Source organism: Heterodontus francisci, chromosome 45, assembly GCF_036365525.1.
Source record: "Heterodontus francisci isolate sHetFra1 chromosome 45, sHetFra1.hap1, whole genome shotgun sequence".
NCBI lineage: Eukaryota > Metazoa > Chordata > Chondrichthyes > Heterodontiformes > Heterodontidae > Heterodontus > Heterodontus francisci.
This window is the reverse complement of record NC_090415.1, coordinates 1,151,912-1,283,125: the sequence shown is the minus strand read 5'-3', so window position 1 is coordinate 1,283,125 and position 131,214 is coordinate 1,151,912. Positions and strand designations below refer to the sequence as shown.

Below are 131,214 nucleotides of genomic sequence, written 5' to 3'. Positions count from 1 at the left end.
TTGGAGGGAGGAGGAGGGGAGGGGGAGGGAGGAGGAGGGGAGGGGAGAGGGAGGTGGAGGGAGGAGGAGGGAGGAGGAGGGTGAGGAGGGAGGAGGAGGGGAGGGAGGGGTGGAGGGAGGAGGAGGGAGGAGGAGGGGAGGGAGGTGGAGGGGAGGAGGAGGGGGGAGGAGGAGGGTGGAGGAGGGGAGGGAGGTGGAGAGGAGGGAGGTGGAGGGAGGAGGAGGGGGGGAGGAGGAGGGAGGTGGGAGGTGGAGGGAGGGAGGGAGGTGGAGGGAGGTGGAGAGGAGGGAGGTGGAGGGAGGAGGAGGGAGGTGGAGGTGGAGGGAGGAGGAGGGTGGTGGAGGGGAGGAGGAGGGAGGAGGGTGGTGGAGGGTGGTGGAGGGGAGGTGGAGGGAGGAGGAGGGGAGGGAGGTGGAGGGAGGAGGAGGGAGGTGGAGGGGAGGAGGAGGGAGGAGGGGGAGGTGGAGGGAGGTGGAGGGTGGTGGAGGGAGGAGGAGGGAGGTGGGAGGTGGAGGGAGGAGGAGGGAGGTGGAGGGGGAGGAGGAGGGAGGAGGGAGGTGGAGGGTGGTGGAGGGAGGAGGAGGGAGGAGGAGGGAGGTGGGAGGTGGAGGGAGGAGGAGGGAGGTGGAGGGAGGAGGAGGGGAGGAGGGAGGTGGAGGGTGGAGGAGGGAGAGGAGGGAGGAGGGAGGTGGAGGGAGGTGGAGGGGAGGAGGAGGGAGGTGGAGGGAGGTGGAGGGGAGGAGGAGGGAGGGAGGGGAGGTGGAGGTGGTGGAGGGAGGTGGAGGGAGGAGGAGGGAGGAGGAGGGAGGAGGGAGGTGGAGGGTGGTGGAGGGGAGGAGGAGGGAGGAGGGAGGTTGAGGGTGGAGGAGGGAGGAGGGAGGAGGGAGGTGCGAGGGTGGTGGAGGGAGGAGGGGAAATAGAGGAATTTTAATAAACATATTTTTACAAAAAAAAATTTTTTTTTGCAAAGAATTAAATAAATAACAAACAAAGAATAATGAATGAAATGAGCTGCTGGATTCCTCCCTCCCAGGCTGAGGGCCCAGGGTCCTGGACTCTGCCCCCCTCTCCCCTTCCTCCCCCTTCCTCTCCCCCCGGGCAGCTCCTCTACCTGATGCTGGGGGATCCTCAGGCCTCCGCCTCCCGGAGCCACAAACTGCGCAGGCGCCAGAACCGGCCACGCCCCCTACCCAGACGCCAAGCCCCTGCCCCGCCCCACACGCCCAGCCACTCTGCGCAGGCGCCAGAACGGCCACGCCCCCTACCCAGACGCCAAGCTCGGCCCCGCCCACACGCCCCAGCCACTCTGCGCAGACGCCAAGCTCGGACCCGCCCCCCCACACACTGCGCTGACGCCGGGCTCGGCCCCAACCCCTACTCACTGGGGCGCAGGCGCCCATCTGGCCCCGCCCCCCCCCATGTCCACTAGTGCGCAGCTGCGACTCCTCCACCCGCCAAGCCAGCCGGTCTTTGCGCACTGTCCTCCCCCGCCGCTGCAGCCGATAGAGCGGTTTCTCGCCGGGCGGTGCATTGTGGGCAGCGCAGCCTGCCATTAACTTCCGGGTTCCCTTCCTCCGCTGGCAAAAGCGGCACACGCTACTTGCGAGTGTTTTAAACCCTGCCTCTTGTCCTAAATGGTCTCTTTTTCACAATGTTGATGATGATGACACCATTTCTTGAATTGCCCAGATGTTCAAGTGAGCCATTCTTTACTTTTACCCAATCTGTAATTAAATCCGGTCTAAATCTAGATGTGTATGTGGAAATATTATAGAAAGGTGATACTCAAGAAGAATCAGAGCAATATATTTCAGGTGTGAAGTTTGAAGTGGGCGAGCTGGAGTGTGGGACAGGCACACACAGATGGCTTTGTTCCTGTATCACTGTCCTGGGAGGTAGTGGGGGGGGGTGAAGGGGTGTGTGTGTGCATCCGAGTGGGAGGAGTGAGAGACTGAGACAATTAGATGGACTTCTTCCTTTGTTTTATTGGTCTATTTACTTATTTCAGTTCTGTATTTCCGTTATGAAGATAGACTGGAGAAGCTGGGACTGTTTTCAATGCAGAAGGGAAGGCTGAGGCGAAATTTGATCGAGGTATTCAAAATCATGATGGGTCTGGACAGAGTGAACAATGAAAAAAACCTGTTCCCACTCACGAGAGGATTGAAAATAAAAGGGCACAGATTTGAAGTGATTGCAAAAGAAGCAAAAGTGACACGAGGGAAACAGTTTTCAACACAGCGAGTGGTTAGGATCTGGAATACACTGTCTGAGAGTGTGGTGGAGGCAGGTTCAGTGTGTGTTTAGGATCTGGAATACACTGTTCTGAGAGTGTGGTGGAGGCAGGTTCAGTGAGTGTTTAGGATCTGGAATACACTGTCCGAGAGTGTGGTGGAGGCAGGTTCAGTGTGTGTTCAGGATCTGGAATACACTGAGAGTGTGGTGGAGGCAGGTTCAGTGAGTGTTTAGTATCTGGAATACACTGTCTGAGAGTGTGGTGGAGGCAGGTTCAGTGTGTGTTTAACATCTGGAATACACTGTCTGAGAGTGTGGTGGAGGGATGTTCAGTGAGTGTTTAGGATCTGGAATACACTGTCTGAGAGTGTGGTGGAGGCAGGTTCAGTGAGTGTTTAGGATCTGGAATACACTGTCCGAGAGTGTGGTGGAGGCAGGGTTCAGTGTGTGTTTAACATCTGGAATACACTGTCTGAGAGTGTGGTGGAGGCAGGTTCAGTGAGTGTTTAGGATCTGGAATACACTGTCTGAGAGTGTGGTGGAGGCAGGTTCAGTGGGGTGTTTAGGATCTGGGAATACACTGTCTGAGAGTGTGGTGGAGGCAGGTTCAGTGAGTGTTTAGGATCTGGAATACACTGTCTGAGAGTGTGGTGGAGGCAGGTTCAGTGTGTGTTTAGGATCTGGAATACACTGTCCGAGAGTGTAGTGGAGGCAGGTTCAGTGAGTGTTTAGGATCTGGAATACACTGTCTGGGAGTGTGGTGGAGCAGGTTCAGTGTGTGTTTAGATCTGGAATACACTTGAGAGTGTGGTGGAGGCAGGTTCAGTGTGGTGTTTAGTATCTGGAATACACTGTCTGAGAGTGTGGTGGAGGCAGGTTCAGTGTGAGTTTAACATCTGGAATACACTGTCTGAGAGTGTGGTGGGGGACTGTTCAGTGAGTGTTTAGGATCTGGAATACACTGTCTGAGAGTGTGGTGGAGGCAGGTTCAGTGAGTGGTTTAGGATCTGGAATACACTGTCTGAGAGTGTGGAGGAGGCAGGTTCAGTGTGTGTTTAGGATCTGGAATACACTGTCTGAGACTGTGGTGGAGGCAGGTTCAGTGTGTGTTTAGGATCTGGAATACACTGTCTGAGAGTGTGGTGGAGGCAGGTTCAGTGCGTGTTTCGGATCTGGAATACACTGTCTGAGAGTGTGGTGGAGGCAGGTTCAGTGAGTGTTTAACATCTGGAATACACTGTCTGAGAGTGTGGTGAAGGCAGGTTCAGTGAGTGTTTAGGATCTGGAATACACTGTCTGAGAGTGTGGTGGAGGCAGGTTCAGTGTGTGTTTCGGATCTGGAATACACTGTCTGAGAGTGTGGTGGAGGCAGTGTTCAGTGAGTGTTTAGGATCTGGAATACACTGTCTGAGAGTGTGGTGGAGGCAGGTTCAGTGGGTGTTTAGGATCTGGAATACACTGTCTGAGAGTGTGGGTGGAGGCAGGTTCAGTGAGTGTTTAATATCTGGAATACACTGTCTGAGAGTGTGGTGGAGGCAGGTTCAGTGAGTGTTTAGGATCTGAATACACTGTCTGAGAGTGTGGTGGAGGCAGGTTCAGTGGGTGTTTAGGATCTGGAATACACTGTCTGAGAGTGTTGGTGGAGGCAGGTTTCAGTGAGTGTTTAGGATCTGGAATACACTGGTCTGAGAGTGTGGTGGAGGCAGGTTCAGTGTGTGTTTAGGATCTGGAATACACTGTCCGAGAGTGTAGTGGAGGCAGGTTCAGTGAGTGTTTAGGATCTGGAATACACTGTCTGGGAGTGTGGTGGAGGCAGGTTCAGTGTGTGTTTAGGATCTGGAATACACTGAGAGTGTGGTGGAGGCAGGTTCAGTGTGTGTTTAGTATCTGGAATACACTGTCTGAGAGTGTGGTGGAGGCAGGTTCAGTGTGAGTTTAACATCTGGAATACACTGTCTGAGAGTGTGGTGGGGGGACTGTTCAGTGAGTGTTTAGGATCTGGAATACACTGTCTGAGAGTGTGGTGGAGGCAGGTTCAGTGAGTGTTTAGGATCTGGAATACACTGTCTGAGAGTGTGGAGGAGGCAGGTTCAGTGTGTGTTTAGGATCTGGAATACACTGTCTGAGACTGTGGTGGAGGCAGGTTCAGTGTGTGTTTAGGATCTGGAATACACTGTCTGAGAGTGTGGTGGAGGCAGGTTCAGTGCGTGTTTCGGATCTGGAATACACTGTCTGAGAGTGTGGTGGAGGCAGGTTCAGTGAGTGTTTAACATCTGGAATACACTGTCTGAGAGTGTGGTGAAGGTCAGGTTCAGTGAGTGTTTAGGATCTGGAATACACTGTCTGAGAGTGTGGTGGAGGCAGGTTCAGTGTGTGTTTCGGATCTGGAATACACTGTCTGAGAGTGTGGTGGAGGCAGGTTCAGTGTGTGTTTAGGATCTGGAATACACTGTCTGAGAGTGTGGTGGAGGCAGGTTCAGTGTGTGTTTAGGATCTGGAATACACTGTCTGAGAGTGTGGTGGAGGCAGGTTCAGTGTGTGTTTAGTATTTGGAATACACTGTCTGAGAGTGTGGTGGAGGCAGGTTCAGTGAGTGTTTACGATCTGGAATACACTGTCTGAGAGTGTGGTGGAGGCAGGTTCAGTGAGTGTTTAGGATCTGGAATACACTGTCTGAGAGTGTGGTGGAGGCAGGTTCAGTGAGTGTTTAGGATCTGGAATACACTGTCTGAGAGTGTGGTGGAGGCAGGTTCAGTGTGTGTTTCGGATCTGGATTACACTGTCTGAGAGTGTAGTGGAGGCAGGTTCAGTGAGTGTTTAGGATCTGGAATACACTGTCTGAGAGTGTGGTGGAGGCAGGTTCAGTGTGTGTTTAGGATCTGGAATACACTGTCTGAGAGTGCGGTGGAGGCAGGTTCAGTGAAGTGTTTAGGATCTGGAATACACTGTCTGAGAGTGTGGTGGAGGCAGGTTCAGTGAAGTGTTTAGGATCTGGAATACACTGTCTGAGAGTTGTGGTGGAGGCAGGTTCAGTGAGTGTTTAGGATCTGGAATACACTGTCTGAGAGTGTGGTGGAGGCAGGTTCAGTGTGTGTTTAGGATCTGGAATACACTGTCTGAGAGTGTGGTGGAGGCAGGTTCAGTGAGTGTTTAGGATCTGGAATACACTGTCTGAGAGTGTGGTGGGGGACTGTTCAGTGAGTGTTTAGGATCTGGAATACACTGTCTGAGAGTGTGGTGGAGGCATGGTTCAGTGTGTGTTTAGGATCTGGAATACACTGTCTGAGAGTGTGGAGGAGGCAGGTTCAGTGTGTGTTTAGGATCTGGAATACACTGTCTGAGAGTGTGGAGGAGGCAGGTTCAGTGTGTGTTTAGGATCTGGAATACACTGTCTGAGACTGTGGTGGAGGCAGGTTCAGTGTGTGTTTAGGATCTGGAATACACTGTCTGAGAGTGTGGGAGGGAGGCAGGTTCAGGTCAGTGTGTGTTTAGGATCTGGAATACACTGTCTGAGACTGTGGTGGAGGCAGGTTCAGTGTGTGTTTAGGATCTGGAATACACTGTCTGAGAGTGTGGTGGAGGCAGGTTCAGTGCGTGTTTCGGATCTGGAATACACTGTCTGAGAGTGTGGTGAAGGCAGGTTCAGTGTGTGTTTAGGATCTGGAATACACTGTCTGAGAGTGTGGTGAAGGCAGGTTCAGTGAGTGTTTAGGATCTGGAATACACTGTCTGAGAGTGTGTGGTGGAGGCAGGTTCAGTGAGTGTTTAGGATCTGGAATACACAGTCTGAGAGTGTGGTGGAGGCAGGTTCAGTGTGTGTTTAGGATCTGGAATGCACTGTCTGAGAGTGTGGATGGAGGCAGGTTCAGTGAGTGTTTAGGATCTGGAATACACTGTCTGAGAGTGTGGTGGAGGCAGGTTCAGTGAGTGTTTTAGGATCTGGAATACACTGTCTGAGAGTGTGGTGGAGGCAGGTTCAGTGTGTGTTTAACATCTGGAAATACACTGTCTGAGAGTGTGGTGGAGGCAGGTTCAGTGAGTGTTTAGGATCTGGAATACACTGTCTGAGAGTGTGGTGTGAGGCAGGTTCAGTGTGTGTTTAACATCTGGAATACACTGTCTGAGAGTGTGGTGGAGGCAGGTTCAGTGAGTGTTTAGGATCTGGAATACACTGTCTGAGAGTGTGGTGGAGGCAGGTTCAGTGAGTGTTTAGGATCTGGAATACACTGTCTGAGAGTGTGGTGGAGGCAGGTTCAGTGTGTGTTTAACATCTGGAATACACTGTCTGAGAGTGTGGTGAAGGCAGGTTCAGTGAGTGTTTAGTATCTGGAATACACTGTCTGAGAGTGTGGTGGAGGCAGGTTCAGTGAGTGTTTAGGATCTGGAACACACTGTCTGAGAGTGTGGTGGAGGCAGGTTCAGTGTGTGTTTAGTATCTGGAATACACTGTCTGAGAGTGTGGTGAAGGCAGGTTCAGTGTGTGTTTAGGATCTGGAATACACTGTCCTGAGAGTGTGGTGGAGGCAGGTTCAGTGTGTGTTTAACATCTGGAATACACTGTCTGAGAGTGTGGTGGAGGCAGGTTCAGTGAGTGTTTAGGATCTGGAATACACTGTCTGAGAGTGTGGTGGAGGCAGGTTCAGTGTGTGTTTAACATCTGGAATACACTGTCTGAGAGTGTGGTGGAGGCAGGTTCAGTGAGTGTTTAGGATCTGGAATACACTGTCCTGAGAGTGTGGTGGAGGCAGGGTTCAGTGAGTGTTTAGGATCTGGAATACACTGTCTGAGAGTGTGGTGGAGGCAGGTTCAGTGTGTGTTTAACATCTGGAATACACTGTCTGAGAGTGTGGTGAAGGCAGGTTCAGTGAGTGTTTAGTATCTGGAATACACTGTCTGAGAGTGTGGTGGAGGCAGGTTCAGTGAGTGTTTAGGATCTGGAACACACTGTCTGAGAGTGTGGTGGAGGCAGGTTCAGTGTGTGTTTAGTATCTGGAATACACTGTCTGAGAGTGTGGTGAAGGCAGGTTCAGTGTGTGTTTAGGATCTGGAATACACTGTCTGAGACTGTGGTGGAGGCAGGTTCAGTGTGTGTTTAGGATCTGGAATACACTGTCTGAGAGTGTGGTGAAGGCAGGTTCAGTGTGTGTTTAGGATCTGGAATACACAGTCTGAGAGTGTGGTGAAGGCAGGTTCAGTGTGTGTTTAGTATCTGGAATACACTGTCTGAGAGTGTGGTGAAGGCAGGTTCAGTGTGTGTTTAGGATCTGGAATACACTGTCTGAGACTGTGGTGGAGGCAGGTTCAGTGTGTGTTTAGGATCTGGAATACACTGTCTGAGAGTGTGGTGGAGGCAGGTTCAGTGTGTGTTTTGGATCTGGAATACACTGTCTGAGAGTGTGGTGAAGGCAGGTTCAGTGTGTGTTTAGTATCTGGAATACACTGTCTGAGAGTGTGGTGGAGGCAGGTTCAGTGAGTGTTTAGGATCTGGAATACATTGTCTGAGAGTGTGGTGGAGGCAGGTTCAGTGTGTGTTTAGGATCTGGAATACACTGTCTGAGAGTGTGGTGGAGGCAGGTTCAGTGTGTGTTTAGTATCTGGAATACACTGTCTGAGAGTGTGGTGGAGGCAGGTTCAGTGAGTGTTTAGGATCTGGAACACACTGTCTGAGAGTGTGGTGGAGGCAGGTTCAGTGAGTGTTTAGGATCTGGAATACATTGTCTGAGAGTGTGGTGGAGGCAGGTTCAGTGTGTGTTTAGGATCTGGAATACACTGTCTGAGAGTGTGGTGGAGGCAGGTTCAGTGTGTGTTTATGATCTGGAATACACTGTGTGAGAGTGTGGTGGAGGCAGGTTCAGTGAGTGTTTAGGATCTGGAATACACTGTCTGAGAGTGTGGTGGAGGCAGGTTCAGTGTGTGTTTAGGATCTGGAATACACTGTCTGAGAGTGTGGTGGAGGCAGGTTCAGTGAGTGTTTGGGATCTGGAATACACTGTCTGAGAGTGTGGTGGAGGCAGGTTCAGTGAGTGTTTAGGATCTGGAATACACTGTCTGAGAGTGTGGTGGAGGCAGGTTCAGTGAGTGTTTAGGATCTGGAATACACTGTCTGAGAGTGTGGTGGAGGCAGGTTCAGTGAGTGTTTAGGATCTGGAATACATTGTCTGAGAGTGTGGTGGAGGCAGGTTCAGTGAGTGTTTAGGATCTGGAATGCACTGTCTGAGAGTGTGGTGGAGGCAGGTTCAGTGAGTGTTTAGGATCTGGAATACACTGTCTGAGAGTGTGGTGGAGGCAGGTTCAGTGTGTGTTTAGGATCTGGAATACACTGTGTGAGAGTGTGGTGGAGGCAGGTTCAGTGAGTGTTTAGGATCTGGAATGCACTGTCTGAGAGTGTGGTGGAGGCAGGTTCAGTGTGTGTTTAGGATCTGGAATACACTGTCTGAGAGTGTGGTGGAGGCAGGTTCAGTGTGTGTTTAGGATCTGGAATACACTGTCTGAGAGTGTGGTGGAGGCAGGTTCAGTGAGTGTTTAGGATCTGGAATACACTGTCTGAGAGTGTGGTGGAGGCAGGTTCAGTGTGTGTTTAGGATCTGGAATACACTGTCCGAGAGTGTAGTGGAGGCAGGTTCAGTGAGTGTTTAGGATCTGGAATACACTGTCTGGGAGTGTGGTGGAGGCAGGTTCAGTGTGTGTTTAGGATCTGGAATACACTGAGAGTGTGGTGGAGGCAGGTTCAGTGTGTGTTTAGGATCTGGAATACACTGTCTGAGAGTGTGGTGGAGGCAGGGTTCAGTGTGAGTTTAACATCTGGAATACACTGTCTGAGAGTGTGGTGGGGGACTGTTCAGTGAGTGTTTAGGATCTGGAATACACTGTCTGAGAGTGTGGAGGAGGCAGGTTCAGTGTGTGTTTAGGATCTGGAATACACTGTCTGAGACTGTGGTGGAGGCAGGTTCAGTGTGTGTTTAGGATCTGGAATACACTGTCTGAGAGTGTGGTGGAGGCAGGTTCAGTGCGTGTTTCGGATCTGGAATACACTGTCTGAGAGTGTGGTGGAGGCAGGTTCAGTGAGTGTTTAGGATCTGGAATACACTGTCTGAGAGTGTGGTGGAGGCAGGTTCAGTGTGTGTTTCGGATCTGGAATACACTGTCTGAGAGTGTGGTGGAGGCAGGTTCAGTGAGTGTTTAGGATCTGGAATACACTGTCTGAGAGTGTGGTGGAGGCAGGTTCAGTGGGTGTTTAGGATCTGGAATACACTGTCTGAGAGTGTGGTGGAGGCAGGTTCAGTGAGTGTTTAATATCTGGAATACACTGTCTGAGAGTGTGGTGGAGGCAGGTTCAGTGAGTGTTTAGGATCTGGAATACACTGTCTGAGAGTGTGGTGGAGGCAGGTTCAGTGGGTGTTTAGGATCTGGAATACACTGTCTGAGAGTGTGGTGGAGGCAGGTTCAGTGAGTGTTTAGGATCTGGAATACACTGTCTGAGAGTGTGGTGGAGGCAGGTTCAGTGAGTGTTTAGGATCTGGAATACACTGTCTGAGAGTGTGGAGGAGGCAGGTTCAGTGTGTGTTTAGGATCTGGAATACACTGTCTGAGACTGTGGTGGAGGCAGGTTCAGTGTGTGTTTAGGATCTGGAATACACTGTCTGAGAGTGTGGTGGAGGCAGGTTCAGTGCGTGTTTCGGATCTGGAATACACTGTCTGAGAGTGTGGTGGAGGCAGGTTCAGTGAGTGTTTAACATCTGGAATACACTGTCTGAGAGTGTGGTGAAGGCAGGTTCAGTGAGTGTTTAGGATCTGGAATACACTGTCTGAGAGTGTGGTGGAGGCAGGTTCAGTGTGTGTTTCGGATCTGGAATACACTGTCTGAGAGTGTAGTGGAGGCAGGTTCAGTGAGTGTTTAGGATCTGGAATACACTGTCTGAGAGTGTGGTGGAGGCAGGTTCAGTGAGTGTTTAATATCTGGAATACACTGTCTGAGAGTGTGGTGGAGGCAGGTTCAGTGAGTGTTTAGGATCTGGAATACACTGTCTGAGAGTGTGGTGGAGGCAGGTTCAGTGGGTGTTTAGGATCTGGAATACACTGTCTGAGAGTGTGGTGGAGGCAGGTTCAGTGAGTGTTTAGGATCTGGAATACACTGTCTGAGAGTGTGGTGGAGGCAGGTTCAGTGAGTGTTTAGGATCTGGAATACACTGTCTGAGAGTGTGGAGGAGGCAGGTTCAGTGTGTGTTTAGGATCTGGAATACACTGTCTGAGACTGTGGTGGAGGCAGGTTCAGTGTGTGTTTAGGATCTGGAATACACTGTCTGAGAGTGTGGTGGAGGCAGGTTCAGTGCGTGTTTCGGATCTGGAATACACTGTCTGAGAGTGTGGTGGAGGCAGGTTCAGTGAGTGTTTAACATCTGGAATACACTGTCTGAGAGTGTGGTGAAGGCAGGTTCAGTGAGTGTTTAGGATCTGGAATACACTGTCTGAGAGTGTGGTGGAGGCAGGTTCAGTGTGTGTTTCGGATCTGGAATACACTGTCTGAGAGTGTGGTGGAGGCAGGTTCAGTGAGTGTTTAGGATCTGGAATACACTGTCTGAGAGTGTGGTGGAGGCAGGTTCAGTGGGTGTTTAGGATCTGGAATACACTGTCTGAGAGTGTGGTGGAGGCAGGTTCAGTGAGTGTTTAATATCTGGAATACACTGTCTGAGAGTGTGGTGGAGGCAGGTTCAGTGAGTGTTTAGGATCTGGAATACACTGTCTGAGAGTGTGGTGGAGGCAGGTTCAGTGGGTGTTTAGGATCTGGAATACACTGTCTGAGAGTGTGGTGGAGGCAGGTTCAGTGAGTGTTTAGGATCTGGAATACACTGTCTGAGAGTGTGGTGGAGGCAGGTTCAGTGTGTGTTTAGGATCTGGAATACACTGTCCGAGAGTGTAGTGGAGGCAGGTTCAGTGAGTGTTTAGGATCTGGAATACACTGTCTGGGAGTGTGGTGGAGGCAGGTTCAGTGTGTGTTTAGGATCTGGAATACACTGAGAGTGTGGTGGAGGCAGGTTCAGTGTGTGTTTAGTATCTGGAATACACTGTCTGAGAGTGTGGTGGAGGCAGGTTCAGTGTGAGTTTAACATCTGGAATACACTGTCTGAGAGTGTGGTGGGGGACTGTTCAGTGAGTGTTTAGGATCTGGAATACACTGTCTGAGAGTGTGGTGGAGGCAGGTTCAGTGAGTGTTTAGGATCTGGAATACACTGTCTGAGAGTGTGGAGGAGGCAGGTTCAGTGTGTGTTTAGGATCTGGAATACACTGTCTGAGACTGTGGTGGAGGCAGGTTCAGTGTGTGTTTAGGATCTGGAATACACTGTCTGAGAGTGTGGTGGAGGCAGGTTCAGTGCGTGTTTCGGATCTGGAATACACTGTCTGAGAGTGTGGTGGAGGCAGGTTCAGTGAGTGTTTAACATCTGGAATACACTGTCTGAGAGTGTGGTGAAGGCAGGTTCAGTGAGTGTTTAGGATCTGGAATACACTGTCTGAGAGTGTGGTGGAGGCAGGTTCAGTGTGTGTTTCGGATCTGGAATACACTGTCTGAGAGTGTGGTGGAGGCAGGTTCAGTGTGTGTTTAGGATCTGGAATACACTGTCTGAGAGTGTGGTGGAGGCAGGTTCAGTGTGTGTTTAGTATCTGGAATACACTGTCTGAGAGTGTGGTGGAGGCAGGTTCAGTGTGTGTTTAGTATTTGGAATACACTGTCTGAGAGTGTGGTGGAGGCAGGTTCAGTGAGTGTTTACGATCTGGAATACACTGTCTGAGAGTGTGGTGGAGGCAGGTTCAGTGAGTGTTTAGGATCTGGAATACACTGTCTGAGAGTGTGGTGGAGGCAGGTTCAGTGAGTGTTTAGGATCTGGAATACACTGTCTGAGAGTGTGGTGGAGGCAGGTTCAGTGTGTGTTTCGGATCTGGATTACACTGTCTGAGAGTGTAGTGGAGGCAGGTTCAGTGAGTGTTTAGGATCTGGAATACACTGTCTGAGAGTGTGGTGGAGGCAGGTTCAGTGTGTGTTTAGGATCTGGAATACACTGTCTGAGAGTGCGGTGGAGGCAGGTTCAGTGAAGTGTTTAGGATCTGGAATACACTGTCTGAGAGTGTGGTGGAGGCAGGTTCAGTGAAGTGTTTAGGATCTGGAATACACTGTCTGAGAGTGTGGTGGAGGCAGGTTCAGTGAGTGTTTAGGATCTGGAATACACTGTCTGAGAGTGTGGTGGAGGCAGGTTCAGTGTGTGTTTAGGATCTGGAATACACTGTCTGAGAGTGTGGTGGAGGCAGGTTCAGTGAGTGTTTAGGATCTGGAATACACTGTCTGAGAGTGTGGTGGGGGACTGTTCAGTGAGTGTTTAGGATCTGGAATACACTGTCTGAGAGTGTGGTGGAGGCAGGTTCAGTGTGTGTTTAGGATCTGGAATACACTGTCTGAGAGTGTGGTGGAGGCAGGTTCAGTGTGTGTTTAGGATCTGGAATACACTGTCTGAGAGTGTGGAGGAGGCAGGTTCAGTGTGTGTTTAGGATCTGGAATACACTGTCTGAGAGTGTGGAGGAGGCAGGTTCAGTGTGTGTTTAGGATCTGGAATACACTGTCTGAGACTGTGGTGGAGGCAGGTTCAGTGTGTGTTTAGGATCTGGAATACACTGTCTGAGAGTGTGGAGGAGGCAGGTTCAGTGTGTGTTTAGGATCTGGAATACACTGTCTGAGACTGTGGTGGAGGCAGGTTCAGTGTGTGTTTAGGATCTGGAATACACTGTCTGAGAGTGTGGTGGAGGCAGGTTCAGTGCGTGTTTCGGATCTGGAATACACTGTCTGAGAGTGTGGTGGAGGCAGGTTCAGTGTGTGTTTAGGATCTGGAATACACTGTCTGAGAGTGTGGTGAAGGCAGGTTCAGTGAGTGTTTAGGATCTGGAATACACTGTCTGAGAGTGTGGTGGAGGCAGGTTCAGTGAGTGTTTAGGATCTGGAATACACAGTCTGAGAGTGTGGTGGAGGCAGGTTCAGTGTGTGTTTAGGATCTGGAATGCACTGTCTGAGAGTGTGGTGGAGGCAGGTTCAGTGAGTGTTTAGGATCTGGAATACACTGTCTGAGAGTGTGGTGGAGGCAGGTTCAGTGAGTGTTTAGGATCTGGAATACACTGTCTGAGAGTGTGGTGGAGGCAGGTTCAGTGTGTGTTTAACATCTGGAATACACTGTCTGAGAGTGTGGTGGAGGCAGGTTCAGTGAGTGTTTAGGATCTGGAATACACTGTCTGAGAGTGTGGTGGAGGCAGGTTCAGTGTGTGTTTAACATCTGGAATACACTGTCTGAGAGTGTGGTGGAGGCAGGTTCAGTGAGTGTTTAGGATCTGGAATACACTGTCTGAGAGTGTGGTGGAGGCAGGTTCAGTGAGTGTTTAGGATCTGGAATACACTGTCTGAGAGTGTGGTGGAGGCAGGTTCAGTGTGTGTTTAACATCTGGAATACACTGTCTGAGAGTGTGGTGAAGGCAGGTTCAGTGAGTGTTTAGTATCTGGAATACACTGTCTGAGAGTGTGGTGGAGGCAGGTTCAGTGAGTGTTTAGGATCTGGAACACACTGTCTGAGAGTGTGGTGGAGGCAGGTTCAGTGTGTGTTTAGTATCTGGAATACACTGTCTGAGAGTGTGGTGAAGGCAGGTTCAGTGTGTGTTTAGGATCTGGAATACACTGTCTGAGACTGTGGTGGAGGCAGGTTCAGTGTGTGTTTAGGATCTGGAATACACTGTCTGAGAGTGTGGTGAAGGCAGGTTCAGTGTGTGTTTAGTATCTGGAATACACTGTCTGAGAGTGTGGTGGAGGCAGGTTCAGTGTGTGTTTTGGATCTGGAATACACTGTCTGAGAGTGTGGTGAAGGCAGGTTCAGTGTGTGTTTAGTATCTGGAATACACTGTCTGAGAGTGTGGTGGAGGCAGGTTCAGTGAGTGTTTAGGATCTGGAATACATTGTCTGAGAGTGTGGTGGAGGCAGGTTCAGTGTGTGTTTAGGATCTGGAATACACTGTCTGAGAGTGTGGTGGAGGCAGGTTCAGTGTGTGTTTAGTATCTGGAATACACTGTCTGAGAGTGTGGTGGAGGCAGGTTCAGTGAGTGTTTAGGATCTGGAACACACTGTCTGAGAGTGTGGTGGAGGCAGGTTCAGTGAGTGTTTAGGATCTGGAATACATTGTCTGAGAGTGTGGTGGAGGCAGGTTCAGTGTGTGTTTAGGATCTGGAATACACTGTCTGAGAGTGTGGTGGAGGCAGGTTCAGTGTGTGTTTATGATCTGGAATACACTGTGTGAGAGTGTGGTGGAGGCAGGTTCAGTGAGTGTTTAGGATCTGGAATACACTGTCTGAGAGTGTGGTGGAGGCAGGTTCAGTGTGTGTTTAGGATCTGGAATACACTGTCTGAGAGTGTGGTGGAGGCAGGTTCAGTGAGTGTTTGGGATCTGGAATACACTGTCTGAGAGTGTGGTGGAGGCAGGTTCAGTGAGTGTTTAGGATCTGGAATACACTGTCTGAGAGTGTGGTGGAGGCAGGTTCAGTGAGTGTTTAGGATCTGGAATACACTGTCTGAGAGTGTGGTGGAGGCAGGTTCAGTGAGTGTTTAGGATCTGGAATACATTGTCTGAGAGTGTGGTGGAGGCAGGTTCAGTGAGTGTTTAGGATCTGGAATGCACTGTCTGAGAGTGTGGTGGAGGCAGGTTCAGTGAGTGTTTAGGATCTGGAATACACTGTCTGAGAGTGTGGTGGAGGCAGGTTCAGTGTGTGTTTAGGATCTGGAATACACTGTGTGAGAGTGTGGTGGAGGCAGGTTCAGTGAGTGTTTAGGATCTGGAATGCACTGTCTGAGAGTGTGGTGGAGGCAGGTTCAGTGTGTGTTTAGGATCTGGAATACACTGTCTGAGAGTGTGGAGGAGGCAGGTTCAGTGTGTGTTTAGGATCTGGAATACACTGTCTGAGAGTGTGGTGGAGGCAGGTTCAGTGAGTGTTTAGGATCTGGAATACACTGTCTGAGAGTGTGGTGGAGGCAGGTTCAGTGTGTGTTTAGGATCTGGAATACACTGTCCGAGAGTGTAGTGGAGGCAGGTTCAGTGAGTGTTTAGGATCTGGAATACACTGTCTGGGAGTGTGGTGGAGGCAGGTTCAGTGTGTGTTTAGGATCTGGAATACACTGAGAGTGTGGTGGAGGCAGGTTCAGTGTGTGTTTAGGATCTGGAATACACTGTCTGAGAGTGTGGTGGAGGCAGGTTCAGTGTGAGTTTAACATCTGGAATACACTGTCTGAGAGTGTGGTGGGGGACTGTTCAGTGAGTGTTTAGGATCTGGAATACACTGTCTGAGAGTGTGGAGGAGGCAGGTTCAGTGTGTGTTTAGGATCTGGAATACACTGTCTGAGACTGTGGTGGAGGCAGGTTCAGTGTGTGTTTAGGATCTGGAATACACTGTCTGAGAGTGTGGTGGAGGCAGGTTCAGTGCGTGTTTCGGATCTGGAATACACTGTCTGAGAGTGTGGTGGAGGCAGGTTCAGTGAGTGTTTAACATCTGGAATACACTGTCTGAGAGTGTGGTGAAGGCAGGTTCAGTGAGTGTTTAGGATCTGGAATACACTGTCTGAGAGTGTGGTGGAGGCAGGTTCAGTGTGTGTTTCGGATCTGGAATACACTGTCTGAGAGTGTGGTGGAGGCAGGTTCAGTGAGTGTTTAGGATCTGGAATACACTGTCTGAGAGTGTGGTGGAGGCAGGTTCAGTGGGTGTTTAGGATCTGGAATACACTGTCTGAGAGTGTGGTGGAGGCAGGTTCAGTGAGTGTTTAATATCTGGAATACACTGTCTGAGAGTGTGGTGGAGGCAGGTTCAGTGAGTGTTTAGGATCTGGAATACACTGTCTGAGAGTGTGGTGGAGGCAGGTTCAGTGGGTGTTTAGGATCTGGAATACACTGTCTGAGAGTGTGGTGGAGGCAGGTTCAGTGAGTGTTTAGGATCTGGAATACACTGTCTGAGAGTGTGGTGGAGGCAGGTTCAGTGTGTGTTTAGGATCTGGAATACACTGTCCGAGAGTGTAGTGGAGGCAGGTTCAGTGAGTGTTTAGGATCTGGAATACACTGTCTGGGAGTGTGGTGGAGGCAGGTTCAGTGTGTGTTTAGGATCTGGAATACACTGAGAGTGTGGTGGAGGCAGGTTCAGTGTGTGTTTAGTATCTGGAATACACTGTCTGAGAGTGTGGTGGAGGCAGGTTCAGTGTGAGTTTAACATCTGGAATACACTGTCTGAGAGTGTGGTGGGGGACTGTTCAGTGAGTGTTTAGGATCTGGAATACACTGTCTGAGAGTGTGGTGGAGGCAGGTTCAGTGAGTGTTTAGGATCTGGAATACACTGTCTGAGAGTGTGGAGGAGGCAGGTTCAGTGTGTGTTTAGGATCTGGAATACACTGTCTGAGACTGTGGTGGAGGCAGGTTCAGTGTGTGTTTAGGATCTGGAATAAACTGTCTGAGAGTGTGGTGGAGGCAGGTTCAGTGCGTGTTTCGGATCTGGAATACACTGTCTGAGAGTGTGGTGGAGGCAGGTTCAGTGAGTGTTTAACATCTGGAATACACTGTCTGAGAGTGTGGTGAAGGCAGGTTCAGTGAGTGTTTAGGATCTGGAATACACTGTCTGAGAGTGTGGTGGAGGCAGGTTCAGTGTGTGTTTCGGATCTGGAATACACTGTCTGAGAGTGTGGTGGAGGCAGGTTCAGTGTGTGTTTAGGATCTGGAATACACTGTCTGAGAGTGTGGTGGAGGCAGGTTCAGTGTGTGTTTAGGATCTGGAATACACTGTCTGAGAGTGTGGTGGAGGCAGGTTCAGTGTGTGTTTAGTATTTGGAATACACTGTCTGAGAGTGTGGTGGAGGCAGGTTCAGTGAGTGTTTACGATCTGGAATACACTGTCTGAGAGTGTGGTGGAGGCAGGTTCAGTGAGTGTTTAGGATCTGGAATACACTGTCTGAGAGTGTGGTGGAGGCAGGTTCAGTGAGTGTTTAGGATCTGGAATACACTGTCTGAGAGTGTGGTGGAGGCAGGTTCAGTGTGTGTTTCGGATCTGGATTACACTGTCTGAGAGTGTAGTGGAGGCAGGTTCAGTGAGTGTTTAGGATCTGGAATACACTGTCTGAGAGTGTGGTGGAGGCAGGTTCAGTGAGTGTTTAGGATCTGGAATACACTGTCTGAGAGTGTGGTGGAGGCAGGTTCAGTGTGTGTTTAGGATCTGGAATACACTGTCTGAGAGTGCGGTGGAGGCAGGTTCAGTGAAGTGTTTAGGATCTGGAAGACACTGTCTGAGAGTGTGGTGGAGGCAGGTTCAGTGAAGTGTTTAGGATCTGGAATACACTGTCTGAGAGTGTGGTGGAGGCAGGTTCAGTGAGTGTTTAGGATCTGGAATACACTGTCTGAGAGTGTGGTGGAGGCAGGTTCAGTGAGTGTTTAGGATCTGGAATACACTGTCTGAGAGTGTGGTGGAGGCAGGTTCAGTGTGTGTTTAGGATCTGGAATACACTGTGTGAGAGTGTGGTGGAGGCAGGTTCAGTGTGTGTTTAGGATCTGGAATACACTGTCTGAGAGTGTGGTGGAGGCAGGTTCAGTGAGTGTTTAGGATCTGGAATACACTGTCTGAGAGTGTGGTGGGGGACTGTTCAGTGAGTGTTTAGGATCTGGAATACACTGTCTGAGAGTGTGGTGGAGGCAGGTTCAGTGAGTGTTTAGGATCTGGAATACACTGTCTGAGAGTGTGGAGGAGGCAGGTTCAGTGTGTGTTTAGGATCTGGAATACACTGTCTGAGACTGTGGTGGAGGCAGGTTCAGTGTGTGTTTAGGATCTGGAATACACTGTCTGAGAGTGTGGTGGAGGCAGGTTCAGTGTGTGTTTAGGATCTGGAATACACTGTCTGAGAGTGTGGTGAAGGCATGTTCAGTGAGTGTTTAGGATCTGGAATACACTGTCTGAGAGTGTGGTGGAGGCAGGTTCAGTGAGTGTTTAGGATCTGGAATACACTGTCTGAGAGTGTGGTGGAGGCAGGTTCAGTGTGTGTTTAGGATCTGGAATACACTGTCTGAGAGTGCGGTGGAGGCAGGTTCAGTGAAGTGTTTAGAATCTGGAATACACTGTCTGAGAGTGTGGTGGAGGCAGGTTCAGTGAGTGTTTAGGATCTGGAATACACAGTCTGAGAGTGTGGTGGAGGCAGGTTCAGTGTGTGTTTAGGATCTGGAATGCACTGTCTGAGAGTGTGGTGGAGGCAGGTTCAGTGAGTGTTTAGGATCTGGAATACACTGTCTGAGAGTGTGGTGGAGGCAGGTTCAGTGAGTGTTTAGGATCTGGAATACACTGTCTGAGAGTGTGGTGGAGGCAGGTTCAGTGTGTGTTTAACATCTGGAATACACTGTCTGAGAGTGTGGTGGAGGCAGGTTCAGTGAGTGTTTAGGATCTGGAATACACTGTCTGAGAGTGTGGTGGAGGCAGGTTCAGTGTGTGTTTAACATCTGGAATACACTGTCTGAGAGTGTGGTGGAGGCAGGTTCAGTGAGTGTTTAGGATCTGGAATACACTGTCTGAGAGTGTGGTGGAGGCAGGTTCAGTGAGTGTTTAGGATCTGGAATACACTGTCTGAGAGTGTGGTGGAGGCAGGTTCAGTGTGTGTTTAACATCTGGAATACACTGTCTGAGAGTGTGGTGGAGGCAGGTTCAGTGAGTGTTTAGGATCTGGAATACACTGTCTGAGAGTGTGGTGGAGGCAGGTTCAGTGAGTGTTTAGGATCTGGAATACACTGTCTGAGAGTGTGGTGGAGGCAGGTTCAGTGTGTGTTTAACATCTGGAATACACTGTCTGAGAGTGTGGTGAAGGCAGGTTCAGTGAGTGTTTAGTATCTGGAATACACTGTGTGAGAGTGTGGTGGAGGCAGGTTCAGTGAGTGTTTAGTATCTGGAATACACTGTCTGAGAGTGTGGTGAAGGCAGGTTCAGTGTGTGTTTAGGATCTGGAATACACTGTCTGAGACTGTGGTGGAGGCAGGTTCAGTGTGTGTTTAGGATCTGGAATACACTGTCTGAGAGTGTGGTGAAGGCAGGTTCAGTGTGTGTTTAGTATCTGGAATACACTGTCTGAGAGTGTGGTGGAGGCAGGTTCAGTGTGTGTTTTGGATCTGGAATACACTGTCTGAGAGTGTGGTGAAGGCAGGTTCAGTGTGTGTTTAGTATCTGGAATACACTGTCTGAGAGTGTGGTGGAGGCAGGTTCAGTGTGTGTTTAGGATCTGGAATACACTGTCTGAGAGTGTGGTGAAGGCAGGTTCAGTGTGTGTTTAGTATCTGGAATACACTGTCTGAGAGTGTGGTGGAGGCAGGTTCAGTGTGTGTTTTGGATCTGGAATACACTGTCTGAGAGTGTGGTGAAGGCAGGTTCAGTGTGTGTTTAGTATCTGGAATACACTGTCTGAGAGTGTGGTGAAGGCAGGTTCAGTGTGTGTTTAGGATCTGGAATACACTGTCTGAGAGTGTGGTGAAGGCAGGTTCAGTGTGTGTTTAGTATCTGGAATACACTGTCTGAGAGTGTGGTGGAGGCAGGTTCAGTGTGTGTTTTGGATCTGGAATACACTGTCTGAGAGTGTGGTGAAGGCAGGTTCAGTGTGTGTTTAGTATCTGGAATACACTGTCTGAGAGTGTGGTGGAGGCAGGTTCAGTGAGTGTTTAGGATCTGGAACACACTGTCTGAGAGTGTGGTGGAGGCAGGTTCAGTGAGTGTTTAGGATCTGGAATACATTGTCTGAGAGTGTGGTGGAGGCAGGTTCAGTGTGTGTTTATGATCTGGAATACACTGTCTGAGAGTGTGGTGGAGGCAGGTTCAGTGTGTGTTTAGGATCTGGAATACACTGTCTGAGAGTGTGGTGGAGGCAGGTTCACTGTGTGTTTAGGATCTGGAATACACTGTCTGAGAGTGTGGTGGAGGCAGGTTCAGTGAGTGTTTGGGATCTGGAATACACTGTCTGAGAGTGTGGTGGAGGCAGGTTCAGTGAGTGTTTAGGATCTGGAATACACTGTCTGAGAGTGTGGTGGAGGCAGGTTCAGTGAGTGTTTAGGATCTGGAATACATTGTCTGAGAGTGTGGAGGAGGCAGGTTCAGTGAGTGTTTAGGATCTGGAATGCACTGTCTGAGAGTGTGGTGGAGGCAGGTTCAGTGTGTGTTTCGGATCTGGAATACACTGTCTGAGAGTGTGGTGGAGGCAGGTTCAGTGTGTGTTTAGGATCTGGAATACACTGTCTGAGAGTGTGGTGGAGGCAGGTTCAGTGAGTGTTTAGGATCTGGAATGCACTGTCTGAGAGTGTGGTGGAGGCAGGTTCAGTGAGTGTTTAGGATCTGGAATGCACTGTCTGAGAGTGTGGTGGAGGCAGGTTCAGTGAGTGTTTAGGATCTGGAATACACTATCTGAGAGTGTGGTGGAGGCAGGTTCAGTGAGTGTTTAGGATCTGGAATACACTGTCTGAGAGTGTGGTGGAGGCAGGTTCAGTGAGTGTTTCGCATCTGGAATACACTGTCTGAGAGTGTGGTGGAGGCAGGTTCAGTGAGTGTTTAGGATCTGGAATGCACTGTCTGAGAGTGTGGTGGAGGCAGGTTCAGTGTGTGTTTCGGATCTGGAATACACTGTCTGAGAGTGTGGTGGAGGCAGGTTCAGTGTGTGTTTAGGATCTGGAATACACTGTCTGAGAGTGTGGTGGAGGCAGGTTCAGTGTGTGTTTAGGATCTGGAATACACTGTCTGAGAGTGTGGTGGAGGCAGGTTCACTGTGTGTTTAGGATCTGGAATACACTGTCTGAGAGTGTGGTGGAGGCAGGTTCAGTGAGTGTTTGGGATCTGGAATACACTGTCTGAGAGTGTGGTGGAGGCAGGTTCAGTGAGTGTTTAGGATCTGGAATACACTGTCTGAGAGTGTGGTGGAGGCAGGTTCAGTGAGTGTTTAGGATCTGGAATACATTGTCTGAGAGTGTGGTGGAGGCAGGTTCAATGAGTGTTTGGGATCTGGAATACACTGTCTGAGAGTGTGGTGGAGGCAGGTTCAGTGAGTGTTTAGGATCTGGAATACACTGTCTGAGAGTGTGGTGGAGGCAGGTTCAGTGTGTGTTTCGGATCTGGAATACACTGTCTGAGAGTGTGGTGGAGGCAGGTTCAGTGTGTGTTTAGGATCTGGAATACACTGTCTGAGAGTGTGGTGGAGGCAGGTTCAGTGAGTGTTTAGGATCTGGAATGCACTGTCTGAGAGTGTGGTGGAGGCAGGTTCAGTGAGTGTTTAGGATCTGGAATGCACTGTCTGAGAGTGTGGTGGAGGCAGGTTCAGTGAGTGTTTAGGATCTGGAATACACTATCTGAGAGTGTGGTGGAGGCAGGTTCAGTGAGTGTTTAGGATCTGGAATACACTGTCTGAGAGTGTGGTGGAGGCAGGTTCAGTGAGTGTTTCGCATCTGGAATACACTGTCTGAGAGTGTGGTGGAGGCAGGTTCAGTGAGTGTTTAGGATCTGGAATGCACTGTCTGAGAGTGTGGTGGAGGCAGGTTCAGTGTGTGTTTCGGATCTGGAATACACTGTCTGAGAGTGTGGTGGAGGCAGGTTCAGTGTGTGTTTAGGATCTGGAATACACTGTCTGAGAGTATGGTGGAGGCAGGTTCAGTGAGTGTTTAGGATCTGGAATGCACTGTCTGAGAGTGTGGTGGAGGCAGGTTCAGTGAGTGTTTAGGATCTGGAATGCACTGTCTGAGAGTGTGGTGGAGGCAGGTTCAGTGAGTGTTTAGGATCTGGAATACACTATCTGAGAGTGTGGTGGAGGCAGGTTCAGTGAGTGTTTAGGATCTGGAATACACTGTCTGAGAGTGTGGTGGAGGCAGGTTCAGTGAGTGTTTCGCATCTGGAATACACTGTCTGAGAGTGTGGTGGAGGCAGGTTCAGTGAGTGTTTAGGATCTGGAATGCACTGTCTGAGAGTGTGGTGGAGGCAGGTTCAGTGTGTGTTTCGGATCTGGAATACACTGTCTGAGAGTGTGGTGGAGGCAGGTTCAGTGTGTGTTTAGGATCTGGAATACACTGTCTGAGAGTGTGGTGGAGGCAGGTTCAGTGAGTGTTTAGGATCTGGAATGCACTGTCTGAGAGTGTGGTGGAGGCAGGTTCAGTGAGTGTTTAGGATCTGGAATGCACTGTCTGAGAGTGTGGTGGAGGCAGGTTCAGTGAGTGTTTAGGATCTGGAATACACTATCTGAGAGTGTGGTGGAGGCAGGTTCAGTGAGTGTTTACGATCTGGAATACACTGTCTGAGAGTGTGGTGGAGGCAGGTTCAGTGAGTGTTTCGCATCTGGAATACACTGTCTGAGAGTGTGGTGGAGGCAGGTTCAGTGTGTGTTTAGGATCTGGAATACACTGTCTGAGAGTGTGGTGGAGGCAGGTTCAGTGTGTGTTTAGGATCTGGAATACACTGTCTGAGAGTGTGGTGGAGGCAGGTTCAGTGTGTGTTTAGGATCTGGAATACACTGTCTGAGAGTGTGGTGGAGGCAGGTTCAGTGAGTGTTTCGCATCTGGAATACACTGTCTGAGAGTGTGGTGGAGGCAGGTTCAGTGTATGTTTAGGATCTGGAATACACTGTCTGAGAGTGTGGTGGAGGCAGGTTCAGTGTGTGTTTAGGATCTGGAATACACTGTCTGAGAGTGTGGTGGAGGCAGGTTCAGTGATTGTTTCGCATCTGGAATACACTGTCTGAGAGTGTGGTGGAGGCAGGTTCAGTGTATGTTTAGGATCTGGAATACACTGTCTGAGAGTGTGGTGGAGGCAGGTTCAGTGTGTGTTTAGGATCTGGAATACACTGTCTGAGAGTGTGGTGGAGGCAGGTTCAGTGAGTGTTTCGCATCTGGAATACACTGTCTGAGAGTGTGGTGGAGGCAGGTTCAGTGTATGTTTAGGATCTGGAATACACTGTCTGAGAGTGTGGTGGAGGCAGGTTCAGTGTGTGTTTAGGATCTGGAATACACTGTCTGAGAGTGTGGTGGAGGCAGGTTCAGTGAGTGTTTCGCATCTGGAATACACTGTCTGAGAGTGTGGTGGAGGCAGGTTCAGTGTATGTTTAGGATCTGGAATACACTGTCTGAGAGTGTGGTGGAGGCAGGTTCAGTGTGTGTTTAGGATCTGGAATACACTGTCTGAGAGTGTGGTGGAGGCAGGTTCAGTGAGTGTTTCGCATCTGGAATACACTGTCTGAGAGTGTGGTGGAGGCAGGTTCAGTGTGTGTTTAGGAACTGGAATACACTGTCTGAGAGTGTGGTGGAGGCAGGTTCAGTGAGTGTTTCGCATCTGGAATACACTGTCTGAGAGTGTGGTGGAGGCAGGTTCAGTGAGTGTTTAGGATCTGGAATACACTGTCTGAGAGTGTGGTGAAGGCAGGTTCAGTGTGTGTTTAGGATCTGGAACACACTGTCTGAGAGTGTGGTGGAGGCAGGTTCAGTGTGTGTTTAGGATCTGGAATGCACTGTCTGAGAGTTTGGTGGAGGCAGGTTCAGTGTGTGTTTAGTATCTGGAATACACTGTCTGAGAGTGTGGTGGAGGCAGGTTCAGTGTATGTTTAGGATCTGGAACACACTGTCTGAGAGTGTGGTGAAGGCAGGTTCAGTGTGTGTTTAGTATCTGGAATACACTGTCTGAGAGTGTGGTGGAGGCAGGTTCAGTGTGTGTTTAGTATCTGGAATACACTGTCTGAGAGTGTGGTGGAGGCAGGTTCAGTGTGTGTTTAGTATCTGGAATACACTGTCTGAGAGTGTGGTGGAGGCAGGTTCAGTGAGTGTTTAGGATCTGGAATTCACTGTCTGAGAGTGTGGTGGAGGCAGGTTCAGTGAGTGTTTAGGATCTGGAATTCACTGTCTGAGAGTGTGGTGGAGGCAGGTTCAGTGAGTGTTTAGGATCTGGAATACATTGTCTGAGAGTGTGGTGGAGGCAGGTTCAGTGAGTGTTTAGAATCTGGAATGCACTGTCTGAGAGTGTGGTGGAGGCAGGTTCAGTGTGTGTTTCGGATCTGGAATACACTGTCTGAGAGTGTGGTGGAGGCAGGTTCAGTGTGTGTTTAGGATCTGGAATACACTGTCTGAGAGTGTGGTGGAGGCAGGTTCAGTGAGTGTTTAGGATCTGGAATGCACTGTCTGAGAGTGTGGTGGAGGCAGGTTCAGTGAGTGTTTAGGATCTGGAATGCACTGTCTGAGAGTGTGGTGGAGGCAGGTTCAGTGAGTGTTTAGGATCTGGAATACACTATCTGAGAGTGTGGTGGAGGCAGGTTCAGTGAGTGTTTAGGATCTGGAATACACTGTCTGAGAGTGTGGTGGAGGCAGGTTCAGTGAGTGTTTCGCATCTGGAATACACTGTCTGAGAGTGTGGTGGAGGCAGGTTCAGTGAGTGTTTAGGATCTGGAATGCACTGTCTGAGAGTGTGGTGGAGGCAGGTTCAGTGTGTGTTTCGGATCTGGAATACACTGTCTGAGAGTGTGGTGGAGGCAGGTTCAGTGTGTGTTTAGGATCTGGAATACACTGTCTGAGAGTGTGGTGGAGGCAGGTTCAGTGTGTGTTTAGGATCTGGAATACACTGTCTGAGAGTGTGGTGGAGGCAGGTTCACTGTGTGTTTAGGATCTGGAATACACTGTCTGAGAGTGTGGTGGAGGCAGGTTCAGTGAGTGTTTGGGATCTGGAATACACTGTCTGAGAGTGTGGTGGAGGCAGGTTCAGTGAGTGTTTAGGATCTGGAATACACTGTCTGAGAGTGTGGTGGAGGCAGGTTCAGTGAGTGTTTAGGATCTGGAATACATTGTCTGAGAGTGTGGAGGAGGCAGGTTCAGTGAGTGTTTAGGATCTGGAATGCACTGTCTGAGAGTGTGGTGGAGGCAGGTTCAGTGTGTGTTTCGGATCTGGAATACACTGTCTGAGAGTGTGGTGGAGGCAGGTTCAGTGTGTGTTTAGGATCTGGAATACACTGTCTGAGAGTGTGGTGGAGGCAGGTTCAGTGAGTGTTTAGGATCTGGAATGCACTGTCTGAGAGTGTGGTGGAGGCAGGTTCAGTGAGTGTTTAGGATCTGGAATGCACTGTCTGAGAGTGTGGTGGAGGCAGGTTCAGTGAGTGTTTAGGATCTGGAATACACTATCTGAGAGTGTGGTGGAGGCAGGTTCAGTGAGTGTTTAGGATCTGGAATACACTGTCTGAGAGTGTGGTGGAGGCAGGTTCAGTGAGTGTTTCGCATCTGGAATACACTGTCTGAGAGTGTGGTGGAGGCAGGTTCAGTGAGTGTTTAGGATCTGGAATGCACTGTCTGAGAGTGTGGTGGAGGCAGGTTCAGTGTGTGTTTCGCATCTGGAATACACTGTCTGAGAGTGTGGTGGAGGCAGGTTCAGTGTGTGTTTAGGATCTGGAATACACTGTCTGAGAGTGTGGTGGAGGCAGGTTCAGTGAGTGTTTAGGATCTGGAATGCACTGTCTGAGAGTGTGGTGGAGGCAGGTTCAGTGAGTGTTTAGGATCTGGAATGCACTGTCTGAGAGTGTGGTGGAGGCAGGTTCAGTGAGTGTTTAGGATCTGGAATACACTATCTGAGAGTGTGGTGGAGGCAGGTTCAGTGAGTGTTTAGGATCTGGAATACACTGTCTGAGAGTGTGGTGGAGGCAGGTTCAGTGAGTGTTTCGCATCTGGAATACACTGTCTGAGAGTGTGGTGGAGGCAGGTTCAGTGAGTGTTTAGGATCTGGAATGCACTGTCTGAGAGTGTGGTGGAGGCAGGTTCAGTGTGTGTTTCGGATCTGGAATACACTGTCTGAGAGTGTGGTGGAGGCAGGTTCAGTGTGTGTTTAGGATCTGGAATACACTGTCTGAGAGTGTGGTGGAGGCAGGTTCAGTGAGTGTTTAGGATCTGGAATGCACTGTCTGAGAGTGTGGTGGAGGCAGGTTCAGTGAGTGTTTAGGATCTGGAATGCACTGTCTGAGAGTGTGGTGGAGGCAGGTTCAGTGAGTGTTTAGGATCTGGAATACACTATCTGAGAGTGTGGTGGAGGCAGGTTCAGTGAGTGTTTACGATCTGGAATACACTGTCTGAGAGTGTGGTGGAGGCAGGTTCAGTGAGTGTTTCGCATCTGGAATACACTGTCTGAGAGTGTGGTGGAGGCAGGTTCAGTGTGTGTTTAGGATCTGGAATACACTGTCTGAGAGTGTGGTGGAGGCAGGTTCAGTGTGTGTTTAGGATCTGGAATACACTGTCTGAGAGTGTGGTGGAGGCAGGTTCAGTGAGTGTTTCGCATCTGGAATACACTGTCTGAGAGTGTGGTGGAGGCAGGTTCAGTGTATGTTTAGGATCTGGAATACACTGTCTGAGAGTGTGGTGGAGGCAGGTTCAGTGTGTGTTTAGGATCTGGAATACACTGTCTGAGAGTGTGGTGGAGGCAGGTTCAGTGAGTGTTTCGCATCTGGAATACACTGTCTGAGAGTGTGGTGGAGGCAGGTTCAGTGTATGTTTAGGATCTGGAATACACTGTCTGAGAGTGTGGTGGAGGCAGGTTCAGTGTGTGTTTAGGATCTGGAATACACTGTCTGAGAGTGTGGTGGAGGCAGGTTCAGTGAGTGTTTCGCATCTGGAATACACTGTCTGAGAGTGTGGTGGAGGCAGGTTCAGTGTATGTTTAGGATCTGGAATACACTGTCTGAGAGTGTGGTGGAGGCAGGTTCAGTGTGTGTTTAGGATCTGGAATACACTGTCTGAGAGTGTGGTGGAGGCAGGTTCAGTGAGTGTTTCGCATCTGGAATACACTGTCTGAGAGTGTGGTGGAGGCAGGTTCAGTGAGTGTTTAGGATCTGGAATACACTGTCTGAGAGTGTGGTGAAGGCAGGTTCAGTGTGTGTTTAGGATCTGGAACACACTGTCTGAGAGTGTGGTGGAGGCAGGTTCAGTGTGTGTTTAGGATCTGGAATGCACTGTCTGAGAGTTTGGTGGAGGCAGGTTCAGTGTGTGTTTAGTATCTGGAATACACTGTCTGAGAGTGTGGTGGAGGCAGGTTCAGTGTATGTTTAGGATCTGGAACACACTGTCTGAGAGTGTGGTGAAGGCAGGTTCAGTGTGTGTTTAGTATCTGGAATACACTGTCTGAGAGTGTGGTGGAGGCAGGTTCAGTGAGTGTTTAGGATCTGGAATTCACTGTCTGAGAGTGTGGTGGAGGCAGGTTCAGTGAGTGTTTAGGATCTGGAATACATTGTCTGAGAGTGTGGTGGAGGCAGGTTCAGTGAGTGTTTAGAATCTGGAATGCACTGTCTGAGAGTGTGGTGGAGGCAGGTTCAGTGTGTGTTTCGGATCTGGAATACACTGTCTGAGAGTGTGGTGGAGGCAGGTTCAGTGTGTGTTTAGGATCTGGAATACACTGTCTGAGAGTGTGGTGGAGGCAGGTTCAGTGAGTGTTTAGGATCTGGAATGCACTGTCTGAGAGTGTGGTGGAGGCAGGTTCAGTGAGTGTTTAGGATCTGGAATGCACTGTCTGAGAGTGTGGTGGAGGCAGGTTCAGTGAGTGTTTAGGATCTGGAATACACTATCTGAGAGTGTGGTGGAGGCAGGTTCAGTGAGTGTTTAGGATCTGGAATACACTGTCTGAGAGTGTGGTGGAGGCAGGTTCAGTGAGTGTTTCGCATCTGGAATACACTGTCTGAGAGTGTGGTGGAGGCAGGTTCAGTGTGTGTTTAGGATCTGGAATACACTGTCTGAGAGTGTGGTGGAGGCAGGTTCAGTGTGTGTTTAGGATCTGGAATACACTGTCTGAGAGTGTGGTGGAGGCAGGTTCAGTGTGTGTTTAGGATCTGGAATACACTGTCTGAGAGTGTGGTGGAGGCAGGTTCAGTGAGTGTTTCGCATCTGGAATACACTGTCTGAGAGTGTGGTGGAGGCAGGTTCAGTGTATGTTTAGGATCTGGAATACACTGTCTGAGAGTGTGGTGGAGGCAGGTTCAGTGTGTGTTTAGGATCTGGAATACACTGTCTGAGAGTGTGGTGGAGGCAGGTTCAGTGAGTGTTTCGCATCTGGAATACACTGTCTGAGAGTGTGGTGGAGGCAGGTTCAGTGTATGTTTAGGATCTGGAATACACTGTCTGAGAGTGTGGTGGAGGCAGGTTCAGTGTGTGTTTAGGATCTGGAATACACTGTCTGAGAGTGTGGTGGAGGCAGGTTCAGTGAGTGTTTCGCATCTGGAATACACTGTCTGAGAGTGTGGTGGAGGCAGGTTCAGTGTATGTTTAGGATCTGGAATACACTGTCTGAGAGTGTGGTGGAGGCAGGTTCAGTGTGTGTTTAGGATCTGGAATACACTGTCTGAGAGTGTGGTGGAGGCAGGTTCAGTGTGTGTTTAGGATCTGGAATACACTGTCTGAGAGTGTGGTGGAGGCAGGTTCAGTGAGTGTTTCGCATCTGGAATACACTGTCTGAGAGTGTGGTGGAGGCAGGTTCAGTGAGTGTTTAGGATCTGGAATACACTGTCTGAGAGTGTGGTGGAGGCAGGTTCAGTGTGTGTTTAGGATCTGGAATACACTGTCTGAGAGTGTGGTGGAGGCAGGTTCAGTGAGTGTTTCGCATCTGGAATACACTGTCTGAGAGTGTGGTGGAGGCAGGTTCAGTGAGTGTTTATGATCTGGAATACATTGTCTGAGAGTGTGGTGGAGGCAGGTTCAGTGAGTGTTTAGGATCTGGAATTCACTGTCTGAGAGTGTGGTGGAGGCAGGTTCAGTGAGTGTTTAGGATCTGGAATACATTGTCTGAGAGTGTGGTGGAGGCAGGTTCAGTGAGTGTTTAGGATCTGGAATTCACTGTCTGAGAGTGTGGTGGAGGCAGGTTCAGTGAGTGTTTAGGATCTGGAATTCACTGTCTGAGAGTGTGGTGGAGGCAGGTTCAGTGAGTGTTTAGGATCTGGAATTCACTGTCTGAGAGTGTGGTGGAGGCAGGTTCAGTGTGTGTTTAGTATCTGGAATACACTGTCTGAGAGTGTGGTGGAGGCAGGTTCAGTGTGTGTTTAGGATCTGGAATACACTGTCTGAGAGTGTGGTGGAGGCAGGTTCAGTGAGTGTTTAGGATCTGGAATGCACTGTCTGAGAGTGTGGTGGAGGCAGGTTCAGTGAGTGTTTAGGATCTGGAATGCACTGTCTGAGAGTGTGGTGGAGGCAGGTTCAGTGAGTGTTTAGGATCTGGAATACACTATCTGAGAGTGTGGTGGAGGCAGGTTCAGTGAGTGTTTAGGATCTGGAATACACTGTCTGAGAGTGTGGTGGAGGCAGGTTCAGTGAGTGTTTCGCATCTGGAATACACTGTCTGAGAGTGTGGTGGAGGCAGGTTCAGTGAGTGTTTAGGATCTGGAATACACTGTCTGAGAGTGTGGTGGAGGCAGGTTCAGTGTGTGTTTAGGATCTGGAATACACTGTCTGAGAGTGTGGTGGAGGCAGGTTCAGTGAGTGTTTCGCATCTGGAATACACTGTCTGAGAGTGTGGTGGAGGCAGGTTCAGTGAGTGTTTAGGATCTGGAATACACTGTCTGAGAGTGTGGTGGAGGCAGGTTCAGTGTGTGTTTAGGATCTGGAATACACTGTCTGAGAGTGTGGTGGAGGCAGGTTCAGTGTGTGTTTAGGATATGGAATACACTGTCTGAGAGTGTGGTGGAGGCAGGTTCAGTGAGTGTTTCGCATCTGGAATACACTGTCTGAGAGTGTGGTGGAGGCAGGTTCAGTGAGTGTTTAGGATCTGGAATACACTGTCTGAGAGTGTGGTGAAGGCAGGTTCAGTGTGTGTTTAGGATCTGGAACACACTGTCTGAGAGTGTGGTGAAGGCAGGTTCAGTGTGTGTTTAGTATCTGGAATACACTGTCTGAGAGTGTGGTGGAGGCAGGTTCAGTGTATGTTTAGGATCTGGAACACACTGTCTGAGAGTGTGGTGGAGGCAGGTTCAGTGTGTGTTTAGTATCTGGAATACACTGTCTGAGAGTGTGGTGGAGGCAGGTTCAGTGAGTGTTTAGGATCTGGAATACACTGTCTGAGAGTGCGGTGGAGGCAGGTTCAGTGTGTGTTTAGGATCTGGAATACACTGTCTGAGAGTGTGGTGGAGGCAGGTTCAGTGTGTGTTTAGGATCTGGAATACACTGTCTGAGAGTGTGGTGGAGGCAGGTTCAGTGAGTGTTTAGGATCTGGAATACACTGTCTGAGAGTGTGGTGGAGGCAGGTTCAGTGAGTGTTTAGGATCTGGAATTCACTGTCTGAGAGTGTGGTGGAGGCAGGTTCAGTGAGTGTTTAGGATCTGGAATGCACTGTCTGAGAGTGTGGTGGAGGCAGGTTCAGTGTGTGTTTATGATCTGGAATACACTGTGTGAGAGTGTGGTGGAGGCAGGTTCAGTGAGTGTTTGGGATCTGGAATACACTGTCTGAGAGTGTGGTGGAGGCAGGTTCAGTGTGTGTTTAGGATCTGGAATACACTGTCTGAGAGTGTGGTGGAGGCAGGTTCAGTGAGTGTTTAGGATCTGGAATACACTGTCTGAGAGTGTGGTGGAGGCAGGTTCAGTGAGTGTTTAGGATCTGGAATACACTGTCTGAGAGTGTGGTGGAGGCAGGTTCAGTGAGTGTTTAGGATCTGGAATGCACTATCTGAGAGTGTGGTGGAGGCAGGTTCAGTGTGTGTTTAGGATCTGGAATACACTGTCTGAGAGTGTGGTGAAGGCAGGTTCAGTGAGTGTTTAGGATCTGGAATGCACTATCTGAGAGTGTGGTGGAGGCAGGTTCAGTGTGTGTTTATGATCTGGAATACACTGTCTGAGAGTGTGGTGGAGGCAGGTTCAGTGAGTGTTTAGGATCTGGAATATACTGTCTGAGAGTGTGGTGGAGGCAGGTTCAGTGAGTGTTTAGGATCTAGAATGCACTGTCTGAGAGTGTGGTGGAGGCAGGTTCAGTGAGTGTTTAGGATCTGGAATGCACTATCTTAGAGTGTGGTGGTGGCAGGTTCAGTGAGTGTTTAGGATCTGGAATACACTGTCTGAGAGTGTGGTGGAGGCAGGTTCAGTGTGTGTTTAGGATCTGGAATACATTGTCTGAGAGTGTGGTGGAGGCAGGTTCAGTGAGTGTTTAGGATCTAGAATGCACTGTCTGAGAGTGTGGTGGAGGCAGGTTCAGTGAGTGTTTAGGATCTGGAATACACTGTCTGAGAGTGTGGTGGAGGCAGGTTCAGTGTGTTTTTAGGGTCTGGAATACACTGTCTGAGAGTGTGGTGGAGGCAGGTTCAGTGTGTGTTTAGGATGTGGAATGCACTATCTTAGAGTGTGGTGGTGGCAGGTTCAGTGTGTGTTTCGGATCTGGAATACACTGTCTGAGAGTGTGGTGGAGGCAGGGTCAGTGAGTGTTTAGGATCTAGAATGCACTGTCTGAGAGTGTGGTGGAGGCAGGTTCAGTGAGTGTTTAGGATCTGGAATACATTGTCTGAGAGTGTGGTGGAGGCAGGTTCAGTGAGTGTTTAGGATCTGGAATACATTGTCTGAGAGTGTGGTGGTGGCAGGTTCAGTGTGTGTTTAGGATCTGGAATACACTGTCTGAGAGTGTGGTGGAGGCAGGTTCAGTGAGTGTTTAGGATCTGGAATACATTGTCTGAGAGTGTGGTGGTGGCAGGTTCAGTGTGTGTTTAGGATCTGGAATACACTGTCTGAGAGTGTGGTGGAGGCAGGTTCAGTGAGTGTTTAGGATCTGGAATACACTGTCTGAGAGTGTGGTGGAGGCAGGTTCAGTGAGTGTTTAGGATCTGGAATACACTGTCTGAGAGTGTGGTGGAGGCAGGTTCAGTGAGTGTTTAGGATCTGGAATACACTGTCTGAGAGTGTGGTGGTGGCAGGTTCAGTGAGTGTTTAGGATCTGGAATACACTGTCTGAGAGTGTGCTGGAGGCAGGTTCAGTGTGTGTTTAGGATCTGGAATACACTGTCTGAGAGTGTGCTGGAGGCAGGTTCAGTGTGTGTTTAGGATCTGGAATACACTGTCTGAGAGTGTGGTGGAGGCAGGTTCAGTGAATGTTTAGGATCTGGAATACACTGTCTGAGAGTGTGGTGGAGGCAGGTTCAGTGTGTGTTTAGGATCTGGAATACACTGTGTGAGAGTGTGGTGGAGGCAGGTTCAGTGAGTGTTTAGGATCTGGAATACACTGTCTGAGAGTGTGGTGGAGGCAGGTTCAGTGAGTGTTTAGGATCTGGAATGCACTGTCTGAGAGTGTGGTGGAGGCAGGTTCAGTGTGTGTTTAGGATCTGGAATACACTGTCTGAGAGTGTGATGGAGGCAGGTTCAGTGAGTGTTCAGGATCTGGAATACACTGTCTGAGAGTGTGGTGGAGGCAGGTTCAGTGTGTGTTTAGGATCTGGAATACACTGTCTGAGAGTGTGGTGGAGGCAGGTTCAGTGTGTGTTTAGGATCTGGAATACACTGTCTGAGAGTGTGATGGAGGCAGGTTCAGTGTGTGTTTAGGATCTGGAATACACTGTCTGAGAGTGTGGTGGAGGCAGGTTCAGTGTGTGTTTAGGATCTGGAATACACTGTCTGAGAGTGTGATGGAGGCAGGTTCAGTGAGTGTTCAGGATCTGGAATACACTGTCTGAGAGTGTGGTGGAGGCAGGTTCAGTGTGTTTTTAGGATCTGGAATACACTGTCTGAGACTGTGGTGGAGGCAGGTTCAGTGTGTGTTTAACATCTGGAATACACTGTCTGAGAGTGTGGTGGAGGCAGGTTCAGTGAGTGTTTAGGATCTGGAATACACTGTCTGAGAGTGTGATGGAGGCAGGTTCAGTGTGTGTTTAGTATCTGGAATACACTGTCTGAGAGTGTGGTGGAGGCAGGTTCAGTGAGTGTTTAGGATCTGGAATACACTGTCTGAGAGTGTGGTGGAGGCAGGTTCAGTGAGTGTTTAGGATCTGGAATACACTGTCTGAGAGTGTGATGGAGGCAGGTTCAGTGTGTGTTTAGTATCTGGAATACACTGTCTGTGAGTGTGGTGGAGGCAGGTTCAGTGAGTGTTTAGGATCTGGAATGCACTGTCTGAGAGTGTGGTGGAGGCAGGTTCAGTGAGTGTTTAGGATCTGGAATACACTGTCTGAGAGTGTGGTGGAGGCAGGTTCAGTGAGTGTTTAGGATCTGGAATGCACTGTCTGAGAGTGTGGTGGAGGCAGGTTCAGTGAGTGTTTAGGATCTGGAATACACTGTCTGAGAGTGTGGTGGAGGCAGGTTCAGTGTGTGTTTAGGATCTGGAATACACTGTCTGAGAGTGTGGTGGAGGCAGGTTCAGTGTGTGTTTAACATCTGGAATACACTGTCTGAGAGTGTGGTGGAGGCAGGTTCAGTGAGTGTTTAGGATCTGGAATACACTGTCTGAGAGTGTGGTGGAGGCAGGTTCAGTGTGTGTTTAGGATCTGGAATACACTGTCTGAGAGTGTGGTGGAGGCAGGTTCAGTGAGTGTTTAGGATCTGGAATACACTGTCTGAGAGTGTGGTGGAGGCAGGTTCAGTGTGTGTTTAGGATCTGGAATACACTGTCTGAGAGTGTGGTGGAGGCAGGTTCAGTGTGTGTTTAACATCTGGAATACACTGTCTGAGAGTGTGGTGGAGGCAGGTTCAGTGAGTGTTTAGGATCTGGAATATACTGTCTGAGAGTGTGGTGGAGGCAGGTTCAGTGAGTGTTTAGGATCTGGAATACATTGTCTGAGAGTGTGGTGGAGGCAGGTTCAGTGTGTGTTTAGGATCTGGAATACACTGTCTGAGAGTGTGGTGGAGGCAGGTTCAGTGAGTGTTTAGGATCTGGAATACATTGTCTGAGAGTGTGGTGGAGGCAGGTTCAGTGAGTGTTTAGGATCTGGAATACATTGTCTGAGAGTGTGGTGGAGGCAGGTTCAGTGAGTGTTTAGGATCTGGAATACATTGTCTGAGAGTGTGGTGGAGGCAGGTTCAGTGAGTGTTTAGGATCTGGAATACACTGTCTGAGAGTGTGGTGGAGGCAGGTTCAGTGAGTGTTTAGGATCTGGAATACACTGTCTGAGAGTGTGGTGGAGGCAGGTTCAGTGAGTGTTTAGGATCTGGAATACACTGTCTGAGAGTGTGGTGGAGGCAGGTTCAGTGTGTGTTTATGATCTGGAATACACTGTCTGAGAGTGTGGTGGAGGCAGGTTCAGTGAGTGTTTAGGATCTGGAATACATTGTCTGAGAGTGTGGTGGAGGCAGGTTCAGTGAGTGTTTAGGATCTGGAATGCACTATCTGAGAGTGTGGTGGAGGCAGGTTCAGTGTGTGTTTAGGATCTGGAATGCACTGTGTGAGAGTGTGGTGGAGGCAGGTTCAGTGAGTGTTTAGGATCTGGAATACACTGTCTGAGAGTGTGGTGGAGGCAGGTTCAGTGAGTGTTTAGGATCTGGAATGCACTATCTGAGAGTGTGGTGGAGGCAGGTTCAGTGTGTGTTTAGGATCTGGAATACACTGTCTGAGAGTGTCGTGGAGGCAGGTTCAGTGTGTGTTTAGGATCTGGAATACACTGTCTGAGAGTGTGGTGGAGGCAGGTTCAGTGTGTGTTTAGGATCTGGAATACACTGTCTGAGAGTGTGGTGGAGGCAGGTTCAGTGAGTGTTTAGGATCTGGAATGCACTGTCTGAGAGTGTCGTGGAGGCAGGTTCAGTGTGTGTTTAGGATCTGGAATACACTGTCTGAGAGTGTCGTGGAGGCAGGTTCAGTGTGTGTTTAGGATCTGGAATACACTGTCTGAGAGTGTGGTGGAGGCAGGTTCAGTGTGTGTTTAGGATCTGGAATACACTGTCTGAGAGTGTGGTGGAGGCAGGTTCAGTGAGTGTTTAGGATCTGGAATGCACTGTCTGAGAGTGTGGTGGAGGCAGGTTCAGTGTGTGTTTAGGATCTGGAATACACTGTCTGAGAGTGTCGTGGAGGCAGGTTCAGTGTGTGTTTAGGATCTGGAATACACTGTCTGAGAGTGTGGTGGAGGCAGGTTCAGTGTGTGTTTAGGATCTGGAATGCACTGTGTGAGAGTGTGGTGGAGGCAGGTTCAGTGAGTGTTTAGGATCTGGAATACACTGTCTGAGAGTGTGGTGGAGGCAGGTTCAGTGAGTGTTTAGGATCTGGAATGCACTGTCTGAGAGTGTGGTGGAGGCAGGTTCAGTGAGTGTTTAGGATCTGGAATACACTGTCTGAGAGTGTGGTGGAGGCAGGTTCAGTGAGTGTTTAGGATCTGGAATGCACTATCTGAGAGTGTGGTGGAGGCAGGTTCAGTGTGTGTTTAGGATCTGGAATGCACTGTGTGAGAGTGTGGTGGAGGCAGGTTCAGTGAGTGTTTAGGATCTGGAATACACTGTCTGAGAGTGTGGTGGAGGCAGGTTCAGTGTGTGTTTAGGATCTGGAATGCACTGTGTGAGAGTGTGGTGGAGGCAGGTTCAGTGAGTGTTTAGGATCTGGAATACACTGTCTGAGAGTGTGGTGGAGGCAGGTTCAGTGAGTGTTTAGGATCTGGAATGCACTGTCTGAGAGTGTGGTGGAGGCAGGTTCAGTGAGTGTTTAGGATCTGGAATACACTGTCTGAGAGTGTGGTGGAGGCAGGTTCAGTGAGTGTTTAGGATCTGGAATACACTGTCTGAGAGTGAGGTGGAGGCAGGTTCAGTGTGTGTTTAGTATCTGGAATACACTGTCTGAGAGTGTGGTGGAGGCAGGTTCAGTGTATGTTTAGGATCTGGAACACACTGTCTGAGAGTGTGGTGGAGGCAGGTTCAGTGAGTGTTTAGGATCTGGAATACACTGTCTGAGAGTGTGGTGGAGGCAGGTTCAGTGTGTGTTTAGGATCTGGAATGCACTGTGTGAGAGTGTGGTGGAGGCAGGTTCAGTGAGTGTTTAGGATCTGGAATACACTGTCTGAGAGTGTGGTGGAGGCAGGTTCAGTGAGTGTTTAGGATCTGGAATGCACTGTCTGAGAGTGTGGTGGAGGCAGGTTCAGTGTGTGTTTAGGATCTGGAATGCACTGTGTGAGAGTGTGGTGGAGGCAGGTTCAGTGAGTGTTTAGTATCTGGAATACACTGTCTGAGAGTGTGGTGGAGGCAGGTTCAGTGTGTGTTTAGGATCTGGAATGCACTGTGTGAGAGTGTGGTGGAGGCAGGTTCAGTGAGTGTTTAGGATCTGGAATACACTGTCTGAGAGTGTGGTGGAGGCAGGTTCAGTGAGTGTTTAGGATCTGGAATACACTGTCTGAGAGTGTGGTGGAGGCAGGTTCAGTGAGTGTTTAGGATCTGGAATGCACTATCTGAGAGTGTGGTGGAGGCAGGTTCAGTGTGTGTTTAGGATCTGGAATGCACTGTGTGAGAGTGTGGTGGAGGCAGGTTCAGTGAGTGTTTAGTATCTGGAATACACTGTCTGAGAGTGTGGTGGAGGCAGGTTCAGTGAGTGTTTAGGATCTGGAATGCACTGTGTGAGAGTGTGGTGGAGGCAGGTTCAGTGAGTGTTTAGGATCTGGAATGCACTGTCTGAGAGTGTGGTGGAGGCAGGTTCAGTGAGTGTTTAGGATCTGGAATACACTGTCTGAGAGTGTGGTGGAGGCAGGTTCAGTGTATGTTTAGGATCTGGAACACACTGTCTGAGAGTGTGGTGGAGGCAGGTTCAGTGAGTGTTTAGGATCTGGAACACACTGTCTGAGAGTGTGGTGGAGGCAGGTTCAGTGAGTGTTTAGGATCTGGAATACACTGTCTGAGAGTGTGGTGGAGGCAGGTTCAGTGAGTGTTTAGGATCTGGAATGCACTGTCTGAGAGTGTGGTGGAGGCAGGTTCAGTGAGTGTTTAGGATGTGGAATGCACTGTCTGAGAGTGTGGTGGAGGCAGGTTCAGTGAGTGTTTAGGATCTGGAATGCACTGTCTGAGAGTGTGGTGGAGGCAGGTTCAGTGAGTGTTTAGGATCTGGAATACACTGTCTGAGAGTGTGGTGGAGGCAGGTTCAGTGTATGTTTAGGATCTGGAACACACTGTCTGAGAGTGTGGTGGAGGCAGGTTCAGTGAGTGTTTAGGATCTGGAATACACTGTCTGAGAGTGTGGTGGAGGCAGGTTCAGTGAGTGTTTAGGATCTGGAATACACTGTCTGAGAGTGTGGTGGAGGCAGGTTCAGTGAGTGTTTAGGATCTGGAATACACTGTCTGAGAGTGTGGTGGAGGCAGGTTCAGTGAGTGTTTAGGATCTGGAATACACTGTCTGAGAGTGTGGTGGAGGCAGGTTCAGTGAGTGTTTAGGATCTGGAATGCACTGTCTGAGAGTGCGGTGGAGGCAGGTTCAGTGGGTGTTTAGGATCTGGAATACACTGTCTGAGAGTGTGGTGGAGGCAGGTTCATTGGGTGTTTAGGATCTGGAATACACTGTCTGAGAGTGTGGTGGAGGCAGGTTCAGTGTGTGTTTAGGATCTGGAATACACTGTGTGAGAGTGTGGTGGTGGCAGGTTCAGTGTGTGTTTAGGATCTGGAATACACTGTCTGAGAGTGTGGTGGAGGCAGGTTCAGTGAGTGTTTAGGATCTGGAATACACTGTCTGAGAGTGTGGTGGAGGCAGGTTCAGTGTGTGTTTAGTATCTGGAATACACTGTCTGAGAGTGTGGTGGAGGCAGGTTCAGTGAGTGTTTAGGATCTGGAATACACTGTCTGAGAGTGTGGTGGAGGCAGGTTCAGTGTGTGTTTAGTATCTGGAATACACTGTGTGAGAGTGTGGTGGAGGCAGGTTCAGTGAGTGTTTAGGATCTGGAATACACTGTCTGAGAGTGTGGTGGAGGCAGGTTCAGTGTGTGTTTAGTATCTGGAATACACTGTGTGAGAGTGTGGTGGAGGCAGGTTCAGTGAGTGTTTAGGATCTGGAATACACTGTCTGAGTGTGTGGTGGAGGCAGGTTCAGTGAGTGTTTAGGATCTGGAATGCACTGTCTGAGAGTGTGGTGGAGGCAGGTTCAGTGAGTGTTTAGGATCTGGAATACACTGTCTGAGTGTGTGGTGGAGGCAGGTTCAGTGTGTGTTTAGGATCTGGAATACACTGTCTGAGTGTGTGGTGGAGGCAGGTTCAGTGAGTGTTTAGGATCTGGAATGCACTGTCTGAGAGTGTGGTGGAGGCAGGTTCAGTGAGTGTTTAGGATCTGGAATACACTGTCTGAGAGTGTGGTGGAGGCAGGTTCAGTGAGTGTTTAGGATCTGGAATGCACTGTCTGAGAGTGTGGTGGAGGCAGGTTCAGTGTGTGTTTAGGATCTGGAATACACTGTCTGAGAGTGTGGTGGAGGCAGGTTCAGTGAGTGTTTAGGATCTGGAATGCACTGTCTGAGAGTGTGGTGGAGGCAGGTTCAGTGTGTGTTTAGGATCTGGAATGCACTGTCTGAGAGTGTGGTGGAGGCAGGTTCAGTGTGTGTTTAGGATCTGGAATACACTGTCTGAGAGTGTGGTGGAGGCAGGTTCAGTGAGTGTTTAGGATCTGGAATACACTGTCTGAGTGTGTGGTGGAGGCAGGTTCAGTGAGTGTTTAGGATCTGGAATGCACTGTCTGAGAGTGTGGTGGAGGCAGGTTCAGTGTGTGTTTAGGATCTGGAATACACTGTCTGAGAGTGTGGTGGAGGCAGGTTCAGTGTGTGTTTAGGATCTGGAATACACTGTCTGAGAGTGTGGTGAAGGCAGGTTCAGTGAGTGTTTAGAATCTGGAATACACTGTCTGAGAGTGTGGTGGAGGCAGGTTCAGTGTGTGTTTAGTATCTGGAATACACTGTCTGAGAGTGTGGTGGAGGCAGGTTCAGTGAGTGTTTAGGATCTGGAATGCACTATCTGAGAGTGTGGTGGAGGCAGGTTCAGTGAGTGTTTAGGATCTGGAACACACTGTCTGAGAGTGTGGTGGAGGCAGGTTCAGTGTGTGTTTAGTATCTGGAATACACTGTCTGAGAGTGTGGTGGAGGCAGGTTCAGTGAGTGTTGAGGATCTGGAATGCACTATCTGAGAGTGTGGTGGAGGCAGGTTCAGTGAGTGTTTAGGATCTGGAATACACTGTCTGAGAGTGTGGTGGAGGCAGGTTCAGTGAGTGTTTAGGATCTGGAATGCACTGTCTGAGAGTGTGGTGGAGGCAGGTTCAGTGAGTGTTTAGTATCTGGAATACACTGTCTGAGAGTGTGGTGGAGGCAGGTTCAGTGAGTGTTTAGGATCTGGAATACACTGTCTGAGAGTGTGGTGGAGGCAGGTTCAGTGAGTGTTTAGGATCTGGAATGCACTGTCTCAGAGTGTGGTGGAGGCAGGTTCAGTGAGTGTTTAGTATCTGGAATACACTGTCTGAGAGTGTGGTGGAGGCAGGTTCAGTGTGTGTTTAGGATCTGGAATGCACTGTCTCAGAGTGTGGTGGAGGCAGGTTCAGTGAGTGTTTAGTATCTGGAATACACTGTGTGAGAGTGTGGTGGAGGCAGGTTCAGTGTGTGTTTAGGATCTGGAATACACTGTCTGAGAGTGTGGTGGAGGCAGGTTCAGTGTGTGTTTAGGATCTGGAATACACTGTCTGAGAGTGTGGTGGAGGCAGGTTCAGTGTGTGTTTAGGATCTGGAATACACTGTCTGAGAGTGTGGTGAAGGCAGGTTCAGTGAGTGTTTAGGATCTGGAATATACTGTCTGAGAGTGTGGTGGAGGCAGGTTCAGTGAGTGTTTAGGATCTGGAATACACTGTCTGAGAGTGTGGTGGAGGCAGGTTCAGTGAGTGTTTAGGATCTGGAATACACTGTGTGAGAGTGTGGTGGAGGCAGGTTCAGTGAGTGTTTAGTATCTGGAATACACTGTCTGAGAGTGTGGTGGAGGCAGGTTCAGTGTGTGTTTAGGATCTGGAATACACTGTCTGAGAGTGTGGTGGAGGCAGGTTCAGTGTGTGTTTAGGATCTGGAATACACTGTCTGAGAGTGTGGTGGAGGCAGGTTCAGTGTGTGTTTAGGATCTGGAATACACTGTCTGAGAGTGTGGTGGAGGCAGATTCAGTGAGTGTTTAGGATCTGGAATACACTGTCTGAGAGTGTGGTGAAGGCAGGTTCAGTGAGTGTTTAGGATCTGGAATACACTGTCTGAGAGTGTGGTGAAGGCAGGTTCAGTGAGTGTTTAGGATCTGGAATACACTGTCTGAGAGTGTGGTGGAGGCAGGTTCAGTGAGTGTTTAGGATCTGGAATACACTGTCTGAGAGTGTGGTGGAGGCAGGTTCAGTGAGTGTTTAGGATCTGGAATACACTGTCTGAGAGTGTGGTGGAGGCAGGTTCAGTGTGTGTTTAGGATCTGGAATACACTGTCTGAGAGTGTGGTGGAGGCAGGTTCAGTGAGTGTTTAGTATCTGGAACACACTGTCTGAGAGTGTGGTGGAGGCAGGTTCAGTGAGTGTTTAGGATCTGGAATGCACTGTCTGAGAGTGTGGTGGAGGCAGGTTCAGTGAGTGTTTAGGATCTGGAATACACTGTCTGAGAGTGTGGTGGTGGCAGGTTCAGTGTGTGTTTAGGATCTGGAATACACTGTCTGAGAGTATAGTGGAGGCAGGTTCAGTGAGTGTTTAGGATCTGGAATACACTGTCTGAGAGTGTGGTGGTGGCAGGTTCAGTGTGTGTTTAGATCTGGAATACACTGTCTGAGAGTATAGTGGAGGCAGGTTCAGTGAGTGTTTAGGATCCGGAATACACTGTCTGAGAGTGTGGTGGAGGCAGGTTCAGTGAGTGTTTAGGATCTGGAATACACTGTCTGAGAGTATAGTGGAGGCAGGTTCAGTGAGTGTTTAGGATCTGGAATACACTGTCTGAGAGTGTGGTGGAGGCAGGTTCAGTGTGTGTTTAGGATCTGGAATACACTGTCTGAGAGTGTGGTGGAGGCAGGTTCAGTGAGTGTTTAGGATCTGGAATACACTGTCTGAGAGTGTGGTGGAGGCAGGTTCAGTGTGTGTTTAGGATCTGGAATACACTGTCTGAGAGTGTGGTGGAGGCAGGTTCAGTGTGTGTTTAGGATCTGGAATACACTGTCTGAGAGTGTGGTGGAGGCAGGTTCAGTGTGTGTTTAGGATCTGGAATACACTGTCTGAGAGTGTGGTGGAGGCAGGTTCAGTGAGTGTTTAGGATCTGGAATACACTGTCTGAGAGTGTGGTGGAGGCAGGTTCAGTGTGTGTTTAGGATCTGGAATACACTTTCTGAGAGTGTGGTGGAGGCAGGTTCAGTGAGTGTTTATGATCTGGAATACACTGTCTGAGAGTGTGGTGGAGGCAGGTTCAGTGAGTGTTTAGGATCTGGAATACACTGTCTGAGAGTGTGGTGGAGGCAGGTTCAGTGAGTGTTTAGGATCTGGAATACACTGTCTGAGAGTGTGGTGGAGGCAGGTTCAGTGTGTGTTTAGGATCTGGAATACACTGTCTGAGAGTGTGGTGGAGGCAGGTTCAGTGAGTGTTTAGTATCTGGAACACACTGTCTGAGAGTGTGGTGGAGGCAGGTTCAGTGAGTGTTTAGGATCTGGAATACACTGTCTGAGAGTGTGGTGGAGGCAGGTTCAGTGTGTGTTTAGGATCTGGAATACACTTTCTGAGAGTGTGGTGGAGGCAGGTTCAGTGAGTGTTTATGATCTGGAATACACTGTCTGAGAGTGTGGTGGAGGCAGGTTCAGTGAGTGTTTAGGATCTGGAATACACTGTCTGAGAGTGTGGTGGAGGCAGGTTCAGTGAGTGTTTAGGATCTGGAATACACTGTCTGAGAGTGTGGTGGAGGCAGGTTCAGTGTGTGTTTAGGATCTGGAATACACTGTCTGAGAGTGTGGTGGAGGCAGGTTCAGTGAGTGTTTAGTATCTGGAACACACTGTCTGAGAGTGTGGTGGAGGCAGGTTCAGTGAGTGTTTAGGATCTGGAATGCACTGTCTGAGAGTGTGGTGGAGGCAGGTTCAGTGAGTGTTTAGGATCTGGAATACACTGTCTGAGAGTGTGGTGGTGGCAGGTTCAGTGTGTGTTTAGGATCTGGAATACACTGTCTGAGAGTATAGTGGAGGCAGGTTCAGTGAGTGTTTAGGATCTGGAATACACTGTCTGAGAGTGTGGTGGTGGCAGGTTCAGTGTGTGTTTAGATCTGGAATACACTGTCTGAGAGTATAGTGGAGGCAGGTTCAGTGAGTGTTTAGGATCCGGAATACACTGTCTGAGAGTGTGGTGGAGGCAGGTTCAGTGAGTGTTTAGGATCTGGAATACACTGTCTGAGAGTATAGTGGAGGCAGGTTCAGTGAGTGTTTAGGATCTGGAATACACTGTCTGAGAGTGTGGTGGAGGCAGGTTCAGTGTGTGTTTAGGATCTGGAATACACTGTCTGAGAGTGTGGTGGAGGCAGGTTCAGTGAGTGTTTAGGATCTGGAATACACTGTCTGAGAGTGTGGTGGAGGCAGGTTCAGTGTGTGTTTAGGATCTGGAATACACTGTCTGAGAGTGTGGTGGAGGCAGGTTCAGTGTGTGTTTAGGATCTGGAATACACTGTCTGAGAGTGTGGTGGAGGCAGGTTCAGTGAGTGTTTAGGATCTGGAATACACTGTCTGAGAGTGTGGTGGAGGCAGGTTCAGTGAGTGTTTAGGATCTGGAATACACTTTCTGAGAGTGTGGTGGAGGCAGGTTCAGTGTGTGTTTAGGATCTGGAATACACTGTCTGAGAGTGTGGTGGAGGCAGGTTCAGTGTGTGTTTAGGATCTGGAATGCACTGTCTGAGAGTGTGGTGGAGGCAGGTTCAGTGTGTGTTTAGGATCTGGAATACACTTTCTGAGAGTGTGGTGGAGGCAGGTTCAGTGAGTGTTTATGATCTGGAATACACTGTCTGAGAGTGTGGTGGAGGCAGGTTCAGTGAGTGTTTAGGATCTGGAATACACTGTCTGAGAGTGTGGTGGAGGCAGGTTCAGTGTGTGTTTAGGATCTGGAATACACTGTCTGAGAGTGTGGTGGAGGCAGGTTCAGTGAGTGTTTAGGATCTGGAATCCACTGTCTGAGAGTGTGGTGGAGGCAGGTTCAGTGAGTGTTTAGGATCTGGAATACACTGTCTGAGAGTGTGGTGGAGGCAGGTTCAGTGAGTGTTTAGGGTCTGGAATACACTGTCTGAGAGTGTGGTGGAGGCAGGTTCAGTGTGTGTTTAGGATCTGGAATACACTGTGTGAGAGTGTGGTGGAGGCAGGTTCAGTGTGTGTTTAGGATCTGGAATACACTGTCTGAGAGTGTGGTGGAGGCAGGTTCAGTGTGTGTTTAGGATCTGGAATACACTGTCTGAGAGTGTGGTGGAGGCAGGTTCAGTGAGTGTTTTATGATCTGGAATACACTGTCTGAGAGTGTGGTGGAGGCAGGTTCAGTGAGTGTTTTATGATCTGGAATACACTGTCTGAGAGTGTGGTGGAGGCAGGTTCAGTGTGTGTTTCGTATCTATGACTTTCTGACGCTTTCAGAGTCATATAATGTTTCAATGATTTCACCTCTCATTCTTCTGAACTCCAGAGAATACAGACTCAATTTACTCAGTCTTTTTTTTTTCCAAAATATACTTTATTCATAAAAATCTGTAAAAATTAGATTCCCAAACATTTTAAAACAGCATTCAGTCAAAAAATACAAACAGTGCAAAGATGATCAGTTTGAGTCAATACAATCATGAGTTGCCTCTCAACCCTTCCATTTCATTGTCATGCCGTTTACATTTTTACATTTACAGCACAAAAAATTTCTCCGGTGCAGTTCGAGGGGTTTCCCATGGATCCAGCCCCTCTGTTCAGCTTGGTGGGGGAGACCTTACACTGTGGTCTTTCCCCATTGAGTCTTTGCCGTGCGTCCCTCAGCACCTAGTCCTGGACCTTGGAATGTGCCAGTCTGCAACATTCGGTGGTGGACAACTCTTTGCACTGGAAGAGCCGAAGGTTTCGGGCAGACCAAAGGGCGTCTTTCACCGAATTGATGGTCCTCCAGCAGCAGTTGATGTTTGTCTCGGTGTGCGTCCCTGGGAACAGCCCGGAGAGCACAGACTCCTGTGTTACAGAGCTGCTCGGGATGAACCTCGACAAAAACCACTGCATCTCTTTCCACACCTGCTTTGCAAAGGCACATTCCAGGAGGAGGTGGGCGACCGTCTCATCCCCACCACAGCCAACGCGGGGGCACTGGGCGGAGGGGGCGAGACTCCGGGCGTGCAGGAAGGATCTGACGGGGAGGGCCCTTCTCACCACCAGCCAAGCTACGTCTTGGTGCTTGTTTGAAAGTTCTGGTGATGAGGCATTCCGCCAAATGACTTTGACGGTCTGCTCGGGGAACCATCCGACAGGATCCACCGTCTCCTTTTCCCTTGAGGACATTCCGTGCAGACCACTGCCTGATGGATCGGTGGTCAAAGGTGTTTTCCCGCAGAAACTGCTCCACGAAGGATAGGTGGAACGGCACGGTCCAACTGGATGGAGCGTTCCGCGGCAATGTGACCAGGCCCATCCTTCGCAACACCGGGGACAGATAGAACCTCAGCACGTAGTGACACTTGGAGTTTACGTACTGGAGGTCTACACACAGCTTGATGCAGCCGCACACGAAGGTGGTCATCAGGATGAGGGCCACGTTGGGTACATTTTTCCCACCCCTTATCCAGAGGTTTGAACATCGTGTCCCTCCGGACCCGGTCCATTTTAGATCCCCAGATGAAGTGGAAATTGGCTCGGGTGACCGCCACGGCGCGGGAGCGGGGGTATGGGCCAGACCTGCGCCACGTAGAGCAACAACGTGAGCGCCTCGCACCTGATGACCAGGTTCGTACCCACAATGGACAGAGATCGCTGCCCCCCACATGCCCAACTTTTGTCGTACCTCGGCTACTCGCTCCTCCCAGGTTTTGGTGCACGCCCCGGCCCTTCCGAACCATATCCCCAGCACCTTCTCTCATCATAGGACAACCCCCTCATCCCAGGGACCAATCGGGTGAACCTTCGCTGCACCACCTCCAATGCAAGTATATCCTTTCTTAAATGTGGAGAGCAAAACTGCACACAGTATTCCAGATGTGGTCTCACCAGAAACCCTGTACAATTGTAGCAAGACTTCTTTATTCCTCTACTCCAATCCCCTTGCAACAGAGGCCAACGTGCCATTTGTCTTCCAAATTGCTTGTTGTACCGGCATGTTAACTTTCTGCGTTCCTTGTACAAGAACACCCGAGTCTGTCGGAACATCAACACTTCGCAGTTTCACACCATTTAAAAAAACCTGCTTTTCTATTCTTATGACCAAAGTGAACAACTTCACACTTCCCCACATTATTATCCACCGGCCGTCTTGTTGTCCACACATTTAACCCCGTCTATATCTCATTGCAGCCTCTCCACGTCCTCCCCACAGTTTACCTTTCAACCTACCTTCGTATCAGCAGCTTAACTCAGATACATTCCTCTCTGTCTCTTCATCAAAGTCATTAATATAGATTGTAAATAGCTGAGGCCCCCAGCACTGATCCCTGCGGCACCCCACTATTTCTTAGAATCATAAAACGTTTGCAGCACAGAAAGAGGCCACTCGGCCCATCGTGTCTGTGCCGGCTGAAAAACGATCCACCCATTCCAATCCCACCTTCCTGCATTTGGTCCACAGCCCTGCAGGCTACGGCACCCGAGGTGCATATTTTGAATGATTTGAGGGTCTCTGCCTCAACTACCCTTTCAGGCAGTGAGTTCCAGACCCCCACCACCCTCTGGGTGAAAACCTTTTCCTCATCTCCCCTCTAATGTTTCTACCAATCACTTTAAATCTCTGCCCCCTCGTCACTGACCTCTCTGCTAAGGTGAGTAGACCCTTCACCTCCACTCTATCCAGGACCCTCAAAATTTTGTACATTTCAACCAGATCTCCCCTCAGCCTTCTCTGTTCCAAGGAGAACAACCCCAGCCTATCCAATCTTTCCTCATTGCTGCATTTTTCCAGTCCTGGCAACATCCTCGTAAATCTCCTCTGTACCCTCTCTCGTGCAATTACATCCTTTCTGTAATGAGGTGACCAGAACTGCACACAGTACTCAAGTTGTGGCCTAGCCAATGAGTTATACAGTTCCAGCATAACCTCCCTGCTCTTGTATTCTATACCTTGGCTAATAAAGGAAAGGATTCCATCTGCCTTCTTAACCACCTCATCGACCTGTCCTGCTACCTTCAGGGATCTGTGGACATTCACTCCAAGGTTCCTCACTTCCTCTACACTTCTCAGTAATTTCCCATTATATGAGTGCGTGAAGGTGAGAATCTGCAGTACAGGAGGGCGTCCCTTCCCCCCCCCGCACTACATCAAACACCACCCAGTGCCTCGTCCAAAACCGCCGCGGACATTCGACCAGGCAAAGCATCACGACTGCTCTCAGCGGACACGCAGACGAATAACCTTTCCCAAAATTTATTACGTATTTTATTGCAAAGCCCCAAAAAATAAAACCAATTGCCCCAGAGAAGGAAGCAGAATTCATGTGTTCTTCACTGTTAAAACGTTGAACCAGATTCCAGCAGCCCTCGACTCCCGCCTTCGGTCAATGTCCTCGGCCACAACGTGACGGGCAGATTTTTCAAACACTCTTTTCAAGTGATCTTTCGAAAGGGAAGACAGTCGTCTGCCGCAAAGACTTAGTTCCTCATTCATCAGAATTCAGTAAAAATGTTCTGTGTTCAAATACAGAATGGAGGTGGTGTTCGGTCAGATCGAGGTAATTCCCCTTGAACCAATTCCCAGCGCACTGGAGCAAGCTGATCCGACCGGGATTGGATGGCTGCACCTTTTCCCTCGATCGGGTGGAGTGGCTGCAAAGAGGCGAAGTGGACAACGACCGCCATTTCTGTAGCAGCAGCTTTAACCGAGGGAAGCGAACCCAAAGCTGCTCAGGTGCACATCGCCAAACAACAGCCAAAGACAGAGAGGTGCCTAAAAGTGAGGTCGAAAGGGGGATGGGGTGGGGGGGGGGGTTCAAAAGCAGGTTCCTCCGTAAATAGAGGCCGGGAGATTTTTTTATGTCCACCTGAGGGGGTAGTCGGGCCGTCCCGGGACAGTCGGAGAGGAACAGGCCGTCCCAGGACAGTCGGAGAGGAACAGACCGTCCCGGGACAGTCGGAGAGAAACAGGCCGTCCCGGGACAGTGGGAGAGGAACAGGCCGTCCTGGGACAGTCGGAGAGGAACAGGCCGTCCCGGGACAGTGGGAGAGGAACAGGCCGTCCCGGGACAGTGGGAGAGGAACAGGCCGTCCCGGGACAGTGGGAGAGGAACAGGCCGTCCTGGGACAGTCGGAGAGGAACAGGCCGTCCCGGGACAGTCGGAGAGGAACAGGCCGTCCCGGGACAGTCGGAGAGGAACAGGCCGTCCCGGGACAGTGGGAGAGGAACAGGCCGTCCTGGGACAGTCGGAGAGGAACAGGCCGTCCCGGGACAGTCGGAGAGGAACAGGCCGTCCTGGGACAGTCGGAGAGGAACAGGCCGTCCCGGGACAGTCGGAGAGGAACAAGCCATCCCGGGACAGTCGGAGAGGAACAGACCGTCCCGGGACAGTCGGAGAGAAACAGGCCGTCCCGGGACAGTGGGAGAGGAACAAGCCGTCCCGGGACAGTGGGAGAGGAACAGGCCGTCCCGGGACAGTCGGAGAGGAACAGGCCGTCCCGGGACAGTGGGAGAGGAACAGGCCGTCCCGGGACAGTCGGAGAGGAACAGGCCATCCCGGGACAGTCGGAGAGGAACAGGCCGTCCCGGGACAGTGGGAGAGGAACAGGCCATCCCGGGACAGTGGGAGAGGAACAGGCCATCCCGGGACAGTGGGAGAGGAACAAGCCGTCCCGGGACAGTGGGAGAGGAACAGGCCGTCCCGGGACAGTGGGAGAGGAACAGGCCGTCCCGGGACAGTGGGAGAGGAACAGGCCATCCCGGGACAGTCGGAGAGGAACAGGCCGTCCCGGGACAGTGGGAGAGGAACAGGCCGTCCCGGGACAGTCGAAGAGATCTTTGGTCCCACACTATTTCCCCCTCCCCACCCCAATATCTCAGACTCTACAGGACTCAATGGGGCCCTCATTGTTTCTCGAGATCCTCACTCGAGGAATCCTCACTCGAGGGGTCCCCACTCGAGGGGTCCTCACTCACAGGGTTGCTGCTGATTCTCATCTTGTTGTTGTCACCAATCTGGAGATAACTCAGCTGGTCACTGCAGATCTCAATGTTAAATTTGTTGGCAGTCTTTGAGGCTCCTCTCCCTCGATCCTCAGTGCGACCCGACTCTGAGGCTTCTCTCCCTCGATCCTCAGTACTACCCGACTCTGAGGCTCCTCTCCCTCGATCCTCAGTGCGACCCGACTCTGAGGCTCCTCTCCCTCGATCCTCAGTGCGACCCGACTCTGAGGCTCCTCTCCCTCGATCCTCAGTGCGACCCGACTCTGAGGCTCCTCTCCCTCGGTCCTCAGTGCGACCCGACTCTGAGACTCCTCTCCCTCGATCCTCAGTGCGACCCGACTCTGAGGCTCCTCTCCGTCGATCCTCAGTGCGACCCGACTCTGAGGCTCCTCTCCCTCGGTCCTCAGTGCGACCCGACTCTGAGGCTCCTCTCCCTCGATCCTCAGTACTGGCAGTCCCTGTGTGAGAACAGAAAAAGACGTGTCATTTCTCCAGGATTTCTAACTACCTCAACATCCCAAAACACCCACTCGGAAAACGAGGAGATTTTCGAAGGTGCGGTCACCACGGTAATGTCGGAAATCTGCACACAGCAAGATCCAAACAGGAATTATGGGAACAACCAAAATAATCATTTTCTTTTGGTGATAAATATTGGGCCCCAGGACACCAGACAGAAGTCCCACTTCCAGTAGAGAATCTGGGATCCTTTACATCCACCCGACAGGGCAGACAGTTTAACACCTCATCGAAAAGACAGCACCTCTGACAGTGCGGCACTCCCTCAGTACTGACCCACTGACAGTGCAGCACTCCCTCAGTACTGACCCTCCGACAGTGCGGCACTCCCTCAGTACTGACCCTCCGACAGTGCGGCACTCCCTCAGTACTGACCCTCCGACAGTGCGGCACTCCCTCAGTACTGATCCTCCGACAGTGCGGCACTCCCTCAGTACTGACCCTCCGACAGTGCGGCACTCCCTCAGTACTGACCCTCCGACAGTGCAGCACTCCCTCAGTACTGACCCTAGGACAGTGCGGCACTCCCTCAGTACTGACCCTAGGACAGTGCGGCACTCCCTCAGTACCGACCCTCGGACAGTGCGGCACTCCCTCAGTACCGACCCTCCGACAGTGCGGCACTCCCTCAGTACTGACCCTAGGACAGTGCGGCACTCCCTCAGTACCGACCCTAGGACAGTGCGGCACTCCCTCAGTACCGACCCTAGGACAGTGCGGCACTCCCTCAGTACCGACCCTCGGACAGTGCGGCACTCCCTCAGTACCGACCCTCGGACAGTGCGGCACTCCCTCAGTACCGACCCTCGGACAGTGCGGCACTCCCTCAGGACCGACCCTCGGACAGTGCGGCACTCCCTCAGTACCGACCCTATGACAGTGCGGCACTCCCTCAGTACCGACCCTCGGACAGTGCGTCACTCCCCCAGTACCGACCCTAGGACAGTGCGGCACTCCCTCAGTACCGACCCTCGGACAGTGCGGCACTCCCTCAGTACCGACCCTAGGACAGTGCGTCACTCCCTCAGTACCGACCCTAGGACAGTGCGGCACTCCCTCAGTACCGACCCTCGGACAGTGCGGCACTCCCTCAGTACCGACCCTCCGACAGTGCGGCACTCCCTCAGTACTGACCCTAGGACAGTGCGGCACTCCCTCAGTACCGACCCTAGGACAGTGCGGCGCTCCCTCAGTACCGACCCTAGGACAGTGCGGCACTCCCTCAGTACCGACCCTCGGACAGTGCGTCACTCCCTCAGTACCGACCCTCGGACAGTGCGTCACTCCCTCAGTACCGACCCTCGGACAGTGCGGCACTCCCTCAGTACCGACCCTCGGACAGTGCGGCACTCCCTCAGTACTGACCCTAGGACAGTGCGGCACTCCCTCAGTACCGACCCTCGGACAGTGCGTCACTCCCTCAGTACCGACCCTCGGACAGTGCGTCACTCCCTCAGTACCGACCCTCGGACAGTGCGGCACTCCCTCAGTACCGACCCTCGGACAGTGCGGCACTCCCTCAGTACCGACCCTAGGACAGTGCGGCACTCCTTCAGTAAAGGCCCGAGCGGGTGCCTGGGTCAGTTGTGTTGTATGTGAGAGGTTTTGTTGACAGTCGGTGGGGTTACCTTGTGCAGTTTGCTCCCTCTGTTCTCGACAGCAGTCGCGGTTCACCATGGTGTTTGAGGAGCCCACTTGTGTGTAAGTATTGCCGGTCACCGTGCTGGAGAAAGTATTGTTGGAGGGAGCGTGCTGGTGGATGTTGGTGAGCTGGTCACCCTGGTAACTGATGTAGTGATTTGTAACGTGGATGCTCAGTCCGGGTGTTCCTCCTTGTCCTCGCATTCTTGTGTTGTAAATTCCGGCTCCTCCACTACCAGTATCTGCAGAAGAGGAAAGACATGAAGGACACAGAGAAGAACAGACGATAGAATGGCAGGGGAGGCCGTTTGGCCCACTGTTTTGGTACCAGCACAGTGAACCAATTAATTCCTCCCTCGACTCTGCCCGTCCCTTGCTCTATCCCCGTCTCCCGGTAAATATATCCCAATAACTCACTGCCTCAAATCATGTTTCCTCATCTCCCCCCCACCTCTGGTCTCTCCACATTAACAGAAGTCCCTCGTCCCTCAATCTCCTCCACACCCTCTGCCAGGCCCCCGACATCCTCCCCAAAGTGCGGTGCCCAGAACTGGGCTGGAGATTCGTACCAGTCCTCCCGTCTGCTGCTGTCTCAGCTGCCTCGACCCGGTCTGTGATGCAGAGCCACACTGACCCTTCCTTTCTGACCAGCCCTCTCTTTTCCAGTGCGTACAGCATTGGATTGACGGATTTCCTGGACGCGAGGCCGAGACACTTGGCAAGATCGAGGGCAGACAGAGTTCCTCGCACCTTCAACGTTCCCAGAACAGTGCGTTCCTCAGCACCTGCACGGAGAGGAGAGGGTGAGTAAACAAATTCGCGTTGATACCTTACAGAACAGATCCAGCACGGGAACTGGCCATTCGGCCCCTCTGCCCAGCTCCATGCTGGGGTTTCTGCTCTACACGAGACGCCTCCCAGCGAGTGACTCATTTCCACCTCCCCGTCTACCTGTCCTTCTAGTCCTTTCTCCCTCCTGTGTTTTTTTTAATTCATTCATGGGATGTGGGCGTCACTGGCCAGGCCAGCATTTATTGCCCATCCCCAATTGCCCTTGAGAAGGTGGTGGTGAGCTGCCTTCTTGAACCGCTGCAGTCCATGTGGGGTAGGTACACCCACAGTGCTGTTAGGAAGGGAGTTCCAGGATCTTGACCCAGCGACAGTGAAGGAACGGCGATATAGTTCCAAGTCAGAATGGTGTGTGACTTGGAGGGGAACTTGCAGGTGGTGGTGTTCCCATGTATTTGCTGCCCTTGTCCTTCTAGTTTGTAGAGGTCGCGGGTTTGGAAGGTGCTGTCTAAGGAGCCTTGGTGCATTGCTGCAGTGCATCTTGTAGATGGTACACACTGCTGCCACTGTGTGTCGGTGGTGGAGGGAGTGAATGTTAGTAGATGGGGTGCCCATCAAGCAGGCTGCTTTGTCCTGGATGGTGTCGAGCTCCTGGAGTGTTGTTGGAGCTGCACCCATCCAGGCAAGTGGAGAGTATTCCATCACACTCCTGACTTGTGCCTTGTAGATGGCGGACAGGCTTTGGGGAGTCAGGAGGTGAGTTACTCGCCTCAGGATTCCCAGCCTCAGACCTGCTCTTGTAGCCACGGTATTTATATGGCTACTCCAGTTCTGTTTCTGGTCAATGGTAGCCCCTAGGATGTTGATAGTGGGGAATTCAGTGATGGTAATGCTGTTGAATGTCAAGGGGAGATGGTTAGATTCTCTTTTGTTGGAGATGGTCATTGCCTGGCACTTGTGTGGCGCGAATGTTACTTGCCACTTATCAGCCCAAGCCTGGATATTGTCCAGGTCTTGCAGCATTTCTACACGGATTGCTTCAGTATCTGAGGAGTCACGAATGGTGCAATCATCAGCGAACATCCCCACTTCTGACCTTATGATTGAAGGAAGGTCATTGATGAAGCAGCTGAAGATGGTTGGGCCAAGGACACTACCCTGAGGAACTCCTGCAGTGAGGTCCTGGAGCTCAGATGATTGACCTCCAACAACCACAACCATCTTCCTTTGCACTAGGTATGACTCCAACCAGCGGAGGGTTTTCCCCCTGATTCCCATTGATTTCAGTTTTGCTTGGGCTCCTTGATGCCATACTCGGTCAAATGCTGCCTAGATGTCAAGGGCAGTCACTCTCACCTCACCTCTTGAGTTCAGCTCTTTTGTCCATGTTTGAACCAAGGCTGTAATGAGGTCAGGAGCTGAGTGGCCCTGACAGAACCCAAACTGAGCGTCACTGAGCAGGTTATTGCTAAGCAAGTGCCGCTTGATGACACTGTTGATGACATCTTCCATCACTTTACTGATGATTGAGAGTAGACTGATGGGGCGGTAATTGGCCGGGTTGGATTTGTCCTGCTTTTTGTGTACAGGACATTTCTGGGCAATTTTCCACATTGCCGGGTAGATGCCAGTGTTGTAGCTGTACAGGAACAGCTTGGCTCGGGGCACGGCAAGTTCTGGAGCACAGGTCTTCAGTACTATTGCTGGAATATTGTCAGGGCCCATAGCCTTTGCAGTATTCAGTGCCTTCAGTTGTTTCTTGATATCACGAAGAGTGAATCGAATTGGCTGAAGTCTGGTATCTGTGATGCTGGGGACTTCAGGAGGGGGCCGAGATGGATCATCAACTTGGCACTTCTGGCTGAAGATTGTTGCAAATGCTTCAGCCTTATCTTTCGCACTGATGTGCTGGGCTCTCCCATCATTGAGGATGGGGATATTTGTGGAGCCACCTCCTCCAGTTAGTTGTTTAATTGTCCACCACCATTCATGGCTGGATGTGGCAGGATTGCAGAGCTTAGATCTGATCCATTGGTTATGGGATCACTTAGCTCTGTCTATCGCATGCTGCTTACACAGTTTGGCACGCAGATAGTCCTGTGTTGTAGCTTCACCAGGTTGACACCTCATTTTGAGGTATGCCTGGTGCTGCTCCTGGCATGCTCTCCTGCACTCTTCATTGAACCAGGGTTGGTCTCCTGGCTTGATGGTAATGGTAGAGTGGGGGATATGCCGGGCCATGAGGTTACAGATTGTGGTTGAGTACAATTCTGCTGCTGCTGATGGCCCACAGCGCCTCATGGATGCCCAGTTTTGCAATGCTAGATCTGTTCAAAATCTATCCCATTTAGCACGGTGGTAGTGCCACACAACACGATGGAGGGTATCCTCAATGTGAAGACGGGACTTCGTCTCCACAAGGACTGTGCGGTGGTCACTCCTACCAATACTGTCATGGACAGATGCATCTGCGGCAGGCAGACTGGTGAGGACGAGGTCAAGTATGTTTTTCCCTCGTGTTGGTTCCCCCACAACCTGTCGCAGACCCAGTCTAGCAGCTATGTCCTTTAGGACTCGGCCAGCTCGGTCAGTAGTGGTGCTACCGAGCCACTCTTGGTGATGGGCATTGAAGTCCCCACCCAGAGTACATTTTGTGCCCTTGCCACCCTCAGTGCTTCCTCCAAGTGGTGTTCAACATGGAGGAGTACTGAGTCATCAGCTGAGGGAGGGCGGTAGGTGGTAATCAGCAGGAGGTTTCCTTGCCCATGTTTGACCTGATGCCAGGAGACTTCATGGGGTCCAGAGTCGATGTTGAGACTCCCAGGGCAACTCCCTCCCTACTGTATACCACTGTGCCGCCACCTCTGCTGGGTCTGTCCTGCTGGTGGGACAGGACATACCCGGGGATGGTGATGACAGTGTCTGGGACATTGTCTGTAAGGTATGATTCCGTGAGTATGACTATGTCAGGCTGTTGCTTGACTAGTCTGTGGGACAGCTCTCCCAACTTGGGCACAGGCCCCCAGATGTTAGTAAGGAGGACTTTGCAGGGTCGACAGGGCTGGGTTTGCCGTTGTCATTTCCGGTGCCGAGGTCGATGCCGGGTGGTCCATCCGGTTTCATTCCTTTTTATTGACTTCGTAGCGGTTAGATTCAACTGAGTGGCTTGTTAGGCCATTTCAGAGGGCGTGTAAGAGTTAACCACATTGCTGTGAGTCTGGAGTCACATGTAGGCCAGGCCAGGTAAGGACAGCAGATTTCCTTCCCCAAAGGACATTAGTGAACCAGATGGGTTTTTACAACAATCGACAATGGTTTCATGGCCATCATTAGACTAGCTTTTTAATTCCAGGTTTATTCATTGAATTCAAATTCCACCTTCTGCTGTTGTGGGATTTGAACCCATGTCCCCAGAGCAATATCCTGGGTCTCTGGGTTACTAGTCCAGTGAGAATACCACTACGTCACCACCTAACCTTATCCAGCTTCCCCCCTCAAATACATCTCTGCGATTCTCCTCAACCCACTCCCTGTGGTAGCGAGTTCCACATTCTCCCCACTCTCTGGGGAAAGACGTCTCTCCTGAATTCCACCCCCCCCCCCCCCCATTGTATTTATCAGTGATTGTCTTACATTGATGGCCCCCTAGTTCCGGTCTCGCCCCCCGAGTGGAAACATCTCCACGTCGACCCTATCGAAACCCATTCAAAATCTGAAAGACCTCGATCAGGTGACCCCTCAGCCTTCTCTATTCCAGAGAAAAGAGCCCCAGTCCGTTCAGTCTTCCCCGATCGGTCAAACCTCTCAGTTCTGTTTGGCAAGATGTGACGAGTGGTGTGTCACAGGCAACAGAGCTTTTTACAATTTATATGAATAACTTGGGTGAAGGGACCAAAGGTATTGTTACTAAATTTGCTGATGACTCAAAAGATAGGTAGGAAGGTAAGTTGTGAAGAGGACATAAGGAGGCTACAAAGGGATATAGATAGGTTAGGTGAGTGGGCAAAGACCTGGCAAATGGAGTATAATTTGGGTAAGTGTGAAATTGTCCACTTTGGCAGGAAGAATAAAAAAGCACATTATCTAAATGGGGAGAGATTGCAGAGCTCTGAGATGCAGAGAGATCTGGGTGTCCGAGTGCATGAATTGCAAACGGTTAGTATACAGGTTTGGAACGTAATGAGGAAAGCTAATAGAATGTTATTGTTTATCGCAAAGGAAATTGAATATAAAAGTAGGGAGGTTATGCTTCAGTTATACAGGGTATTGGTGAGACCACATCTGGAGTACTATGTACAGTACTGGTCTCTTTATTTAAGGAAGGATGTAAATGTGTTGGAGGCAGTGCAGAGAGGGTTTACTGGACTGATACCTGGAGTGGACAAGCTATCTTACAAGGAAAGATTGGACGGGCTAGGCTTGTATCCGCTGGAATTTGGAAGAGTAAGGGGTGGCTTGATTGAAACATGCCAGATCCTGAGGGGTCTTGACAGGGTGGATGTGGAAAGGATGTTTCCCCTTGTGGGAGAATCTAGAACCAGGGGTCACTGTTTAAAATTAAGGGGTCACCCATTTATGACAGAAATGAGGAGAATTTTTTTCTCTCAGAGGGTCGTGAGCCTTTGGAATTTTCTTCCTCAAAAGGCAGTGGAAGCAGAGTCTGTGAACATTTTTAAGGCAGAGGTGGATAGACTCTTGATAAGCAAAGGGGGTGGAAGATTATCGGGGGTAGGTGGAAATGTGGACTGATCAGATCAGCCATGAACTTATTGAATGGGGGAGCAGGCTCGAGGGGCTGAGTGGCCTACTCCTGCTCCTAATTCGTATGTTCGTATGTTCTGGTGTCAGCCTGGGTGAATCTATTTTTGCATCTTCTCCAGTGTCTCTGTATCCTTTTTGTTATATGGAGAGTGGAACTGTGCACAGTGCTCCAAGTGTGGTCTAACCCAGGGATATGGAGAGTGGAACTGTGCACAGTGCTCCAAGTGTGGTCTAACCCAGGGATATGGAGAGTGGAACTGTGCACAGTGCTCCAAGTGTGGTCTAACCCAGGGACATGGAGACTGGAACTGTGCACAGTGCTCCAAGTGTGGTCTAACCCAGGGATATGGAGAGTGGAACTGTGCACAGTGCTCCAAGTGTGGTCTAACCCAGGGATATGGAGAGTGGAACTGTGCACAGTGCTCCAAGTGTGGTCTAACCCAGGGATATGGAGAGTGGAACTGTGCACAGTGCTCCAAGTGTGGTCTAACTGAGGGATAAGGAGAGTGGAACTGTGCACAGTGCTCCCAGTGTGGTCTAATCCAGGGATATGGAGAGTGGAACTGTGCACAGTGCTCCAAGTGTGGTCTATCCCAGGGATATGGAGAGTGGAACTGTGCACAGTGCTCCCAGTGTGGTCTAACCCAGGGATATGGAGAGTGGAACTGTGCACAGTGCTCCAAGTGTGGTCTAACCCAGGGATATGGAGAGTGGAACTGTGCACAGTGCTCCAAGTGTGGTCTAACTGAGGGATAAGGAAAGTGGAACTGTGCACAGTGCTCCAAGTGTGGTCTAACCCAGGGATATGGAGAGTGGAACTGTGCACAGTGCTCCAAGTGTGGTCTAACCCAGGGATATGGAGAGTGGAACTGTGCACAGTGCTCCAAGTGTGGTCCAACCGAGGGATACGGAGAGTGGAACTGTGCACAGTGCTCCAAGTGTGGTCTAACCCAGGGATATGGAGAGTGGAACTGTGCACAGTGCTCCAAGTGTGGTCTAACTGAGGGATAAGGAGAGTGGAACTGTGCACAGTGCTCCAAGTGTGGTCTAACTGAGGGATATGGAGAGTGGAACTGTGCACAGTGCTCCAAGTGTGGTCTAACCCAGGGATATGGAGAGTGGAACAGTGCACAGTGCTCCAAGTGTGGTCCAACCGAGGGATACGGAGACTGGAACTGTGCACAGTGCTCCAAGTGTGGTGTAACTGAGGGATACGGAGACTGGAACTGTGAACAATACTCCTTCCAGCTCCTAACCAGTGAATTATAAATGTTGAGCATAACCGTGTTTCTTTTGCATGTTATACCTCATTAATAAATCCCAGGGTCCCACATGAATTGTTCACAGACGCCCCCCAGGTCTCTCAGTTCCTGAACCCACGTTAATATTTCTCTATTTATTTTACACTGCCTCTCCTCATTCTTCCGACCAAAATATATCACCTCACATTCCTCTGCATCAAATTACACCTGCCATGTTTCTGCCCACGTCACCAGTCTGTCTGTACCCTCCTGAAATCTCTTATTATCCTCTTTACTGTTACGACATTTCCCAGTTTGCGAGCTTTAAAATTCTCTCCTGTATCTCCAAGTCAGACTCAGATGATCTAATAGAGCAGACGACAGGCACAGGTCACGAGGGGAGTTTCTGTAAAACCAACAAGTTTATAGAGAGGAAGGAGGTCAGAATCACAGAATAATACAGTGCAGAAGAGGCCCTTCGGCCCATCGAGTCTGCACCGATGCATTAATGACACCTGACCTGTCTACCTAATCCCATTTTCCAGCTCTTGGCCCATGGCCTTGAATGTTATGAGGTGCCAAGTCCGGGAACGAGGGAATCCACTGATCCCAACAGGGAAGGTGTTATCACAGGGGGAAATTCTGGAATGGATCCCTCACCGGGAAAGGACTTACTGACTGCAGGCAGATTGGAGTTCGCTGGAGGTGGGAGTTCCTTCCCGTACGGGACCAATGCGGAATCTACTGGGAAAAAGAACAGAGACATTTTTACTGACCAGGAGTAATCGGGTTCACTTGGGGATGGGAATCCCCATGGGGACTGACCCCTCACTGGGGAATGGGAATCCCCATGGGGACTGACCCCTCACTGGGGAATGGGAATCCCCATGGGGACTGACCCCTCACTGGGGGAACGGATCTCCCCATGGGGACTGACCCCTCACTGCGGGGGGGAGACGGATCCATCAGTGCGGTACTCCCTCAGTACTGACCCTCTGACAGTGCGGCACTCCCTCAGTACTGACCCTCCGACAGTGCGGCACTCCCTCAGTACTGACCCTCCGACAGTGCGGCACTCCCTCAGTACTGACCCTCCGACAGTGCGGCACTCCCTCAGTACTGACCCTTCGACAGTGATGCACTCCCTCAGTACTGACCCTCCGACAGTGCGGCACTCCCTCAGTACTGACCCTCCGACAGTGCGGCACTCCCTCAGTACTGACCCTCCGACAGTGCAGCACTCCCTCAGTACTGATCCTCCGACAGTGCAGCACTCCCTCAGTACTGACCCTCCGACAGTGCAGCACTCCCTCAGTACTGACCCTCTGACAGTGCGGTACTCCCTCAGTACTGACCCTCCGACAGTGCGGCACTCCCTCAGTACTGACCCTCTGACAGTGCGGCACTCCCTCAGTACTGACCCTCGGACAGTGCAGCACTCCCTCAGTACTGACCCTCCGACAGTGCGGCACTCCCTCAGTACTGACCCTCCGACAGTGCGGCACTCCCTCAGTACTGACCCTTCGACAGTGATGCACACCCTCAGTACTGACCCTCCGACAGTGCGGCACTCCCTCAGTACTGACCCTCCGACAGTGCGGCACTCCCTCAGTACTGACCCTCCGACAGTGCAGCACTCCCTCAGTACTGACCCTCCGACAGTGCAGCACTCCCTCAGTACTGACCCTCCGACAGTGCAGCACTCCCTCAGTACTGACCCTCTGACAGTGCGGTACTCCCTCAGTACTGACCCTCGGACAGTGCGGCACTCCCTCAGTACTGACCCTCTGACAGTGTGGCACTCCCTCAGTGGTGTTCCGCAGGGATCAGTGCTGGGACCTTTGCTGTTTGTAGTATATATAAATGATTTGGAGGAAAATGTAGCTGGTCTGATTAGTAAGTTTGCGGACGACACAAAGGTTGGTGGAGTTGCAGATAATGATGAGGATTGTCAGAGGATACAGCAGGATATAGATCGGTTGGAGACTTGGGCGGAGAAATGGCAGATGGAGTTTAATCCGGACAAATGTGAGGTAATGCATTTTGGAAGGTCTAATGCAGGTGGGAAGTATACAGTAAATGGCAGAACCCTTAGGAGTATTGACAGGCAGAGAGATCTGGGCGTACAGGTCCACAGGTCACTGAAAGTGGCAACGCAGGTGGATAAGGTAGTCAAGAAGGCATACGGCATGCTTGCCTTCATCGGTCGGGGCATAGAGTATAAAAATTGGGAAGTCATGTTGCAGCTGTACAGAACTTTAGTTAGGCCACACTTAGAATATTACGTACAATTCTGGTTGCCACACTACCAGAAGGACGTGGAGGCTTTGGAGAGGGTACAGAGGAGGTTTACCAGGATGTTGCCTGGTCTGGAGGGCATTAGCTATGAAGAGAGGTTGGAAAAACTCGGATTGTTTTCACTGGAACGACGGAGGTGGAGGGGTGACATGATCAAGGTTTACAAAGTTATGAGCGGCATGGACAGAGTGGATAGTCAGAAGCTTTTTCCCAGGGTGGAAGAGTCAGTTACTAGGGGACATAGGTTTAAGGTGAGAGGGGCAAAGTTTAGAGGGGATGTGCGAGGCAAGTTCTTTACACAGAGGGTGGTGAGTGCCTGGAACTTGCTGCCAGGGGAGGTGGTGCAAGAAGGTACCAAAGAGACATTTAAGAGACATCTTGACAAATACATGACTAGGAAGGGAACAGAGGGATATGGGCCCCGGAAGTGCAGAAGGTTTTAGTTTAGGCAGGCATCAAGATCGGCGCAGGCTTGGAGGGCCGAAGGGCCTTTTCCTGTGCTGTACTGTTCTTTGTTCTTTGTTCTTCGATATGGAGAGGGGAACTGTGCACAGTGCTCCAAGTGTGGTCTAACCAAGGGATATGGAGAGTGGAACTGTGCACAGTGCTCCAAGTGTGGTCTAACCCAGGGATATGGAGACTGGAACTGTGCACACTGATCCAAGTGTGGTCTAACTGAGGGATACGGAGACTGGAACTGTGCACAGTGCTCCAAGTGTGGTCTAATCCAGGGATATGGAGAGTGGAACTGTGCACAGTGCTCCAAGTGTGGTCTAACCCAGGGATATGGAGAGTGGAACTGTGCACAGTGCTCCAAGTGTGGTCTAACCCAGGGATATGGAGAGTGGAACTGTGCACAGTGCTCCAAGTGTGGTCTAACCCAGGGATATAGAGAGTGGAACTGTGCACAATGCTCCAAGTGTGGTCTAATCCAGGGATATGGAGAGTGGAACTGTGCACAGTGCTCCAAGTGTGGTCTAACCCAGGGATATGGAGAGTGGAACTGTGCACAGTGCTCCAAGTGTGGTCTAACCCAGGGATATGGAGAGTGGAACTGTGCACAGTGCTCCAAGTGTGGTCTAACCCAGGGATATAGAGAGTGGAACTGTGCACAGTGCTCCAAGTGTGGTCTAACCCAGGGATATGGAGAGTGGAACTGTGCACAGTGCTCCAAGTGTGGTCTAATCCAGGGATATGGAGACTGGAACTGTGCACAGTGCTCCAAGTGTGGTCTCACTGAGGGATATAGAGAGTGGAACTGTGCACAGTGCTCCAAGTGTGGTCTAACCCAGGGATATGGAGAGTGGAACTGTGCACAGTGCTCCAAGTGTGGTCAAACCCAGGGATATGGAGAGTGGAACTGTGCACAGTGCTCCAAGTGTGGTCTAACCCAGGGATATGGAGAGTGGAACTGTGCACAGTGCTCCAAGTGTGGTCTAACCCAGGGATATGGAGAGTGGAACTGTGCACAGTGCTCCAAGTGTGGTCTAACCCAGGGATATGGAGAGTGGAACTGTGCACAGTGCTCCAAGTGTGGTCTAACCAGGGATATGGAGAGTGGAACTGTGCACAGTGCTCCAAGTGTGGTCTAACCCAGGGATATGGAGAGTGGAACTGTGCACAGTGCTCCAAGTGTGGTCTAACCCAGGGATATGGAGAGTGGAACTGTGCACAGTGCTCCAAGTGTGGTCTAACCCAGGGATATGGAGAGTGGAACTGTGCACAGTGCTCCAAGTGTGGTCTAACCAGGGATATGGAGAGTGGAACTGTGCACAGTGCTCCAAGTGTGGTCTAACCCAGGGATATGGAGAGTGGAACTGTGCACAGTGCTCCAAGTGTGGTCTAACCCAGGGATATGGAGAGTGGAACTGTGCACAGTGCTCCAAGTGTGGTCTAACCAGGGATATGGAGAGTGGAACTGTGCACAGTGCTCCAAGTGTGGTCTAACAGAGGGATATGGAGAGTGGAACTGTGCACAGTGCTCCAAGTGTGGTCTAACCCAGGGATATGGAGAGTGGAACTGTGCACAGTGCTCCAAGTGTGGTCTAACCCAGGGATATGGAGAGTGGAACTGTGCACAGTGCTCCAAGTGTGGTCTAACTGAGGGATACGGAGACTGGAACTGTGCACAGTGCTCCAAGTGTGGTCTAACCGAGGGATACGGAGACTGGAACTGTGCACAGTGCTCCAAGTGTGGTCTAACCCAGGGATATGGAGAGTGGAACTGTGCACAGTGCTCCAAGTGTGGTCTAACCGAGGGATACGGAGACTGGAACTGTGCACAGTGCTCTAAGTGTGGTCTAACCGAGGGATATGGAAACTGGAACTGTGAACAGTGCTCCAAGTGTGGTCTAACCCAGGGATATGGAGAGTGGAACTGTGCACAGTGCTCCAAGTGTGGTCTAACCAGGGATATGGAGAGTGGAACTGTGCACAGTGCTCCAAGTGTGGTCTAACTGAGGGATATGGAGAGTGGAACTGTGCACAGTGCTCCAAGTGTGGACTAACCCAGGGATATGGAGAGTGGAACTGTGCACAGTGCTCCAAGTGTGGTCTAACCCAGGGATATGGAGAGTGGAACTGTGCACAGTGCTCCAAGTGTGGTCTAACCCAGGGATATGGAGAGTGGAACTGTGCACAGTGCTCCAAGTGTGGTCTAACCCAGGGATATGGAGAGTGGAACTGTGCACAGTGCTCCAAGTGTGGTCTAACCCAGGGATATGGAGAGTGGAACTGTGCACAGTGCTTCAAGTGTGGTCTAACCCAGGGATATGGAGAGTGGAACTGTGCACAGTGCTCCCAGTGTGTTCTAACCCAGGGATATGGACATTGGAACTGTGCACAGTGCTCCAAGTGTGGTCTAACCCAGGGATAAGGAGAGTGGAACTGTGCACAGTGCTCCAAGCGTGGTCTAACCAAGGGATATGGAGAGTGGAACTGTGCACAGTGCTCCAAGTGTGGTCTAACCCAGGGATACGGAGACTGGAACTGTGCACAGTGCTCCAAGTGTGGTCTAACCCAGGGATATGGAGAGTGGAACAGTGCACTGTGCTCCAAGTGTGGTCTAACTGAGGGATACGGAGACTGGAACTGTGAACAGTGCTCCAAGTGTGGTCTAACCGAGGGATACGGAGAGTGGAACTGTGCACAGTGCTCCAAGTGTGGTCTAACTGAGGGATACGGAGACTGGAACTGTGAACAGTGCTCCAAGTGTGGTCTAACCGAGGGATATGGAGACTGGAACTGTGCACAGTGCTCCAAGTGTAGTCTAACCGAGGGATACGGAGAGTGGAACTGTGCACAGTGCTCCAAGTGTGGTCTAACCGAGGGATACGGAGACTGGAACTGTGCACAGTGCTCCAAGTGTGGTCTAACCGAGGGATACGGAGACTGGAACTGTGAACAATACTCCTTCCAGCTCCTAACCAGTGAATTATAAATGTTGAGCATAACCGTGTTTCTTTTGCATGTTATACCTCATTAATAAATCCCAGGGTCCCACATGAATTGTTCACAGACGCCCCCCAGGTCTCTCAGTTCCTGAACCCACTTTAATATTTCTCTATTTATTTTACACTGCCTCTCCTCATTCTTCCGACCAAAATATATCACCTCACATTCCTCTGCATCAAATTACACCTGCCATGTTTCTGCCCACGTCACCAGTCTGTCTGTACCCTCCTGAAATCTCTTATTATCCTCTTTACTGTTACGACATTTCCCAGTTTGCGAGCTTTAAAATTCTCTCCTGTATCTCCAAGTCAGACTCAGATGATCTAATAGAGCAGACGACAGGCACAGGTCACGAGGGGAGTTTCTGTAAAACCAACAAGTTTATAGAGAGGAAGGAGGTCAGAATCACAGAATAATACAGTGCAGAAGAGGCCCTTCGGCCCATCGAGTCTGCACCGATGCATTAATGACACCTGACCTGTCTACCTAATCCCATTTTCCAGCTCTTGGCCCATAGCCTTGAATGTTATGAGGTGCCAAGTCCGGGAACGAGGGAATCCACTGATCCCAACAGGGAAGGTGTTATCACAGGGGGAAATTCTGGAATGGATCCCTCACCGGGAAAGGACTTACTGACTGCAGGCAGATTGGAGTTCGCTGGAGGTGGGAGTTCCTTCCCGTACGGGACCAATGTGGAATCTACTGGGAAAAAGAACAGAGACATTTTTACTGACCAGGAGTAATCGGGTTCACTTCGCTGGAGGGGAATGGGAATCCCCATGGGGACTGACCCCTCACTGGGGAATGGGAATCCCCATGGGGACTGACCCCTCACTGGGGAATGGGAATCCCCATGGGGACTGACCCCTCACTGGAGGGGAACGGGTCTCCCCATGGGGACTGACCCCTCACTGGGGGAACGGGTCTCCCCATGGGGACTGACCCCTCACTGGGGAATGGGAATCCCCATGGGGACTGACCCCTCACTGGAGGGGAACGGGTCTCCCCATGGGGACTGTCCCCTCACTGGGGGAACGGGTCTCCCCATGGGGACTGACCCCTCACTGGGGGATGGGACTCCCCATGGGGACTGACCCCTCACTGGAGGGGAACGGGTCTCCCCATGGGGACTGACCCCTCACTGGGGAATGGGAATCCCCATGGGGACTGACCCCTCACTGGGGGATGGGACTCCCCATGGGGACTGACCCCTCACTGGGGAATGGGAATCCCCATGGGGACTGACCCCTCACTGGGGAATGGGAATCCCCATGGGGACTGACCCCTCACTGGAGGGGAACGGGTCTCCCCATGGGGACTGACCCCTCACTGGGGGAACGGGTCTCCCCATGGGGACTGACCCCTCACTGGGGAATGGGAATCCCCATGGGGACTGACCCCTCACTGGAGGGGAACGGGTCTCCCCATGGGGACTGTCCCCTCACTGGGGGAACGGGTCTCCCCATGGGGACTGACCCCTCACTGGGGGATGGGACTCCCCATGGGGACTGACCCCTCACTGGAGGGGAACGGGTCTCCCCATGGGGACTGACCCCTCACTGGGGAATGGGAATCCCCATGGGGACTGACCCCTCACTGGGGAATGGGAATCCCCATGGGGACTGACCCCTCACTGGGGGAATGGGAATCCCCATGGGGACTGACCCCTCACTGGGGAATGGGAATCCCCATGGGGACTGACCCCTCACTGGGGAATGGGAATCCCCATGGGGACTGACCCCTCACTGGAGGGGAACGGGTCTCCCCATGGGGACTGACCCCTCACTGGGGAATGGGAATCCCCATGGGGACTGATCCCTCACTGGGGGATGGGAATCCCCATGGGGACTGACCACTCACTGGGGGGAATGGGAATCCCCATGGGGACTGACCCCTCACTGCGGGGAATGGGAATCCCCATGGGGACTGACCACTCACTGGGGAATGGGAATCCCCATGGGGACTGACCCCTCACTGGGGGATGGGAATCCCCATGGGGACTGACCCCTCACTGGGGAATGGGAATCCCCATGGGGACTGACCCCTCACTGGGGAATGGGAATCCCCATGGGGACTGACCCCTCACTGGAGGGGAACGGGTCTCCCCATGGGGACTGTCCCCTCACTGGGGAATGGGAATCCCCATGGGGACTGACCCCTCGCTGGGGAATGGGAATCCCCATGGGGACTGACCCCTCACTGGGGGATGGGAATCCCCATGGGGACTGACCCCTCACTGGGGGAATGGGAATCCCCATGGGGACTGACCCCTCACTGGGGGATGGGAATCCTCATGGGGACTGACCCCTCGCTGGAGGGGAATGGGACTCCCCATGGGGACTGACCCCTCACTGGGGGATGGGAATCCCCATGGGGACTGACCCCTCGCTGGGGAATGGGAATCCCCATGGGGACTGACCCCTCACTGGGGGATGGGTCTCCCCATGGGGACTGACCCCTCACTGGGGGATGGGAATCCCCATGGGGACTGACCCCTCACTGGGGGATGGGAATCCCCATGGGGACTGACTCCTCACTGGGGGATGGGAATCCTCATGGGGACTGACCCCTCACTGGGGGGGAATGGGAATCCCCATGGGGACTGACCCCTCACTGGGGGGAATGGGAATCCCCATGGGGACTGACCCCTCACTGGGGGGGAATGGGAATCCCCATGGGGACTGACCCCTCACTGGGGGGAATGGGACTCCCCATGGGGACTGACCCCTCACTGGGGGATGGGACTCCCCATGGGGACTGATCCCTCACTGGGGAATGGGACTCCCCATGGGGACTGACCCCTCGCTGGAGGGGAATGGGAATCCCCATGGGGACTGACCCCTCACTGGGGGAATGGGACTCCCCATGGGGACTGACCCCTCACTGGGGGGATGGGACTCCCCATGGGGACTGATCCCTCACTGGGGAATGGGAATCCCCATGGGGACTGACCCCTCACTGGGGGGATGGGACTCCCCATGGGGACTGACCCCTCACTGGGGGGATGGGACTCCCCATGGGGACTGATCCCTCACTGGGGAATGGGTCTCCCCATGGGGACTGACCCCTCACTGGGGGATGGGAATCCCCATGGGGACTGACCCCTCACTGGGGGATGGGACTCCCCATGGGGACTGACCCCTCACTGGGGAATGGGTCTCCCCATGGGGACTGACCCCTCACTGGGGGATGGGAATCCCCATGGGGACTGACCCCTCACTGGGGGATGGGACTCCCCATGGGGACTGACCCCTCACTGGGGAATGGGAATCCCCATGGGGACTGACCCCTCGCTGGGGAATGGGAATCCCCATGGGGACTGACCCCTCACTGGGGGAATGGGAATCCCCATGGGGACTGACCCCTCACTGGGGGATGGGAATCCTCATGGGGACTGACCCCTCGCTGGAGGGGAATGGGACTCCCCATGGGGACTGACCCCTCGCTGGGGAATGGGACTCCCCATGGGGACTGACCCCTCACTGGGGGATGGGTCTCCCCATGGGGACTGACCCCTCACTGGGGGATGGGAATCCCCATGGGGACTGACCCCTCACTGGGGGATGGGAATCCTCATGGGGACTGACCCCTCACTGGGGGGGAATGGGAATCCCCATGGGGACTGACCCCTCACTGGGGGATGGGAATCCCCATGGGGACTGACCCCTCACGGGGGGAATGGGAATCCCCATGGGGACTGACCCCTCACTGGGGGATGGGAATCCCCATGGGGACTGACCCCTCACTGGGGGATGGGACTCCCCATGGGGACTGACCCCTCACTGGGGGATGGGACTCCCCATGGGGACTGACCCCTCACTGGGGGAATGGGAATCCCCATGGGGACTGACCCCTCACTGGGGGATGGGAATCCCCATGGGGACTGATCCCTCACTGGGGGATGGGACTCCCCATGGGGACTGACCCCTCACTGGGGGGATGGGACTCCCCATGGGGACTGACCCCTCACTGGGGAATGGGACTCCCCATGGGGACTGACCCCTCGCTGGGGAATGGGAATCCCCATGGGGACTGACCCCTCACTGGGGGATGGGTCTCCCCATGGGGACTGACCCCTCACTGGGGGGGAATGGGAATCCCCATGGGGACTGACCCCTCACTGGGGGAATGGGAATCCCCATGGGGACTGACCCCTCACTGGGGGATGGGAATCCCCATGGGGACTGACCCCTCACTGGGGGATGGGACTCCCCATGGGGACTGACCCCTCACTGGGGGATGGGACTCCCCATGGGGACTGACCCCTCACTGGGGGAATGGGAATCCCCATGGGGACTGACCCCTCACTGGGGGATGGGAATCCCCATGGGGACTGACCCCTCACTGGGGGAATGGGTCTCCCCATGGGGACTGACCCCTCACTGGGGAATGGGTCTCCCCATGGGGACTGACCCCTCACTGGGGAATGGGAATCCCCATGGGGACTGACCCCTCGCTGGAGGGGAATGGGAATCCCCATGGGGACTGACCCCTCACTGGGGAATGGGAATCCCCATGGGGACTGACCCCTCGCTGGAGGGGAATGGGAATCCCCATGGGGACTGACCCCTCACTGGGGAATGGGAATCCCCATGGGGACTGACCCCTCACTGGGGAATGGGAATCCCCATGGGGACTGACCCCTCGCTGGAGGGGAATGGGAATCCCCATGGGGACTGACCCCTCGCTGGAGGGGAATGGGAATCCCCATGGGGACTGACCCCTCGCTGGAGGGGAATGGGAATCCCCATGGGGACTGACCCCTCGCTGGGGAATGGGAATCCCCATGGGGACTGACCCCTCACTGGGGAATGGGAATCCCCATGGGGACTGACCCCTCGCTGGAGGGGAATGGGAATCCCCATGGGGACTGACCCCTCGCTGGGGAATGGGAATCCCCATGGGGACTGACCCCTCACTGGGGGATGGGAATCCCCATGGGGACTGACCCCTCACTGGGGGAATGGGAATCCCCATGGGGACTGACCCCTCACTGGGGGATGGGAATCCTCATGGGGACTGACCCCTCGCTGGAGGGGAATGGGACTCCCCATGGGGACTGACCCCTCACTGGGGAATGGGACTCCCCATGGGGACTGACCCCTCACTGGGGGATGGGAATCCCCATGGGGACTGACCCCTCACTGGGGGATGGGAATCCCCATGGGGACTGACTCCTCACTGGGGGATGGGAATCCTCATGGGGACTGACCCCTCACTGGGGGGGAATGGGAATCCCCATGGGGACTGACCCCTCACTGGGGGGAATGGGAATCCCCATGGGGACTGACCCCTCACTGGGGGATGGGAATCCTCATGGGGACTGACCCCTCACTGGGGGGGAATGGGACTCCCCATGGGGACTGACCCCTCACTGGGGGATGGGACTCCCCATGGGGACTGACCCCTCACTGGGGAATGGGACTCCCCATGGGGACTGACCCCTCGCTGGAGGGGAATGGGAATCCCCATGGGGACTGACCCCTCACTGGGGGAATGGGACTCCCCATGGGGACTGACCCCTCACTGGGGGGATGGGACTCCCCATGGGGACTGACCCCTCACTGGGGGAATGGGACTCCCCATGGGGACTGACCCCTCACTGGGGGGATGGGACTCCCCATGGGGACTGATCCCTCACTGGGGAATGGGAATCCCCATGGGGACTGACCCCTCACTGGGGGGATGGGACTCCCCATGGGGACTGACCCCTCACTGGGGGATGGGAATCCCCATGGGGACTGACCCCTCACTGGGGGATGGGACTCCCCATGGGGACTGACCCCTCGCTGGGGAATGGGAATCCCCATGGGGACTGACCCCTCACTGGGGGAATGGGAATCCCCATGGGGACTGACCCCTCACTGGGGGATGGGAATCCTCATGGGGACTGACCCCTCGCTGGAGGGGAATGGGACTCCCCATGGGGACTGACCCCTCGCTGGGGAATGGGACTCCCCATGGGGACTGACCCCTCACTGGGGGATGGGTCTCCCCATGGGGACTGACCCCTCACTGGGGGATGGGAATCCCCATGGGGACTGACCCCTCACTGGGGGATGGGAATCCTCATGGGGACTGACCCCTCACTGGGGGGGAATGGGAATCCCCATGGGGACTGACCCCTCACTGGGGGATGGGAATCCCCATGGGGACTGACCCCTCACGGGGGGAATGGGAATCCCCATGGGGACTGACCCCTCACTGGGGGATGGGAATCCCCATGGGGACTGACCCCTCACTGGGGGATGGGACTCCCCATGGGGACTGACCCCTCACTGGGGGATGGGACTCCCCATGGGGACTGACCCCTCACTGGGGGAATGGGAATCCCCATGGGGACTGACCCCTCACTGGGGGATGGGAATCCCCATGGGGACTGATCCCTCACTGGGGGATGGGACTCCCCATGGGGACTGACCCCTCACTGGGGGGATGGGACTCCCCATGGGGACTGACCCCTCACTGGGGAATGGGACTCCCCATGGGGACTGACCCCTCGCTGGGGAATGGGAATCCCCATGGGGACTGACCCCTCACTGGGGGATGGGTCTCCCCATGGGGACTGACCCCTCACTGGGGGGGAATGGGAATCCCCATGGGGACTGACCCCTCACTGGGGGATGGGAATCCCCATGGGGACTGACCCCTCACGGGGGGAATGGGAATCCCCATGGGGACTGACCCCTCACTGGGGGATGGGAATCCCCATGGGGACTGACCCCTCACTGGGGGATGGGACTCCCCATGGGGACTGACCCCTCACTGGGGGATGGGACTCCCCATGGGGACTGACCCCTCACTGGGGGAATGGGAATCCCCATGGGGACTGACCCCTCACTGGGGGATGGGAATCCCCATGGGGACTGACCCCTCACTGGAGGGGAATGGGAATCCCCATGGGGACTGACCCCTCACTGGGGGAATGGGAATCCCCACGGGGACTGACCCCTCACGGGGGGAATGGGAATCCCCATGGGGACTGACCCCTCACTGGGGGATGGGAATCCCCATGGGGACTGACCCCTCACTGGAGGGGAATGGGAATCCCCATGGGGACTGACCCCTCACTGGGGGGGGTGGGGAACGGATCTCCCCATGGGGACTGACCCCTCACTGGGAGGAACCCGTCTCCCGATGGGGACTGGCCCCTCACTGGGGAGGGGGAGACGGATCCAACAGTGCGGCACTCCCTCAGTACTGACCCTCCGACAGTGCGTCACTCCCTCAGTACTGACCCTCCGACAGTGAGGCACTCCCTCAGTACTGACCCTCCGACAGTGCGGCACTCCCTCAGTACTGACCCTCCGACAGTGCAGCACTCCCTCAGTACTGACCCTCCGACAGTGCGGCACTCCCTCAGTACTGACCCTCCGACAGTGCGGCACTCCCTCAGTACTGACCCTCCGACAGTGCGTCGCTCCCTCAGTACCGACCCTCCGACAGCGCGCCACTCCCTCAGTACTGACCCTCCGACAGCGCGCCACTTCCTCAGTCCTGACCCTCCGACAGCGCGCCACTTCCTCAGTCCTGACCCTCCGACAGCGCGGCACTCCCTCAGTCCTGACCCTCCGACAGTGAGACTCCCTCAGTACTGACCCTCCGAATGTCCAGCGCACCCTCAGTACTGACCCTCCGACAGTGCGTCACTTCCTCAGTCCTGACCCTCCGACAGCGCGTCACTCCCTCAGTCCTGACCCTCCGACAGCGCGGCACTCCCTCAGTCCTGACCCTCCGACAGTGCGTCACTCCCTCAGTCCTGACCCTCCGACAGCGCGGCACTCCCTCAGTCCTGACCCTCCGACAGCGCGCCACTCCCTCAGTCCTGACCCTCCGACAGCGCGCCACTTCCTCAGTCCTGACCCTCCGACAGTGTGAGACTCCCTCAGTACTGACCCTCCGAAAGTCCAGCGCTCCCTCAGTCCTGACCCTCCGACAGCGCGCCACTTCCTCAGTCCTGACCCTCCGACAGCGCGGCACTCTCTCAGTCCTGACCCTCCGACAGCGCGGCACTCCCTCAGTCCTGACCCTCCGACAGTGAGACTCCCTCAGTACTGACCCTCCGAATGTCCAGCGCACCCTCAGTACTGACCCTCCGACAGTGCGTCACTCCCTCAGTACTGACCCTCCGACAGCGCGCCACTCCCTCAGTACTGACCCTCCGACAGTGCAGCACTCCCTCAGTACTGACCCTCCGACAGCGCGCCACTCCCTCAGTACTGACCCTCCGACAGTGCGTCACTCCCTCAGTACTGACCCTCCGACAGTGCGTCACTCCCTCAGTACTGACCCTCCGACAGCGCGCCACTCCCTCAGTACTGACCCTCCGACAGCGCGCCACTCCCTCAGTACTGACCCTCCGACAGAGCGTCACTCCCTCAGTACTGACCCTCCGACAGTGCGTCACTCCCTCAGTACTGACCCTCCGACAGTGCAGCACTCCCTCAGTACTGACCCTCCGACAGCGCGCCACTCCCTCAGTACTGACCCTCCGACAGCGCGCCACTCCCTCAGTACTGACCCTCCGACAGTGCAGCACTCCCTCAGTACTGACCCTCCGACAGCGCGGCACTCCCTCAGTACTGACCCTCCGACAGTGCGTCACTCCCTCAGTACTGACCCTCCGACAGTGCGTCACTCCCTCAGTACTGACCCTCCGACAGTGCAGCACTCCCTCAGTACTGACCCTCCGACAGCGTGCCACTCCCTCAGTACTGACCCTCCGACAGCGCGCCACTCCCTCAGTCCTGACCCTCCGACAGTGCAGCACTCCCTCAGTACTGACCCTCCGACAGTGCAGCACTCCCTCAGTACTGACCCTCCGACAGCGCGCCACTCCCTCAGTACTGACCCTCCGACAGTGCAGCACTCCCTCAGTACTGACCCTCCGACAGCGCGCCACTTCCTCAGTCCTGACCCTCCGACAGTGTGAGACTCCCTCAGTACTGACCCTCCGACAGTGCGTCACTCCCTCAGTCCTGACCCTCCGACAGCGCGGCACTCTCTCAGTCCTGACCCTCCGACAGCGCGGCACTCTCTCAGTCCTGACCCTCCGACAGTGCGAGACTCCCTCAGTACTGACCCTCCGAAAGTCCAGCGCTCCCTCAGTACTGACCCTCCGAAAGTCCAGCACTCCCTCAGTCCTGACCCTTCGACAGTGCGAGACTCCCTCAGTACTGACCCTCCGAAAGTCCAGCACTCCCTCAGTCCTGACCCTTCGACAGTGCGAGACTCCCTCAGTACTGACCCTCCGAAAGTCCAGCACTCCCTCAGTCCTGACCCTCCGACAGCGCACCACTCCCTCAGTACTGACCCTCCGACAGCGCGGCACTCCCTCAGTCCTGACCCTTCGACAGTGCGAGACTCCCTCAGTACTGACCCTCCGAAAGTCCAGCGCTCCCTCAGTACTGACCCTCCGAAAGTCCAGCACTCCCTCAGTCCTGACCCTTCGACAGTGCGAGACTCCCTCAGTACTGACCCTCCGAAAGTCCAGCGCTCCCTCAGTACTGACCCTCCGAAAGTCCAGCGCTCCCTCAGTACTGACACTCCGAAAGTCCAGCGCTCCCTCAGTCCTGACCCTTCGACAGTTCGAGACTCCCTCAGTACTGACCCTCGACAGTTCGAGACTCCGTCAGTACTGACCCTCCGACAGTGCGAGACTCCCTCAGTACTGACCCTCCGACAGTGCGAGACTCCCTCAGTACTGACCCTCGACAGTTCGAGACTCCGTCAGTACTGGAAGTCAAAGTCCTGACCTCTCGTCTCCCAGCGGCCGAGTGTCCGAGCGCCTCAAACACCCTCGATGAGGGCGGATCTGTGTCTGAATGAAGATTTGAGAGTTCGTACCTTTTGATATCTCATTGATGCTGCTTTCCTGAATCGCTTTCCAGCTCTTCTCCCCAACCTTCTCCACCTTGTTTTGTTTCTGCAGATCGTACAGGCAATGTTGGATGTTGGTCTTTGTCCTGCCCAGCTCCCGTGATAGACTGATCGCTGTCCTCAGTTTCTCCCCTTGCAGGCACTGCAGCACCTCCTGGGCTAGATCTGCTGGGAAAGGAGAGCTGGGGTGACAAGCAGCCCTGAAATTGCACCGAGCAGGGGGAACAGGAAGATCCCATTCAGCCCTCGCCCCCTCGAGCCTGTTACACAGGAACAGGAGGATCCCATTCAGCCTCCCCCCTCCCTCGAGCCTGTTACACAGGAACAGGAGGATCCCATTCAGCCCCCACCCCCTCGAGCCTGTTACACAGGAGCAGGAAGACCCCATTCAGCCCCCACCCCCTCGAGCCTGTTACACAGGAGCAGGAAGATCCCATTCAGCCCCCACCCCCTCGGGCCTGTTACACAGGAACAGGAGGATCCCATTCAGCCTCGTCCCTCGAGCCTGTTACACAGGAACAGGAGGATCCCATTCAGCCCCCACCCCCTCGAGCCTATTACACAGGAACAGGAGGATCCCATTCAGCCCCCACCCCCTCGAGCCTCTTACACAGGAACAGGAGGATCCCATTCAGCCCCCACCCCCTCGAGCCTCTTACACAGGAACAGGAGGATCCCATTCAGCCCCCACCCCCTCGAGCCTGTTACACAGGAACAGGAGGATCCCATTCAGCCCCCACCCCCTCGAGCCTGTTGCACAGGAACAGGAGGATCCCATTCAGCCTGCACCCCCTCGAGCCTGTTACACAGGAACAGGAGGATCCCATTCAGCCCCCACCCCCTCGAGCCTGTTGCACAGGAACAGGAGGATCCCATTCAGCCCCCACCCCCTCGAGCCTGTTACACAGGAACAGGAGGATCCCATTCAGCCTGCACCCCCTCGAGCCTGTTACACAGGAACAGGAGGATCCCATTCAGCCTGCACCCCCTCGAGCCTGTTACACAGGAACAGGAGGATCCCATTCAGCCTCCCCGACCCTCGAGCCTGTTACACAGGAACAGGAGGATCCCATTCAGCCCCCCTCCCTCGAGCCTGTTACACAGGAACAGGAGGATCCCATTCGGCCCTTCCTGCCAGTGCTGGCTCCAGTTAATCCTCCCCCACTTCCCTGTAAATTCCCCCCCTCCCAGTATTTATCCGATTCCCCTTCTGAGAGTCACTATTGAATCTGCTTCCACCGTCCGTTCAGTCAGCGAGTCCCAGATCCCAACAACTCGCTGCCTCAAATAATGTTTCCTCATCTCCCTCCCTCTGATTCACCCTCCAATCGCCCTCGATCTGTGTCCCTCCGGTTCCCCCCCCCCCCCCCCCCACCCGACCCTCCTGATCAAATTGATCACCGGCTGCTCTCTGTTTCCTCGATCTGAAATCATTCCTCACCAGAAATGAAACTGAAAGCAGAAGCTGCCAGTCCCCAGCTGGGTCCAAAGTAGAAACCAGTCCCTCATCCCCGTAGCCCGTCTCCCAGCTGCTCCCGGTCCCTCTTCCCCGGACCCCGTCTCCCCGCTGCTCCCGGTCCCTCTTCCCCGGAGCCTATATCCCAGCTGCTCCCAGTCCCTCTTCCCCGGAGCCCGTCTCCCCGCTGCTCCCGGTCCCTCTTCCCCGGAGCCGGTCTCCCAGCTGCTCCCGGTCCCTCTTCCCCGGAGCCGGTCTCCCAGCTGCTCCCGGTCCCTCTTCCCCGGACCCCGTCTCCCAGCTGCTCCCGGTCCCTCTTCCCCGGAGCCTATATCCCAGCTGCTCCCGGTCCCTCTTCCCCGGAGCCTGTCTCCCCGCTGCTCCCGGTCCCTCTTCCCCGCAGCCCGTCTCCCAGCTGCTCCCGGTCCCTCTTCCCCGGACCCCGTCTCCCCGCTGCTCCCGGTCCCTCTTCCCCGGAGCCTATATCCCAGCTGCTCCCAGTTCCCTCTTCCCCGGAGCCTGTCTCCCCGCTGCTCCCGGTCCCTCTTCCCCGCAGCCCGTCTCCCAGCTGCTCCCAGTCCCTCTTACCTGGATCTGGAGCACTCATCTCTCTCTCTCTCTCTCTCTGCCCCAGCTCCGTTTGAAATATATGAGCCTCCTCTTCCGGGTAAGTTGCTAAATCCTTGATGAATGAGTCAGGAGGAAGGAGGAAGTGGAGTTGGTTTGTACCTGCCCTACACCTGCCGACAGTGATTCAGGTTCTGCACATCTCTGCAGGAACCACCAGCAAACTGACAGACAGAATGAGCTGCCCTGGGACTTGAGGAATTGCTTTCAAGAGGGGGAGCCGGGTGCAGCTTCCTGGCTGTGAGGGGGGTGGATTCGGCTCACAGATTACTGGGGCAACTCCCGAGCTGGCAAAGAATAACTTTGAGACCAGGGCAGCTCCAGGCGGAGGGCATTCGGCCCCACCGTATCTGTGCTGGCTCGTCTGAAGGGCTCCCAACTCTCGGCATCTACCCCCTCGGGGCTAGTACAAGGGTTTGAAGTCCATGAGTTATCGGGGAGAGACGGGAAAAGCTGGGATTGTTCTCCTGAGAACAGAGAAGGTGAAGAGGGAGATTGACCAGAATGATCCCAGGGATGAGGGACTTCAGTTAATGTGGAGAGACTGGGAGAAGCTGGGATTGTTCTCCTGAGAACAGAGAAGGTGAAGAGGGAGATTGACCAGAATGATCCCAGGGATGAGGGACTTCAGTTAATGTGGAGAGACTGGGAGAAGCTGGGATTGTTCTCCTGAGAGCAGAGAAGGTGAAGAGGGAGATTTAATCAAGACGTTCACAATCAGGAAGGGTTTGGATGGAGTAAATGAGGAGAGACTGTTTCCCAGTGATGGGAGGTTCGGGGGGGGGGGGGGGGGGGGTGAACCGGAGGGACACAGATCGAGGGCGATTGGTGGGTGAACCGGAGGGAGGGAGATGAGGAAACATTATTCGAGGCAGTGAGTTTTTGTGATCTGGGACTCACCGCCTGAAAGGACGGTGGAAGCAGATTCAATAGTGACTCTCGAAAGGGGGAAATCGGGGTAAATACTGGGAGGGGAGAAATTCACAGGGAGATGAGGGGGGAGTGGGATTAATGCGATAACTCTTTCCACAGAGCCAGTACAGACACAGTGGGCCGAATGGCCTCCTCCTGTAGCTGTGTCATTGTCTGACGAAGCACTCCTGGACTGATAGTTGCTCAGACAGGTAAAGGAACAGTCGTGAACAGGTCAACCAACTTTATTCGAGATCACACACACCAACACTGGATAAACACAGAGATAATTACATGGCAACAGTCTCCCTGAACAGTGTCATTGCCCGGTCTCTCCCCCCCCCCCCCCCCCACCGCACCCCCCCACCCCACCCCAGTCACATCTTCCACTCACTGGCCTCTCTGTCAATCTGCCGGTTACTTGCCGTCGGCTGCTTTCCTTGGGAATGCGGGGAGGATTGGTGATTGGTGGCGAATTTCGATGCCCGTCGCCTCTCTCCCTCCCCCCTCAGTGGGAAATACAGGGCAAGAAGAGTCACAGTTTAATCAGAGTGATCGTAACCCCCACACTACCAGACCCCGAACACTCCACATGTGGAACGCAGGAACAGGAAGATCCCATTCAGTCCCTCGATCCTGGTACACGGGAACAGGAAGATCCCACTCAGTCCCTCGAGCCTGGTACACGGGAACAGGAGGATTCCATTCAGCACCCCCCTCCCTCGAGCCTGTTACACAGGAACAGGAGGATCCCATTCAGTTCCTCGAGCCTGGTACACGGGAACAGGAAGATCCCATTCAGTCCCTCGAGCCTGGTACACGGGAACAGGAAGATCCCACTCAGTCCCTCGAGCCTGGTACACAGGAACAGGAAGATCCCACTCAGTCCCTCGAGCCTGGTACACAGGAACAGGAAGATCCCATTCAGTCACTCGAGCCTGGTACACAGGAACAGGAAGATCCCACTCAGTCCCTCGAGCCTGGTACACGGGAACAGGAAGATCCCATTCAGTCCCTCGAGCCTGGTACACGGGAACAGAAAGATCCCATTCAGTCCCTCGAGCCTGGTACACGGGAACAGGAAGATCCCACTCAGTCCCTCGAGCCTGGTACACGGGAACAGAAGGATCCCATTCAGTCCCTCGAGCCTGGTACACGGGAACAGGAGGATTCCATTCAGCTCCCCCCCTCCCTCGAGCCTGTTACACAGGAACAGGAGGATCCCATTCAGTCCCTCCTCAAGCCTGCTACACAGGAACAGGAGGATCCCATTCAGCTCCCCCCCATCGAGCCTGTTACACAGGAACAGGAGGATCCCATTCAGCCCCTCCCCATCAAGCCTGCTACACAGGAACAGGAGGATCCCATTCAGCTCCCCCCCATCGAGCCTGTTACACAGGAACAGGAGGATCCCATTCAGCCCCTCCCCATCAAGCCTGTTACACAGGAACAGGAGGATCCCATTCAGCCCCTCCCCATCAAGCCTGCTACACAGGAACAGGAGGATCCCATTCAGCTCCCCCCCATCGAGCCTGTTACACAGGAACAGGAGGATCCCATTCAGCCCCTCCCCATCAAGCCTGTTACACAGGAACAGGAGGATCCCATTCAGCCCCCCCCCGTCCCTCGAGCCTGTTACACAGGAACAGGAGGATCCCATTCAGCACCCCCTCCTCGAGCCTGTTACACAGGAACAGGAGGATCCCATTCAGCTCCCCCCCATCGAGCCTGTTACACAGGAACAGGAGGATCCCATTCAGCCCCCCCCCACCATCGAGCCTGTTACACAGGAACAGGAGGATCCCATTCAGCCCCCCGTCCCTCGAGCCTGTTACACAGGAACAGGAGGATCCCATTCAGCCTCCCCCTCCCTCGAGCCTGTTACACAGGAACAGGAGGATCCCATTCAGCCTCCCCCTCCCTCGAGCCTGTTACACAGGAACAGGAGGATCCCATTCAGCCTCCCCCCCTCGAGCCTGTTACACAGGAACAGGAGGATCCCATTCAGCCTCCCCCTCCCTCGAGCCTGTTACACAGGAACAGGAGGATCCCATTCAGCCCCCCTCCCTCGAGTCTGTTACACAGGAACAGGAGGATCCCATTCAGCCCCCCTCCCTCGAGTCTGTTACACAGGAACAGGAGGATCCCATTCAGCCTCCCCCTCCCTCGAGCCTGCTACACAGGAACAGGAGGATCCCATTCAGCCTCCCCCCCTCGAGCCTGTTACACAGGAACAGGAGGATCCCATTCAGCCCCCCTCCCTCGAGCCTGTTACACAGGAACAGGAGGATCCCATTCAGCCTCCCCCTCCCTCGAGCCTGTTACACAGGAACAGGAGGATCCCATTCAGCCCCCCTCCCTCGAGTCTGTTACACAGGAACAGGAGGATCCCATTCAGCCTCCCCCTCCCTCGAGTCTGTTACACAGGAACAGGAGGATCCCATTCAGCCTCCCCCTCCCTCGAGCCTGTTACACAGGAACAGGAGGATCCCATTCAGCCCCCCTCCCTCGAGCCTGTTACACAGGAACAGGAGGATCCCATTCAGCACCAACTCCTCGAGCCTGCCCTGTCATTCAAAGTGATCATGGCTGATCTGTAATCTGACTTTACCGCCGTATCCTCCAGAACCTCGGTCAACAACAGTCCATCAATGTCCGATTTACAATTGACGATTGATCGGGCGTCGATGGCAGTGTGTGGGAAGAGAATTCCAAACCTCCCCCCGCCCCCTTCAGTGCGTAGACACGTTTCCCGACTTCACTCCTGAAAGGTCTAGCTCTAATTTCTAGTCTCTGTTCCCTCGTCCAAGATTCCCCAACCAGCGGAAATACTTTCTCCCAATCCGCCCCGTCTGTTCCCCTTAATACCTGGATTCCCCTGCCGGTCCGTGCTGGGTCCTCCCTCCTTACACTCCACTCCACAATCTGCCCTTCTCTCCATCTCCTTCCCCTTCTCCATCTCCCTCTTTCTCCATCTCCCTCCCTCTCTCCATCTCCCTCCCCTTCTCTCCATCTTCTCCCTCCCCATCTCCCCCTTTCTCCATCTCCCTCCCTCTCTCCATCTCCCTCCCCTTCTCCATCTCCCCCTTTCTCCATCTCCCTCCCCTTCTCCATCTCCCTCCCCTTCTCCATCTCCCTCCCTCTCTCCATCTCCCTCCCCTTCTCTCCATCTCCTTCTCCCTCCCCATCTCCCTCTTTCTCCATCTCCCTCCCCTTCTCTCCATCTCCTTCCCCTTCTCCATCTCCCTCCCCTTCTCTCCATCTCCCTCCCCTTCTCCATCTCCCTCCCCTTCTCTCCATCTCCCTCCCCTTCTCCATCTTCCCCTTTTCCATCTCCTTCTCCCTCCCCACCTCCCCCTTTCTCCATCTCCCTCCCCTTCTCTCCATATCCCTCCCCACCTCCCCCTTTCTCCATCTCCTTCCCCTTCTCCATCTCCCTCCCCTTCTCTCCATCTCCCTCCCCTTCTCCATCTCCCTCTCCCCCTTTCTCCATCTCCCTCCCCTTTCTCCATCTCCCTCTCCTTCTATCTCCCTCCCCTTCTCCATCTCCCTCTCCTTCTCCCCCTTTCTCCATCTCCCTCCCCTGCTCCATCTCCCTCCCCTCTCTCATCTCCCTCCCCTTCTCCATCTCCCTCCCCTTCTCCATCTCCCTCCCCTCTCCCTCCCCTTCTCCATCTCCCTCCCCTCTCCCCATCTCCCTCCCCTCTCCCCATCTCCCTCCCCTCTCTCCATCTCCCTCCCCTTCTCCATCTCCCTCCCCTCTCTCCATCTCCCTCCCCTCTCTCCATCTCCCTCCCCTCTCTCCATCTCCCTCCCCTTCTCCATCTCCCTCCCCTCTCTCAATCTCCCTCCCCTCTCTTCATCTCCCTCCCCTTCTCCATCTCCCTCCCCTCTCTCCATCTCCCTCCCCTCTCTCCCATCTCCCTCCCCTCTCTCCATCTCCCTCCCCTTCTCTCCATCTCCCTCCCCTTCTCCATCTCCCTCTCCCCCTTTCTCCATCTCCCTCCCCTCTCTCCATCTCCCTCCCCTCTCTCCCATCTCCCTCCCCTCTCTCCATCTCCCTCCCCTTCTCTCCATCTCCCTCCCCTTCTCCATCTCCCTCTCCCCCTTTCTCCATCTCCCTCCCCTTCTCTCCATCTCCCTCCCCTTCTCCATCTTCCCCTTTTCCATCTCCTTCTCCCTCCCCACCTCCCCCTTTCTCCATCTCCCTCCCCTTCTCTCCATATCCCTCCCCACCTCCCCCTTTCTCCATCTCCTTCCCCTTCTCCATCTCCCTCCCCTTCTCCCCATCTCCCCCTTTCTCCATCTCCTTCTCCCTCCCCATCTCCCCCTTTCTCCATCTCCCTCCCCTTCTCCATCTCCCTCTCCCCCTTTCTCCATCTCCCTCCCTTCTCTCCATCTCCCTCCCCTTCTCCATCTCCCTCTCCCCCTTTCTCCATCTCCCTCCCCTTCTCTCCATCTCCCTCCCCTTCTCCATCTTCCCCTTTTCCATCTCCTTCTCCCTCCCCATCTCCCCCTTTCTCCATCTCCCTCCCCCTTTCTCCATCTCCCTCCCTTTTCTCCATCTCCCTCCCCTTTCTCCATCTCCCTCTCCTTCTATCTCCCTCCCCTTCTCCATCTCCCTCTCCTTCTCCCCCTTTCTCCATCTCCCTCCCCTGCTCCATCTCCCTCCCCTCTCTCATCTCCCTCCCCTTCTCCATCTCCCTCCCCTTCTCCATCTCCCTCCCCTCTCCCTCCCCTTCTCCATCTCCCTCCCCTCTCTCCATCTCCCTCCCCTCTCTCCATCTCCCTCCCCTTCTCCATCTCCCTCCCCTCTCCCCATCTCCCTCCCCTCTCCCCATCTCCCTCCCCTCTCTCCATCTCCCTCCCCTTCTCCATCTCCCTCCCCTCTCTCCATCTCCCTCCCCTCTCTCCATCTCCCTCCCCTCTCTCCATCTCCCTCCCCTTCTCCATCTCCCTCCCCTCTCTCCATCTCCCTCCCCTCTCTCAATCTCCCTCCCCTCTCTTCATCTCCCTCCCCTTCTCCATCTCCCTCCCCTCTCTCCATCTCCCTCCCCTCTCTCCCATCTCCCTCCCCTCTCTCCATCTCCCTCCCCTCTCTCCATCTCCCTCCCCTCTCTCCATCACCCTCCCCTCTCTCCATCACCCTCCCCTCTCTCCATCACCCTCCCCTCTCTCCATCTCCCTCCCCCTCTCTCCATCTCCCTCCCCCATCCCTCTCTCCATCTCCCTCTCCCATCTCTCTCCCCTCTCTCCATCTCCCTCCCCTCTCTCCATCTCCCATCTCCCTCCCCTCTCTCCATCTCCCTCCCCTTTCTCCATCTCCCGCCCCTCTCCATCTCCCTCTCCCATCTCCCTCCCCTCTCTCCATCTCCCTCCCCTCTCTCCATCTCTCTCTCCTTTCTCCATCTCCCGCCCCTCTCTCCATCTCCCTCTCCCTCCCCTTTCTCCATCTCCCTCCCCTCTCTCCATCTCCCTCCCCTCTCTCCATCTCCCTCTCCCATCTCCTTACTCTTTTCAAGTTATAGAGTAATGTACGGCACAGAATGAGGCCATCATTCTGTCCATCATTCCCCTGCTGGCTCTCCACAGTCAGTCCCACTCCCTGGCTCAGTCTCCCGAGCCCCTGCAAGTCTATTTCTCTCCGGTGCACGTCCAACTTCCTTTTAAAATTATTCATCACCTCTGCTTACACCATCCTCGTGGGCAGAGAGTTCCCGGTCATTACCCCTCTCTGTGTAAACAAGTTCCTCAATTCCCAGCCCTGTATCTCTTACCCAAAACCTGCAATCTGTGTCCACCCACTAACCCCTCCCCCCCCCCCGTCCTTGTACCATCAGCCAATGGGAACAGCTTTTTCTTGTCTAACTTATCTAAGTTTGTCAGAATCTTGTACACCTCGATCCAATCTCCCCTCCATCTCCTTTGCTCCCAGGAGAACAATCCCAGCTTCTCCAACGTAACCTTGTAACTAAAATTCCCCATCCCTGGAACCATTCTGGTAAATCTCCTCCGCACCCTCTCAAGGACCCTCACATCCTTCCTAAAGTGTGGTGACTAGAACTGGGCACAGTGCTCCAGTTGTGTCCAAACCAGAGCTTTATAAAGATTCAGCATAACTTCCCTGCTTTTGTACTCAATGTCTCCATTTATAAAGCCCAAGATCCCATCTGCTTTACTAACCACTCTCTCAATATGTCCTGCCACCTTCAAAGATGCACATGAACCCCAGTGTGTGTGTGTGTGTGTGTGTGTGTGTCTGTGTTTTTAAAAAAATTCATTCATGGGATGTGGGTGTCACTGGCCAGACCAGCATTTATTGCCCATCCCTAATTGCCCTTGAGAAGGTGGTGGTGAGCTGCCTTCTTGAACCGCTGCAGTCCATGTGGGGTAGGTACACCCACAGTGCTGTTAGGAAGGGAGTTCCAGGATTTTGACCCAGCGACAGTGAAGAAACGGCAATATAGTTCCAAGTCAGGATGGTGTGTGACTTGGAGGGGAACTTGCAGGTGGTGGTGTTCCCATGCATTTGCTGCCCTTGTCCTTCTAGTTGGTAGAGGTCACGGGTTTGGAAGGTGCTGTCTAAGCAGCCTTGGTGCATTGCTGCAGTGCATCTTGTAGATGGTACACACTGCTGCCACTGTGTGTCGGTGGTGGAGGGAGTGAATGTTAGTAGATGGGGTGCCGATCAAGCGGGCTGCTTTGTCCTGGATGGTGTCGAGCTTCTTAAGTGTTGTTGGAGCTGCACCCATCCAGGCAAGTGGAGAGTATTCCATCACACTCCTGACTTGTGCCTTGTAGATGATGGACAGGCTTTGGGGAGTCAGGAGGTGAGTTACTCGCCACAGGATTCCCAGCCTCTGACCTGCTCTTGTAGCCACGGTATTTATATGGCTACTCCAGTTCAGTTTCTGGTTAATGGTAGCCCCTAGGATGTTGATAGTGGGGGATTCAGCGATGGTAATGCTGTTGAATATCAAGGGGAGATGGTTAGATTCTCTCTTGTTGGAGATGGTCATTGCCTGGCACTTGTGTGGCGCGAATGTTATTTGCCACTTATCAGCCCAAGCCCGGATATTGTCCAGCTCTTGCTGTATTTCTACACAGACTGTTTCAGTATCTGAGGAGTCACGAATGGTGCTGAACATTGTGCAATCATCAGTGAACATCCCCACTTCTGACCTTATGATTGAAGGAAGGTCATTGATGAAGCAGCTGAAGATGGTTGGGTCGAGGACACTACCCTGAGGAACTCCTGCAGTGATGTCCTGGAGCTCAGATGATTGACCTCCAACAACCACAACCATCTTCCTTTGTGCTACGTATGACTCCAGCCAGCGAAGGGTTTTCCCCCTGATTCCCATTGACCTCAGTTTTGCTCGGGCTCCTTGATGCCATACTCAGTCAAATGCTGCCTTGATGTCAAGGGCAGTCACTCTCACCTCACCTCTTGAGTTCAGCTCTTTTGTCCATGTTTGAACCAAGGCCGTAATGAGGTCAGGAGCTGAGTGGCCCTGACAGAACCCAAACTGAGCGTCACTGAGCAGGTTATTGCTAAGCAAGTGCCGCTTGATGACACTGTTGATGACATCTTCCATCACTTTACTGATGATTGAGAGTAGGCTGATGGGGCGGTAATTGGCCGGGTTGGATTTGTCCTGCTTTTTGTGTTCAGGACATACCTGGGCAATTTTCCACATTGCCGGGTAGATGCCAGTGTTGTAGCTGTACTGGAACAGCTTGGCTCGGGGCACGGCAAGTTCTGGAGCACAGGTCTTCAGTACTATTGCTGGAATATTGTCAGGGCCCATAGCCTTTGCAGTATTCAGTGCCTTCAGTCATTTCTTGATATCACGCAGAGTGAATCCAATTGGCTGAGGTCTGGCATCTGTGATGCTGGGGACTTCAGGAGGAGGCCGAGATGGATCATCAACTTGGCACTTCTGGCTGAAGATTGTTGCAAATGCTTCAGCCTTATCTTTCACACTGATGTGCTGGGCTCCCCCATCATTGAGGATGGGGTTATTTGTGGAGCCACCTCCTCCAGTTAGTTGTTTAATTGTCCACCACCATTCATGGCTGGATGTGGCAGGATTGCAGAGCTTAGATCTGATCCGTTGGTTATGGGAACACTTAGCTCTGTCTATCGCATGCTGCTTACGCAGTTTGGAACGCCGATAGTTCTGTGTTGTAGCTTCACCAGGTTGACACTTCATTTTGAGGTATGCCTGGTGCTGCTCCTGGCATGCTCTCCTGCACTCTTCATTGAACCAAGGTTGGTCTCCTGGCTTGATGGTAATGGTAGAGTGGGGGATATGCTGGGCCATGAGGTTACAGATTGTGGTTGAGTACAATTCTGCTGCTGCTGATGGCCCACAGCACCTCATGGATACCCAGTTTTGTGGCAGTGCCACACAACAAGGCTGTGTGTGTGTGTCTGAGTGTGCATGTCGGTAGGTGTGTCTAACTGTGTATGAGAGTGTGTGTGTCAGAGTGTGAGTGTTTGCGTGTCAGTGTGTGTGAGAAAGTGTCTGTGTATCTGTGTGTGTGTGAGACAGTGTCAGTGTGTGTGACAGTGTGAGTGTGTGTGTCATTGTGTGCGAGACAGTTGTCAGTGTGTTTGTGGCAGTGTCTGTGTGTGTGACAGTGTGTGTTACTGTGTGTGTGTGTGAGAGACAGTGTCAGTGTGTGTGAGAAAGTGTCAGTGTGTGTGTGTGTCAGTGTGTGTGAGACAGTGTCAGTATCAGTGTGTGTGAGACAGTGTCTGTATCAGTGTGTGTGAGACAGTGTCAGTGTGTGTGAGACAGTGTCAGTATCAGTGTGTGTGAGACAGTGTCTGTATCAGTGTTTGTTATCAGTGTGTGTGAGAAAGTGTCTGTATCAGTGTGTGAGAGACGGTGTCAGTGTGTGTCAGTATCAGTGTGTGTGTGTCAGTGTGTGTGTGTGTGTGTGTGTCAGTGTGTGTGTGTGTGAGTGTGTGAGTATCAGTGTGTGTGTGTGTCAGTGTGTGTCAGTGTCAGTGTGCGTGTGTCAGTGTCAGTGTGCGTGTGTCAGTATCTGTGTGTGTGTGTGTCAGTATCAGTGTGTATGTGTGTGTCAGTGTATATGTGTCAGTATCAGTGTATGTGTCAGTGTGTGTGTGTGTGTGTGTGTCAGTATTTGTGTGTGTGTCAGTATCAGTGTGTGTATGTGTGTGTGTGTCAGTATCAGTGTGTGTGTCAGTATCAGTGTGTGTGTGTGTGTCCGTCAGTATCATGTGTGTGTGTGTGTGTATGTCAGTATCAGTGTGATTATGTGTGTGTGCGTCAGTATCAGTGTGTGTGTGTCAGTATCAGTGTGTGTGTGTGTGTCTGTCAGTATCATGTGTGTGTGTGTATGTCAGTATCAGTGTGATTATGTGTGTGTGCGTCAGTATCAGTGTGTGTGTGTCAGTATCAGTGTGTGTGTGTGTGTCTGTCAGTCTCATGTGTGTGTGTGTATGTCAGTATCATGTGTGTGTGTATGTCAGTATCAGTGTGATTATGTGTGTGTGTGTCAGTATCAGTGTGTGTGTGTCAGTATCAGTGTGTGTGTGTGTGTCTGTCAGTATCATGTGTGTGTGTGTATGTCAGTATCATGTGTGTGTGTGTCAGTATCAGTGTGTGTATGTGTGTGTGTGTCAGTATCAGTGTGTGTGTGTGTGTCTGTCAGTATCATGTGTGTGTGTGTGTCAGTGTGTGTGTGTGTATGTCAGTATCAGTGTGTGTGTGTGTGTGTCAGTATTAGTGTTTGTGTGTGTGTCAGTATCAGTGTGTGTGTGTGCGTCAGTATCAGTGTGCGTGTGTCAGTATCAGTGTGTGTGTGTGTGTCTGTCAGTATCATGTGTGTGTGTGTATGTCAGTATCAGTGTGATTATGTGTGTGTGCGTCAGTATCAGTGTGTGTGTGTCAGTATCAGTGTGTGTGTGTGTGTCTGTCAGTATCATGTGTGTGTGTGTATGTCAGTATCATGTGTGTGTGTATGTCAGTATCAGTGTGATTGTGTGTGTCAGTATCAGTGTGTGTGTGTCAGTATCAGTGTGTGTGTGTCAGTATCAGTGTGTGTGTGTGTGTATGTCAGTATCATGTGTGTGTGTGTGTCAGTATCAGTGTGTGTATGTGTGTCAGTATCAGTGTGTGTGTGTGTGTCTGTCAGTATCATGTGTGTGTGTGTATGTCAGTATCAGTGTGATTATGTGTGTGTGCGTCAGTATCAGTGTGTGTGTGTCAGTATCAGTGTGTGTGTGTGTGTCTGTCAGTATCATGTGTGTGTGTGTATGTCAGTATCATGTGTGTGTGTATGTCAGTATCAGTGTGATTGTGTGTGTCAGTATCAGTGTGTGTGTGTCAGTATCAGTGTGTGTGTGTCAGTATCAGTGTGTGTGTGTGTGTATGTCAGTATCATGTGTGTGTGTGTGTCAGTATCAGTGTGTGTATGTGTGTCAGTATCAGTGTGTGTGTGTGTGTCTGTCAGTATCATGTGTGTGTGTGTGTCAGTGTGTGTGTGTGTATGTCAGTATCATGTGTGTGTGTATGTCAGTATCAGTGTGATTATGTGTGTGTGTGTCAGTATCAGTGTGTGTGTGTGTGTCTGTCAGTATCATGTGTGTGTGTGTATGTCAGTATCATGTGTGTGTGTGTGTCAGTATCAGTGTGTGTATGTGTGTGTGTGTCAGTATCAGTGTGTGTGTGTGTGTGTCTGTCAGTATCATGTGTGTGTGTGTGTGTGTATGTCAGTATCATGTGTGTGTGTGTGTCAGTATCAGTGTGTGTGTGTGTGTGTGTGTCAGTATTAGTGTTTGTGTGTGTCAGTATCATGTGTGTGTGTGTCAGTATCAGTGTGTGTGTTTGTGTGTGTGTGTCAGTGTTTGTGTGTGTCAGTGTGTGTGTGTGTCAGTATCAGTGTGTGTGTGTGTGTATCAGTGTTTGTGTGTGTGTGTGTCAGTATCAGTGTGTGTGTGTGTATCAGTGTTTGTGTGTGTCTGTGTGTATCAGTGTTTGTGTGTGTCAGTGTGTGTGTGTCAGTATCAGTGTGTGTGTGTATCAGTGTTTGTGTGTGTCAGTATCAGTGTGTGTGTGTGTCAGTGTGTGTGTGTGTCTGTGTGTATCAGTGTTTGTGTGTGTCAGTGTGTGTGTGTCAGTATCAGTGTGTGTTTGTGTGTGTCAGTATGTGTGTGTGTGTATCAGTGTGTGTGTGTATCAGTGTTTGTGTGTGTCAGTGTGTGTGTGTGTGTCAGTATCAGTGTGTGTGTATCAGTGTTTGTGTGTATCAGTGTTTGTGTGTGTCAGTGTTTGTGTGTGTGTATCAGTGTTTGTGTGTGTCTGTGTGTGTGTATCAGTGTTTGTGTGTGTCTGTGTGTGTGTATCAGTGTTTGTGTGTATCAGTGTGTGTGTGTGTCAGTATCAGTGTGTGTGTGTATTAGTGTTTGTGTGTATCAGTGTTTGTGTGTGTCTGTGTGTGTGTATCAGTGTTTGTGTGTGTCAGTGTGTGTGTGTGTGTGTCAGTATCAGTGTGTGTGTGTGTATGTGTTTGTGTGTATCAGTGTGTGTGTGTGTGTGTGTGTATCAGTGTTTGTGTGTGTCAGTGTGTGTGTGTGTGTCAGTATCAGTGTGTGTGTGTGTGTGTGTCAGTGTGTTTGGTTTGTGAATTTTTGACCTCCTTCTCTTCAGTTTCTGCTCACTCTGGAACTTCAATGGCTTCTGGTTATTGTCCAAGCCTCAGTCTCCCCTCTCCCCCACCAAGCCTCAGTCTCCCCTCTCCCCCACCAAGCCTCAGTCTCCCCTCTCCCCCACCAAGCCTCAGTCTCCCCTCTCCCCCAATGCTCTTCCCTGCAGTCAGTTTCAGCAGCTTCTCCCATCCAACCAGCTTCTGCAAACGGTGCATTCCCCTGGTCTATCACCCCTGAAACACGGTGACCAAATTCACTCCCCGAGTTACACAACTGACCTTAACTGACCATCAGTGACCACCATCCCCCCAGTGAGGGGTCAGTCCCCATGGGGAAACCCGTCTCCCCCCAGTGAGGGGTCAGTCCCCATGGGGAAACCCGTCTCCCCCCAGTGAGGGGTCAGTCCCCATGGAGAAACCCGTCTCCCCCCAGTGAGGGGTCAGTCCCCATGGGGGAAACCTATCCCACCCCAGTGAGGGGTCAGTCCCCATGGGGAAACCCATCCCACCCCAGTGAGGGGTCAGTCCCCATGGGGGAGACCCATTCCACCCCAGTGAGGGGTCAGTCCCCATGGGGGAGACCCATCCCACTCCAGTGAGGGGTCAGTCCCCATGGGGAAACCCGTCTCCCTCCAGTGAGGGGTCAGTCCCCATGGGGGAGACCCATCCCACCCCAGTGAGGGGTCAGTCCCCATGGAGAAACCCGTCTCCCCCCAGTGAGGGGTCAGTCCCCATGGGGGAGACCCATCCCACCCCAGTGAGGGGTCAGTCCCCATGGGGGAGACCCATCCCACCCCAGTGAGGGGTCAGTCCCCATGGGGGAGACCCGTCTCCCCCCAGTGAGGGGTCAGTCCCCATGGGGGAGACCCATTCCCCCCAGTGAGGGGTCAGTCCCCATGGGGGAGACCCATCCCACCCCAGTGAGGGGTCAGTCCCCATGGGGGAGACCCGTTCCCCCCAGCGAGGGGTCAGTCCCCATGGGGGAGACCCGTTCCCCCCTAGCAAGGGTTCAGTCCCCCCCGGCAAGGGGACAGTCCCCATGGGGAATCCCATCCCCTCAGCCAGTGGTTCCTGACATCACCTCTGATCAGCCTGGCTCTAATTTTAAAGTTGTACCCCACTTATTCTGGACTCCCACCACTGCCCCCACCCCTCCCCCAGAGCAAACAGTTTCTCTCTAACTACCCTATCGAATCCTTTAATCATCTTAAACACTTCCATTAGGTCACCCGTTAATCTTCTACACGCGAGGGAGTATAAACAAAGACTCTGCAACCTGGCCCCGTAATTTAACCCTTTCAGCCCCAGGAGCATGCTGGTGACTCTGCATTGTTTCCCCCTGCAAGGCCAGTATCTCATTCCTGAGATGCAGTGTCTGGAACTGAATGCAGTTCCTCCAGCTGGGGTCTAACCAGATCTCTGTAGAGCTGAAACATCCCTTTGTATTCCAGCTTCCTCCAGCTAAAGGCCGACGTGCCATTAACCTTTCCAAATGATTTCCGCCCCCGTCCACTGGGTTCTCTGCAACACGGGAGCCTCCAATTATCTCTCTGCACCTCCAGGATTCCTCGTCTCCCTCCTCCCTCTCTACATGACGCGGTCTCCCCGTTTTGCTCACGGTATGGGAGGGGAATGGGGTCGCCACCCGGGGTGAGGGGTCAGAGGTCGGGGGTGGGGGGGGGGGGGGGGGGCGGCTTCAGGGTTTGAGGTCGCTGGCTTGGCTGGGACACCGATCTGTGGCCACCTCCGCCGCCTGCTGCTCCCCACCCCGGTCGGCGTGCACCCGCTGGTGCTTCTTGGCGTGCGAGGACTTGGTGAAGCGGCGCCCGCAGACCCCGCAGGGGTAGGGCTTCTCCCCCGTGTGGACCCGCTGGTGGGACTTGAGGTTGGAGGAGGTGGCGAAGTGGCGGGAGCAGACCGGGCACTGGTAGGGGCGCTCGCCGGTGTGGACCCGCTGGTGGGTCTTGAGCAGGGAGGCCAGGGTGAAGCTCTTGGCGCAGAGCGGGCACTGGTAGGGGCGCTCGCCCGTGTGGACCCGCTGGTGGTAGACCAGCGAGTAGGACTGGATGAAGCTCTTGTGGCAGACGGAGCAGCTGAAGGGGCGCTCGCCGGTGTGGATACGCCAGTGCTGCACCAACTTGGCCGAGATGCCGAAGCTCTTGCCGCACACCCCACAGCGGTAGGGCTTCTCGCCCGTGTGGGTGCGCAGGTGGCTGGAGAGGTGCGAGGGCAGGCGGAAGCTCTTGTTGCACACCCCACAGCGGTAGGGCTTCTCGCCCGTGTGGGTGCGCCGGTGGCTGGAGAGGTCGGAGGAGAAGCGGAAACGGCGATCGCACAAGCCGCAGCGGTACGGCTTGGCCCCGGTGTGGATGCGCTGGTGCTGGATGAGGGAGGACGACTGGGAGAAGCGCTTGCCGCACACGGGGCAGGGATAGGGCCGCTCGCCCGTGTGCACCCGCTGGTGCACCAGCAGGGCGTTGGAGCGCGAGAAAGCCTTCTCGCAAACCGTGCAGCGGAAGGGCTTCTCCCCACCCCCGCCCGCGCAGGAGGAGGAGGAGGAGGGACCCGCTTCTGCCGCGGCCACATACCGGGGCTCCAGCACCCCCGACGGGCCAATGAAACCCCCCCGGGGAAGAGCAAAAGTGACATCTCCGTCCTCCTCCGAGACGCCGGTGGCCCCCTGACAGTCAGCGATCCCCTCCTCCTCTTCCTCCTTCTCCTCCGACGGCATCTCCCTCGGGCTCTCCGCACCTCCCGCAGACGCAGACAGGTGGACCGACTCTCCCTGTCGCTCCTCGTCTCGGCCAAGGCTCCCGGCGCTCACCGGCTCCGCTCCCTCCACCTCCGGGCTCCAGGGAATGACCGGCGAATTCTGCAGCATCTCGCTGGCCGTCCACCTCTCTCGCCCGCTTCCCGCCTCCGCTCGACAACCTCCAGCACAGAAAACAGGGAAGGTTCAGGTGAGGAAAGAGAATGACGGGCATTTTCACAGTTTTTGCACCATCTCAGTACCTCCCCACATCTACACTGTCCCCATCAAACATGACCCAGGACAGGTACAGCACGGGGGGGGGGTGGTTAGATACAGAGTAAAGCTCCCTCGACACTGTCCCCATCAAACACTCCCAGGACAGGTACAGCACAGGGGGGGGGGGGTTAGATACAGAGTAAAGCTCCCTCGACACTGTCCCCATCAAACACTCCCAGGACAGGTACAGCACTGGGATTGGCTGGGCAATTTGGAGCACTTCCTGCCAGCAATCAGGGGGAGCAGCTGCACCTGTGTTGCAGCAATTGCAGAGTGGAGAGAGGAGACTGGAGAGTGGTGAATACAGAGTGGAGAGTGGAGACTGCAGCAACTGGAGAGAGGAGAGTGGAGAAAGGTGAATACAGAGTGGAGAGTGGAGACTGCAGCAACTGGAGAGAGGAGACTGGAGAAAGGTGAATACAGAGTGGAGAGTGGAGACTGCACCAATTGGGGAGAGAGACTGGAGAAAGGTGAATACAGAGTGGAGAGTGGAGACTGCAGCAACTGGAGAGAGGAGACTGGAGAAAGGTGAATACAGAGTGGAGATTGCAGCAACTGGGGAGAGGGACTGGAGAAAGGTGAATACAGAGTGGAGAGTGGAGACTGCACCAACTGGGGAGAGGGACTGGAGAAAGGTGAATACAGAGTGGAGGGAAACCATCAAGGAAGGCTGCAATTTTTCTGGAGAGTTGGGTGTCAGGGCACCTGAAAGACTATTAAGTTTAAACTGTTTGGGGGAGGGAGAAGAGGCCTGAAGACTCAGGGGTGGGGCAGCCAAATCCAGTAGGGGCCCCTGTGTTTGTATTGGTGCTTGCACACAGGGAGCTCCCTCCCCACCCCAACTGCCTGCTCGGGACAGCTGGAGTTGCCCGGGTGAAGACTGTCTTGTTAAAATCAGAAGAGGAGAGTACCGGGCGGCTCCAGCCGTCCCGGGCGAAGAAGCCTCCCCCAACTGGAAGACAACAAACAGTTTTGGACTAATTGTGATAAAGGTGCTCCAACTGGAAGTTGGATCAAACATCCTTTTCAGCCTTTCTCTCCCTTCCTCCACTGAGTCGCCTCAGTCACCTATCCTCCCCTTTTCCTTTACCATCCTACCCCATCATCCTCTACTCCCACTCCACCTTGTTTAAATTTTCCTTTTTTAAAATTGTGTAAATTTGTTTTGTTTCTTGGGGGTGGACGTAGCTCTTAGACCCCATGGCAAGCCCCTCTTCGCCGGTGCCGGGGCCTTCCCGTACATATGCTGCTGCGGCTGCTGCAGCTGCACCTGTTGCCCCGTCACCGTTTGCTTTATTAACATCGAAGCATGGGGTCAAGAGCTACGTCCACCCGAACATGACTATAGAGGCATGCGTGAAAGCAATGGCCGAGGTTGTCGGCCCTTCGGCCATTGTTGCAGCCTCTAAAATGTACGGGAAGGCAGTGTTTTTCCTGAAGACCGAGCGGGCGGTGTCCCTGGCTCTGAGCAAGGGGCTCACCGTGGGCGGGACCTTTCTGCCAGTGGACCCCCTGGAGGCCACTGCGCAAAGGCTCATTTTATCCAATGTCCCACCCTTCATCCCTGGTGAGCTCCTCCTTCCCCACCTGCACCGTCTGGGGGAGGTAAAGACGGGGCTCACCCCAGTCCCGCTCGGTCTTCGGGAGAACAGCCTCCGACACGTCTACTCCTTCCGCCGCCAGTTATTCATGCAGCTGGCGCGGGAGGAGGTGACAGAGGGCCACTTCAATGTAGAATTCCAGGGGACGGCCTACCGCGTCTTCTGGACCTTGGACGGGGTGCGGTGCCATGTCTGTAAGGGGGTGGGGCATGTTCGTAAGAACTGCCCCAACCTCCCGGCTGCCAACTCCAACTCAGCGGCCCAGGGTGGCGACGCTGCACCTCCTCCCACCCCCACTACACCACCACCAGATACCATTCAGTCGGTACCGGAGGCTGTGGTTTTCACGGCCTCCGGCAGGGAGGGGGGTGACCGTCCAAGTGGAAGGAAGGCGCGGAGGAGAAATAAACATCGAGAGGCGCGTCCCCTGGATATCGTGACACTACCCGAGCCTGAGCTCAGCCCAAGGCCCGATCTCGGGAAGTCAACTTGCCCCAGGGCTGGGCTCAGGCCCAGGGTGAATAAAAAAAAGGAGTGTGGAGGTGGAGGCCTCTGATGATATGGAGGTCTCTGAGCCTCCGCACACAACTGGGAAAAAGAGGAGAAGGCACCCCTCCACAGAGGTAACAAGGGGCCCTGAGGCGCAGGGCCCATCTGTTGGAGGGGAGCTGTCTCCTGTTTCGGGTCCCCAGGTTTCCCCTACCGCCACCACCAAGGCTGCAAAGTCCGGGCAGGTGCTCCCAATTCCTCAGGATGGAGGGAAAGGGATGGCCCCGGTACATGAGGCCCCTACTGAAGGAGTAAGTGGGGCCCTGCTTGTGGTGGGGGAGCCTGGGGAAGCCGCCCATTCTGCCACTGCTACTGGGTCGGGTGTCCTGAATGAAGGGGAGGGCGAGGCCCCAGAGGGTCGGGCCTCCCAGCCGGAGTCCACCACCAACCAGGAGACACCCGACCCAGTTATAACTGAGAATGCTGCCCCACCTGCTGGGCCTGTGGGTGCTGGCGGAGCGGGAGATGGCCTCCTCCCTCCGCCTCCAATCTCGGCTCCGGCTGGTTTCCCGGAGTCGGGAACTTCTGTCTCCCCTGGACCACTCATTGCCCTGGGGACGGAGGTGGAGGGGGGTCCTGAGCCGCTGGTGCCTACAGGCTCCAGTTTCACAATAGAACCCAGAGAGGACTCCTCCGCCATCGATCCTGGGGGTGGGATCGTGACGGAGGCGGGACCAGCTGGCGCGGCCGGGACGTCCGCCCCACAGTGTGTGGTGGATGTGTTGGCCGCTGGCGGTGACGACCCGGAGGAGGATGGGGATTCGGTGCGGGGCACGGAGGATGATCTTGATTCCATCGCCAGTGAGGTGGTGGAGTCCCTCGTGCCTCCCACCGAATCTCCTCTCATCCCCACGGCGGAACTCCGGGATTTCCTCGCGGCTTGCAGGGGTTGCCGCAATAAAGTTCAGCTGGCCCTCGACCGTTGGTCGAATCTGGCGCTGATCATCCAGTCCGTCCGTGCCGCCCTTAAGATAGCGGGCAAGCGCGCGGACGTGAAACTGGTTGAGAGGCGCCGTTTTAATGTGTTCCTCAATGGGTTGCTGGGGGAGTGGAGGGCCAGGTGCACTTCCACTCCCTCCTCACAGTGAGCTGTTGGTGACGGGTTTTAAGTACCTTTGACATGAAGATAACCATAGCCAGCCTCAACATCAACGGCAGCAGAGGGGCTCACCGCAGATTTCACAATCTCTCAGTCCTTAGGGAAGGGAGATACGCGGTGAGCTTTCTGCAGGAAACCCACACCGTTCCGGGAGACGAAGCCACCTGGCTCCTGGAGTGGCAGGGTGGGGTCTACATGAGTCACCTCACCCCTATTTCTAGTGGGGTGGCTATCTTGTTGGCCCCGACTTTTCAGCCGGAGATCTTGGGGGTCAAGGAGCTAGTGCCGGGCCGCTTGCTCCACCTCGCCGTTCGCCTGGGTAGCGTGCCGCTCCACTTTGTGAATGTGTACGCGCCCAGGCCCGGCGCTTTGCAAGCGCGCTTCTTTGAAGAAGTGTCCGCTCTCTTGAGCTCCATCGATAGCGGCGAGTGCATCATCCTCGGGGGGGATTTTAACTGCACCCTCGAGGTGGGGGATCGCTCCGGTCCCCAGCGCGGCCAAGCGTCGGTGGAGAAGTTGAGGGGACTGATCAGCTCCCTTAACTTGGTGGACGTCTGGCGGAATCTCCATCCCGACTCCAGCGCCTTCACGTGGAGGTCTGGAGGAGGGGGGTCGCGAATCGACCGCCTCTACATTTCGCAGGCGTACGTCTCCCGCGTTTCGGCGGCCTCCATGCGGCTGGTGCCGTGCTCGGACCACCGCCTGGTGTGGGCGGAGTTCACTCCGCTCCGCACGCGGGCGGGGTCCGCGTACTGGCACTTTAACAACCGGCTGCTGGAGGACGTGCGATTTCGGGACTCGTTCTGTCGATTCTGGGCCGACTGGAGAAGGAAGCAGGGGGGCTTCCCCTCCTTGAGGCTATGGTGGGATGTGGGCAAGACTCACATCCGCGTCTTCTGTCAGGAGTACGCGAAGGGGTCGACCAAGAGGCGGGAAGCCGAGATCGGGTGCCTTGAGAGGGAGGTGCTCGACTTGGAGTCCCACATCGGTCATGATGTCGCGGACCCGGCCCTGTGGCAGGCGTACAAAGAGAAGAAGGGCGCGCTGAGGAACCTGCAGCTCATAGGGTCCCGAGGCGCGTACGTGAGGTCGCGGATCCAGATCCTGCAAGATTTGGACCGCGCCTCACCCTTCTTCTACTCGCTGGAAAAATGGCGGGGGGTCCGTAAGCAGCTCGTTGAGCTGCTGGCCGACGACGGATCCTCCATCACGGATCCGGAGGGAATGGGCCTCCTGGTCCGGACGTATTACAGTGCGTTGTTCTCTCCGGATCCGTCCAGTGAGGATGCGCGCAGAGTTTTGTGGGAGGACCTGCCGCAGGTCAGCCCGGAGGGCGCCGAAGGATTGGAGGCTCCGCTCACGTTGGCGGAGCTGACTGGCGCCCTCCACCAGCTCTCGAGGGGCAAATCCCCAGGGCTGGATGGGTTGACCGTGGAGTTCCTCAGGGCGTTCTGGGATGTCCTGGGGGACGATTACGCGGGGGTCCTGGGGGAAAGCCTGGCGACCGGGGAGATGCCCCTCTCGTGGCGCAGGGCGGTCATCGTCCTGCTGCCGAAGAGGGGCGATCTCCGCCTGCTTAAAAACTGGCGTCCGGTCTCCCTCCTCAGCACGGATTATAAGATCTTTGCCCGGGCTATGTCTACCCGCCTGGGCTCCGTGCTGGCCCACATGATCCACCCCGACCAGTCCTACACAGTCCCGGGCCGGTCCATCCAGGACAACATCCACCTGGTCCGGGACCTGATCCATCTTTCCCAGAGGACTGGTCAGTCGGTCGCCTTTCTCTCCCTCGATCAGGAGAAGGCGTTCGACAGGGTGGATCACGATTACCTTTTCGGGACCCTGCGCGCTTTCGGACTCGGGCCGCATTTCGTGGCCCGGGTCCGACTTTTATACGCCGCCGCAGAGTGTCTAATCAAGGTTAACGGGTCCTTGACGGCGCCCCTTCGATTTGGGAGAGGAGTGCGTCAGGGGTGCCCCATGTCCGGCCAATTGTATACCATCTGCGTGGAGCCCTTCCTGTGCCTGCTTCGCAGGAGGTTGACGGGATTGGCTCTGCGCGAGCCGGCCATGCGGGTCGTCCTCTCGGCTTACGCCGACGACGTGCTCCTCGCAATCACAGATCCCGTTGACTTGCGGAGGATGCGCGACTGCCAGCAGACCTTTTCTGCCGCGTCCTCCGCGAGGATCAATTGGGAGAAATGTTCCGGACTCCTGGTTGGTCAGTGGCGGGTGGACTCCCTGCCGGAGGAGATGACACCTTTTGCGTGGAGCACCACGCACCTCCTCTATCTGGGAGTCCACCTTAGCCCCGCTGAGGAAGCCTGGCCGGCAAACTGGCAGGAGTTGGAGGCGAAAGTCACCGCTCGGCTGGGGCGCTGGACAGGACTGCTCCGAGTGCTTTCCTACAGGGGCCGAGCGTTGGTCATAAACCAACTGGTGGCCTCCATGCTGTGGTACCGGTTGGTCACTTTGGCCCCGCCCCCTGTATTTGCCACCAAGATCCAGAAGAAACTCGTCGATTTCTTCTGGGGCAAGAGGAAACACTGGGTCTCTGCCGCGGTCCTGAGTCTCCCGATCGAGGAGGGCGGTCAGTCGCTGGTGTGCGTCCGCACCCAGGCTGCGACTCTCCGCCTTCGGACCCTGCAGAGATACCTGTACGTCGAGCGTCCTCCCAGATGGTGTGCGCTGGCGACGTATTTTTTCCGCCAGTGTCACTGCCTTCAAGACGACACGCAGCTCCCGGTGGAGTCCGTTAGCCGCGCCTCTCTGAGGGAGTTGCCTGTCTTTTACCGGGATCTTTTCCGAGTCTGGAACATGGTCGCCTCCAGTCAGGGCGCTCCCCCGCCGGCGGAGGAGAGCGCCTCGGCTGTCCGGGCGGCCGACTCCGGGGACGGTCCGGCGGGCGGAGGAGTAGCCGAAACCCCCGGGGCGCCCCTCACTGCGGGTGGCGAGGGGGCTCGGGAGTGCGGAGCGATCCCGGCCGAGTTGACCCCCGCTCGGCCGGAACTGCTCATCGGACCCAGGTCCCGAAACCCTCCTCGGGAGCCGGTCCCGCACAACCCGAGCCGCCTCTCGGAAATGCCCTCCGTGCCATTCCAATCGGCGCGGAGGGGTTTCCTGTACGGGCTGTTCCTGCACACTCTCCACTTCCTCGCCCTCGTCAGCCGGCCGGACACGCCCTGGCGGTCCGCGTTGCCATCTGGCGGCGAGGGGAAACCCCGATGGAGGTCTCTCTACGCGGGAGTCTTCCCTCTTTACATCGGGGACCTGGGGTGGAGGGTGCTGCACAGAGCAGTCCCGTGCAATAGGCTTTTAAGTAGGTTCACGGACTCCCAGGCCAGCTGTACTTTCTGCGGCCTGGACGAGTCCGTGTTCCACGTTTATACGGAGTGTGCGAGGTTGCAGCCCCTATTTGAGTATCTGAAGGGGCTGCTCCTCAAATTCTGGCTGCACTTCAGTCCCACGCTCCTGATCTTTGGGCACCCGGTGCGGAGGGGCTCGGGCCGGGAGGAGGATCTCCTCGTCGGTCTGCTCCTGGGCCTGGCCAAGGTGGCAATTCACAGGTCCAGGTTGCGGGCCGTCGGGGGGTCCGTCCTCCCCGATTGCCTGCCCCTCTTCCGCGGTTACGTTCGCGCCCGGGTGTCCCTGGAAAAGGAGCATGCGGTATCCGCCGGGACGCTTGAGGCCTTCCGCGACCGGTGGGCACCGCAGGGACTGGAGTGCATCGTCGACGCCGAGAATGGCATTTTAATTTGAGTTTTTTTGTTTATTTATCTGTTTTAATAAAGTTATTTTAAAACTGTAAATATGTACATAAAGGGGGCCTGAGGGATAAAGGCCCCCTCGATGTGAAAAATATAAAAGGGGCCTGGGGTATAAAGGCCACCTTAAAAAAAAAACGGGGTTAGATACAGAGTAAAGCTCCCTCTGCACTGTCCCCATCAAAAAAAAACGGGGTTAGATACAGAGTAAAAAAAAAAAAAAACAGGATAGCAAGAGTAAAGCTCCCTCTACACTGTCCCATCAAACGCTCCCAGGACAGGTACAGCACAGGATAGATAAAAAAAAAACAAAAAAAAAAAACGGGGGGTTAGATACAGAGTAAAGCTCCCTCTACACTGTCCCCCATCAAACACTCCCTGGACAGATACAGTACGGGGGGGTTAGATACAGAGTAAAGCTCCCTCTACACTGTCCCCCATCAAACACTCCCTGGACAGATACAGCACGGGGGGGGTTAGATACAGAGGACACACTGAGAATCTGAGAAACGATTACTAGTCAGGTACTGGGACTGAGACAGTGCTGGGAATGGACACATACCTTCCATTAGCAGTGGGACTGAGAATCCCAAGGGTGGAAATGCCAGACTGCCTCTGAGCAATCGTACAGTGCAGGCCGGCAGTCCGGAAAGCAGCAGGGGGGTCACCCCGAGACCCCTCAGCAGCCGTGCGGTGAGGGCGAGGGTCACACATCAAATGGTTCGAGCGTTTCCGCCTGGAGCCAGTCAGTCTACTGCCACTCCAGGAAAAGGCAGCGAGGCGTGGCCAGATAGTCGACAGGCATGCTGCAGAACCTGCCCAGTTACCTTGCAGCTGACGGCAAGGGGAGCAGGTTTAACGTCAGCAACCACATCAACGTCCTCAACAACCACATCCACGTTCGCTGCATCAAGCAGTCCCAGAGAAATATCTTGTGACAGTCCCTTTAACAGGGCACCAGTGAACCTTACAATCTGAAGTGTCAATGTGCAAGGGAGCTGAGCGTTTCATTGTTCGGTCACATTCGAAAACAGGGCGTTAAATCTCAACAAAACAAAGTAGGTCACAACATAGGGGCTGAGTCAGCCCAGGTGAATTGGGAAAACGAGATAAAAAGATAAAGCCAATGGAAAACATTTAAATAATTCAGTCATAATCATAGAGTTATACAGCACTGAAACAGGCCCTTCGGCCCATCGTCTCTGTGCCGGCCACCTAGCACCTAACTATTCTCGTCCCATTTTCCAGCACCTTGCCTGTAGCCTTGTATACTTTGGTGTTTCAAGTGCTCGTCTAAATACTTCTTAAATGTTGTGAGGGTTCCTGCCTCTATCACCTCTTCAGGAAGTGTGTTCCAGATTTCAACCACCCCCTGGGTGAAAAACTGTTTCCTCAAATTCCCTCTAAACCTCCTGCCCCTTACCTTAAATCTATGCCCCCTGGTTATTGACACCTCCACTAAGGGAAAAAGTCTCTTGCTGTCTACCCTATCAATGCCCCTCATAATTTTGTATACCTCAATCAGGTCCCCCCCCTCAGCCTTCTCTACTCTAAGGAAAACAACCCTAGCCTTTTCAGTCTCTCTTCATAGCTGAAATGCTCCAGCCCAGGCAACATCCTGGTGAATCTCCTCTACACCCTCTCCAGTGCAATCACATCCTTCCTATAGTGTGGTGCCCAGAACTGTACACAGTACTCCAGCTGTGGCCTAACTAGCGTTTTGTACAGCTCCGTCAAAACCTCTAAAATAAAAGCAAAATACTGCAGATGCTGGAAATCTGAAATAAAAACAAGAAATGCTGGAACCACTCAGCAGGTCTGGCAGCATCTGTGAAAAGAGAAGCAGAGTTAACGTTTCGGGTCAGTGACCTTTCTTCGGAACTGCTCCGAAGAAGGGTCACTGACCCAAAACATTAACTCTGTTTCTCTTTTCACAGATGCTGCCAGACCTGCTGAGTGGTTCCAGCATTTCTTGTTTTTATTTCCGTCATAACCTCCCTGCTCTTATATTCTATGCCTTGGCTAATAAAGGCAAGTATCCCATTTGCCTTCCTAACCACCTTATCTACCTGTGCTGCTGCCTTCAGTGATCTATGGACAAGTACACCAAGGTCCCTCTGACCCTCTGTACTTCCTAGGGTCCTACCATCCATTGTATATTCCCTTGCCTTGTTAGTCCTCCCAAAATGCATCACCTCACACTTCTCAGGATTAAATTCCATTTGCCACTGCTCCGCCCATCTTACGATCATTGCAGTACACCACTGGTCACAGGCTTCCAATCGCAAAAACAACCCTCGACCATCACCCTCTGCCTCCTGCCACGAAGCCAATTTTGGATCCACTTTGTCAAATTGCCCTGGATCCCATGGGCTGTTACCTTCTTAACCAATCTCCTATGTGGGACCTTATCAAAAGCCTTACTGAAGTCCATGTAGACTACATCAACTGCTTTACCCTCATCTACACATCTAGTCACCACCTCGAAAAATTCAATCAGGTTAGTCAGACACGATCTCCCCCTGACAAAGCAGTGCTGACTATCCCTGATTAATCCCTGCCTCTCCAAGTGGAGATTAATCCTGTCCCTCAGAATTTTTTCCAATAGTTTCCCAACCACTGATGTTAGACTCACCGACCTGTAATTACCTGGTTTATGCCTGCTACCCTTCTTGAATAATGGTACCACATTCACTGTCCTCCAGTCCTCTGGTACCTCTCCTGTGGTCAGAGAGGAACTGAACATTTGTGTCAGAACCCCTGCAATCTCCTCCCTTGCCTCACATAACAGCCTGGGATACATCTCATCTGGGCCTGGGGATTTATCCACTTTTAAGCCCGCTAAAACCTCCTCCCTTTCAATGCTAATTTGTTCAAGTATATCACAATCCCCCTCCCTGATCTCTACACCTACATAGTGAACACAGATGAAAAGTAATCATTTAAAACCTCACCTATGTCCTCCGGCTCCACACATAGATTGCCACTTTGGTCCTTAATGGGCCCTACTCTTTCCCTGGTTATCCTCTTGCCCTTAATATACTTATAAAACGCCTTAGGATTTTTCTTTATCTTGCCCGCCAATGTTTTTTCATGTCCCCTCTTCGCCCTCCTACTTACTTTTTGAAGTACCCCCCTACACTTTCTATACTCCTCTAGTGCCTCCGCTGTTTTCAGGGCTCCGAATCTGCCATAAGCCTCCTTTTTTTTCCTGATCCAATACTCTATATCCCTTGACATCCAGGGTTCCCTGGACTTGATTCCTACCCTTCACCTTAATGGGTACATGTTGGTTCTGAACCCTCACTATTTCCTCTTTGAATGACTCCCACTGGCCTGATGTAGATTTTCCTACAAGTAGCTGCTCCCAGTCTTCTTTGGCCAGATCCTGTTTTATCAAATTGAAATCGGCCTTTCCCCAATTCAGTACTTTTATTTCCGGTCCGTCTTTGTCCTTTTCCATAACTACCTTAAATCTTCGAGTTATGATCACTATCCCCGAAATGCACCCCCACTGATACTTCTACCACTTGCCCAGCTTCATTTCCTAGGATTAGGTCCAGTACTGCCCCTTCTCTTGTAGAACTTTCTACGTACCGGCTCAAAAAGCTCTCCTGTATGCATTTTAAGAATTCCGCCCCCTTTAAGCCTTTTGCACTAAGACTATCCCAGTTAATATTGGGGAAGTTGAAATCCCCTATTATTACCCGATTATTTTTACACCTCTCTGAGATTTGCCTACATATCTGTTCCTCTATCTCTCCCTGACTGTTTGGAGGCCTGTTGTACACGCCCAGCAAAGTGATTGCCTCCCTTTTTGATTTCAGGTTCTACCCATATGGCCTCATTTGAGGAACCTTCTAAGATATCATCCCTCCTTACTGCAGTAATTGACTCCTTGATCAACAATGCAATGCCACCTCTTTTATCCCCTTCCCTATCACACCTGAAGATTCTATACTCTGGAATATTGAGTTGCCAGTCCTGCCCCTCCCTCAACCATGTCTCTGTGATAGCAATAATATCATAATCCCATGTGTTAATCAATGCCCTCAATTCATCTGCCTTACTAATAAGACTCCTTGTGTTAAAATCGATGCAATCCAGCCTTGCATTATTCAGTTGTGCCTTAACAGGTCTATATTTGCTCTGTCTTCCAGACTGGCTTAGTTTCTCTTCTATATTTGGCTGTGCATCACCCCGTACCATACCTCCACTCTGTATCCCATCCCCCCCCCCCCCCAACAGCACTAGCAAACCTCATCAGAGCCCTTTCCTATCCTGAGTGGCGTGAAACAGGGCTGTGTTCTCGCCCCCACACTTTTTGGGATTTTCTTCTCCCTGCTTCTTTCAAGTCCTCTGAAGAAGGAATTTTCCTCCACACAAGATCAGGGGGCAGGTTGTCCAACCTTGCCCGTCTAAGAGCGAAGACCAAAGTACGGAAAGTCCTCATCAGGGAACTCCTCTTTGCTGACGATGCTGCTTTAACATCTCACACTGAAGAGTGCCTGCAGAGTCTCATCGACAGGTTTGCGTCTGCCTGCAATGAATTTGGCCTAACCGTCAGCCTCAAGAAAACAAACATCATGGGGCAGGACGTCAGAAATGCTCCATCCATCAATATTGGCGACCACGCTCTGGAAGTGGTTCAAGAGTTCACCTACCTAGGCTCAACTATCACCAGTAACCTGTCTCTCGATGCAGAAATCAAGAAGCGCATGGGAAAGGCTTCCACTGCTATGTCCAGACTGGCCAAGAGAGTGTGGGAAAATGGCGCACTGACACGGAACACAAAAGTCCGAGTGTATCAGGCCTGTGTCCTCAGTACCTTGCTCTATGGCAGCGAGGCCTGGACAACGTATGCCAGCCAAGAGCGACGTCTCAATTCATTCCATCTTCGCTGCCTCCGGAGAATACTTGACATCAGGTGGCAGGACTATATCTCCAACACAGAAGTCCTCGAGGCGGCCAACATAGAACAAAGAACAAAGAAAATTACAGCACAGGAACAGGCCCTTCGGCCCTCCAAGCCTACGCCGATCCAAATCCTCTATCTAAACCTGTCGCCTATTTTCTAAGGGTCTGTATCTCTTTACTTCCTGCCCATTCATGTATCTGTCTAGATACATCTTAAAAGACGCTATCGTGCCCGCGTCTACCACCTCCGCTGGCAACGCATTCCAGGCACCCACCACCCTCTGCGTAAAGAACTTTCCACGCATATCCCCCCTAAACTTTTCCCCTTTCACTTTGAACTCGTGTCCCCTAGTAATTGAATCCCCCACTCTGGGGAAAAAGCTTCTTGCTATCCACCCTGTCTACACCTCTCATGATTTTGTACACCTCAATCAGGTCCCCCCTCAACCTCCGTCTTTCTAATGAAAATAATCCTAATCTACTCAACCTCTCTTCATAGCTAGCGCCCTCCATACCAGGCAACATCCTGGTGAACCTCCTCTGCACCCTCTCCAAAGCATCTACATCCTTTTGGTAATGTGGTGACCAGAACTGCACGCAGTATTCCAAATGTGGCCGAACCAAAGTCTTACACAACTGTAACATGACCTGCCAACTCTTGTACTCAATACCCCGTCCGATGAAGGAAAGCATGCCGTATGCCTTCTTGACCACTCTATTGACCTGCGTTGCCACCTTCAGGGAACAGTGGACCTGAACACCCAAATCTCTCTGTACATCAATTTTCCCCAGGACTTTTCCATTTACTGTATAGTTCACTCTTGAATTGGATCTTCCAAAATGCATCACCTCGCATTTGCCCTGATTGAACTCCATCTGCCATTTCTCTGCCCAACTCTCCAGTCTATCTATATTCTGCTGTATTCTCTGACAGTCCCCTTCACTATCTGCTACTCCACCAATCTTAGTGTCGTCTGCAAACTTGCTAATCAGACCACCTATACTTTCCTCCAAATCATTTATGTATATCACAAACAACAGTGGTCCCAGCACAGATCCCTGTGGAACACCACTGGTCACACGTCTCCATTTTGAGAAACTCCCTTCCACTGCTACTCTCTGTCTCCTGTTGCCCAGCCAGTTCTTTATCCATCTAGCTAGTACACCTTGGACCCCATGCGACTTCACTTTCTCCATCAGCCTGCCATGGGGAACCTTATCAAACGCCTTACTGAAGTCCATGTATATGACATCTACAGCCCTTCCCTCATCAATCAACTTTGTCACTTCCTCAAAGAATTCTATTAAGTTGGTAAGACATGACCTTCCCTGCACAAAACCATGTTGCCTATCACTGATAAGCCCATTTTCTTCCAAATGGGAATAGATCCTATCCCTCAGTATCTTCTCCAGCAGCTTCCCTACCACTGACGTCAGGCTCACCGGTCTATAATTACCTGGATTATCCCTGCTACCCTTCTTAAACAAGGGGACAACATTAGCAATTCTCCAGTCCTCCGGGACCTCACCCGTGTTTAAGGATGTTGCAAAGATATCTGTTAAGGCCCCAACTATTTCCTCTCTCGCTTCCCACAGTAACCTGGGATAGATCCCATCCGGACCTGGGGACTTGTCCACCTTAATGCCTTTTAGAATACCCAACACTTCCTCCCTCCTTATGCCGACTTGACCTAGAGTAATCAAACATCTGTCCCTAACCTCAACATCCGTCATGTCCCTCTCCTCGGTGAATACATCCCCAGCTTGTACACATTACTGTGTCAGTGGCGCTCGAGATGGCTTGGCCATGTGAGCCGCATGGAAGATGGCAGGATCCCCAAGGACACATTGTACAGCGAGCTCGTCACCGGTATCAGACCCACCGGCCGTCCATGTCTCCGCTTTAAAGACGTCTGCAAACGCGACATGAAATCCTGTGACATTGATCACAAGTCGTGGGAGTCAGTTGCCAGCGTTCGCCAGAGCTGGTGGGCAGCCATAAAGACGGGGCTAAAATGTGGTGAGTCGAAGAGACTTAGCAGTTGGCAGGAAAAAAGACAGAGGCGCAAGGGGAGAGCCAACTGTGTAACAGCCCCGACAAACAAATTTCTCTGCAGCACCTGTGGAAGAGCCTGTCACTCTAGAATTGGCCTTTATAGCCACTCCAGGCGCTGCTTCACAAACCACTGACCCACCTCCAGGCGCTTATCCATTGTCTCTCGAGATAAGGAGGCCAAAGGAGATTTGCTCTGCCTTCCAGACTGGCTGAGTTTCTCTTCTATATTTGGCTGTGCATCACCCCGTACCATACCTCCACTCTTTATCCCTTCCCCCCGCCAACAGCACTAGCAAACCACCCAGCAAGGATATTGATCCCGTTCCGGTTCAGGTGCAACCTGTCCAACTTGTACAGGTCCCACCTTCGCCAGAAACAGACCCAGTGATCCAGGGAACTCAAGCCCTCCCTCCTGCACCATCTCTTCAGCCACCTGCTCTATCCTCCTGTTCCTACCCTCACTAGCACGTGGCACCGGGAGTAATCCAGAGATTACAACCTCTGAGGTCCTGCTTTTTAATCTGCTACCACAGTAGAAGTTGGAGTTTGAATTCAATGAATAAAACTGAGTGAAGAGGACACAGATTTAGACGGGTTAAGTGAGTGAGCAACGAAGGTAGCAGATGGAGTATAATGTGGGGAAGTGTGAAGATATTCACTTTGGTCGTAGGAATAGAAAAGCAGAATATTTTTAAATGGTGAGAGACTGGGAAATGTTGGTATTCCGAGGGACCGGAGTATCCTTGTCCATGAATCACAGAAGGTTAACGCTAGGTAGAGCAAGCAGTTAGGAAGATGAATGCAATGGCCTTTATCACAAAGTGAATTGAGTAGAAGAGTAATTATACAGAGCTTTAGTGAGACCACAGCTGGAGTAATGAGGACAGTTTTGGTCTCCTTGCCTAAAGAAGGATATACTTGCCCGAGAGGTGGGGTGCAGCGAAGATTCGCTAGACTGATTCCCGGGATGAAGGGGGGTGTCCTATGAGGAGAGATGGAGTAGAATGGGACCGATATTCCCGAGAGTTTAGAAGAATGAGAGGTGATCTCATTGAAACGTGTAACATTCGGAGAGGGGCTTTGACAAGATAGATGCTGACAGGCTGTTCCCCCTCCCCCACCACCGAACCCCGACTGGAGAGTCTAGAACTGGCGGGAGGGGGCATCACAAAGAACAGTACAGCACAGGAACAGGCCATTCGGCCCTCCAAGCCTGCGCCGATCTTGATGCCTGCCTAAACTAACACCTTCTGCACTTCCGGGGCCCATATCCCTCTATTCCCTTCCTATTCATGTATTTGTCAAGATGCCTCTTAAACGTCGCTATCGTATCTGCTTCCACCACCTCCCCTGGCAGCAAGTTCCAGGCACTCACCACCCTCTGTGTAAAAAACTTGCCTCGCACATCCCCTCTAAACTTTGCCTCTCACACCTTAAACCTATGTCCCCTAGTAACTGACTCTTCCACCCTGGGAAAAAGCTTCTGACTATCCACTCTGTCCATGCTGCTCATAACTTTGTAAACCTCTATCATGTCGCCCCTCCACCTCTGTCGTTCCAGTGCAAACAATCCGAGTTTATCCAACCTCTCCTCATAGCTAATGCCCTCCAGACCAGGCAACATCCTGGTAAACCTCCTCTGTACCCTCTCCAAAGCCTCCACGTCCTTCTGGTAGTGTGGCGACCAGAATTGCACGCAATATTCTAAGTGTGGCCTAACTAAAGTTCTGTACAGCTGCAACATGACTTGCCAATTTTTATACTCTATGCCCCGACCAATGAAGGCAAGCATGCCGTATGCCTTCTTGACTACCTTATCCACCTGCGTTGCCACTTTCAGTGACCTGTGGACCTGTACGCCCAGATCTCTCTGCCTGTCAATACTCCTAAGGGTTCTGCCATTTACTGTATACTTCCCACCTGCATTAGACCTTCCAAAATGCATTACCTCACATTTGTCCGGATTAAACTCCATCTGCCATTTCTCCGCCCAAGTCTCCAACCGATCTATATCCTGCTGTATCCTCTGACAATCCTCATCATTATCTGCAACTCCACCAACCTTTGTGTCATCCGCAAACTTACTAATCAGACCAGCTACATTTTCCTCCAAATCATTTATATATACTACAAACAGCAAAGGTCCCAGCACTGATCCCTGCGGAACACCACTAGTCACATCCCTCCGTTCAGAAAAACACCCATCCACTGATACCCTCTGTCTTCTATGACCGAGCCAGTTCTGTATCCATCTTGCCAGCTCGCCTCTGATCCCGTGTGACTTCACCTTTTTCCCCAGTCTGCCATGCGGGACCTTGTCAAAGGCTTTACTGAAGTCCATATAGACAACATCCACTGCCCTTCCTTCATCAATCATCTTTGTCACTTCCTCAAAAAACTCAATCAAATTAGTAAGACACGACCTCCCCTTCACAAAACCATGCTGTCTCTCGCTAATAAGTCCATTTGTTTCCAAATGGGAGTAAATCCTGTCCTGAAGAATCCTCTCCAATAGTTTCCCTACCACTGACGTAAGGCTCACCAGCCTATAATTTCCTGGATTATCCTTGCCACCCTTCTTAAACAAAGGAACAACATTGGCTATTCTCCAGTCCTCTGGGACCTCCCCTGTAGCCAATGAGGATGCAAAGATTTCTGTCAAGGCCCCAGCAATTTCTTCCCTTGCCTCCCTCAGTATTCTAGGGTAGATCCCATCAGGCCCTGGGGACTTATCTACCTTAATGCATTGCAAGACACCCAACACCTCCTCCTTTTTGATAATGAGATGACTGAGACTATCTGCACTCCCTTCCCTAGGCCCATCATCCACAAGTCCTTCTCCTTGGTGAATACTGATGCAAAGTACTCATTTAGCACCTCGCCCATTTTCTCTGGCTCCACACATAGATTCCCTTCTCTGTCCTTGAACGGGCCAACCCTTTCCCTGGTTACCCTCTTGCTCTTTATATACGTATAAAAAGCCTTGGGATTTTCCTTAATCCTGTTTGCCAATGACTTTTCATGACTCCTTTTAGCCCTCCTAACTCCTTGCTTAAGTTCCTTCCTACTGTATTTATATTCCTCATGGGATTCGTCTGTTCCCAGCCTTCCAGCCCTTACAAATGCTTCCTTTTTCTTTTTGACTAGGCTCACAATATCCCGTGTTATCCAAGCTTCCCGAAACTTGCCAAACTTGTCTTTCTTCCTCACAGGAACATGCTGGTCCTGGATTCTGATCAGCTGACGTTTGAAAGACTCCCACACGTGCAGAAGTAACAGGGTTGTTGTCATGGGTGACTTCAACTTCCCTAATATTGATTGGAACCTCCTTAGTGCAAATAGTTTGGATGGAGCAGTTTTTGTCAGGTGTGTCCAGGAAGGTTTCCTGACTCAATATGTAGATAGGCCGACTAGAGGGGAGACTATGTTGGATTTGGTGCTTGGCAACGAACCAGGCCAGGTGGCAGATCTCTCGGTGGGAGAGCATTTCGGTGATAGTGATCACAACTCCCTGACCTTTACTATAGTCATGGAGAGGGACAGGAGCAGACGGGATGGGAAAATATTGAATTGGGGGAGGGGGAATTACAATGCTATTAGGCAGGAACTGGGGAGCATAAATTGGGAACAGATGTTCTCAGGGAAATGCACGACAGAAATGTGGAGGTTGTTTAGGGAGCACTTGCTGCGACTGCTGGATATGTTTGTCCCGATGAGGCAGGGAAGGGATGGTAGGGTGAAGGAACGTTGGATGACAAGAGAAGCGGAACAGCTAGTCAAGAGGAAGAAGGAAGCTTACTTAAGGTTGAGGAAGCAAGGATCAGACAGGGCTCTAGAGGGTTACAAGGTAGCCAGGAAGGAACTGAAGAATGGACTTAGGAGAGCTAGAAGGGGACATGAAAAAGTCTTGGCGGGTAGGATTAAGGAAAATCCCAAGGCGTTCTACACTTATGTGAGGAACAAGAGGATGGCCAGAGTGAGGGTAGGGCCGATCAGGGATAGTGGAGGGAACTTGTGCCTGGAGTCGGAGGAGGTAGGGGAGGTCCTAAATGAATAATTTTACTTCAGTATTCACTAGTGAGAGGGACCTTGTCGTTTGTGAGGACAGCGTGGAACAGGCTGATATGCTCAAACAGGTTGAGGTTAAGGGGGAGGATGTGCTGGAAATTTTGAATGATATGAGGACAGATAAGTCCCCGGAGCCAGACGGGATATACCCAAGGATATTACGGGAAGCGAGGGAAGGGATTGCCGCGCCTTTGGCGATGATCTTTGCGTCTTCACTGTCCACAGGAGTAGTACCAGATGATTGGAGGGTGGCAAATGTTATTCCCTTGTTCAAGAAAGGGAATAGGGATAACCCTGTGAATTATAGACCAGTCAGTCTTACGTCGGTAGTGGGCAAATTATTGGAGAGGATTCTGAGAGACAGGATTTATGATTATTTGGAAAAGCATAGTTTGATTAGAGACAGTCAGCATGGCTTTGTGAGGGGCAGGTCATGCCTCACAAGCCTTATTGAATTCTTTGAAGATGTGACAAAACACATTGATGAAGGAAGAGCAGTGGATGTGGTGTATATGGATTTTAGCAAGGCGTTTGATAAGGTTCCCCATGGTAGGCTCATTCAGAAAGTAAGGAGGCAGGGGATACAGGGAAAGTTGGCTGTCTGGATACAGAATTGGCTGGCCCATACAAGTCAGAGGGTGGTAGTAGATGGAAAGTATTCAGCATGAAGCTCGGTGACCAGTGGTGTTCCACAAGGATCTGTTCTGGGACCTCTGCTCTTTGTGATGTTTATAAATGACTTGGATGAGGGAGTGGAAGGCTGGATTAGCAAGTTTGCCGATGACACAAAGGTTGCTGGAGTTGTGGATAGTGTGGAGGGCTGTTGTAGGTTGCAACGGGACATTGACAGGATGCAGAGCTGGGCTGAGAAGTGGCAGATGGAGTTCAACCTGGAAAAGTGTGAAGTGATTCATTTTGGAAGGTCGAATTTGAATGCAGAATACAGGCTTAAAGACAGGATTCTTGGTAGTGTGGAGGAACAGAGGGATCTTGGGGTCCATGTCCATAGATCTCTCAAAGTTGCCACCCAAGTTGATAGGGTTGTTAAGAAGGCGTATGGTGTGTTGGCTTTCATTAACAGGGGGATTGAATTTAAGAGCCGCGAGGTTATGCTGCAGCTCTATAAGGCCCTGGTTCGCCCACACTTGGAATATTGTGTTCAGTTCTGGTCACCTCATTATAGGAAGGATGTGGAAGCTTTAGAGAGGGTGCAGAGGAGATTTACCAGGATGCTGCCTGGACTGGAGGGCATGTCTTATGAAGAAAGATTGAGGGAGCTAGGATTTTTCTCATTGGAGCGAAGAAGGATGAGAGGTGAATTGATAGAGGGGTACAAGATGATGAGAGGCAGAGATAGAGTGGATAGTCAGAGACTTTTTCCCAGGGTGGAAAGGGCTATCACCAGGGGGCATAATTTTAAGGTGATTGGAGGAAGGTTTCGGGGAGATGTCAGAGGTAGGTTCTTTACACAGAGAGTGGTGGGTGTGTGGAATGAACTGCCAGCGGTGGTAGTAGAAGCAGATACATTAGGGACATTTAAGCGACTCTTGGATAGGTACATGGAAGATAGTAGAATGAAGTGTATGTAGGTAGTTTGATCTTAGAGTAGGTTAAAGGTTCGGCACAACATCGTGGGCCGAAGGGCCTGTCCTGTGCTGTTCTATGTTCTACACTGTCCCCATCAAACACTCCCCAGGACAGGTACAGTACGGGGTTAGATACAGAGTAAAGCTCCCTCTACACTGTCCCCCATCAAACACTCCCAGGACAGGTACAGTACGGGGTTAGATACAGAGTAAAGCTCCCTCTACACTGTCCCCCATCAAACACTCCCAGGACAGGTACAGTACGGGGTTAGATACAGAGTAAAGCTCCCTCTACACTGTCCCCATCAAACACTCCCCAGGACAGGTACAGTACGGGGGGGTCGGGGGGTTAGATACAGAGTAAAGCCCCCTGGATTCTCTATAATACAGCCCGGGACAGCACCAGGTCTGCATTTCCCAGACTGAAGCCGCCCCTCAGCCCAGACCTCAAACTGCAGCGCCGCCAGTGGCCGGAAGCTGGAACTGCAGCGTGACCTGTTTACATAGGGAATCCGCATGGGAAAAAAATGGGGGGGAAAGGAGGGCGGCAGAAAGAGTTGGGGGGCATTAATCCCCTTCCCCCCGCCCCCTGTGACTCCCTACCCCGGATCCCGGGCCGCCCGACCCCTCCGGGCAGCGTCTCTCACCCTCCGCCTCCTCCAGCGACTCCTCCGTCTTCCAGCTGCCGGCCCACAATGCACCGCAGCACCGCAGCCCCGCCCCCCCTCCTCCCGGGGACGAGGCTAGATCTGCGCAGGCGCGGCTCCGCCCCCCCCCCCCACCCGCATCTGCGCAGCCGCAGCCTCCCGCCTCCCACAATCCGGCGCGGCCGCTGCCACCGCAAGGGCTTGGGGGGACTTGCAGGCGCGCCGTGCATTGTGGGCGGTGCGGCCGCCATTTCCCACAACAACAACACCAACACCTCAACAGCCAGTGTGCAGCCGCTGGCCGGTGTATATCGCTGTGTAGATCTGTTAAATGTTTAATTCGGCCTCATATACCCTCCCAGGAGCACCATCAAGCACAAGGGTATATTAGTTTAGAATTACAGCACTGAAACAGGCCCTTCGGCCCACCGAGTCTGTGCCGACCATCAACCACCCATTTATACTAATCCTACACTAATCCCATATTCCTACCACATCCCCACCTGTCCCTATATTTCCCTACCACCTACCTATACTAGGGGCAATTTATAATGGCCAATTTACCTGCCAACCTGCAAGTCTTTTGGCTTGTGGGAGGAAACCGGAGCACCCGGTGGAAACCCACGCAGACACAGGGAGAACTTGCAAACTCCACACAGGCAGTACCCAGAATCGAACCCGGGTCGCTGGAGCTGTGAGGCTGCGGTGCTAACCACTGCGCCACTGTGCTGCAAATTAATATTGTTAATAACATTGATATAAAATTCGCATTTATTTGTCTTTACAGCCTTTGATTCAGCCCAACCCCTCTAACTGGAGGCAACCGTCACGGCTTCCTCTGCTTGGTCTGCAATGTCACTTTCACCACTGAAGAGGAGGATTGCGGCAGCGGAGACTCTTGCAGCAGGCCTGGCAGCATCTGTGGAGAGAGAAACGGAGTTAACGTTTCAGCTCTGTGACCTTTGTCGCTTTTGGGTCGTGCTGTTCAGAAAGAGTCTCGTTTCGACAGGACCTATCGCCACTTTAAGATGTCCCGAGGCGCTTTGCAGTCGATGAAGAATGCTTTCAAGTGCGGCCACAGTTGTTATTTAGGAAATGCAGCAGTCAGTTTTTGCACCACAATCTCCACACACAGCAGTGTGATGAATAATCAGAGGATATTCTGTTCGGGGTTGGTCGAGGAATAGATATTGGAACAGAATTCTCCTTGCTCTGCTTCCACTAATGGTCATGGGACTTTCCACCTGAAAGGGCCTCAGTAAATGAGTCACTAAAAGCTAGTTTGCAGGCACAGCAAGCAATTGGGATAGTAAATGATATGTTGGCCTTCATCTCCAGGGGATTTGAGTACAGGAGTAACAATGTCTTGCTGCGACTGTATAGAGCCTTGGTGAGATCGCACCTGGAGTATTGTGTACAGTTTTGGTCTCTTTATCTAAGGAAGGATATACTTACCATAGAGGGTGTGCAATGGAGGTTCACCAGACTAATCCCTGGGATTGTCTTATGAGGAGAGATTGGGGAAACTGGGCCTGTATTCTCTAGAGTTTTGAAGAATGAGAGGTGATCTCATTGAAATTTACAGAATTCTTACAGGTTGAATGTAGATAGGATGTTTCCCCTGGCTGGTGAGTCTGGAACCAGGGGGAACAGTCTCAGAATCAGCTGGCTGGGCATTTATGACTGAGATGAGGAGGAATTTCTTCACTCAGAGGGTGGTGAAGCTGTGGAATTCTCTACCCCAGAGGGCAGTGGAGGCTCAATCATTGAGCATGTTCAAGACAGAAATCGACAGTTTTCTGGATACTAATGACATTAAGGAATATGGGGATAGTGCAGGAAAGTAACGTTGAGGTAAAGGCCTGCTACCCGATCTGAACCCGACAGGACCAGACGACATGTGTCGCGTTCGGGTCGAGTAACTCTTCCGGGTCCAGCTTTCGGGCTCAGGTCGGGCTGGGCCGAGTCAGGTCCAGGTCAGAATCACACAGTATTACTTGGACTGGAAAGGTTATTTAAAAGGATGACGATTGGAGCCACGATGTCAGTGATTGTTTGGTCAGGAGTTAAACAGAAACCCATGGCGTTGTGCCCAGTCAGGTTGTGCCACACTGTACCAGTATCTATATTACTGAAAATAAACACAGCAATTGCCCGAAGGCTCAGAAAATATCATCATACATTACAGGTTGAAATACTTGCTGCAAGTTTATCCAATGAGCAGCTGGAGATGCAGAGAGCAGGAAGGTCCTGAGTGATTAATTATTATAAAATATACAGTATTTATATAAAAAAATTTAAATGATCACTGTCAGGATTCTAGTTTACACACATACAGTACAATACAGACCCACCAACTGTGCAGCACTCCCTCAGTACTGACCCACCAACTGTGCGGCACTCACTCAGTACTGACCCACCAACTGTGCGGCACTCACTCAGTACAGACCCACCAACTGTGCAGCACTCCCTCAGTAACAGACCCACCAACTGTGCGGCACTCACTCAGTACAGACCCACCAACTGTGCAGCACTCCCTCAGTACTGACCCACCAACTGTGCAGCACTCCCTCAGTACTGACCCACCAACTGTGCAGCACTCCCTCAGTACTGACCCACCAACTGTGCGGCACTCCCTCAGTAACAGACCCACCAACTGTGCGGCACTCACTCAGTACTGACCCACCAACTGTGCGGCACTCACTCAGTAACAGACCCACCAACTGTGCGGCACTCACTCAGTACTGACCCACCAACTGTGCGGCACTCCCTCAGTACTGACCCACCAACTGTGCGGCACTCCCTCAGTAACAGACCCACCAACTGTGCGGCACTCACTCAGTACTGACCCACCAACTGTGCGGCACTCACTCAGTACTGACCCACCAACTGTGCGGCACTCACTCAGTACTGACCCACCAACTGTGCGGCACTCACTCAGTACAGACCCACCAACTGTGCAGCACTCCCTCAGTACTGACCCACCAACTGTGCGGCACTCCCTCAGTAACAGACCCACCAACTGTGCGGCACTCACTCAGTACTGACCCACCAACTGTGCGGCACTCACTCAGTACTGACCCACCAACTGTGCGACACTCACTCAGTACAGACCCACCAACTGTGCAGCACTCCCTCAGTACTGACCCACCAACTGTGCGGCACTCACTCAGTACAGACCCACCAACTGTGCGGCACTCACTCAGTACTGACCCACCAACTGTGCGGCACTCACTCAGTACTGACCCACCAACTGTGCGGCACTCACTCAGTACTGACCCACCAACTGTGCGGCATTCACTCAGTACTGACCCACCAACTGTGCGGCACTCACTCAGTACTGACCCACCAACTGTGCGGCACTCACTCAGTACAGACCCACCAACTGTGCGGCACTCCCTCAGTACCGACCCTCCGACAGTGCAGCACTACTTCAGAACTGACCCTCCGACAGTGCGGCACTCACTCAGTACTGACCCTCCGACAGTGCGGCACTCCCTCAATACAGACCCACCAACTGTGTGGCACTCACTCAGTACTGACCCTCCGACAGTGCGGCACTCCCTCAGAACTGACCCTCCGACAGTGCGGCACTCCCTCAGTACAGACCCACCAACTGTGCGGCACTCCCACAGTATTGATCCTCCAACAGTGCGGCACTCCCTCAGTACTGACCCTCCGACAGTGCAGCACTCTCTCAGTACTGACCCTCCGACAGTGCGGCACTCCCTCAGTACTGACCCTCCGACAGTGCGGCACTCCCTCAGTACTGACCCTCCGACAGTGCAGCGCTCTCTCAGTACTGACCCTCCGACAGTGCGGCACTCCCTCAGTACTGACCCTCCGACAGTGCAGCACTCTCTCAGTACTGACCCTCCGACAGTGCGGCACTCCCTCAGTACTGACCCTCCGACAGTGCGGCACTCCCTCAGTACTGACCCTCCGACAGTGCAGCACTCCTTCAGTACTGACCCTCCGACAGTGCAGCACTCCCTCAGTACTGACCCTCCGACAATGCAGCACTCCCTCAGTACTGACCCTCTGACAGTGTGGCACTCCCTCAGTACTGACCCTCTGACAGTGCGGCACTCCCTCAGTACTGACCCTCTGACAGTGTGGCACTCCCTCAGTACTGACCCTCTGACAGTGCGGCACTCCCTCAGTACTGACCCTCTGACAGTGCGGCACTCCCTCAGTACTGACCCTCTGACAGTGCGGCACTCACTCAGTACTGACCCACCAACTGTGCAGCACTCCCTCAGTACTGACCCACCAACTGTGCGGCACTCCCTCAGTAACAGACCCACCAACTGTGCGGCACTCACTCAGTACTGACCCACCAACTGTGCGGCACTCACTCAGTACTGACCCACCAACTGTGCGGCACTCACTCAGTACTGACCCACCAACTGTGCGGCACTCACTCAGTACAGACCCACCAACTGTGCAGCACTCCCTCAGTACTGACCCACCAACTGTGCGGCACTCCCTCAGTAACAGACCCACCAACTGTGCGGCACTCACTCAGTACTGACCCACCAACTGTGCGGCACTCACTCAGTACTGACCCACCAACTGTGCGGCACTCACTCAGTACTGACCCACCAACTGTGCGGCACTCACTCAGTACAGACCCACCAACTGTGCAGCACTCCCTCAGTACTGACCCACCAACTGTGCGGCACTCCCTCAGTAACAGACCCACCAACTGTGCGGCACTCACTCAGTACTGACCCACCAACTGTGCGGCACTCACTCAGTACTGACCCACCAACTGTGCGGCACTCACTCAGTACAGACCCACCAACTGTGCGGCACTCCCTCAGTACTGACCCACCAACTGTGCGGCACTCACTCAGTACAGACCCACCAACTGTGCGGCACTCACTCAGTACTGACCCACCAACTGTGCGGCACTCACTCAGTACTGACCCACCAACTGTGCGGCACTCATTCAGTACTGACCCACCAACTGTGCGGCATTCACTCAGTACTGACCCACCAACTGTGCGGCACTCACTCAGTACTGACCCACCAACTGTGCGGCACTCACTCAGTACAGACCCACCAACTGTGCGGCACTCCCTCAGTACCAACCCTCCGACAGTGCAGCACTACTTCAGAACTGACCCTCCGACAGTGCGGCACTCACTCAGTACTGACCCTCCGACAGTGCGGCACTCCCTCAATACAGACCCACCAACTGTGTGGCACTCACTCAGTACTGACCCTCCGACAGTGCGGCACTCCCTCAGTACTGACCCTCCGACAGTGCAGCACTACCTCAGAACTGACCCTCCGACAGTGCGGCACTCCCTCAGTACAGACCCACCAACTGTGCGGCACTCCCACAGTATTGATCCTCCAACAGTGCGGCACTCCCTCAGTACTGACCCTCCGACAGTGCAGCACTCTCTCAGTACTGACCCTCCGACAGTGCGGCACTCCCTCAGTACTGACCCTCCGACAGTGCGGCACTCCCTCAGTACTGACCCTCCGACAGTGCAGCGCTCTCTCAGTACTGACCCTCCGACAGTGCGGCACTCCCTCAGTACTGACCCTCCGACAGTGCAGCACTCTCTCAGTACTGACCCTCCGACAGTGCGGCACTCCCTCAGTACTGACCCTCCGACAGTGCGGCACTCCCTCAGTACTGACCCTCCGACAGTGCAGCACTCCTTCAGTACTGACCCTCCGACAGTGCAGCACTCCCTCAGTACTGACCCTCCGACAATGCAGCACTCCCTCAGTACTGACCCTCTGACAGTGTGGCACTCCCTCAGTACTGACCCTCTGACAGTGCGGCACTCCCTCAGTACTGACCCTCTGACAGTGTGGCACTCCCTCAGTACTGACCCTCTGACAGTGCGGCACTCCCTCAGTACTGACCCTCTGACAGTGCGGCACTCCCTCAGTACTGACCCTCTGACAGTGCGGCACTCCCTCAGTACTGACCCTCTGACAGTGTGGCACTCCCTCAGTACTGACCCTCTGACAATGCGGCACTCCCTCAGTACTGACCCTCTGACAGTGCGGCACTCCCTCAGTACTGACCCTCTGACAATGCGGCACTCCCTCAGTACTGACCCTCTGACAGTGCGGCACTCCTTCAGTACTGACCCTCTGACAGTGTGGCACTCCCTCAGTACTGACCCTCTGACAATGCGGCATTCCCTCAGTACTGACTCTCTGAGAGAGATCGGAATGTTATCGCTCTGTCATACTTCCCATCTGGGTCACTGCCTTCATGTCCTTGGTACCTGTTTTTTTTTTCTTGTTCCCCATTTCTGGTTCCTCCTCCTTTCTGAATGACCCACTAACCTTCAGTTACTATAACAGACGGAATCCTCCACCAATTCCCTTTCGTGCGTATTCCATAGTTAGCCACCCTCAATCTCAGTTACAGAAAAGTTACATTGCCTTTCCAGCACAGTAGCAGGCGATTCCGCACTCCCCTACCTCACCCCTCCCCAGCTCTGTGCTGGGGATTTCAGCTCCACACCAGCTGCCTCCCACTCCCTCTTCATCTCACCCGTCAACACGTCCTTCTCCTCCTTTCTTCCTCGTGTGTTTATCCAGCTTCCCCCCTCCCCTCAAATCCATCTCTGCGATTCGCCTCAGCACACTCTCTGTTGGTGCGGCACAGTGGCGCATTGGTTAGCACCGCAGCCTCACAGCTCCAGCGACCCGGGTTCAATTCTGGGTACTGCCTGTGTGGAGTTTGCAAGTTCTCCCTGTGTCTGCGTGGGTTTACTCCGGGTGCTCCGGTTTCCTCCCGCATGCCAAAGACTTGCAGGTTGATAGGTGAATTGGCCATTATAAATTACCCCTAGTGTAGGTAGGTGGTAGGGAAATATAGGGACAGGTGGGGATGTGGTAGGAATATGGGATTAGTGTAGGATTAGTATAAATGGGTGGTTGATGGTCGGCACAGACTCGGTGGGCCGAAGGGCCTGTTTCAATGCTGTATCTCCAAACTAAAGTTCCACATTCTCCCCACTCACTGGGGAAAGACGTTTTTCCTGAATTCCCCAGAGAAACAGTGTGTGGAGAGGTTTCGTGAGGGAATTCCAGAGCTTAGGGCCCCAGGCAGATGTAGGTCCAGCCACCAATGGTGGAGTGAGGGAAATCGGGAGATGGGCAAGAGACCGGAATTGGAGGAGTGCAGAGATCTCGGAGGGTTGTAGGGGCTGGAGGAGGTTACAGAGATAGGGAGGGTTGTAGGGGCTGGAGGAGGTTACAGAGATAGGGAGGGTTGTAGGGGGCTGGAGGAGGTTACAGAGATAGGGAGGGTTGTAGGGGCTGGAGGAGGTTACAGAGATAGGGAGGGTTGTAGGGGCTGGAGGAGGTTACAGAGATAGGGAGGGTTGTAGGGGCTGGAGGAGGTTACAGAGATAGGGAGGGTTGTAGGGGGCTGGAGGAGGTTACAGAGATAGGGAGGGTTGTAGGGGCTTGAGGAGGTTACAGAGATAGGGAGGGTTGTAGGGGCTGGAGGAGGTTACAGAGATAGGGAGGATTGTAGGGGCTGGAGGAGGTTACAGAGATAGGGAGCATTGTAGGGGACTGGAGGAGGTTACAGAGATAGGGAGGGTTGTAGGGGCTGGAGGAGGTTACAGAGATAGGGAGGGTTGTAGGGGACTGGAGGAGGTTACAGAGATAGGGAGGGTTGTGGGGGACTGGAGGAGGTTACAGAGATAGGGAGGGTTGTGGGGGCTGGAGGAGGTTACAGAGATAGGGAGGGTTGTAGGGGCTGGAGGAGGTTACAGAGATAGGGAGGGTCGTAGGGGCTGGAGGAGGTTACAGAGATAGGGAGGGTTGTAGGGGCTGGAGGAGGTTACAGAGATAGGGAGGGTTGTAGGGGCTGGAGGAGGTTACAGAGATAGGGAGGGTTGTGGGGGCTGGAGGAGGTTACAGAGATAGGGAGGGCTGTGGGGGCTGGAGGAGGTTACAGAGATAGGGAGAGTTGTAGGGGACTGGAGGAGGTTACAGAGATAGGGACGGTTGCAGGGGACTGGAGGAGGTTACAGAGATAGGGAGGGTTGTGGCGGCTGGAGGAGGTTACAGAGATAGGGAGAGTTGTAGGGGACTGGAGGAGGTTACAGAGATAGGGAGGGTTGTGGGGGCTGGAGGAGGTTACAGAGATAGGGAGGGTTGTAGGGGACTGGAGGAGGTTACAGAGATACGGAACGTTGTAGGGGCTGGAGGAGGTTACAGAGATAGGGAGGATTGTAGGGGCTGGAGGAGGTTACAGAGATAGGGAGGGTTGTAGGGGCTGGAGGAGGTTACAGAGATAGGGAGGGTTGTAGGGGACTGGGGGCGTTTACAGAGATACGGAGCGTTGTAGGGGCTGGAGGAGGTTACAGAGATAGGGAGGATTGTAGGGGCTGGATGAGGTTACAGAGATAGGGAGGGTTGTAGGGGCTGGAGGAGGTTACAGAGATAGGGAGGGTTGTAGGGGCTGGAGGAGGTTACAGATATAGGGAGGGTTGTAGGGACTGGAGGAGGGTACAGAGATAGGGAGGGTTGTAGGGGTTGGAGGAGGTTACAGATAGGGAGGCTTGTAGGGGCTGGAGGAGGTTACAGAGATAGGGAGGGTTGTAGGGGCTGGAGGAGGTTACAGAGATAGGGAGGGTTGTGGGGGCTGGAGGAGGTTACAGAGATAGGGAGGGTTGTGGGGGCTGGAGGAGGTTACAGAGATAGGGAGGGTTGTAGGGCCTGGAGGAGGTTACAGAGATAGGGAGGGTTGTGGGGGCTGGAGGAGGTTACAGAGATAGGGAGGGTTGTAGGAGCTGGAGGTGGTTACAGAGATAGGGAGGGTTGTCGGGGCTGGAGGAGGTTACAGAGATAGGGAGGGTTGTAGGGGCTGGAGGAGGTTACAGAGATAGGGAGGGCTGTAGGGGCTGGAGGAGGTTACAGAGATAGGGGGGGTTGTGGGGGCTGGAGGAGGTTACAGAGATAGGGAGGGTTGTAGGGGGCTGGAGGAGGTTACAGAGATAGGGAGCATTGTAGAGGCTGGAGGAGGTTACAGAGATAGGGAGGTTTGTAGGGGCTGGAGGAGGTTACAGAGATAGGGAGGGTTGTAGGGGTTGGAGGAGGTTACAGAGATAGGGAGGGTTGTAGGGGCTGGAGGAGGTTACAGAGATAGGGAGGGTTGTAGGGGCTGGAGGAGGTTACAGAGATAGGGAGGGTTGTAGGAGGTTTCAGAGATAGGGAGGGTTGTGGGGGCTGGAGGAGGTTACAGAGATAGGGAGGGTTGTGGGGGCTGGAGGAGATTACAGAGATAGGGAGCGTTGTAGGGGACTGGAGGAGGTTACAGAGATAGGGAGGGTTGTAGGGGCTGGAGGAGGTTACAGCGATAGGGAGGGTTGTGGGGGCTGGAGGAGGTTACAGAGATAGGGAGGGTTGTAGGGGCTGGAGGAGGTTACAGTGATAGGGTGGGGCGAGGACTATGGAGGGACTTGAAAATAAGGATGAGAACTTTAAAAATCGAGTTGCTTTTGGACTGGGAGGTCAATGTATGTCGGTGAGCACATGGATGATTAGATTTTTAGATTAGATTAGAGATACAGCACTGAAACAGGCCCTTCGGCCCACCGAGTCTTTGCCGAACATCAACCACCCATTTATACTAATCCTACACTAATCCCATATTCCTACCACATCCCCACCTGTCCCTATATTTCTCTACCACCTACCTATACTAGTGACAATTTATAATGGCCAATTTACCTATCAACCTGCAAGTCTTTTGGCTTGTGGGAGGAAACCGGAGCACCCGGAGAAAACCCACGCAGACACAGGGAGAACTTGCAAACTCCACACAGGCAGTACCCGGAATCGAACCCGGGTCCCTGGAGCTGTGAGGCTGCGGTGCTAACCACTGCGCCACAGTGTTGGTGCAAGTTTGGACACAGGGCCAGCAGAGTTTTGGATGAGCTCAAGTTTACGGAACATAGAATGAGGGAGACTGGCCAGGAGAGCTTTGGAATAGACAAATCTAGAGGGAACAAAGGCATGGATGAGGGTTTCAGCAGCAGATAAGCTGAGGCAGGGTGGAGTAGGGTGATGTTACAAAGGTGTAAATGGGCAGTCTTTAGCGATGGAGCTGATATATAGTTGGAAATGCATTTCCGGGTCAAATATGGCAACAACAACCTGTTTCAGTCTCAGATAGTTGCCAGGGAAGGGGGATGGAGTCACTGGTGTTGGAACGGAGCTTGTGGTGGGGACTGAAAGCAATGTCTTCGGTCTTCCCAATGTTTAATTGCAGGTAATTTCTGCTCGCCCAGTATTGGATGTCGGATAAGCTGTCTGACAATTTAGAAACAGCAGAGGGGGTCGAAAGCGTTGATGGTGACATGAGCTGGATGTTCTCAGTGTAAAGGTGGAAACTGACATCAACACCAGAGATAATGGTGCGGGAGGAGAAGCCATTGCAGGTGATACACCATCTACGAGTCATAATGTCATTACGGCACAGAAGGAGGTCCATTCGGCCCATCGGGTTCCATGCTGGCTCTCTGTAGATCTATCCAGTCGGTCCCACACCCTCACTCTATACCTGTAGCCCTGTACGTTTATTTCCCTTACGTCTCCATCCAATTTTCCTTTTGAAATCATTCATCATCTCCACTTCCACAATTCTCATCGGCAACGAGTTCCAGGTCTTTACCAGTCACTACGCCAAAGGGTTCTTCATTACGCCCCACCCTGGCGTACCTCCTGCCCAAAACCTTCAAGCTGTGCCCCCTAGTCCTTGTACCAGCCAATGGGAACAGCTTTTCTTCGTCTACCTTATCCAAACCTGTCATAATTTTGTACATCTCGATCAAATCTCCCCTCAATCTTCTTCGCTCCAAGGAGAACAATCCCAGCTTCTCCAACCTAACCTTGTATCGAAGAGCCCTCGTCCCTGAAACCATTCTGGTAAATCTCCTCTGCAACCTCTCAATGATCCTCACATCTGATTGAGGTATTCAAAATTATGAGGGGCATAGATAGGTTAGATAGGAAGAACCTTTTTCCCTTAGCGGAGGGGTCAGTAACCAGGGGGCGTAGATGTCAGGTAAAGGGCAGGAGGTTTGGAGGATATTTGAGGAAAAACCTTTCACCCAGGGGGTGGTTGAAATCTGGAACACACTGCCTGAAGAGGTGGTAGAGGCAGGAACCCTCAACATTTAAGAAGTATTTAGATGAGCACTTGAAACGCCATAACATACAAGGCTACGGGCCAAGTGCTGGAAAATGGGACTAGAATAGTTAGGTGCTTGATGGCCGGCACAGACACGATGGCCCAAAGGGCCTGTTTCTGTGCTCTATAACTCTATCCTTCCTTAAAGTGTGGTGACCAGAACTGGACGCAATACTCCAGTTGGGACCTAACCAGTAAAGGTTCGGCATAACTTCCCTGCTTTTGTACTCAATGCCTCTATTTATGAAGTCCCAGATCTGATTTGCTCTGCTAAACACTCTCTGAGCATGGCCTGCCGCCCTCAAAGATCGATGGTCATAACAGATAAGACTGGAACCATGTGAGTGCAGCGGAAATACTCCCTCTCTCTCGCTGCGTCCGCTCCATCCAAACCTTTTATTATTTTTATCCGTCAGGTCATTCCCCCCTCTAGAGAAAAGAGTCCCAGACTGTGCATCCTCTCCTGTCAGGTGTAACCTTTCGCCTATTAACTTGTTTCCCCCGCCTCAAGCCCTGTTTAGTGATTGGAAAGGGGAGGAAGGAGAGTGGAGACCCTCGGGGGCAGCAATGGAGGGGGCGGAGACCCAGACTGCAGCGCGCGGTTGAAACCGCCCTATTGCTGCAGCGAGGCGCGGATTGCGCATGCGGGGGAGGGGCAGAGGCGCATGCGCAGTGGCGGCTGGGCGGAGCGCCTGCGCAGTGCGGCGGCGGCGGCGGTGGCGTGCCGAGAGGAGTCGAGAGTCCGGGGTAGGTGAGGGCGGGGGAACCGGGGCTGGGCGGCGGGTGTGGCGGGGTCACCCGGGGAGGGGGAGGGGGAGGGGGAGGGGGAGGAGGGTCACCGGTCCCGGGGGTGGGCGTGGAGAGGAGGAAATAAACCGGACATCCGGTGGGAAGGAGCAGACCGGAAATGCGACTTCATTCATTCAACAACAACTGATAATCAGGGGCAGCCACACAACAACAACTGATAATCAGGGGCAGCCACACAACAACAACTGATAATCAGGGGCAGCCACACAACAACAACTGATAATCGGGGCAGCCACACAACAACAACTGATAATCAGGGGCAGCCACACAACAACAACTGATAATCAGGGGCAGCCACACAACAACAACTGATAATCAGGGGCAGCCACACAACAACAACTGATAATCAGGGGCAGCCACACAACAACAACTGAATCAGGGGCAGCCACACAACAACAACTGAATCAGGGGCAGCCACACAACAACAACTGAATCAGGGGCAGCCACACAACAACAACTGAATCAGGGGCAGCCACACAACAACAACTGATAATCAGGGGCAGCCACACAACAACAACTGAATCAGGGACAGCCACACAACAACAACTGAATCAGGGACATCCACACAACAACAACTGATAATCAGGGGCTGCCATACAACAACAACTGATAATCAGGGGCAGCCACACAACAACAACTGATAATCAGGGGCAGCCACACAACAACAACTGATAATCAGGGGCAGCCACACAACAACAACTGATGATCAGGGGCAGCCACACAACAACAACCGATAATCAGGGGCAGCCACACAACAACTGATAATAAGGGGCAGCCATACAACAACAACTGATAATCGGGGCAGCCACACAACAACTGATAATCAGGGGCAGCCACACAACAACAACCGATAATCAGGGGCAGCCACACAACAACAACTGAATCAGGGGCTGCCACACAACAACAACTGAATCAGGGACAGCCACACAACAACAACTGAATCAGGGGCAGCCACACAACAACTGATAATCAGGGGCTGCCATACAACAACAACTGAATCAGGGACAGCCACACAACAACAACCGATAATCAGGGGCAGCCATACAACAACAACTGATAATCAGGGGCAGACACGCAACAACTGAATCAGGGGCAGCCACACAACAACTGATAATCAGGGGCAGCCACACAACAACAACTGATAATCAGGGTCTGCCATGCAACAACAACTGAATCAGGGGCAGCCACACAACAACAACCGATAATCAGGGGCAGCCACACAACAACAACTGAATCAGGGGCAGCCACACAACAACTGATAATAAGGGGCAGCCATACAATAACAACTGATAATCAGGGGCAGCCACACAACAACTGATAATCGGGGCTGCCGTACAACAACAACTGATAATCAGGGGCAGCCATACAACAACAACTGATAATCGGGGCAGCCACACAACAACTGAATCGGGGCAGCCACACAACAACTGATAATCAGGGGCAGCCACACAACAACAACCGATAATCAGGGGCAGCCACACAACTGATAATCAGGGGCAGCCACACAACAACAACTGAATCAGGGGCAGCCACACAACAACTGATAATCAGGGGCAGCCATACAACAGCAACTGATAATCAGGGGCAGCCATACAACACAACTGATAATCAGGGGCAGCCACACAACAACAACTGAATCAGGGGCAGCCACACAACAACTGATAATCAGGGGCAGCCATACAACAGCAACTGATAATCAGGGGCAGCCATACAACAACAACCGATAATCAGGGGCAGCCACGCAACAACTGATAATTAGGGTCGGCCATACAACAAATGATAATCAGGGGCAGCCATATAACAACAACTGATAATCAGGGGGCAGCCATACAACAACAACTGATAATCAGGGGGCAGCCACACAATAACAACTGATAATCAGGGGCAGCCACACAACAACAACTGATAATCAGGGGCAGCCATACAACAACAATCGATAATCAGGGGCAGCCACACAACAACAACTGAATCAGGGGCAGCCACACAACAACTGATAATCAGGGGCAGCCACACAACAACAACTGATAATCAGGGTCTGCCATGCAACAACAACTGAATCAGGGGCAGCCACACAACAACAACCGATAATCAGGGGCAGCCACACAACAACAACTGAATCAGGGGCAGCCACACAACAACTGATAATAAGGGGCAGCCATACAATAACAACTGATAATCAGGGGCAGCCACACAACAACTGATAATCGGGGCTGCCGTACAACAACAACTGATAATCAGGGGCAGCCATACAACAACAACTGATAATCGGGGCAGCCACACAACAACTGAATCGGGGCAGCCACACAACAACTGATAATCAGGGGCAGCCACACAACAACAACCGATAATCAGGGGCAGCCACACAACTGATAATCAGGGGCAGCCACACAACAACAACTGAATCAGGGGCAGCCACACAACAACTGATAATCAGGGGCAGCCATACAACAGCAACTGATAATCAGGGGCAGCCATACAACACAACTGATAATCAGGGGCAGCCACACAACAACAACTGAATCAGGGGCAGCCACACAACAACTGATAATCAGGGGCAGCCATACAACAGCAACTGATAATCAGGGGCAGCCATACAACAACAACCGATAATCAGGGGCAGCCACGCAACAACTGATAATTAGGGTCGGCCATACAACAAATGATAATCAGGGGCAGCCATATAACAACAACTGATAATCAGGGGGCAGCCATACAACAACAACTGATAATCAGGGGGCAGCCACACAATAACAACTGATAATCAGGGGCAGCCACACAACAACAACTGATAATCAGGGGCAGCCATACAACAACAATCGATAATCAGGGGCAGCCACACAACAACAACTGAATCAGGGGCAGCCACACAACAACAACTGATAATCAGGGGCTGCCACACAATAACAACTGAATCAGGGGCAGCCACACAACATACGATAATCAGGGAAGCCGTACAACAACAAGTGAATCAGGGACAGCCACACAACAACAACTGAATCAGGAACAGCCACACAACAACAACTGATAATCAGGGGCAGCCACGCAACAACTGAATCAGGGGCAGCCCCACAACAACTGATAATAAGGGGCAGCCATACAATAACAACTGATAATCAGGGGCAGCCACACAACAACTGATAATCGTGGCTGCCGTACAACAACTGATAATCGGGGCAGCCACACAACAACAACTGATGATCAGGGGCAGCCACACTACAACAACCGATAATCAGGGGCAGCCACACAACAACTGATAATCAGGGGCAGCCACACAACAACAACCGATAATCAGGGGCAGCCACACAACAACAACTGAATCAGGGGCTGCCACACAACAACAACTGAATCAGGGACAGCCACACAACAACAACTGAATCAGGGGCAGGCACACAACAACTGATAATCAGGGGCTGCCATACAACAACAACTGAATCAGGGACAGCCACACAACAAAAACCGATAATCAGGGGCAGCCATACAACAACAACTGATAATCAGGGGCAGACACGCAACAACTGAATCAGGGGCAGCCACACAACAACTGATAATCAGGGGCAGCCACACAACAACAACTGATAATCAGGGGCTGCCATGCAACAACAACTGAATCAGGGGCAGCCACACAACAACAACCGATAATCAGGGGCAGCCATACAACAACAACTGAATCAGGGGCAGCCACACAACAACTGATAATAAGGGGCAGCCATACAATAACAACTGATAATCAGGGGCAGCCACACAACAACTGATAATCGGGGCTGCCGTACAACAACAACTGATAATCAGGGGCAGCCATACAACAACAACTGATAATCGGGGCAGCCACACAACAACTGAATCGGGGCAGCCACACAACAGCTGATAATCAGGGGCAGCCACACAACAACAACCGATAATCAGGGGCTGTCATGCAACAACAACTGAATCAGGGGCAGCCACACAACAACTGATAATCAGGGGCAGCCATACAACAACAACTGATAATCAGGGGCAGCCACGCAACAACTGAATCAGGGGCAGCCACACAACAACTGATAATAAGGGGCAGCCATACAACAACAACTGATAATCGGGGCAGCCACACAACAACAACTGATAATCGTGGGCAGCCACACAATAACAACTGATAATCAGGGGCAGCCACACAACAACTGAGAATCAGGGGCAGCCACACAACAACAACCGATAATCAGGGGCAGCCACACAACTGATAATCAGGGGCAGCCACACAACAACAACTGAATCAGGGGCAGCCACACAACAACTGATAATCAGGGGCAGCCATACAACAGCAACTGATAATCAGGGGCAGCCATACAACACAACTGATAATCAGGGGCAGCCACACAACAACAACTGAATCAGGGGCAGCCACACAACAACTGATAATAAGGGGCAGCCATACAACAACAACTGATAATCAGGGGCAGACACACAACAACCGATAATCAGGGGCTGCCATACAACAACAACTGAACGGGGCAGCCACACAACAACTGATAATAAGGGGCAGCCATACAACAACAACTGATAATCAGTGGCAGCCATACAACAACACCTGATTATCAGGGGCATCCATACAACAACAACTGATAATCAGGGGCAGCCACACAACAACAACTGAGAATCAGGGGCAGCCACACAACAACAACCGATAATCAGGGGCAGCCACGCAACAACTGATAATTAGGGTCGGCCATACAACAAATGATAATCAGGGGCAGCCATATAACAACAACTGATAATCAGGGGGCAGCCATACAACAACAACTGATAATCAGGGGGCAGCCACACAATAACAACTGATAATCAGGGGCAGCCACACAACAACAACTGATAATCAGGGGCAGCCACACAACAACAACTGATAATCAGGGGCAGCCACACAGCAACAACTGATGATCGGGTGCAGCCATACAACAACAACTGACGATCAGGTGGAGCCACACAACAACAACTGATAATCAGGGGCAGCCACACAACAACAATGGATGATCGGGGCATACGAACACAAATTAGGTGCAGGAGTAGGCCACTCTGCCCTTCGAGCCTGCTCCACCATTCAATAAGTTCATGGCTGATCTGATTACTCCACATTTCCACCTATTCCCGATAACCTTCCACCCCCTTTGCTTATCAAGAATCTATCCACCTCTGCCTTAAAAATATTCAAAGACTCTGCTTCCACTGCCTTTTGAGGAAGAGAATTCCAAAGACTTGCAACCCTCTGAGAGAAAAAAATTTCTGCTCATCTCTGTCATAAATGGGTGACCCCTTAATTTTAAACAGTGACCCCTGGTTCTAGATTCTCCCACAAGGGGAAACATCCTTTCCACATCCACCCTGTCAAGACCCCTCAGGATCTGGCATGTTTCAATCAAGCCACCCCTTACTCTTCCAAATTCCAGTACTGTACTGTACATAGTACTCCAGATGTGGTCTCACCAATACCCTGTATAACTGAAGCATAACCTCCCTACTTTTATATTCAATTTCCTTTGCGATAAACAATAACATTCTATTAGCTTTCCTCATTACGTTCCAAACCTGTATACTAACCGTTTGCAATTCATGCACTCGGACACCCAGATCCCTCTGCATCTCAGAGCTCTGCAATCTCTCACCATTTAGATAATGTGCTTTTTTATTCTTCCTGCCAAAGTGGACAATTTCACACTTACCCAAATTATACTCCATTTGCCAGGTCTTTGCCACACAACAACTGCTGGCCCAAGGAGCAGCCACACATCAACACGTCCTGCTACTCCTTTCTCCCTCGTGTGTTTATCCACCTTCCCACGCCCCCCTCAAATATAGGCACAGTGGGGGCCAACCGGCCTCCTTCTGTACTTTTCTGGCTCTCTGATAGGAGCTCAGGAATACCCAATGAGCCTTGTCCTTCTTTCCGGGCTCTTTGTGCTACGTTGGGGGGCAGTCGGGGTTGGGGAAGCGCCCAGCACTGATTTTGTTTTCCTGCCTTCCAGGTGTGGTGAGAGCGTTCGGGCGGGAGATGGAGGAAACGTATCCGACGGTGCCCCGGGGAGCGGCGGTGAGCGACACGGGGAGGACTGGCAGCGGCAAGCCATTCGTCTGCCCGACCTGCGGCGACCACTTCAAGCGGCCACACGCCCTCCAGCAGCACCAGCGCATCCACACCGGCCAGCGGGCGCTGCCCGAGATGAGCTTCACCCGCTCGGCCGCCGCCGGCTCCTTCCAGCTCTGCAACAACGGCGAGCGATTCTCGGTCTGCGACGTCTGCGGCAAGGGCTTCACAGTGGCGGCACTGCTGGCGCGGCACCAGGCCGGGCACACGGGAGGGGAGCCGCTCGCCTGCGCCCGCTGCGGCCAGACCTTCGCCTTGGCCGCCAGCTACCGGCGCCACCGCCAGCTGGAGTGTCATGGCCGCTCCCACCGCTGCAGCGACTGCCACGCCCGCTTCGCCAGCCAGGACCAGCTGGAGCTCCACCGTCGGCGCCACGCCCTCCAGTACTCCTTCGTCTGCCGCCAGTGTGGCCAGGGGTTCAGCCGCAGCCACTACCTGGACCGCCACGCGCGGCTGCATGAGGCCGAAGCCCCGGGACTCACGCCGTCGGCCGAGGCACCAGGACCCACGCCGGGCGGGGCCGGCGCCTCCACCTTCATCTGTCACCTCTGCGGCGACAGCTTCGCCCGGTGGTGCAGCCTCCAGCGGCACCGGTGCGCACAGCCCGATCCCATGGTGCGGGCGGAAGGCGAGCCAGAACCCGCCCCGGGCCATGACAAATGAACTGGCACATTGCCCGGCGGGCGCACCCGACTGGGCAGGAGGAGGCAGAGAGGGGAGGAAAACCCGCAGGACACTGCACACGGGACAAAGCGCTGGCAGCTGCGCTCGGCATTCCGTGACACATCCACCACAGCCGGAACCAGCGAGAGACAGGACCAGTCCGGGATGGGAACGTGAAGCCGGAGGCTGGACATGATGGGGGCTTGAGGGAGGAGCAGGGGCTTCAGTTTTAAATATTCAGGAGCTGGAGGAATCAAATCAATATCCAGAGCTTTACTCTGTATCTAACCCCCCCCCCCCCCCCCCCCCACCGTGCTGTACCTGTCCTGGGAGTGTTTGATGGGGACAGTGTAGAGGGAGCTTTACTCTGTATCTAACCCCCCGTGCTGTACCTGTCCTGGGAGTGTTTGATGGGGGACAGTGTAGAGGGAGCTTTACTCTGTATCTAACCCCCCGTGCTGTACCTGTCCTGGGAGTGTTTGATGGGGGACAGTGTAGAGGGAGCTTTACTCTGTATCTAACCCCCATACTGTACCTGTCCTGGGAGTGTTTGATGGGGGACAGTGTAGAGGGAGCTTTACTCTGTATCTGACCCCCCGTACTGTACCTGTCCTGGGAGTGTTTGATGGGGGACAGTGTAGAGGGAGTTTTACTCTGTATCTAACCCCCGTACTGTACCTGTCCAGGGAGTGTTGGTGGGGACAGTGTAGAGGGAGTTTTACTCTGTATCTAACCCCCGTACTGTACCTGTCCTGGGAGTGTTTGATGCGGGACAGTGTAGAGGGAGCTTTACTCTGTATCTAACCCCCTGTACTGTACCTGTCCTGGGAGTGTTTGATGGGGACAGTGTAGAGGGAGTTTTACTCTGTATCTAACCCCCCGTACTGTATCTGTCCTGGGGACAGTTTCCTGCATCCTGCTCTTATATCACTGACCTTGAATAAGAAGTTACCCAAAAGAGTCTTGGAAAATTAAATGAGATTTTGCTGATTTTTGCTTCGTGTTACTTTTTTCGCAGATCTCAGCCATTCCTGGTTTTTGTGGTGTTTCCCTTCAGTGGAAGCAAAGTCACCCATTCCCCCAGTGAGGGGTCAGTCCCCATGGGGGAGTCCTGTCCTCCCCCAGCGAGGGGTCAGTCCCCATGGGGAGACCCGTTCCCCCCCCCCAGCGAGGGGTCAGTCCCCATGGGGAGACCCGTACCTCCCCAGCGAGGGGTCAGTTCCCATGGGGGACACCCGTTCCCCCCCCCAGCGAGGGGTCAGTCCCCATGGGGAGACCCGTACCCCCCCAGCGAGGGGTCAGTTCCCATGGGGAGACCCGTCCCCCCCATCGAGAGGTCAGTCCCCATGGGGAGACCCGTCCCCCCCATCGAGAGGTCAGTCCCCATGGGGAGACC

At 52.9% G+C, this 131,214-nt stretch overlaps 3 protein-coding genes across 5 annotated transcripts; 1 reads left to right on the top strand and 2 right to left on the bottom strand.

Annotated features, from left to right (window-relative positions):
- Positions 1-48,340: 48,340 nt before the first annotated feature.
- LOC137356259 (uncharacterized) lies at positions 48,341-81,728 on the bottom strand. Its single transcript, XM_068022131.1, has 10 exons — positions 81,561-81,728; positions 76,784-77,196; positions 76,443-76,555; positions 74,455-74,505; positions 73,021-73,218; positions 63,808-63,876; positions 58,099-58,167; positions 51,202-51,417; positions 50,620-50,874; positions 48,341-48,930 (listed from the first exon to the last, which is right to left on the bottom strand). The coding sequence occupies exons 1-10, from the start codon at positions 81,726-81,728 to the stop codon at positions 48,374-48,376; spliced, it is 2,109 nt and encodes a 702-aa protein (XP_067878232.1). The 3' UTR covers positions 48,341-48,373.
- A 6,150-nt stretch (positions 81,729-87,878) lies between these two features.
- LOC137356174 (zinc finger protein 135-like) lies at positions 87,879-111,081 on the bottom strand. Of its 3 annotated transcripts, XM_068022010.1 has the most exons (3): positions 111,049-111,073; positions 102,603-102,732; positions 87,879-90,664 (listed from the first exon to the last, which is right to left on the bottom strand). In XM_068022010.1, exon 3 carries the CDS (start codon positions 90,612-90,614, stop codon positions 89,430-89,432), a length of 1,185 nt encoding a protein of 394 aa, XP_067878111.1. In that variant the 5' UTR covers positions 90,615-90,664; positions 102,603-102,732; positions 111,049-111,073; the 3' UTR covers positions 87,879-89,429. The 3 variants fall into 3 exon arrangements, with proteins under 3 accessions (XP_067878111.1, XP_067878112.1, XP_067878113.1); XM_068022011.1 differs by lacking the exon at positions 102,603-102,732 and having other exon boundaries at positions 111,049-111,081; XM_068022012.1 differs by lacking the exons at positions 102,603-102,732; positions 111,049-111,073 and adding an exon at positions 102,439-102,587.
- An 11,823-nt stretch (positions 111,082-122,904) lies between these two features.
- On the top strand, positions 122,905-130,808 carry LOC137356258 (zinc finger protein 420-like). The gene is made up of 2 exons (XM_068022130.1): positions 122,905-122,986; positions 129,037-130,808. Exons 1-2 carry the CDS (start codon positions 122,905-122,907, stop codon positions 129,816-129,818), a joined length of 864 nt encoding a protein of 287 aa, XP_067878231.1. The 3' UTR covers positions 129,819-130,808.
- Positions 130,809-131,214: the final 406 nt, after the last annotated feature.

Excerpts from the sequence above, each read along its gene's own strand:
- LOC137356259 (XM_068022131.1), bottom strand. The coding sequence starts at position 81,728 with ATGAATAATTTTAAAAGGAAGTTGGACGTGCACCGGAGAGAAATAGAC. Across the intron at positions 77,197-81,560 it reads TACTCTATAACTTGAAAAGA|GCTCGAGGGACTGAATGGGA; the intron begins GTAAGGAGATGG and ends CCCGTGTACCAG. Across the intron at positions 51,418-58,098 it reads CTCCAATCTGCCTGCAGTCA|GTGCTGAGGAACGCACTGTT; the intron begins GTAAGTCCTTTC and ends CTCTCCGTGCAG.
- LOC137356174 (XM_068022011.1), bottom strand. The coding sequence starts at position 90,614 with ATGCTGCAGAATTCGCCGGTCATTCCCTGGAGCCCGGAGGTGGAGGGA.
- LOC137356258 (XM_068022130.1), top strand. The coding sequence starts at position 122,905 with ATGCGCAGTGGCGGCTGGGCGGAGCGCCTGCGCAGTGCGGCGGCGGCG. Across the intron at positions 122,987-129,036 it reads AGAGGAGTCGAGAGTCCGGG|GTGTGGTGAGAGCGTTCGGG; the intron begins GTAGGTGAGGGC and ends CCTGCCTTCCAG.